General features: G+C 32.2%; 4 protein-coding genes across 9 annotated transcripts in view; all 4 read left to right on the plus strand.

Moving 5' to 3' along the window:
- Nucleotides 1-3,489: 3,489 nt before the first annotated feature.
- LOC148620255 (voltage-dependent calcium channel gamma-5 subunit-like) lies at nt 3,490-59,110 on the plus strand. Its single transcript, XM_088580993.1, has 4 exons — nt 3,490-4,182; nt 55,699-55,791; nt 56,493-56,633; nt 58,161-59,110. The coding sequence occupies exons 1-4, from the start codon at nt 3,984-3,986 to the stop codon at nt 58,715-58,717; spliced, it is 990 nt and encodes a 329-aa protein (XP_088437119.1). The 5' UTR covers nt 3,490-3,983; the 3' UTR covers nt 58,718-59,110.
- A 2,579-nt stretch (nt 59,111-61,689) lies between these two features.
- On the plus strand, nt 61,690-81,658 carry LOC148620256 (sodium-coupled monocarboxylate transporter 1-like). The gene is made up of 15 exons (XM_088580992.1): nt 61,690-62,168; nt 65,519-65,584; nt 65,840-65,891; nt 66,608-66,675; nt 67,212-67,366; nt 67,594-67,734; nt 69,989-70,118; nt 73,874-73,962; nt 74,290-74,402; nt 75,123-75,193; nt 76,091-76,177; nt 78,496-78,695; nt 79,123-79,217; nt 80,255-80,373; nt 81,285-81,658. The coding sequence occupies exons 1-15, from the start codon at nt 61,776-61,778 to the stop codon at nt 81,447-81,449; spliced, it is 1,944 nt and encodes a 647-aa protein (XP_088437118.1). The 5' UTR covers nt 61,690-61,775; the 3' UTR covers nt 81,450-81,658.
- A 16,679-nt stretch (nt 81,659-98,337) lies between these two features.
- Nucleotides 98,338-119,245, plus strand: LOC148620257 (sodium-coupled monocarboxylate transporter 1-like). 3 transcript variants are annotated; one of them, XM_088580994.1, is made up of 15 exons: nt 98,338-98,799; nt 101,776-101,841; nt 102,874-102,925; nt 104,458-104,525; nt 105,366-105,520; nt 105,890-106,030; nt 108,321-108,450; nt 109,736-109,824; nt 110,399-110,511; nt 110,909-110,979; nt 115,248-115,334; nt 116,174-116,367; nt 116,699-116,793; nt 117,465-117,583; nt 118,201-119,245. In XM_088580994.1, exons 1-15 carry the CDS (start codon nt 98,428-98,430, stop codon nt 118,363-118,365), a joined length of 1,917 nt encoding a protein of 638 aa, XP_088437120.1. In that variant the 5' UTR covers nt 98,338-98,427; the 3' UTR covers nt 118,366-119,245. The 3 variants fall into 3 exon arrangements, with proteins under 3 accessions (XP_088437120.1, XP_088437122.1, XP_088437123.1); XM_088580996.1 differs by lacking the exon at nt 101,776-101,841; XM_088580997.1 differs by lacking the exons at nt 101,776-101,841; nt 102,874-102,925; nt 104,458-104,525.
- Nucleotides 119,246-139,303: 20,058 nt separating this feature from the next.
- The window catches only part of LOC148620258 (galactoside alpha-(1,2)-fucosyltransferase 2-like), a 6,548-nt gene continuing 1,672 nt past the window's right edge, over nt 139,304-144,179 (plus strand). Inside the window, exons 1-3 of one of the 4 annotated variants that reach the window (XM_088580999.1) lie at nt 139,377-139,455; nt 140,198-140,267; nt 142,978-143,057. In XM_088580999.1, coding sequence (XP_088437125.1) covers nt 143,006-143,057 — 52 coding nt within the window. In that variant the 5' untranslated portion in view covers nt 139,377-139,455; nt 140,198-140,267; nt 142,978-143,005. Of the gene's footprint in view, nt 139,456-140,136; nt 140,159-140,197; nt 140,268-142,910; nt 143,058-144,179 lie in introns of those variants that run through there. The other 3 variants (XM_088580998.1, XM_088581000.1, XM_088581001.1) reach the window with 3 other exon arrangements.

Raw genomic sequence — 144,179 nt, forward strand, 5'->3', positions numbered from 1 at the left:
TTGGGTATAGTAAAAGGGGGACTGTTGGATGTAGTATAAGGGGACTGTTGGATATAGTAAGAAGGGACTGTTGGGTATAGTAAAAAGGAACTGTTGGATATAGTAAGAGGATAAATTCTTAATTTCCCCAACAACTCTTTTCAGTAAGCATTAATTTGATGGATATAGCACATTTGAAGCGAGAATTTCCATTTATACTCAGTTGATTGGCTTAATACAGTCTTGTTGATTTGATATCAGAGTATTGCTGCAAGGTATCAGTACATAAACAAGATACACCACGGTAATCCATCACCAATATTGCGGTTACTAAGTATCTATAGTATGGTCGTGTGGGTATGTGAAATGTGTACAAGAAATTAATATATTTTTATATTTGAATCTCTCCCTTCGAAACACCGGATAAATTTAGCTTTTATAACACTGTTTACTTTTCAAAGGGATTTTTTTTCTTTTTTGGTATGTATTTACTGGTTTTAGCATACCTTTCAAAATAGGCCAATTTAGACTTTCAAAGACAATTAGTTCTGTAAGGTGTTGTCGTGACTTCAATATAATTCAACTGTTTTCAGTACTTTTAGTGATGCAACAGGAAAGTCAGTTTTATTTTTATTTACTCTTATAATAAAATACGGAATAGTACCATTGGTGCCTCTCAGCTAAAGTTTATAGAACTTACTCTCATGGTCACATGTTGAAATGATTTTTACTTAACACCTTTGGTATCTTTGAACTTAAGTATATAGGGCTTTATATATAACGAGAATAAATATCATGTATATGTCAAATAGACAACAACTCCACCGGGATGAAAATGTCAGCCCAAGGCTACCCATTGGTTTTCAATGAACAAACGCTCATACCACAGGGCAGACTACAGCTAGCCCCAAAACATCATTATACACAGGTACTGCGAAAGAGTTACCCCTATATATTCAAGTAAGATAAAAAATAATTTAAAGATAGAAAACTGTCATACAGAGACCAAAAATTCCTGAATTGGGACAGGCGCAAAAATGGCGTGATCACAACCCTCCCCCTTTAAAATCGGGCCACTGTGAAAAACATTACACAATTGAACACATATAAAAAATCGTTTAAAAAGGTTTGAGTCCTTTGTTACAACGGAAATAGGGAAAATGAATATAAATTACACAAATGTACAAACTAAGGACTACTAGCAGTTAACTGACATGCCAGCTCCAGACCAGTTTAAACCTACAAAATGTTATGTCCTAATCTATCAATCCAAATTATTCCCTGCAGGATTAAAAATCACGGTTTATCATACATTGTAAGTCACACAATAAGGACACATTATTAATATTTAATTTATTAAAAATCCTTCTTAAAAACTGCTTTTAAAAATAATGTTTTTCTATTTGAAGGCCATATAAGCGAATAAAATACAAAAAAATGCTATCTTTAATGATTTGACAACTATATCTCTTACGAATGAACCTATTCAACAGTTTAATTAACTTATTGGGTGATTATCGAGCTTTCCGTGCTTTGTGTAGAATATTACCGTAAAGATAGAGTGAGAGATACCCGCACGTATTAATCCTTTCCAAGGACATCTGTATTTGAGAGTGAGTTCCTTGTATCGGTTGAAAAAAATGTGAATGTTTTTACGAGCTTGTGATATCGAAAACCTTGATGTAGTAATTCTTCGTTTGTATAAAGGTTCCTTTTGTTAAAATCTGAGACATTGTTACAAATACAAGCAAATCGAACCAATTGTGATATGTAAACACCATATGACCAAGGGGACGTCACCATCTTAAAACGGACAGTTCACAGTGGTGAAATGAAAAATCATCTCTTTTATCGTAAAATTCAGCATTTACCGTTATCGATATCAATATTAAAATCAAGAAACGGACATTCTTTATTATCAATATTTGCTTTATTAAAATATTAGTATAAATATTGATGTCATCGTTGTTCAGAGCCAAAATTACTGTATACAGATTTTTATTAAAAAATCCTTCTCAAAATGAATAAATGCTGTTAATGATTACTTACAAGTGAAATAATTCTAATGATCCAGAAACAGTATTTAATGGACGAGATAACAACATATTCTGAAAAGTGGAAGAAACTATGTGTTTTTCAACAATGTTTTAGAGGTAAAATCACTACGTTGAGTTGAAAACAAAATTATCATAATCGATTTGGATATGATTTAAAACTAATTCAATAAGAATTTAAAGGAATCGAAATGTAAATGTAAAGAATTTTCGCAGTTTGAAAGACTATGAAAGAATTTTGAAAAATATTCTTTCCTAAGAAAAGGTTAAAACAGCAGGTATTATGGAAGCATAAGAATGTATTTTGGGAGTACCAAGATCGTAAGGTTCACACATAGCGCTTTCTGGATACCAACAGCCATAAGTCGGTAGTAATTTTAAAGTAGCAGTCTTTCTAAAAATCAGACAGAAGGTGATTCATGCAAGTCAAAACCCCACTGAATTTAGTTTTATTTCTTGTTCAGAAACAGTTACTGATCACATAACCAATCTTTGTTTTTTATTTGGGTGTTGCGCTTTTGAAATAAAAAATTATATAGATTGTACATGAAATTTGCACTTGACAAGAGTTATCGTTCTTGATTTTGGCTTCATTTGGTTGATTTTAGTGGGAGATGAATGTATGATTTTCTAAAAAGTGCAGTTCTGAATGCAGAAAAAATTATCGTTATGTGAAAGTATAGCATAAGTAGACTTAAAAAAGTATCGTTTCTTTGGTGGGTTTTTCTTAACCATGAATCACTTTACCATTGGCAGTGTCTGAATCTTATATGGACTGGAACTTAATAAGAGGAGTGTATACATGCATCTTATAATACAATTTATTATCTTATCAACGAGTGTAATTTTTCTTCAGAGATGCCATTGTGCAAATCATTTCTTTGCATCAAAAACTTGACATGCGTAGAAAACGTTGATAGATTTAATTAAATAGGCGCAAATCTAATATCAAAATAGACACTTTTTAAAATTCAACGTTCTTTCGGTTTAATTAAAGTTAATCTCTGTCAATCCGTCAGAGATTCTGCAGAAAATGCAGAGAAACGTAAGAAAATGTTAATATAATACTTTTACAGCTGACATCGCTTCAGCTTATTTAATTGTATTTTTTTGGATATCTTTCAAAATCCATATCAAGTTTCTTTTTTATCACCTTTTTTGGAAACTCACAAATTAGACTAATTATGCATAGATTTTATCAGTGTTTAGGAGCAAAATCCTTTTATTTCATTTCCTATAAATCTGTTCCATTTATTATGCATGAATTGGCAAAATGTCTCAGAAATCACAATTTGATTAAGCAATTACTGCGAGTTGAACAGAATATATGATAGATCTTTAAAGGGTAAATAGCACAAATACTCTTGTTCTCCATTGACATTTATTTTACAATATGTTTCATTTCACGTTGTAAGTTGGAACAATTCTGAGAGCATACGCATAGAGAAATAATCCATCACTACGATCTTATCGATTTTATGTTTCCAAGATGGACACGCTAAGAAAATTACTCGCGTGGCTCCATTTTCTCCTTGATTCACAGTAAGGAGAATGGAAGAACATTGAAACAATATTGCTGGTTTCTTCAATATACGTCTGCAGCATTGACTACGCTGTACCCGGATATTTGCCATTTATTAGTAAATACTTAATATCGGATATTTGAATTTCAATATTCCAAAACATGTCTGGATAATTGTGTGTTGGAAATGTAAGGATCAAGAGAAAACTGCCATGGATTATAAAATAACTGAGATATTGTTTTAACAATCCCTTTATTATCATTCCTCGGATCTGTCGAATGGAAGGAAGCGTGTTGTTGTGTCGTCTGCTCTGCTTTCAATCTGAAATCTCGCTCATGCTGAATAAAAAATTCATGAATGATTTTGAAGGGGTTTTCGAAAGGTGCTATAAAATTCCACGTGCCAATTGTTCAAGTGTGGATTTAACATGGATTGTTGTACAAAAAAGCGCCTTTTTATGATCATGACCAGTGCATGCGCTTGTGCGGCATTTGGATTATTAGCCATTTCTGTTGCGACGGATTATTGGCTTTATACCAGTGATTTGCAGCTAAATAAAAATAACGGCACCAAGGGAGTATACGAAAATCACTGGTCGGGCTTGTGGAGGAAATGTACCGTCAAAGGTTTGTAACAGATGCAATGTTTTTTTTTCTGTATATGGTTTCGTAATGTAATTAATCAAATAACTTAAGCAGTATTCGATTGTTATAATGTTACAAAACAGGCCTGGATCATTTTCATTACGTTCTAAATTCGTTTAATCGATATGATGCATTTTCATACTTGTGTATGTTTTTTCATAGAATACTTCAAGTGTTCAACATCAGTAAAGGGTATTCAAGTTTTAGGAACTCACTTTGCAAGGATTTCAGAATATTTTATAAATGAAACAAAAAGGCTACAAGTTATTTTAGTTTTTGCAGTAATTATGATATATTAGTTAAAACTATATTGCCCGTTACTTGGGTGTCCAAACTGACAAGAGGACACGATAAACATCGAATATTTATTTAATATTAAGGATAATATTAATATCCTTATTTATCTAAGGAAATCGTTCCAAAATGAAAACAAATGTTTAGAGTATTGGGTTACAAGGAATAAATACAACTAGGAGAAATGCCATATCATGCTTTTTTTTATTTTTCTGACCAAAAATTGTACACAGTTTTTAATCTTATTGAATCGTTCAATTCATACACAGAGTGAATTTTCGGTTATAATGTAAGTAACAATCATTTTTTCATGTACTTTCTCCAGCGAAAATGTCTGAAATGTAGCATAGAAATGAAGACTTAACAATGCGAACAGAAAGCCTCTTGTAATTCTGATAAATTTCTTTATTAGTGGATCCAGAATGAATTACTAAAACAGTCAATCAGCTATTTGCCTTCAATCCAGTTGGAAACACGTTCTGAATATGACGAACATTGTTAAAATTATTATTGAATTATGATATTGTATTGGTGTCATCTAAATCGGGACAGTGGCACTGAGTGTACTGCATCTAAATCAATATCTACACGTTGGCAATCCATTGATTTAGATTTTTTCTTTAAACAGCTTCAGTCTTTTGAAGTCGATTACATTTTCTGTGACACAAATGATCTAAGAGGATGTGCATGGTAGAAACAGGCAGTGTATGGCACATGACAACTTTTTTTTTAAAACAATATCATCCATATGGGATCACAAACCTGTGTTTAAAAAAAATGAATGTTGGTTTTTTAATTAAAAGAAAGGGAAATAACTCTTTGATTTGTGAATAATTTACTTTATATAGTAAGGAATTTGAAAATATATTCTGAGACATCTTCTTTTGATACAGAAAAATCCTTGTTATTTGGGACATCGTAATGAGCAAAACAATTCGATGAAACAAACTGATATCATAGGATCTACCTAGTTTCTACATGAACAGCATCTTTAAAAGCATAGGGATGTGTATTCAGATTAATCATTGTTTATATGTAATTTTGAAGTAATTTAAAGTACTATATAGGGTCACACATTTAACATTATTTAAGCATTATTACATGCCTGCCTAATGATCTCATTTGTAGAATACTTTTATTGCATAAAATATGTTAAACTTCTAAATGCTTAATGCAAATATGTCATTTAAACATCAGAGATTCGATTTCAGAAACGGTTAATACATAGTCCTGATAGTTGGAAAACTTTTATCTTTCTTAAATCACAAATGAAAAGCTAGAGAAGCAAGATCCTTTGAAGTGATTTGTCTATTTCTGCAAAGTATGGAAGAAGTTGGTATTCCGTTGCTCCATATCCACTTTCGAATCCCGTCTTGCGAACAGCAAGTTCCAACTAATTTAAGGCGGAAGAATTATACTTAAAACCTATATGTACTGTTTAAAACACACTACGTAGTTCCATGAGAAGGTAATCATGTATACGCTCTACGAGAAAATCCTTATTTTTGTAAAAGCAGTTTAAATAAAGAGTTAAAGCATTTTGAAATCGTACATCCGATTGAACTATTTTCAAATCGCACATCCGATTGAACTATTTTCAAATCGCATGTCCGATTAAACTATTGCACATTTGAAGACACCAAACGAAACTTTTTAAAAATAAACCAAGGAAATTATATCACCATTAAGTTTTCTTTCTTCATTTTTCATTCCACGAAATAAGAAAACTAATCCAAACAGGGCTGCCAGTCATTTTAAAACTGCCCCCAATTAAAATGTATTCTTAGGATTTAACATAAGTATTTTATGATATATCTCGCTTTACTCCCGTTAGGTTAAACTTCCTGTATGTAAATAAAAGACATAGAATAATTCACAACAGAAAGTTTGCGACAACTTCAAATTCAAACAAGTCAGACGACAGAGATCAAGCAGGGGCGGATTCAGGTGGGGACGTGGCGGGCGTGCGCCCCCACTACAATTTGCAAAGCATGGGTTGTCAGGGGTAGATTTAGGGGGTTTTAGGTTGAATTTTTAATTTCTGGCTAATTTAACCACAAAAGATATATACATTGCATCCACTCTAAAAGAACATTTCAAAACTTTAACCTCAAAAATGTTTTCGCCCCGCTCCGCTCGCCGAAATTTGAACTGTGCCCCTAATCTTAAATCCTGGATCCGCCCTTGTCAGGAGTGGCACAATGTCAGAAAAATGCTTTCATAATTCAATAAAACTATGACACGTTGCACAAACCGGCTCTCATTGTGAAGATGGATACACCATAACGATCCACCGGTGTATATAATAACAATCAAAATGCTCTCAAGAACACTATTAATTAACTTTCCAACCTTGTTATCCGAAACATTACGATCAGAGCAATAATCAACTTCAAAGATTTTTTCGTAAGCCCTCGCTATGCCCTTTTGAGGTGATACAATTTTTACCAAAATGTTTATCTTGAAACTTCTGTATTGTAAGTACATGACTTGTATTCAATAATAAAACCAGATTAGCACCCAAAATATTTGAAGACAAATTTCTGACGACCGTCGGTATCTAAACAGAATTTAGTGTAGTCAAAAGGTATCCAATTTAAATATCTTCATAATCTTCAAATATTTTACGAGAATTTATTCTGATTTTCCCTGCAAAAAGCTGGTATTCAATCTAATTAACCGTTAGTAATCTCACGATCTACCTCAAAACGTTAGAGTGTTTTATTCCTTGCAAACAGTTGACCACCAATGAAAAATGTATCCCTTAAAGCTGCATTAGCTGTCATTTTTTTTAAATTTTTGTTTCTGTTGAAATATGCCTTAACTTAATTTTTACCACTAAATTGTACTTTTCTTGTACAATTTCATTTGATATCCACAAATAAAATGCATTAAATACATGAAATAGGTGTCTATATATTTATTGTCTTGCAAGACAAAAAAATCGACCTAGATAAGTTCGCATGCATGTGACTTCTGGCGACCTTAATACGCGCATGTGCTATAAGGGTCGCTTCTTTAATAACAAATTTGATTGCAAAGCGAAAGTGGTTATTCAACGACAAGGAAGACCGACGGACTCAAGCCGTAAAAGAAAAAAAGTTCGAATATAACGCAAGAATCCTTTTGAAATTTAGGTATTGTGATATAATGCGGCTGAAATATGATCATAATTTATTTGAAAACTAATCAAAAAATAGATGAAATGAAAACAAGACACATGCTTACCTGTGTACCCGTTATTGTTATTTTGTAACAAAGTTTAAGGTATTTTTAACCCTGATGAATGTCCTGTCGGTAATCTCCGGAAGTAATGGCGAAAAATAATTAGCTCAGACATGTCGATCTTCTCTGATTAAGAAAACGTTATTTTCACAATATTCTGAAGGTATTAATTGCTTCAATTACATTACTACAAACTTATTTCATTGAATCAGCAAAATTCAGTAGAGTCAAATGTGAACAAATTTGGCAGCTAATGCTGTTTTAAAAAAACTAGACCATTGTATCACCCTACCATTAAAACAAATATAAGCAATAGTAAAGTGCATACCCCATGCAAGTAAATGGTTACCAATCTAAAGATCTTGATAGTCTGAGGTGATACTTCTTTGGTACCATTGGAATCCCAATGAAAAATCTTTACATGCAGTATTCCCTAAAGAAAGAAATCTGATTATATTTTGCAGACAGACATTTTGCTGTCAATTGAAAAATCTTCAGAAACTCCCCAGAACTGAAGTATAACATTCTTTGTAGATTGTTAGTTTCTTTAGCAAAGGTATGAAATTTTTTTCCCCAAAAAAAACAATTTAAAAAGAGAAAATAAAAAAAAACAATTCCCATCAAAATGTCTGAGGAATCATCTCCGAAACCGATTCATATAAAAATATAATTTTGATTTTAAAAAGTTTACATACAGAAATTAATTCATATAAAACTTTCTACAAGCTATTGCAAATGATAAACAACCTTAGAATGGTTGTGTGATTCTCTCTGTAAATACATGGTTTCAAATCGATATCTTAAATGTTACTCGATACTGATTTAGTGTAATATTTCATAAAAAAAGATCTTAAGAATATTTTTTTAGACTGCTTAGTTTCCCCTATGACTTCTCTGTAGACCATTATTATACAATCTAACAATATTTTGAAAATTAGTCTTTCACCGAAACGAATTCGACGTGAAACTCTCCACAGACCGATGTATATCCAATTTAAAGATATTTATAATTTTGTCCAAAAACAACTTTACTGTGTAGACCATTGCAATCTTTTTGAAGGGCTTTAGAAAGTTCCCCAGAGGTGACTCCGCAGATATTTGCATTTCCCGACTACCCAACGGATCTTTAGGCTATAATTACATGTGGGGTGACCTCTAGATCAAATCATATTTACTCATGTCTCCTTTCGAAGAAAATGGAAACGTACTTAAGAGAAACGTTTACTTATTTCAAGGGGGAAAACAATGTATATCCAACAGTATATTGTTATGATTAGTATTTAATTCATAAGCGGTATTCCAATGGGACCAACCTATGGTCCACGTCTTTTTTATTTATATTCTGTTTAAATAATAACAAATGCCAAAAAAAAAAATTGTCGACAAAATTAAGAAAAAAGGTGTCTTAGGATCAGTAAAGTTTGGATTTCTCTTATTCCCACTCATCATTTACCACAGAATGACCAGCAAACTTGAGACATGTCTGAGATAGCTTCGAGACTCAACCTAACATTGTCATGAGATGATCCTAACTCCATCCTAAATTTGGTGTTAGGACGTGACTTAGGACATATCTTACTAATAGGATAGCTTCGAGAACCCCACCTCTGGTTTCATCATCCTTCTATCATTACTTCCTGTATTTATAATGTAAGGTCAACCTTTTGCAAAAGAACTACTTAAAGAAAATTACCGTTTTTAACCAAACACACCTCACGTGTTGACGTAAGTAAATCGAGTGAATTATTATGTCATAAAACATCGGTTAATTACCTCTTTAGATATACATGAAATGTCTTCGTACCACTAGATGGACTTTAATTACATGACAGCGTTAAGTATCAGACTTTATAAAAAGCAGACAGAAGGCGATTCACGCATGTCAAAAACCCACCGAATTCAGTTTTATTTCTTGTTCAGAAACAGTTACAATGTACTTGTCACATAACAGGTCTTTGTTTTTCATTTGCATGTTGCGCTTTTGAGATAAAAAATTATATAGATTGCACATGAAAATGGCACTCTTGCACGACTTAATTTGCAAGATTTGGTTTCATTTGGTTGATTTTAGTGGAAGATGCATATAATCCCAAATTTGCAGATCTGAAAGCTGAAATGTGAAAGTACAACATATATAGATTGAAAAAGCATCGTTTGTTTGGTGGGTTTTTCTACACCATGAATCACATTACCATTGGCGGTGTCTGAATTTTATATGGGCTGGTACTTGAATGGTACGTATTGTATCATCTTACCTTTTTACCGGTAATACTTATGCAATACGTCAAGCATTTGTAAGATATTCCGTTAAATACTTAATTGTAAAGTGCATAGGCAAAATAGAGAATTTTATTTGAAGTACGTTTTTATAGCTGTTTTATGGATAACAGAATAGCCAGTCGTTGTCTTTAAAGTATACATCCCATAATTGTCTGTCAATATTGTACTAGATCATGAAAATTTAAGTCTATTAATCAACAATTTAGACACATTTAGCGGCTAGAAGCAAAACTTGAACAGCACATTAACTATAGTTTATGTCAAAAAAATATATTGGAAGATATTGAGTATGGTAAATAAGTCTTTTGAAATGTATAAATGCTTAATGTATAGTAATAGCGGTTCAATAGTCAAGCAACGGATCGTAATGATTGGTTACGAGAGCCCTGGGTATTGGAGAGATAATAAACGCATAATTCTATTTGTAAAATCATTAACTACTTCGGTAAAAAGCAAATGCAGTGAGTCATTCACGAGAGGCTCCATAGTCATGGATAAAAATTGACAGTGTATTTACACTGCTAATCGAATACATTTTAAAACTATCCAAACTCATGCGCAGCTCGCGTAATAACAAAGAAAGATTGTCCAGTCCATTAGTGGAATATTGGCAGTGCGTTTATATTGCTAATCAAATATATGTAAAATACTGTCCTGTCTCGTGTATTGATTATTAATTGTTAGTGTAGATAAAACTTCCAATAATGAAGATCCAAGCAATAAGGAATAATTGTTTATAGCATATAATCCCTACTGCATGGTGAAATGTCAATTTACACGAGAAGCTTTTCATAGGAAAAGTAACTGGGGAAATTTCTGTATCCTGAAAATTTCTTACAAAATACAAACGAAGAGGCCTGTAATGTGCGCATTTTTGACAGCTTTTTTATTGTCTGATTTTCCTTGTATGTTATAAAGATTGAGAAAAGAACACTAACTTCATACAAGGGCTTCGTATGAAGTAACGTTTTGTATTAAAAGAATCCATGTGTACAATGCTTTTGTAATGGTTATGCTGTTTAAAAAATAAACCAATATATTACAGACTTGAATGACCAAACTTGTCCTTAAATAGCACGTAAAACACAGTGTTTACGGTGTTGTATCATGCGGAACCAATACACTGATAATCTAGGAAACACGAGCCGATCCTCATTATTTTCCGGAAGCAGTAATTGTATTACAATTTAAACAGACTAATTATATTGTCCATGCAATGTTATAGGTCTTTTCCATTAACTTCTACGTAAATTGTTTTTGTCAGACGATTCCATTTCTTTATGTTTTGCTCCGATGGTTATCCAATATTCGCCATATTGGCTTACAAGGTCAATGATATGTTTTGTAAAACAATAGATGTATTGGATATGACGGCAACAAATTCATTAGATTAATCTCTGCTTTACCATTGTAAATTAAGTGAATACTTCTACTTGTGGTGCATAAGAACTATAAATTGTATAAATGCTTGCAAGTCTTAAGAGAAAACGACTGCAAGTGGAATTAGTATTTTATATACTAATCGACGTAGCACTTTCTTAATATTTTTTTGTGTTATTTCGACTGTTTTTTGTCATCAGCGCAATTGAAGATAAACAGATTTTGCAGTATATGAATTTACTGACGTTAGATCATATTGCTACAATTGCATCAAAACGAATATAAGAAGCCAACCATCAAAATGTCTGTTGTCCTCTCGCGACCGGACTCTCTCTCTCATCATTAATGACAAACAGCGATTTTTCCATCGGTTCAGAACAAACTCTTGAATATGTCTCAGACAATATTAATTATTCTCCTCACAGCAATGTTAAAATCACGATATTAAACCAAATAGAAAGATCTCATTCTGTTTTCCTTCCTGCTTTTAAATTCTTGTTCTAGAATTGATTGGAAGAGCTACTGCAATTGTCATTTGTAATAGACATGCATTGTTCTTGATCTCTAATGGAAGTAGATAAACAATACCGAAAGAACATGGTAGTGTTTTTTTGTGGTCAGACTTAAAATGAATATTGATCCACAATGTTGTAATCGCTGTTGCTTACGTATAGAATAGAGTGCTTGATTGAAGAAATTATTTTTACCATATACTGCATGCAATTTTAACATGCAGCTAGATATCTATACAATTTGCTGTAGACGAATGTGGTTGTTGTGTACAATGTTCCATTTGCTTTGAGGCAAATTGAGGATTTCATGTTTTACAAATACTAAATTATGCCATGCAAATTTTTCTTGTCTTAACAGTCTTTCAAGCTTATAAGGTTCCATAACCTAACATTTGTCTAAGTAAGTGCAGGCAGATACAACTATGAGCTGAACATTAGATTGAGTTTGGAACTGACATCTAAGAAACAAAAAACACCCTATGGTAGATCTTTATCTATAGTAGTTTAAACAGAAGGTAGATATACAAGATTGTTTTAGTAGCAAATGGTGTTTGAGAACTACATGGAAAGTCAATATTATACCAATTTATCCTTTTGAATGCAGACAAAGTCGTAATCGTTTTTGACTGTAAATAATGTATTAAGAAGTAAATTAGCGTTGATTAAACTCTTACGACCCTCTTGCATTTTCTTCAGTAAAATTGGGTCGATAAACTAATTTGTAGCCTCCGATTAGAGGCTAACGCAGTACACAAGTCTATTAAATCATTAAAGCCTGATAAAAGAATGTAATCTTTTCGAGTTTTAATATTAGTGAGATTGATGAAAAATCGTAACATCCTCTTTTGGTTAATTGAATTATCTGTGCAGTCGACAGAATCATTTTGTTCCTTGTAGAAATTTTACTTCATGAATTCTTTTTTTTTCTCAGTTTTACAGAGCTGAAACATTTAATGCTTTTATACCTTTCCTCCATTGTTGAATAGATTTTTGCGATGTATGCGCTTGTCTGATCAGCAATAAACGATATTCTTACTTTTACCTGCACTTTCTACAATCTCGATTATGTTTCCATAAACGCTTTTAGTACTTTATCCTATTTCAGTGTCATCAACATCCTTCTACTTCAACCATTTGTGCTTTTTTCTATCTCAGTTTTCCCTGTTTTTATGTCTTGGTTTTCTCTTCAATTTTGGTCTGTACGTTCCGTTATCTCTATTCAGTTTTTGAAACAATGCATGTACTTTCGCCCATTTCAATGCTTATCCATTCTTTTTCCTTGGTCCTCTTTGAAATTCTCTGAATATTTTTTCTTTAAAAGCACAGTGTACTTTTCAATCACTGAATTAAATCCTTTTGTCAAATTCTTACATTGTGTTTCGTTAACAATACATTTTATTTAATTAAAAACACTTTGATTTTTTCTCTTTCAATGTTCCTCAGTTCTCAGTTCGAACCTCAGTTTGTCATTTTTGTTACTTCAGTGTTCTCTCAAAACACTGCTTACTTTTCTCTTATCTCAGTTATTTTGTGAATTGACATCTATTCCAACTATTTCTTTTAATCCGTTAACGTTGTTCATACTTTCTGAATTTTAAACCCTCTTTACAAACCTAAGTCTTCATATTCTTCTATCTTGATGTTCTTTCCAATCTCATGTCTGTACTTTACTTTAAGTCGGGTTTCAAAGATTCTGTCTGTACTTTCTATCTTATGTTTCTAAGATTCTGTCTGTACTTTCTATCTTTGATTTCAAAGATTCTGTCTGTATGTTCTATCTTTGGTTTCTAAGATTCTGTTTGTATTTTCTATCTTTGTTTTCCCTTATCTAAGTTGTCTTTCTTTACATTCGACTGTACTTTCTTTTATTTCTTTTTGATACATACTAGCAATAATAACACCTATAACACTATCTCACTCTTTTAAGAAGAGATAATAGTAATGGAAAACCATTTGTTCGTTATATCTTCTCGCGGTCTTCTGACAAAAGAAGATGATTGTGATCTTCTGTCTATATATTGGATTCGAAAACTCCAAACAACACTTCATAGCTTGATATACGAATGTTCTACCCAGCTTCTTTCGAAGCTGTTAATTCCTTATTTACAGCTGTCAAAGAGGGTCTACAGTCTTACCACGACATTTGTTACTCCCGGTATCAATTCAATGTGGATCTTGAAACATTCGAAAGTTCTATTGAGAACCTCAATTATCGGAGTATAATTGCATTTTGAAAATTCCCGAAAAAGATGAAATATTTAGATACAAATACATATTTAAGTACTTAGTAGAGATCCTCCACACTATGTAAAAAACTATCCCAAATTGATTTCTTTGGATTTTCTACTCGACTACACGTCACTCCAGTGTGGTGGATTTGGTTTTCAACGAACAGTCGGCAGTCCAATAGGAACAAATTGTGTTTGGTTACTCGCTGACCTATTCATTCACCCTTATGAAGCTGACTTTATAGCTGATCTTATGCAAAATAAAACATCGTTTGGCTAGATCTTTTGAACTAAGCCTTTGCTATATGACGTTTTGTTTTTAAACAATCCTAGATTCGGGGATTTTATACGTTGAATCTATTACCGAAAACTTGAAGGAATTTTTTCATATCCCATTAGTTTTTTCTCCAAATCTCCATCAATGATTTTTTTTTGTTTTCTTTTCACGTCTTTATTTGTAATTTCTTCGATATCAATCCTTATAATCCCACAGTGCTACCCCCTAAATTCTATCTAAGTCCTTTCACAGTCCTCTATCTAGATCTCCGTAAGTATATCCCCATATCTGTCTCCGACTTCTTGTTCTTTTAATGGGATCAACATTTTTTCTAATCTTTTGTCTCTGTCTTTCTTATCTCAGTCTTCTAATTCAGTACTCTTTCAAAACCACTATATGGACATTCTTGCCTTTCGATTATCGTTAGAGACGTCTATTTTTCTCTTTCTCAGTTTTCTTTCCAAATTTCTTTCTGTACAGTGAGCTTTCTTAGTCAATTGTGATGCTAAAATTCCATACACAAGCTTCAAATTTCTGTTTGTTCTATCTTCTAACTAATCTCACCTTTAAACACTTAAACACATGTCTGTACTAGAAGTACACAAAAATGACAAATTAATAAGACCTGATGAATGTTGCTGAATCGTCGTTGGAATGAATTGAAATAAAAAAGCAAGCAAATTTTCCTGACATGTGATAAAATTATATTATTCATTATTCGCTAAAACAATATAGTGATTTCTATATAAATAAAAATGTATATGACTAATAAAAATATTAAAGTACATCGTAATCTAGAAATACTGATATACGATAACTTTTACATGTACATGCTGCACTTAAAATTATCATTATCTTCCTTTAAAGCATTTAAATCGTTTTTGAATGCCTGGATTATCACGAAGATAAACCATGAACTTATGAAATTGGAATAAAAAAAACCCAGAACGATATCGAATGGCTTAATCGTGACAAGCCTGAACTTCAAGGAAAACCGATATCTGGTTTCTGAAGCAAACTTGTAATTTGTTTTTATTAAGTAAGCTTACTCAGTGTTTTATATCAAACTTCACGATGCATGTCTATGTACATATCATAAGTCTGTTTTAACCACACTGCACCTATATTATGATATGTGGTCAAAACATATATTTTTATTACTCGTGTTTCCAAACTGAAAGGTAGTGTGGCTTTTGCAGACAAGTTAATTGTCACGTAACCTGTGTGTGGATTGGGTCGAACACCCGGGATTTCCTGAATACAATTTAAAGTACCAAACTTATATATATAACCTTTGATTTCTCGAACACTCAAACTGACTATTTGGTCGTCCGGTAATGAATCTTTGAGAATAATCCTCACTAACACGTCAGCTATTTTGTCAGCTTGGATCATAAAAGGTGTGAAAAACTGAAACCCTATCATTAATTAAATGTCACTTTACATTACAGGTAATATTTAAGTCATCACTAATTAGACAGTTTTAATCTAGTATATATTGTAATGAATGAAATTCGAGAATATTCCGAAGTCGGCATACTGAAACATCAAAGAAAATTAGATGAAAACAAATTATTGTCCAAGAAACTGCACTCTGAAAGGTTTTTTTTAAAGCAAACACAGCATTTGTAATGGTCACAAATCAACACGACTTTCCGGAAGCGAATGAACAATATCCAAGAACTAACAAAACTTCATAGGGAGAAAGCAATTTCTATTCATAAAGTCGAAGTCGGACCGGCACCGAAAAAAATCCGGAAATATATTAACTTTAATTTCTCGAACTTCCGATAACTCGAACACATTTTAATGGTCCCTTGGTGTACGATATACCGAATTTGATTGTATTTTTTATAGATATCAAATACCAAGGTGATACGAAATTAGATTGGAAGGTTTATACTGTAGTAGTTTTTGGAGAGTCACCCAGGTTTCTCTTCATACTTCATTCGTGTTTGTCTGAGTGAACTTGTATGCGATATGAACAATTTACACATGCATTGAAGTTTATTCATTATATTCATATTATTCTATGGGTGGTATGAATGAACTCTTTGTAGAACAGAGTTCGTTCTCGTTGTAGTCCACACTTTTTTCAACTATTTCTGCGTTTCTTATCATTCAATATTATTCATACCTTATGCTAAGCGATATGTTTATTAATTGCTTAGTATATCAAACATACAAGTTATCTTCGGTCTTTTTTCTTTCTTTACCGCCAGATATCATATTTTCTCAAGGTTTACAATTGACAGACCAGACTGGTTAAGATAATTGTTTATGGTAGCACTTGCATCTATTGACAGCTCCACTGAGCACAAGTTCTTGTATAGAAATACCTGGAAGAGTAATCAAGAGAACAAAGATTCTGGCGGAAATCAAAAGATTATAATACAGTGACAAAGACCAGTCATGGAAAATAGACAAACACAACAAAGAACATAAAATAACCAAAATAATACATACAAAGTAACAAAAGAAAATGAACTCGTTCTCCACTAAAAATTTAGAGCATGGACCAGGTGTACCGTTAGGGTAAGCGTCCTCTGCCTTTCGGGAAACAACCGCTGAATTGCTCATAAGCTCGTCAGACAAGACAATGATAATCCCACCAGAAAAATCAGATGATCGGGCATACCATTTATACTTCACTTGCTTCATTGGCTAATTTTCCAAAGAAGTACAAAGCGGAAGGAATCAGTATATTTATTCTCAAGAATAAATGTTTGTTTCTTCACGAAAACGTTAACATGAAATTGAAAAAAAAACCCTTTAACAATTCTGCTGTCCAACAAAATAAGCCCAACATCTTAAAGATAAACGCCACTCATGGTCGACAAAACTAAGGTAAATCTGATCCAATTCTAAATTTTTTATTGAAAAAAAACCAAAAAAAAACTGGTAAAACTGTATTCCTTTGTTTTTTTCTCAAATCCTACATTCACTTCAAATGTTTGAAGAAGTTACTACGTCAAGTGATCTACTTTGACATTGGAAGTCCATTTTGTATTTTATTTGTAAAAGGTAGCAAGCGGGGTATAGAAGGTATGTCTGGCCTTGTAATTTTACTATTGGTATTACCATTTTATCATTGCCTGACGATGCTTTAAACGTTTTCCTACACAAACGCCTGAGCACTGACCACTAGGGCTACCAACTGGCTGAAACAAGACATAAAACGCGTGGTAATTCACTATAAATTAGGTAGTACTTGTATTTACTACTATATCAAATGAATTAATTTTACTCGCGATTATCCCGTTACAATATTGTTGGAAGACCTCGTTATTTACCTTGCGCTCAGTGATAGGATTATTCTTTGTTGTATTTGATACAAAATGTATTAAGTACGTTCACATAAAATTCAGACACTGCCAGTGGTAAAGTGATTTTCATAGTAGAGAAAAACCAACCGAACAAGCGACGCTTTTTCAGTCCACATATATTTTACTTTCAAATAAGAATCTTTTTCCATTCAGATCTGCACTTTTTAAAAAAAAAATCATATTTTCATATCCCACTAAAATCAACCAAATGAAGCCAAACCAAGAACGATAACTCTTCCGAAGTGAAAATGTCATGTACAATTTATATATTTTATTTCAAAAGCGCAACAATTAAATTAAACACTAAGACTGATTATGTGATCAGTAACTGTTTCTGAACAAGAAATCAAACTGAACTCGGTGGGTTTTTCACATGTATGAATCACCTTCTGTTTAATTTGTTTAGAAAGACTGCTACTTAATGAGATGTTTGATGAAAGCGTGAAGTGATACTAGTAGTTTTAAATCAAGATACCTTTTACACTTATTATAAGCAGATCCCCAGTGCATAATAGTATATGTCATTTTTTGTTGCTTCTTGTCAATTTGTTCACATAAACTTTCATCCCATATTTTCAACTTTCAATATTCACTCTCGCTTAATTGTTCTGATTGAAACTGATTGTTTCCTTACTTTATTTTTAGTTTATTTTTTTAAATTTTTTTATGCGACATGTGTGGTTTGGTCATACTGTTTTATGACCCGCTTGCTCAAGACATACTATAATGTTACATATATGGTCAGGACATATGAGTTATGTGACTTGTGTGATTTGGATATATTTGTTTTGAACCATGTGTTACCCGGTATCAGGAAATGTAATGGTATAATGTGTGTTGTCCAGACTCATACTGGTCATCAGACTTATTGATATGCTACATATGTGGTCAGGACGTAAAATCATGTGATATATATGATGAGGAGAAATTGTTCATTGTGTGGCCAGATTGTATTGAAACGCGATATGTGTCAACAAGGCTTATCATTATTTAAGGTGAAGTCAATAATAATAATTATGTATCGTGTGTGTTCAAAAGTAATTGTTTTGTAACATGTCAGAGTCTTGTCTGATGGTAAGAGTAGTCAAATGTTTAAATTACGTTAGATGTGTAATCATGTGTTATAGTTGTAGATCATTATGAAAAGTTACAATATATAGTTCATTTGGATTGTGGACTGGTAGTAACATAACCAGCATGGCCAAGACAAAATTTTAAATGACGTGTGCTGGCAAGATGATTTCGTCACGATATGTTGTCAAGATTTTTTATACAAAGTTTAAGCATATTATGTAACATAAACGTCCAGCGAAAAATCACTTATAAAAACTGACGAATTACTTGTTTGATACAATTGACATTCTTATGTTAGATAATACAACAGAGTACAAGTGTCTTCGATTCTAGTCAAGTTTGAAATGATGGCATTTATAAGAGTTAACATTGCAAAACGTTGCTTAAATCGCTGTAATAATTGTTATACTTCCTTTACACCGACCTTTTGTAGGCGGATCAATACACAAGATCATCATAAACCAAACTATCTTCTTCGAAACCTTCTCCACAAATCTCGCGTTAACACGATAAAGAATCAAGTATTCCCGTTTCTCCAACAATCGGAAAAAGGTGTCCAATCTTCGTGAAATCAAATTTAACTCTTTGATGGTCCATTGCGTTACTCTCATTCATCATGAAAACGATAGTGAATTTTCATTTAAAGAATCTGTGCAGATTTCCCAAGGGAGATAATACTGAAACAATATAATGCGTTTTTAATCTAGTTTAGTGAACTCTTTCCGTAATTTTTCTTCATAGCTTGCAGCTAACATTCATCGTTTGGTATTTATCGGTTTTATCGATTATACATAAACCTACTGTTTCACTGCCTACACCAGAATGTATTTTTTAATCACAAGATCATTAGTTGTATTTTTTTAAGAGGAACACTCAGCCAAAAGGATAATACTTTTGATTATGACATTATCATTCAAGAACAAAGACGATTTAAAGATATGACAATCAATTAAGCAATGATTATAACTAACTAAATTTCAAATTCTTTGTATTTAAAGAATTGAAAAATAATCTAAAATTATTCCCATTTGATGACACAACATGAATTTCCGACAGCGACGTTCATCGAAGTCGACGTTATAGTCATACCATGAATTTAGATTAGACACATATACCATGAATCCCATGGAAAGGGAATGTTGAGTGGAATCTAACAAGATAGACACACTTTAAAAAAACCGAAAACTGCAAACAAAATCGGAAGTCTTACACGTTAATATTTACACCATGAAACACTGTAACAGTTCTGTAGTAATGACCACATTCTTGTAGCAACATAACCCTGTTCAGGAAGGTTTTTTGTAAGAGGTTTAGCATGGTACAAAATGTCCGCGTAGTTACGGCCAAATCTGGCATAACGTATGCGTCATATGAAAATTCCATACGTAGGCACTGAGAGGATGTTGCAACATATGACAGGAAAGTTGACAATACGGAATGAGAAAACATCGCGTTTGTCGTGTAATATTGCCTTTTCCTTTTCCGTCGATATACAAATGTAGGTTAAGATATGATACTGCCTTCATAGTGTCGGTAGTGTCCTAACTTGTCCTAAATTATTAACATCATACAATTTATTCTCGTTCTATTTGGTTAACGACACCAGTGTGGATTAGCACAGTGTACAGTTCACGATTTTTAAAGTTATGTTCTTTACTTAGAAAAATATCATCTTGAATTTATACAATGTTTGCAATCAAGATCAAGGTACATAAAAGTTGTAATTGTGACAATCCGATAGTTTGGGTGTTTTCCTTTGAAAAAGTTAGACGAAAATGAGCTACATTATATCAAGATCTATATTTTCATTTTAATCATGTCTTTTAATGCACCTGGTGTTACTAGGAGATGTTTTCCACGACAATCGCCAAAATAATCGTCATATATTGTATTGGTGGGTGAAATGTGCTTCCGTGGAAATTCACGACCAAATGCTTTTTTTCTTAAATTTGCTGTTTTCCCCTATCTTTTGGATATATCATCAAATTCATTGTTTTTAACACTAAAGAATTTGCCTTCAAATGTCAATGCAGATATTTGAACAATTTTGAAACTGACACTTCTTGTGGTCAGAAACTTTGAAGAGGTGGCCTTGGTCTTTATACTTCATCTTTTGATTCAGGGATGAAAGTTGGCCTTAATTCCTGATAATAAGATAGCAATAAATTCTATGTAATAGTTAGAAGAGGAAATTTGAACTTTTTGTCTTAATCAGAGACGTAATTTGACCGAACACTCATGTTCAGAAGAACTTTGATCCAATCCTCTGATTCTGATATCATATATGACTTTCTCTTTAAATGTGTAATTTGTCTCGGCCTCCGATTTTGAATTTGAATTTAAATCAATCACACATAATTAAAATATCTTCAGACCGGTGCAATTCATTAAAAGTTATCCCCATCTAGTTGCAATAGATAGACAAAGGACAAAACACATGGCAAACATAGACATTTTCAGTTTTACTCGTGAGCTTGTTGTTTGTTAAAATGATTCCCTTTCTAATTTTACTCATGAAAGATTATCGTTTTTGAATTAATATTTATTTGCAATAACTTACAAATGTTATATAAAAAACTTGAACATTGCATTTAGTGTCCCTAAACAGATCTGTCTTATGTCTTATAACGTGTCATGTGTACTGATCTGTCTTTTTCGGTGTTTTTTTTTTTAAATCTGTGATGTCTGATGAACTGACCTTGAATCTCTAATTTTCTGTGTACAGTGCTGTTTTCATCTGTATTTAAGAGTAATGAAGGGAACCAAAATTCTAGTGGAAATCAAAAGAATGTAAAGCAGGGACAAACACCAGACATGAAAAACAGACACACACAACAAAGAACTTAAAATAACCGAAATAACAAAAGTAAATGAGCAACTCGGACTCAACTAATAACTGGGAGCATGAAGCAGGTGCACCGGTAGGGTAAGCGTCCTGTGCCTACCTATAAACACCCGCCGAGTTGCTCATAAAAAGTCAAGTCTAGGGTAAACAAAAGAGAGAAGGAAAATTATTCAATTATTGACTGTCTTTTCTACAAAACATACATTTCATTAAAATCGAAAATGAAGATATGTGTCGATAGCCCATCAGTTCACTTTTAATATAAAAAAAAATCAGTGTGAACTTAAAACATGTCACACAAATGCAAATGCTCAAATGTTTAACCGTAATGGCAAATTCATGTTAAATCTTCGTAAGTGGCATGTTTTCGACTTTTAACTGAATTTATTGCTACATTGCTTTCACCGAAGCAACATACACGGCAATTTTAGTATGATGAAAAAGGCTTTGGTTGTTTTCATGTCAATGCCATTAAACTAAAAACATCTAAACGGTCTATTGATTCTTAAATTTTATGTTTCATGAAACTGAGTTTGAAAGGATCTATTTATCATAAACAAGTGCTCTGTTTTATGGAATATTTATTTTAGCATTCCCGTTACCGAACTTCTTGCATGGTTAGAAAAGATTACGATAGCACGTTTACACATAATTAACTAGTATCATTCTAATTTGTTTCTGTTAACTGAAAGAAGCAGACGATGACCAGGGAACGATATGATTTCACAAATGTCTGATAAACCTAACTTAATTGCTTCCGTGTAAAGGTAGGGTTTCTGGATATTCAGATTGTATTCATTGTTTAAATGCTAAATTAGTTGTATCCATTGTAGTACTCAAGTACTGACAAAAGTAATAGAACCACTATTAAAAACCAGAAAGAAAAAAGTTAGATTCAACAAATGACGATAAAAATATCAACTTTGTTGTAATAACATAAAAGTTGTTAACAACATAGCAAAATATATAAATATAAGGAAAAATAATACTTTGTGGCATCAGTTCATTGTAATATCGTCATAATGGTTCCACTATTATACGTCAATTAGCAAAAACTGCCAAAAATTGTATATTGTGTTGTTTTTCCGGACATATTTACGTCCACACCCAAGAAACAACTATACATTTTTACATATGACACAATTTGTAATAATGAAACTCAGTTTCATGAAACATAAATATGAAGATGTTTGTTGGACGTGGACACCATTTTCTTAAAAAACATTATACATCGTTGTTTTTTTTTCCAAAAAAAGATGGTACATCTAGATACAAATATATTATTCTTGGTAGAGATTCATCATACTTTGTAAAAAATAATTCCAAACTTTTTCCAAATATACAGAAGATGATGTTTACAAAATGCTGGAATTTTTAATCGACAACATATTTGTTCAGTGTGGTGGACGCATTTTTCAACAAACGGTCGGCATTCCAATGGGAACACATTGTGCTCTTCTACTTGCTGACCTATTCCTTCACTCTTATGAGGCTGACTTTATAGCTGATCTGATCCGAAAGAATATCGTTTAGCTAGATCCTTTAATCTCAGTTTCCGCTATGTAGATGACATATTATCTTTAAACAATCCTAATTTCGACGATTTGATACATCGCATCTACCCCAAAGAACTTGAGATAAAGGATACTACAGACACTGTGAAGTCAGCCTCATATCTTGACCCACAATATACTAGAAATCGATAGTAAAGAAAAACTTTTCACCAAACTTCACGACAAACGTGATGACTTGTATTCAAAATTGTCAACTTACTTTTCATCGGTGGCAACATCCATTCAGCACCTGCGTATGGAGTGTTCATATCATAGCTCATACGTTATTCCAGAGGTTGCCGAAACTACACAGACTTTTTGTATCGCGCTAGTATTCTAACAAATAGGCCTCTGGAACAATTTTTTATGTGGCTACAAGATTGAAGTCATCACTACAGAAGTTTTATGGTCGTCATCATGAACTCGTGAATCGCTACGATGTATCCATCTGTACAATGAAAACTGATTTGTTCAACTTGTCATAGTTTTCCTTTCCTCTTTTGTCTACCCGGAGATGACTTTTTATGAGGAACTCGGCGGGTGTTTCCAGAAAAGCAGGACGATTCCCCTACCTGTGCACCTGGTCCATGATCCCAGTTTTTAGTGGAGTCCGAGCTGCTCATTTGCTTTTGTTATTTTGTATGTATGATTTTAGTTACTTTATGTTCGTTGTTGTGTATGTCTGTTTTCCATGTCTGGCCTTTGTCCCTGAATTGCGTTCTTTTGATATCCACTATAATCTTGGTTCCCTTGATTACTCTTGCCAAATATATGACCAGAAAGTGGCCAAAAAGAAACCAAATTTGACAGAATATCCGAACATTGGTTAACTTCAAGCAGTTTGATGTCTTTTCAATGCAAGAAATATTAGAAGTCTTTGTGTTTTCTTATTCGTGTATGATTCAAGTCTCCTAATTCACGATTAAATCATTCAACATTTTATGATTAATTTTCAGCTGAATTTTTAGCCAATAAAACCCCTTATACCTCTTCTTCTTTATTTCTATTGGTTTTATAAACATATGCTTTTTTGTTGCATCTGGTCAATTCATTAAATACAGCCTAACATGATTGATATATAAAAGTGATAGATCGAAACTTTTTTTCCAAATTTCCTGGCAACCTTTACTCTTTCATGAAGTAATGAAAACAAATTAGATGTACTGAAAATTTTCGGAAAAAATGTACGGATCATTTTCCGCAACAAATTCACTACAGATAATTCTAAAACCAGTAAATTTATTTTTCCACTTCCTTATCTTCTCATGTTGGTTCTAGATACATTAATACTTGAAGCCATATCTATGTAAGGAAATTTCGGACAAAGTCTTTCAAAATACTTAAACATAACAATATAGGCACGCATACCCATTTTACATCTATCTGCGCATATAATTTTATCTAAAAAAAAGTTCAGATTTTTTTCTAGGCAACCTTATTTCCCAATTCAAAGTACAATTAAGGGACGGAGCGGCGTACTTATATTCAATGGGTCTTAATACCCGGAAATTTGTTCTATCGGAAATCATGTACGAATTTCGGGAACGGGATCTTGCATTTCTCTAATTTTGCTTCAATTTTCATACCGCTTGAGCGGTGTGGAAAAAAATGTTCTTATCATTAGTGGCTTTTTTCTCAGAGTTCGATTGGCTTAGAAATTGATTGTCTTGGACGCCATCGTTAATCGCCTCGATTGCCATTGTGTTTTCTTACCTTAAATAAGAATTTATGAAGGGACTAGGGAAGATTTGAAGTGAAAAAAAAAACCTTTGAAATTGTCTGGTTACATTTGTTTGGAATGTTTGCGTTTTTGTGACGTCAACGTGTTTCCTACGAATCGGAATCATGACGTTACGCGCGCTTTTCATTTTTTCATTATTTACTTTTTTATGGCATTAGAGAAAGATAATCTACACTCAAAGCTTGTTGATTATGAATTTCTAACATTTCGTGAAATAATTTTATAGTTTGAATAGCTCGCCAAGCCTCGCGATCAAAACTGTAAAAGTTATTTCACTCGTTGTGAGAAATTCCATAATCAACTCGTTATTGTTGTAGATTCTATATATTCCTTTTGAGACTATTTATCAACAGGGTGGTGCATCATCATCTAAGTCGTAGTTTGATTAGAAATTGATCCGTCCCTCAAAAGCAAAACCTTTTATCAAATTATGTATGCTTTTGTTCGAAAAGCAGCTCTTCTGTAATTTATAGCCAGGTTTATATTGTGTTCTAAGATCCTGGTGACAAAACAGAAGATTTATTATTTTTAGTTGAACGATTATAAAAAAATTCTAGGTAACGAGAAACATTAAATGTTACATGTATCTATCCGGACAGGGAACTTTTACAAAACGTAGCAATCAATGAACAGGTAAGTGTCATAATAAAAATCAGACATGGATGATTCACACATGTACAAAAAAAAAAAAACAAACAAAAAAGCAAAAACAAAAAAAAAAAAAAAAAAAAAAAAAACAAAAAAAAAACAAAAAAAAAAAAAACAGCAAATTCAATTTTATTTCTAATTAAGAAACATCTTAAAACAAGTTTAAAGTTGCATTTTTAGATTTATATATTTGTTAGTTATTGTGTATAAAATCGGCACTTTGCACGAATTATTGTTCTTGGCTGAATGTAGGGATACGAATGTATTGTTTCTCAAAACTACTGATTAGAATACAGAAAAAACTATCATTACTTAACATATAGAATAATTAGAGCGATAAAACCCGTTTATTTAGTGGTATTGTTCTGCACCTTAACGAAGGTCTACTATGAGGATTCTTAATGTTATATGGATTGGTACTTAGAAACATTTTAGCTTGACCTGCTTGCAAAATTTTACTAAATGGATCCACACAATCTCAAAAATGATTTGCTTAATAATGATAAAACAAGACTAACTCACAATTTGTTCTCATCTAAATTTGATAGTCAAATCTGACATCTTTAACTAGCTAACAAAAAAGCGAGTACTCTTTCGAGCTAGATACAGCTTGTTGCCTTTTGTCCTGTTTGTTGAGGGGTTTGTATTCTGTGTCCATCTCAAGAGTTTAAACCGAATTCAATAGATTTTATAGATGTAATAGTTCGTTTTATTGTATATTCTCACCACTAACGCAGGGTAGGGGACATTTGGGTGCACACAAACATGTTTAATCTGTCACATACTTAAGAAACCTGTCCTAAGCCATGAACATGTAGTGCAGTGTTTGTCGTTTCTTTTCTTGTTCATTGTCATTCGTTTTACCTTTATTCTATTGATTGGGTACATTTCGGCCTTTTTTAATCTTTCACTTCATTTGTTTTTTAGCTTTTCACAGCTTGCTTTATGGTTTGGGTTTTGCCCATCATTGAAGACCGTGTTGTGACCTGTAGAAGTTTAATTGTTCGTTGCTTGGCTTTTGGTGGATGATTGTCTCATAGGCAATCATCCCCAAATATTTCCTATTTTAATCAGATCTTTTCATTCACAGCTAACTATATACTTTTTTGTCATCTAATAATTGTGTTTATAGTCCTCGGGATATTTTTTCTTTTCAATGATTGATAGTTTTTTTTATCAATTTGGCAAGTACAAAATGGTTAAGCATTGATTGTTTTCTCCTTTTCAATTACAATTCTCAGAATTCTTTGTTTTGTTTTGGCCGATCTTTGACATAGAATGATAATATACGTATGATTTATTTCTGAGTAAGCATGTGTTAATTGTGTCTGGTATGGTTCACTGGGTGATAGTTTCTGATGTTATTACCGAATAAGAGACTAATAAGAATGGGCTTGACAAATCAAGTTCATATTTCTTTGCTATAATTGGAAATTTTGATTTATACATGATTTGACTATTGGTTTGATATGATATGTTAGCAAGAGTTAAGCCCACACAACAACCGCATATATATTGAGATTTCAGGGGGGGGGAATATTGTGATAACGAAAATACTTCACAATGTACTCAAAAATAAATGCAAACATGTGTGTAAACCTTACTTTTTAATATCACAATATACGTATCATCATTTCATCAGTTAGATCGTATTACCACGGTTATAGCCATATCAATGCAAGCTACAAAACTAATTGTCAGGTATGAAGTTTTCAACTTGGTATTAAGCATTACATTAATTTCACCCCATGGGATGATAAGTGAAGACACAATTTTTCTCGTATCGTCTTTACCTTACATGACCACGTGTTTAGGCAATGATAATCAGCTTTATTTCGTATGTTTCAACACATAAACATTTGAACATTTGATTAAAACCACTACTCTATTAAACACTTACACTCAGTTATCAGGCATATATCATATATCAGATTAATTGTATAATCATTATGAAAAAATGGAACTTTTAGAACTTTCATTTTTAACAAAATGCCTAAAACACAATAATTCATTCAGAAAAATCGATGGAATAATGGTGGCTTTGATGTAACACAGAAGATATAAAATTAAGTTTAAACAAAAGGAGTATTCGTTTTTACTATAAATATTTCCTTTTAATTCATTTAATTTTATTCTAATTAAGTAAGGAATGGTCTGAATGTATTAATTCAAGTTTTGTTCAGTTCTATGACACGCTAACTGAACATGATCGATCTCATCAGCAGGATATAAGTTTTAAACGTTCATCAAGAATGAAAAGGTCAACTACATCACGTATATCGATATATATATATATATATATATATATATATACATCTTATTTACGTTTTAATGTGTTAAAGAAATAAAAGTGTGTAATTTTCTGCAAAACCTGCTAAAATTTTAAATTAATTTCATGTTACCAACTCATCATTTACGATTGAAGTATACCTAATTTGAAGTAAAATAAAAGAAGTCATGAATGGATTCAGTTTTAAACAAACATGACAGGAGTTTGGATTTCCAATAAAATTTTTTTTAAATTTTCAAAATTTAAAAGATGCTAAATCCTTTACATAATGAATTATTGATGATGTATTGTCCATCAACAACCCTTCTTTTGGGAAATGGTTACCGTCGACCTAAATCATCTCGAATTTGATAAGAGTGGTCATCTCAACACTAAAATTTATGATGAAAGAGACGACTTTGAGTTTAATATGATAAATTTACCTTACACTTGCATCAATATCCCTTCATTGCCTGCACATGGTGTAAATATTTCACAATTTATTCGCTACGCTGGAGCAAGTCTTTTGTTGAAAAAAAAAACTCAGATTGATCTAAAATAATAAGAAGTGATTGTTTTCCTTGTAAATTGTTCTTTGTGCTAATGTGACCGCTGATTTACCTATTATGACAATAGCATGCAAATGATTTTTAATCATTACTAGTGTATTCACGCCACAATGGAAGAGGAAGGAGTTAGCGTGCTGTAAAACCTAGATTTAACCCATCATTTCGTTTGGCATGCCTGTACCAAGTCAGGACCATAGCGGTACCAATTTCTGCGGGGCTGTATTATCTATTTGGCCAGATTTATGTTGGACTTGACTTGATTATTAATCGGATTAGTATTCGGTTATTTTGTTTTTACCCTTATCTTTTATGCTAGCAATCAACTTTTTATGACATCTATGCAAATTAATTGCATTAATATTTGTACAAACCATGTCACTATAGTACTCTACTTAGCAAAAAGTGCCTTTTACACTGTTAGCTATAAATTATACGTAACTGTCAATCTTATTTATGAGATACGAGTATCGTCTCACCACAAATCCAGTTTATTGTGTTGTGTTATGCGGATTTGTCTCGAATTGAATTCAAACTAATGGAGAAGGTCACATCTGCAATAATATAAAGACCGTAATGGAACGTTGTGTAAGCAAGATGACAATGATGTTCTTATAAAGTAACGAGCACATTTAATGGTTTAGTAAAAAAATGCGATAGATAGATATTGGTAAAACCAAAATCTGATTAGGTTGAAGTGAAGTGGTAAGTAATGAATGTGATAGTGCCAAACATGTTTGTTTCGCTTCGCTTCTTCACAAATGCATTTTGTTATCATTATATATTCCAATCGTTCGTTCGTTGATACTACATATTTTTGTGTTGATAAAGTTTTGAATAAACACACATTTTAGCAAAAATGAGGTTTTTTACACTCAAAGTGTAGCATTAGGAATGCTTTCAACTTCTATTTTTACTAACTCGTATCCTAACTTACGATATTAACTCTACAAGCTCTTTTATATTAACTTCACATGTAGAGTTCCACTCACAAATAGCGTTTGACAGATCTCAGGAGTAATTCAGTTAATTAATCTTCGAGTTCACCTTATATGGTGTTTTTTTTTTATAATCAATAAATATGTTTGTGAAGAAATCTTTGTGCATGCCTTTATCTAATTAAGCTCTTTCATATCTATTTTTTTATTAAGTTTTGTCACATTTTATTTCATTAAAAAAATACTTCATATATTTAGAGATTCATTTCAATACTGTACAAATTGAAATAATGTTTTGGCAATATTTTGTACATGTTATAACACGAACAAGCAAAATTTGTACATGTTGTAATTTTCTTTGGGTCATAACATGTTATGTCATGTACAAAATTACACAACATATATAAATTGATATATTTATACACGTCTCAAAATGGGATGACTCGCTACACTGCATCGTCTGATACAGGGAAGGTAACACAAGCATGAAAGCATCTAAAACATTCCAAACGAAGTAAGAATTGTCAAATGTATGCAATTTTTTCAGTCGTTTCTTCGCGGGACTAGAACGTGTACCCCAGTGACACCAATGGCAACATGGTTTGCACTAAGTCAAGCGCCCTAGATCACTCAGGCAGCAAGGCTATATAAAAATATAGCTTTCGCTGCAGGGCATTTCTCTTCTTTAAATCAAGGGCTGTAACTTATAACACGACAGCTCATCTAGATGTTGTTATATATGAGAGAGATTCTAATTAACGATACATGTCTCCTTATATTAATGTTATTAAGTTTATTATAATAACAGTTCTATTGCATGGCTGTAGCCAGAGGGGGTGCCATGGGTGCAAGTGCTTCCTCTTTCTAGAGAAAAATAAGCTTAAATCGGATGCACACCATTTTGAAAGATGAAACTATATACAAACACACCCCCTTTCCAAATTTCCGGCTACGGCACTGTATTGCTTAGGGTTCATTCATTGCAAAGGAATAGATATATTTTTCTTTTATTTTCTATTAAGCATAAAACGTAGAAGCTATCAAATATCTATTCAATGTACCCTTTAAGGTTATAGTATCTCTTCCTTTTCAACACCAATATAAGGTCAGCAATTTAAAAGAAAAAAAAAGATTGATGTGTGTATCCTCATCTCTGAATGTTCGAAGTGTGCAGCCTTCCAGTTTGTTAAATATATAAAATCACAATCTAAATGTTTAATAGTGACACTACGTGATCATAATGAAAAGGCCATATTAATTTAACACCTGACACAGAAATTACTCTGATATGAGCTTATAATGGCTGTTGATGTCGTCTCATTTTCAACCACTCAAATGTATGCATTATAATACTTTGCCAGCTTTATAGACACAAACAAGCACATTTGTCTCTACCTATAATCAATAATTTCAAGGTCAAATAGGAAACCTTTTCTATATAAGCATTGCCGACTGAATAATGAACATAATTTCATGGTTTAATTATTAATTCGACTCCTTCTTTTAAAAAAGTCAGTGTAAGGTATTCATCAATTTTTTTGTGATTATATTATGTATTTAAAATAATGAAGTAAATTCATAATAACGGGGAAAAAAGATTATCTTCTATATCTAAGGACAAAATGTGTACTTCAGGTAGATCATACTCAATAACTTTTGTATACAGATTTTCTTAGTTTACTTCTCATAGATGACATTGAATAAATACACTTCAAAATTTAAAATAAAAAGCAAAGTTCACCACACTTGATTTTTTGTGGTATTATAGCTTTAATGTATACCATTGTTCATTAAAGTTTATATTGATTATGTAGGGAATTTTCCCTACTGTGCAAACTATTCAAACTATATTTTGTAGAAATTTGTATAAAGTACATTTATCTTAAACTCTTTTTATATTTTCTGAAGGAAAATGGATGGTCACTGAACTAATGTTCCTGTAGTATTAAAACTGTAATTCTGTTTACTCTTCTAGAATATTTTTCTTCCCGTAGAAAGAGGATTTTCTTTGTAAAAATGCATGTTTGGAAATTACCCAGACATACAGTTATGTAAGTCATTCAATTTAGATAATGTAAGGTTCAACATTATCTTCCGGCATTTATATCCCCTATTTCTCACCTAATATCTCTCTGACTACAGACCAACCTGTGTATTTAGAGACATAGCATCGCTTAGATATGAAAAAAAGTTTATGTTAAAAGTATATAAAAAAAACTTACCTGACTTTTGCAGGGTTAGTCTTTTTCAATTCTGCAGAGCGTGCAAAAATAAACACCTGATGCTACCAGTTTTTAGTGGAGTCCAAGTTTATATATCAAGATTCTAGGGACGAAGACCAGAAATGGAGAACATACAAACACAACAAATAACATAAAGTAACTAAAATAATACATACCAATTAACAAAAGTAAAATACAAACCTCTGTATAATTTGGAAGATAACAGAAAAGCATGCATCGTGAAATAGGTATGATCTGCCTTAACATACGTTTTGATGTGTGGTAACAAAAATACCCCAATATCATTCGTCAAGTCTAGCTGCTCTTATTCACATGTAATAATTTCCATTTATTTGACAAAACTCCAAGACGAGAAAGGAGTCATGGCCATCGCCACTATACGTCACCTAAGTTACATGATGTCTCAATAGATGGTCTCATTCCTTTCATACAAAAACCTCTTGGACTTCATCATTTTAGAAGCAAACTCTATTCTATAACTCTCTTTCTACTACCCCCTTTACAAAACAAGTCTTGAAACTCCTGTTTCTGACCCTACCTCATCATTATACAGACTTGTTGCCATCATTGGTTTCCACAGACTCTTTAAACCAGTTTGTGTGAAAAGTCAAGATGAAGAAAAACGATCAATTCTTCCACTACCGTTTTCCATAATGGTATAGATACAGTTAATTTGGCTTACATCCCCCATTACACACACACACAAAAATAAAACGTTACCAACAAAATTCCCATATTTCATAGACAAATTCATACCAATTATTTCATATTCCTATACTTCACACATTGCATCCAAAATTTTCAATTATAAAAGGCTTATTGCAGAACTTCGATTTGAGGACTTCAAGGCTAAACCACCTGACTGTTCTTGCAAAAACTCTCCATTCAAATATGGTCCTTCCGGTCACGTCGTTACGGGAGATTTGTCCATAATCGAAAACGAATCTCTGCGTAATATCCTTTCTAAAGGTCCCAAGTGAACCACGCTCCATCAATTGGAATTATAACTTTAGAGTTCTTAGGGATGCCATGGAGGACTACACAAGAAAATGGATAAAACGAAAACAAGAAGACATCGATTCTCTGTCAGAGTTGTTAAAGGCCATGAGGTCTTTAATTTTGAAACGAATGAAAGTTTTAAGTAAGTCAAAACTTCATCAGTTTTCAAAGACCCCGGTGTAGCAAAAACATTGTCTGATGTACATGACATATATGTTGTCGTACCAGCAGACAAAGCCCAAAACAACATTGTTTTTGTCTGCAAAACGTTTTACATGCAGTGTTTATAATCAGAGGTAGACGTAAAAATAATAGCAGTGATAAGACCTATACTGCCATCACATTCTCCAAAGAAGAGATTGTGGAAAACCATAAATCTGTGTTATCCTCTTTTGGTCTCTACCAAGGACGATGACTGTGATTTACCGTCTATGTACCGGATTCCTAAACTCCACAAGAATCCATACAAAGTTACATGGCTGGATCTTAAAAATGTACCTCTTTCAAAACTTTTAACTTCTATACTCACAGCTGTCAAAGAGGGTTTACAGTCCTACCACTACACTTGTTAGTTACTCCCCTAATAGTATTATGTTCAATGTGGATCCAGAAAAATTCGAAAGATCTTTTAGAGACAATCAATTCAAGACTATTATCAGAATAAAATAGCATTAAAACATATGATTTTTCAACACTGTATACTTCTATTCCCCATACTCAGTTAAAATCTCGACTTAAAAACTTTATACATCGTTGTTTTTTCCAAAGAAGATGGTAAACCTAGATACAGATATATAGTACTTGATAAAAATTCCTCATACTTTGTAAAAAATAATTCCAAGTCATCTTCCAAATATACAGAAGATGTTTACAAAATACTGGATTTTTTAATCGACAACATATTTGTCCAGTGTGGTGGACGCGTTTTTCAGCAAACGGTCGGCATTCCAATGGGAACAAATTAACGGGAGTAACAAGTGTTGTGGTAGGACTGCAGACCCTCTTTGACAGTTGTGAGTATAGAAGTTAAAAGTTTTGAAAGAGGTTTGGTGGTACATTTTGCAGATCAAGCTATGAAATGTTGTTTGTATGGATTCTTGTAAAGTTTAGGAATCCAGTACATAAACGGTAAATCACAATCATTGTCCTTGGTAGAGAGACCAAAAGAGGATAGCACAGATTTATGGTTTTCCACAATCTCTTCTTTGGAGAGAGTGGTAGCAGTAGGTCTTATCACTGCTATTATTTTCTACGTCTACCTCTGATAATAAACATTGGATATAAAACGTTTTGCAGACAAAAACAATGTTGTTTTGGGCTTTTTCTGCTGGTACGACAACATATTTGTCATGTATAGTAGACAATGTTTTTGCTACATCTTTGAAAACTGATGTAGCCTTGGCACTCATTGACCTACTTAAAACTTTCGTTCGTTTCAAAATTAAAGACCTCACGGCCTTTAACCACTCTAACAGAGAATCAATGTCTTCTTGTTCTCGTTTTATCCATTTTCTTGCATAGTCCTCGACGGCATCCATAAGAACTTTGAAGTTAAAATTCCAATTTATGGAGCATGGTTCACGGTACTTGGGACCTTTAGAAAGGACCTTTAAATGATAGAACAAACCGATTATTTACAGTTACAATTGGATCTCCTGTATATAAGAAAATTAGAAGCTGCGCAAAATGCAGCTTGATACGGCATATAGGCCTAACCCTGTAAATGACAAAGCTTTTTGTCCTTTATTCCTACAAGGTATGGACTTTTACCCTTTCGTCATTCAAAATGTTGCTTTTATTGGAGTAGAATCTTACAGTGAAAGTCCATAGATATATAAACACACATGATTATCCTAAAACCAGAAAACGGATCAATATGTGTAGCCCTTTAAGCCCCTCATTCCAAAACTGTTTTGACAATGTTGGAAAGTTCCCACCCACTTAAATGCATATAAAATAATTGAAGTTAATTTAATTTGCAAATAAGCACATGCCTAAGCATGATGCCTTTTACAATTTTTTTCAAAAGACTTGTAACCTAAAATCCAGGTAGATACCTGCCGATTTTTATTTCTCCGTTCTAACACTGAATTAAATAATTGTGATTTGGTTACGACAAAAATGGTACCGTTAAATATTTTGTACCAATCTTACTTCTGCTTAAACCTTTATAGTGGTCTTTCCATCTAACATGATTTATTGCCTAGTCCTTACATTTTTAATATAAAATTCCATTTGATCATATAAGTATCCTATAAAATAAAAATGCTTTGGGGATTTCATATTCCTTAGGGAATGGGAAGATCTCTATGAGCAATGGAGGACAAAGTGGAATGTGGAAGATGTGGTATATAATGTTAATATCAAGTTTACAATATTCAACAGCTGTAATAACAATAAGATACATTCCTGTCTATAACATTTTATTGTTTTTCTAACAAGTTGTCAGTTTTATAAGACATGTAACTCTAATTGCCTTGAATGAAACAATAAAACTGAAAGAAAATAATGCAAAAACCATATGACAGACAATAAAGGAGCAAAAAAAGCGATTTGAATATCAACTTTATGCCTTTTTAGATCTGACCATTATCTTTTTTAAATACTTATTTCTTTGAGTTTTGAACCCATGGATACTGATAAGCCACCCAAGAAGCCATATTATCAAAATAATAATAATAATAATAATAATAATAATAATAATAAAATAAAAAAATGATTAAAAAATCATAAAGGCATCAGATAGGAACTTAAGTTTAACGATATTAAATGTTCTAAATACATAACATATCTTAAGTTGTTTTGTCGTTGTATATCGTTCGTTATAGGGATGAAGCGTCAGCGAGGTCCTATATATTCTCTAAAACATGAATGACTCAACATTATTCTATCGGAAGTGACGTTTTTTTTTGTTGGAAATGACGAATGCAGTTTGGATGTGATTGTTTAAACTTTTAACGCAGGCACACAACATGGTTATAGAAAGTCTTACATATTCCAGTTGGTGGATACATCAGGAACATAACATCATAGCAGTGCATTATCATCAAAGTAAAACGTTCGCTCTGTTCCTCATAGGCATAGCCTACAATTATATTATATGCTGAGAAAGTATTTTATTTTGATTTAAAATAAAAAGAAATTGTTTCTTTTTTGCCGGTGTTATAACGGCAAGACTGTCGTCCTGATTTAGGATTGTAATGTACGTCGAAGTATACGATAAGTGATATAATCTAGGATGGAAAGTATTGTCGCCATATCTTTTACTCCTTAATAATTCCTATTCACTCTAGTTTGAATTACGAAAGCTCTAGAGTATTACTTACTAAGTTTTATAATCTCCAACAAACTACATGTTAACAAGAGGAGGTATATAAATCGATAAATGCTCATCATTTTCAGAGAGATGAGCGTTGGAATTATCGTCACCTCGTGCTTTGACACCTTGTCAACAACTGATGACATTGCAATTGATCGGATGTGAATTGCCAATTTTATCACTAGAACGAGACAATTACAAATCAGCGAGGGCGTATAATATAAAAGGTGATAAAGACGATTGAAAATAATAGGGAATATGATTGAAAAAGACAACAAAGTCTCCCTCAATCCAAGAAATAAAATGTGAACTTAATTTTGCATTGAACAAGATGTGGATGGCGTGTAAATGGATTGATACTATATCCTAAACGATATAGTTAACACTTTATAGATGTTTTGTATCAAATCATAATCTGAATGTGGATTCAAAAATAGTTATTCAAAATTTCTCATTGAAGCAACTATGTCTCTCTAGCTAAACTAACACTCCCCTTTAAAATGATTGTATTAATTGGTATTCTGTCGCGGATGTCATTTGAAACTACTTATTTTCAATCTGGATTTCATATAAAACTTTTTTCTGTCGGGATATAATCTACAACTTTTTGGAACTGGAACGGGATATCTATAAACTGTTTTCTATTCGGATATAGAACTATTTGCTTTTGGTATGTCTATAGTACAATAATTTATCATAATTGTTTGAAAGTATTTCTATCGAGATATTTAAAATAAAAAAGAAGTTTTAAAGGGAAGAAATTTAAAATCCTATCGCTATTGAAAAAAAGCAAAATGCGAATGCATGAAATCAACAATACACGACTCAATCGATAAAGAAATGAATAACTGAATAAATGGTTTTATTATTTTAGTTGCAGCTTAAAAAATATCGCTTACCTCTTACGGTGCTTCGGTGCTGTAATGCAAATGTAGTATTATCATCACAAACAGCACGCTATTTTTCAGACATAATACGCTTAGTATAAAAGTGAAATACATAGTATAAAAGATAATAGATGAAATTCACTTTTGTACAATTGTAATTCTAGGCCATTTTGTATAATTGCGACTCTAGGACAAGATAAATAAACATTTTTCATAGTATACTAAATGGACGGTTCAATTCCAACCACTTTTTTTAAATAGCCCAAAGCTATTGTTTGAAGCAAAACTGTTGTTTGAAGTTCCTATATCTAATGGTGTATATAGCGAAAATATCAGAAAAAGACATCATCCTTGTTCGAAGCCTAAAACGTTTATGTAAAATTCAGAAAGTGAATAAAAGAACGAAAATATTTCGGAATTGGCAATATGTTAATGGACCCTTTTCTGGTAAGTTGATGAACATTGCTCAATATACACTTCCGCTAGGTAGGGTTGTGTAAAACAAAAGAATTTCTCTCGTGGAAGTATATGTTAAGCATGCTATACGCACGCTCATCGACTATCCCACATATAGTACAAAAGGGTTTATTACAAATCTAAGTAAACAAAACAAACGGAATGACAATGACAACCTTGATTCGACCTATTAGGATAAATAACATTTAGATGGCAGAAGCGTTACGTATTTAAAACTATGTTAGTCTCTTGGATTTAAAAAAAAAGTAAATACAGGGGATATGTTAGTATAATTTTTGATAATGTGTCCGTCAATTACACCCGAAATTGATGTTGCAGTGTAAATTTATTGTTAACGTTAAAATTGGAGAATGTAATGAAGGATATTAGTCTTAGGAAAAGATGTATCTAAGTGTTTATAATGTGTAATCCATGATAGATTTAAATTTGTGTTATCTATTGATTAAATGTAAAGAAGGGAGAATTGTTATAATATGTTTAATTCCCATTATCCTTGTTTATGATCTATTCTATAAAAGTTTAATTTGAAAATGATTTATAAACAAATCGATGATAATAAGATCTGTATTTTCATTAATTTATTTTATGTGAAGCAGTTGTTTTTTTCAACGAAACTGGAATGCATTTTACTATAGCGGTTTTTAAATTGTCAATGTACTGAGTGTAATGATTTAACTCTTCCAATAAAATTATTACTAGGATTTACAGACAAAGCAGTATCTCATATATACGTAACTACACGACTCAAAGGACGTTACAAATTTGATACGAACTTTTACGAATAACACATTCATATACCTCATATAAAAAAGTACACTTTGAATATTGTAGGAATAAAATTTTCAAAATATATATCAAACGTTTTGTTTCCTATCTGAAATTAGGATACCATAACTACCAGTAGTCGGATTTTGTATGTAAGTACAAGTTTTTTTGTACAAAATCAGGCAAAAAAGCATAAGTCAGAAACATGCATTTCAAAACCCGTTCTCAGAATATTATTCACTCGAGGTTGCCTATATCTATATTTGAAAAGACTATCATTTGATCGCTGTAACACTCGATTTTCAGTAGAATGTTAGAAAAATGTGAATGATTGTTTGCCCTTGAAATGTGTATTTGAAGTGCATTTAATGGAATTGTAACTCAGTCTGCCAAACAGATATTGAAAATCTTGTTTTTTTTCTTGATTCTGATGGTGTAAGAGTAATCAAGGGAACAAAGGTTATAGGGTAATCAAAAGAATGTAATCCAGGGACAAAGACCAGACATGGAAAACAGACATACACAACAAAGAACATAAAGTAACTAAAATCATACATACAAAGTAACAAAAGCAAATTAGCAACTCGAACTCCATTAAAAACTGGGAGCATGGACCAGGTGCACCGGTAGGGTAAGCGCCTCTGCTTTTCTAGAAACACCCGCCGAGTTGCTCATAAAAAGTCAAGTCCGGGGTAGACAAACGAGGAAAGGAAAACTGTGACCCGTTGAATAAATCAGTTTTCATGGTGCAAATTAATGCATCATAACGATCCACGAGTTCATGATGACGACCATAAAACTTCTGTAGTAATGCCTTCAATCTTGCAGCAGCATAAACCTGTTCCAGAAGATTATTTGTTAGAGTTCTAGCGCGATACAAAAAGTCTGCGTAGTTTCAGCAAGCTCTGGCATAACGTATGAGTTGTGATATGAACACTCCATACGCAGGTGCCAAAGGGATGTTGCCACAGATGAAAGGAAAGTTGACAATTCTGAATGAAAAGTCATCACGTTTGACGTAAAGTTTGGTCAATATTTTTCCTTTACAAATCGATTTCTAAGTGTAGGTCAAGATATGAGGCTGACTTCAAAGTGTCTGTAGTATCCTTTATCTCAAGGTCTTTTGGGGAGATGCGATGTATCAAATCCCCGAAAGTAGGATTGTTTAAGGATAACACGTCATCTATATAGCGGAAACTGAGATTGAAGGATCTAGCCAAACGATACAATCAAATAAAACTTCTAAAATGGTGGTTTTCTTTTCATACCATGATTAATACGCTGCATGATTCTTACAGAGACTAACACTTACAAGCTAAAAGACATCTTGAAATACTTGAATACTCATACTTGCTCTTGTCTAATAAAAAAGGAATTTTTAAAATGATTTTGCCTTTATATGTGAGTCACTTCAAGTATATTTGATACATTTGATAATGTGGTAAATGAGAAAACTACGTAACGGCGACATAAGCCAAGCAAAGGAAGGTTAATGGTACATGAAAAATAGCACATGAAAAATGAATCACATCAATATACCTGAAGCATTTATCTGTCAATACATTTTCGTTAAAGTTCATTCTTTTTCCAGCGTACGTAAGCTTGTAAACAATTGGTATAAGCACATAAGAAGCTTCCAATGACAAGTCATTTCTCCTATGTAAGTAGCATTGGAAACGTACAATGTTACTTTGGGAGAGTGAAAAAAATATAAGCCGTCTGTTAAGCCGAAAGAGTCATCAAGAACAACTAATCGTGAAAAAATTGACATGTGAAAATTAGCAAGTCGACAGGTATGCAATGAGCCCTACACGATATTTTCCTCACATTGCTTAACATATAAACATTGAAAATACACCCACATGTGATAAGACTTTATAAGTTCTCGTTCGTCTATAAAAAACAGAAGTTATAGTTTCAAAAATACAACAGAAAATGACTTAGATACTGTGCTGAAAATGTATTGATCGCATCTCATTTGGTTATAAATTGTTGTTTCTAAGTGGTATTTTTTTTAAATTATGAAGTCAAATGAAAAGTAAACGAGATGTTTATGTTACATCTTTAAAAATGTAGGGAAGAAGACATCATAAATATTGTATAACTGGAATTTTTATGCGGAAACCTATTATTACTAATATATTTTTAATGTTTCATGGATGTCTTAAACTTGTAAGTACTCTTTTTTTTTTGGCAAACCGAGAACAGTTTTATGGGGTATAAGGGGAAGCGTCTCGTGCGAGTAGCATATATCTCTTTTATCTTTTAATTCATATATCTCTTTTATCTTGTAATAATTAAAGAAGTATTACTACTGTAGTTCTACTGTACCAGGGTAGTCTTCTGCTAGGGCTTTCAAAACATTTAGAGTTAATTTGCAATGACGCCATTTTCTTTTATTTCGTGTTGCTGAGCATTCAGTGGTTTCGAAACCTTATGCTCACTCGTGTCAATTTATTAACTTTGTTGTTCCTTACTATCTTTTTGCACGCCTTCGATTGATATTGAATTTTTCAGTGTTTAATCATTATTGGTGAAATGCACAATAAGTGAATTTATCATGTCTTGTTAATATTGTACTGCATCTACCACTTTCATCTAAAGTATCGAAGATTCGGAGTCATATGATTTTGTTTGGTAACTTTAAAGAGATCATGTATATAAAATAATAAAATATATTTATATTGAGTTCAAATTGGCAAAGGGTGCGCCACCCTAAATGTATTTGATCACATACCTATCAGATGGATTACAATTACTTAACGTATCTCGACAAATAATTTTTAACGTGGATCCCTACGATGTTTCCATCTGCACCATGAAAACTGATTTGTTTAACATCTCACAGTTTGTTTTCCTTTTCTCTTTCGTCTACCCCAGATTTCACTTTTCATGCACAACTCGGCGGGTGTTTCTAGAAAAGCAGATTGGAGTCCCAGTCGCATATTTACTTTTGTCACTTTGTATGTATTATTTACGTTACTATATGTTTATTCGTGTTTGTCTGTTTTCTCTGGATTACAAGTTTTGATTTCTTATCCAACAAACGCAAATTAGAACATTGGTCAATTTCAAATTGTTGTTTTGCTTAAATATGTTGTAGGCACTGGGCACTGGTACGGTAACTACGGTTAGAGACCGGGTTTAGTTATTTTAGGAAATTGCAACTATGATTCGATAAGTAAGAATTATGCTTTCGTCACACATATTCATAGTAAGATTCATAAGTCCAATAAAAGTAAAACATATTCGGAATTCGATAATTGGAAATTATGTTTAACAGATTTTGTTCTGAATGACCACGTTTAGAGGTAATGTTAAATCTTTATTGCAAATAAATCCGAAGAATGCGTGAAACGAAATGGTCATCATTGAAGTTTGAATGTACAAAGTAAGTACTGGTACAGTGAAACATTATGTTAATGTTAAGAGCTCTATGATCAGATACAAAGCACACCAAATTGACTACACTAAGTTACAAGTTTAGTAAAAAAAAAATGGACAATTAAATGAATAAGGCATGACGAAGGAAAAAAAGTTAGAATTTAATATTGCAATTGAGCGAATGAGAATTGAAAAAAATAACTCCTCGAAAGTCTCATCCAGTTTTGATGAAATCGAATCGCAACGAATTAACATAAAATTCTATAGGATAAAGATTTTTTTATCATGGCGATACATTCAAAATATAATGTGTGCAATCACACCAACCGGGGATATGAATTCGAAATCCAATGGAAAAGAAAATCTTTTTTATATTTTTTTAATATTGAGTTACACAGACAGCATAAGTGTAACATGAAAAGAAAAAGAACAATATAGCGATTGATTTGATCAATCTGACAGTGAACTGCAGCAATGCAGTCAACTAGAAAGTAAAACAAATATTTAAGTCTGTCAGCCATATATAAACTAGAGTCCTGCATTCTTGTTTGCTATCGATTTATAAAAATACATTATAAAATTGTCCGTTTTCATCACAAATCATCGATTCACTTTATTGATCTGTTTTAAGTTTGAAGAATGGAGTTTTACATAATTTTACACGGAAGTTTCATTACATTAGTTTTAGCAGTTAAATTGTTTATTTGTTTATAGTTCATACTTATTACAAGATGAGTTGTCTTTGCCCGAACTAAAACTCTTCGTACATTCGATGTACATAAGAGATACATTGTAATATTTAAACAGTTTCTATTTCACAAATATTAATCACTGAGAGCTGAAAATTGCGGTTGTGTTATTTTTTTTATATTAATTTAACACATTATTACATTGTGATCAAAGATTCTGAGTAAAGAGGTGGGTTGTGCAATAAATGCAAGTAAACTACATGTTCCTATTTTCATTCTAAATTAGGATGTATTTTATCTCTGCTATTTTTCCATTTAGAACCTATTCAAAGCGCAGCACCTTGCAGTTTAAGAGTGAGATTTATAAAACACATACACTTCTTGTTATTTATTAATTTGAGTTTAAGTTACCTAAATAAACAAAGTTAGCAAAATAAGGTATTTTACAGCTTTGTTTTAAATATTTGAAACTATTTGTGTATCCATTGTGTGTTAACCATTTTCTATTAGACTATATCTCAGTCTGCTTTCCTCAGTTAAACGACGTGATAGATAATCTGGTCTTTATGTTGACATACCCATATATCAAAATCATAGGAACGAAAGAGACATAATGATTATATCTACTCTTTGAATAAACAGACTTCAAATTACCATTAACCCGAAATTATATCCATAGGAAACGATTGTGTAGAGTAAATCGGATAAGTGATAATATGTGTTGGATGAAACACAACAAAATTCGGGTTAATCAATAGATGCCCTAAACTGAATGGCTTTAGAATTGTTAATGGATTTTGACTAAAGTACAAATCATTAGATGTATATTTTTCAAGCGTTTATGAATATTTTATTTAGATGAATTATTTTTAAATAATAAACTAATTTTATTATATGGAAGAAAATATTCTAGGTACATTTAATGAAAATGCTCATTTAAATTGTTCTTGAAATATTACTCTTTCTCCAAATTGATGTCTTAGTCAAATCAAAGTATAGAAAATGTCATGTATTCAATTTTCAATCATATCATTTCACAACTTCAAAGTATATTCAAAACTAAATTAAATGAATTTTCTTTATTTGATTTTTTTACATTTAATTTTTTTATTTTAAAATTAATCTTCAAGTTTAGATTTAATGAAAAATTTTGAGTGGGATAAAATTGCTTCTATATTAATATGTATCGCATAATTCAAATGAAGGTCAGACGTTTTAAACTAATGTAGACATTTTTATCAAATATCATAAGAATCGTGAAGTCTTTAAGTTGTTTGGGTACAATTTGTTACAAAATTGCTTATAATACTACACATAAAACCACACACAATGTGACCCCCTCCCTCATTGCGACAAGTGATACACCACATAAAGCATGAATCATCCTATCACCTCTCTCAATGCAGCACAAAGAAATAGTTATTATTCATGCAAAATAAATGCCTGCAAATATGCAAAAGCATATATCAACTTTCAACTTAACCTAAATACCAAAACAATCAAAGAACGTACAATTACAGTATATTACATAAATGTATTATTATTTACAAATATAAAAGAATTACTATAAATTAAACAGAGTGCCAGTTCCTAATGGAGAAACATGGTTATAATACACCAAAAAAAAACTATAACGGTATTCATTCATTTTAGTGCCGTAAGATAGATCGAATGCATCCCCGATTCGATAACTATTGTTTTGGTCATGTAATTTGGGTGATTATTACTAGTATTTGAACTACAAATTCACATTTCATGTAATGATAATATTATTAATCAATTGATTTATATTGATATTTTTAATTATGTTTTTGTAAACTGCAATTAATTATGAAAAGGTTGGTTCATCATTCACACTAGTACCAAAAGGCAATCGAATCTTTTACTGGAAGTAATCACAGACCTATTAAAACGTGTTCAGTTGCTTAAATCTCTGGTTTTCGTAACATCGTGTGATATGTTGAATGTGTTGTATAGTCTTATCATGATTATATCGTCATGACTTACTGCTATGCTTCAGTTAATGCCATTTTATGTAACATGATATTTTAAAACATCTCTATAGAGTATATTGTAAAGATGCATAAAGTAACATATTCACCAATCCGTTGGTTTTGTCTTGAACGTCTGAACAGGGAATTTGTTTATAGTTAAGACCAGCAAGCAAAATGCTAAGAAGGATGATAAATCAACAAGGCTTTACTTACAATTAACCATCGTATTATTTTACTTCATTTCAACTTACTTAAACTTTAGTTTGATCATTTGAATAAGTATAAACAGAAGATTTAGCCAGCAACTAATCGACCGTCTATATTCCCTCAACGAAATCATTATTCTTCTCTGCAATACATAAACATGTAATTTTTACTAAAATTACATCCAAAAGACTTCCATTATCTCATTTCAGTAGTATTTTAATGTTGCTTAGCAACGCTTGTCGTTGATTCTATTCAGATTTATGGGTGGTATTTGGACATTTATTATAGCGATCCTTGACAAGCTACGTAACTAGAATAGAGCTGTACTTGTAAAACTAGGTTTAAAATAGCCACTTACGATGCTGTTAATTGATATTTCCTAAAATATATTCGTCTAGAGTTAACTGGGATGATATAGATACATTACGCAAAGCTTAGCCGGGAAGGCACCGATTTACGTAAATAACACTGTAAATTAATCAATAAGGAGAAAACACAGCTATACTCTGATTTACAATATCGCGAGCTTTTAATGAACTATGCAGGACAGAGACTCAATAAGGTTATTCAGGAATGATAAGGTTATCGCTTGAATTTTTTTCTTTAAGAGACAGCAGTCGTTCATGGACATTTGATTGTTAAATGTTACTTCAGAGGCAAATTCACACACAAATTTCGATTGGTACGACGGGAGTTATGAACACATATGTTTGAGCTTTTTTTTAGTTACCGAGTAAAATATACTGTTTTGTTATTTTTGGCAAGATGTTTGGGACGAGCTGAACATGTCGTACCGGCTGCAACGCCCCTGAATTTTAAGGGTCTTCATTTTTCATTTTTTAGCTAATAACCCATCCTATGTTACGATATTTCGAATAAAATAGCTGTCTCTTCTGATAACCTTTTGCCGATATACGTAGGATTAAAATTACCTTCTTCAGTCATATGTAGAATTCAGATTACCTTCTTCAGTTATACATTGAGTTCAGATAACTCTCTTCATTTATACGCAAGATTCAGATTGCCTTCTCCGGGTATACGTATGATTCAGATTACCTTCTTCAGTTATACGAAGGTTTCAGGTTACCATCTTCTGTTGTACGTAGGATTCAGGTTATATTTCAGATTATGACAACCTCCTTCGGCTTTAGTTATCCGTCAGAATTACATCACTCAGTTGTCCGTAGGATTCAAATTATCTCCTTCAATTATATATACATGGGTTAGTTGCATGTCATATTTTGGTTTTTTCCTTCAGTAATTAAAGTATGAACGTATACAGTTGAGCATGGGATTCTTACAACCTTTTAAGTTATAATTTGAATTTAAATTACCTCTTTCAGTAACACATAGAATTCTTATTTATCAGCTTCTAGTTCCGGTTAACTCCTTTAGTGTGATTTGCGTATCTGTCTGTCGGATGAGTTGTTTTGTAATCTTTTTTGCAACACATATCTCCTCATAAGGTTAATGAACTGTTCGCTACATTTATCATTGGCATATTGTACAATTATAACTTACATGTTAATCTGAATGCAATTCAACCGTAATTATGTTTATGAAAGTAGGTATGGTATTTTATTAAACTGAATAAGATTATTCATGCAAAAACGAAAATTTTTTTTCTATTTGGATCATCAGGTCTTCTATTTTGCAAATGAAGAACAGATGACCCACCAAACACAAACAAATAAAACGTCAAATATTCAAGTAGCATTGTACATATGAGAGCAATTAAAAAAAAACATTACCCAGCACACGCAACTGTTGCATATATGTATATTTGATTGAACCATGAGCGTTAGTATATAACAGTTTCACTTCAATTTTCTACTGTGTCATGATAGTAAAACATATATTCCCTTGACAGATACTTTATGCATTTCAAGGCAACAACATTTTGAGCAATTTAAAGAGGGCCGCAATGGCAGCCATTTACCGAACTTTCAACATTCTGCTACCTTGACATGCCTATACTAATTGAATAAAAAAAAGATGTATAAATTGACGAACACGTAATAGTGCAGTATCGTGATTATCAATGTACTTATCGTGTCTAATTAATCCGAATCCGATACGATCAATAATAAATTCATTTAAAAACTGTCAGCTTTCTTTCGAATGGTGTTTTAAGCCCTACAAAATCTGCAAAGTGTGAAATTCATGTTTCCCGTGAGGATAAATGTCTTCGTATGTAACATAAATTCTGCCAACTGAAGAAAAAATCTAATCTGTTTATGTGCAAAATCTAATTACGATATTCTTCAAAGAAAACAAAAAAGAGGAAGCAGATTTACAGATTAGATAAAGCGCTTCTGCTAAGACAGATGCACGCATCATTCAAATGATATAAGAGTAGTCTTACTAAGCTTGTTGAAGTAATAATTATAACACAAACCTAGTAATAAGATCTAAAAAATGCGGATATTGAAATAAACCTTATATGTGTCCTCGTGAATGATATATGATGCGCCAATCTATAGGTTCCATAATTACTAATCCGATAATTGTTTACAATCTCATTTCATTATTTTTATTAAAATGATTTGTCTGCTATTCGTTAGTTGTTTGTTTTGATTGTTGTTTATGAATTGTAATTCCTCTTGATTTGAAACATATAAGCACAGTACGTATTTATGTTTTCATGTTTTCATAAATCTGACGTATAAATTAATAGATGCCATAATGGAGGACATATATTTATTAGATGGGTTTTTATTTTTATTTCACCGTCACATGTTTTGTCCTTTGAAATGATAAGACTTTTTGTGTATATATTTAGTTCATTGATCAGAGGTACAAAATAATAGATAAGTTGTTACAATACAAAGACACATCTGCTCCTTCATTATAATTAAAATGTATTAAGATTTAATAAAATCAAACTACTTTACGACTTGGCATATTTATGGTTTGACTGTTGCATTCTGTTAATGTAATGCGCAATATAGGATGCGTAAACTCAATTACAACAAATGATAGTCGTTTCAAAGTAATTTGGCTCATTTCTCGTTGAGAATATTCGACCATAAACACTTTTGAATGTGTTTTTATATTTCACTCGTCTGCTTTGCTTCATAGTCAAGTAATAAATATTTATTTGAGTATAAATTTGCCAACCAATTCTGACATTCATCTTTTTGTTGGATATAATGGAAGTCCTATGACCAAAATGCATATCTATTTATGATTGCTTCTTTTTATTAACAAAATATAATGAAAATGGATATGACGAATATGTCAAAGAGATACCGGGAGGACAATGATCAGCCCAAGGTCACCCATTGTTCTTTAATGAACGACGAGGAAGCCCTCACACCATAGGGCAGGCTACATCTGGCCTAAAAATAAGATTATACACAGATACAGCGATATAGTTGCCCTTATAGAATACCGCACCATAACGATAACTAAGTGTTAAAAAATACAAGATATACAGAGGCCCAAAATTCCTGGCTTGGGACAGGCGCAAAAAATGCGGCAGGATTAAAGTACGTTGGCTTGATTACAACGCTCCGCTAAAAGTAGTTCCAAAACTAAAAAAACGGATTATAAGGTACACAAATGCACAAAAATGTATGTTTATATCACTGTCATAGCAGTGTTTGCTTTTGAGTGTTGATATGCTCTTTCATATACATCGACACAAGTTGCTAGATAGTACCCGAATTCAAACCCTTTCAACTGAGGTTCTTATACGCAAATCGGACAAGTATATAAGTATGCAATGAGTAATGTTTTATGAAATGTAAATGCTAGACAAGAAAATGAAAATTGTAATTGATTTTGAAAAAAAAGCATATCACACTGATTCTATCAAGCTTGAATGAATTGCATGTTTAATCATCGCATTCATCTATAGATATTGCAATGGAACATGATAAACCAACATATTTAATAAAATAGTAATATTACGCCATCGATCGAAAATACAAAAAAAATGTTATTACAGTAGCTATTCACAATAATTTATTTAAAAACAAATTTTGCTCTTGGTCATTTTGCAGAGTTATGCGTTTCATTCAAGATCCCAAATTGCATACTTATGTTGATGTATTTTGTTCATGCTAGACTAATAATGTAAATTAATGACTTATTTGACCGCTTGTAACATTACATGTAAGTATAATCGTGGAACATTATAGCCCTTTGTGCAGGCACTGTAGTACAACAGTGTTTTTTTTGGATAATCGATTTTTGTATATAAGTATTCCTTTATGTTAGGCTAACAATGTTTTTGTCGGTGTTTCCGTAGTTCAGACAAAACGTTTGACTATAGTACAGTATTGTTCCTACATTTTAGACATCTGTATTTGTTATACCCACATTTAAGCAAACAATTTGATTGTGATATATGAGTGTTTTATAATGTTTGGCAAACAATTTGACTGTGATATATTGATATTCCTTAATTTTATGCAAACAGGGTGATTTAAGTTCATTGGTGTTTCCTAATATTAGTCAAACAGTGTGATTGTATAACATTTTTGTGCCCTACTTTTAAATAATCAGTCTGTTTGTGATACATTGGTATTTACTTCTTTGAAATAATAAATATGATGCATTGATACTCCCATGTATGTCAGACAAGCATTATAATATTTACACAGTGCAACTCCCTTTATTCAGACAAACAGAATACTTGTTTTTAAACTGTAGACATAGATAGAGTATCATCATGGTACATTGATCTTTGTTTGTAGTTGTTGTACTCTGTGACATAGTCAGAAATATAAATTTCGTGGCGCTGAGTTTTTCTTGGTAATTTGTTGCTTTAAGTCATATATGTAGCACAGCCAAATGTGTTACACATGAGAATCATATTGCAACCTTTGATTACCTTATGAATCGAGCATATGATATTCATATGTGTCATTTCATTATTGCATGCTTTTCATATGTAAATCACATGTTACCAAGAGAAAGAGTAATCAAGGGAACCAAGGAACGTGGCATCTTTCCCAACACCGTGCACCGTTATGGTTTGCGAGAGAGTAATCAAGGGAACCAAGGTTATACAGGTAATCAAAAGAATGTAATCCAGGGACAAAGATCAGACATGGAAAACAGACATACACAACAAAGAACATAAAGTAACTAAAATCATACATACAAAGTAACAAAAGCAGATGAGCAACTCGGACTCCACTAAAAAAATATAAAAAATTAACCTATGATTATCATATGACTACCATATGAATCGAGCACCATGTGGTCTTCAAATATGCCGCATTTGCCTGTGTAAAATGGTATCATATATCATTTTAATGTTTGAATACCTATAAGAATCAAAGTAGTTTGAAATGTTGAATAAATATGTAATTAGATGCAATAAACTATAATTATATTGTAAGCGTGATTTGTCTTACAATGGTAACGATTCAATTGGTTTCAAAGACCTCAAACAAAACAACATTTCATTGCGTGAAATTGGGAATTTTGTACATCTGATACATTTACTCAAGGTTCCAATAATAATCTTGCATCTGCTGAAGTGTAGGACGAAAATGACTTTTAAATTGTAGCTGGTCCATAGTTTAAACTTTAAGAACATCATATTTTATGGTTATCTAAAATAAACAAGGAAAATAAAAGTTATAATTGAAGCATTTAAATTTCTAAAACAAAGTACAGAAATGTTATTGCAATTGATGAAATGTTATAAAATGTCTCTTACTACGTATGGTATACTGGGATTTGTACGCCAGACTAAATGATATTTGTATCATGTCGGAAACATTTATACCAGTTTAGATATACACATAACTGCAATTTTAGGCGAAATACAATTATCATTTTGGATAAAACTTGTCATTAAAACATATCTGTTGGGGCTACACGTCTGTCAGAATTGTTGTATTATTTATAATTCGATTTAGCAAACCGCAAATTATTTCTGTATCTTATTGACTTTTCGACAGTGGTCGTGTCGTTTTTAATTACTATTTATATCAGTTGGTGATATGGGGATATTCAGTAAAATTAGTTTTTTCTTACCTAAAAATATGAGGTATAGGTACATCAAAATGCTATCAATTTATCTCGTTCTTCGTAAATGAATATTGTGTGTTCAAAAACGTTACACACATATTAGTTTTTCTTTCCTAAATATTGTATTGTGTGTTGGACATCCATCAAATTTGGGCATATCTGAAGCTTCGGTCATCAGCCGCTTCTGCAAATACAAAATCTGGTGTAAATAAGTCGAATCAATAATTTTTGCTAGACGGGGGTGCTTAGGCAATTCCTATATGTTATGAAGTATAGTTCATTTTAGTGGACATCCAAAAGTGAGCACAATATTAAGTCCATTTTTTGCTATATATCTTTTGTGTATTGTGATAATTGGTACACCTATTATTCAAATTTATTTTATAAACTTGCCCGGACACTACGAAATAAAGCCAGCGGTCGGAAGCTCTGTCCATTGACCTGTTTAGATGTGTACCCAGGTAGCCCTTGCTTCGGGGTTGTGAAGCCATTTGAAGAAAATCAAACAGCGGACAATGTTGGTCATGGCAAAATTTGCCGCCCCTGCCATTTCTCCAATTTTCCAGTGACAGTAAACATTTTGCGTTTTCTTGTTTACCAAAACCTTCCTCTTTCAAATGTATTCTTAACTGATTCCTTTTCAATTTTTGTCCTGATTATGCATTAAACATTTGCGACTGGATTTCAATTAAATAATCTTTTGCTCCTTAACGACCTTTTCACGTTTACAATACACCTGAAATGTAGCTCACATGGTTTTGCAAGTTCTGTCCGTAAAGGTGGATTATCATATATATACGCATTTAAATTAAATAAAATAAAATTAATTAAATCTTAATTTGGTTTTAGTTCAGTTCCATACAGTTTTCGCAGAACTATTTTTACTTTGGATTAACAATTGTTTAGACTCATAGTTTACTATCAAGCTGTATGTTGATTTGTTAACTATTTGAAAAAAACTTTTATTGAAAAAAAACGGCTAAAGTGTAAGGCAACAAATAGATCAGCGTATAATTTTATACCTTTACATGTCACAATAAGCTCCTTAACAAATATAAACACACATTTAAGCAGGCTCTACAAAAAGCCTCGATATCAGAATAATAATTCCACGGGAACTGAACGATGACGCTTCCTTATGATCAAACTCAAAATTAATATTATATCACAAAGACACTTTAAGGAATTATATTGGTTGAATGTGTCCCTTTAATGTCAGGTACAAAACAAACTGAATCAACAAAAACACATATTTAAGAAAGAGTAATTAAGGGAAACAAGGTTATAGCGGTAATCAAAAGAATTAAATCCATGGACAAAGACCAGACATGGAAAACAAACAAACACAACAAAGAACATTAAGTAACTAAAATCATACATACAAAGTAACAAAAGCAAATTAGCAACTCGGACTCCACTAAAACTGGGAGCATGGACCAGGTGCACCGGTAGGGTAAGCGTCCTCTGGTTTTCTAGAAACACCCCCCGAATTGCTCATAAAAAGTCAAGTCCGGGGTAGACAAAAGAGGAAAGGAAAACTGTGACCCGTTGAATAAATCAGTTTTCATGGTGCAAATTAATACATCATAACGATGCACGAGTTCATGATGACGACCATAAAACTTATGTATTGATGACTTCAATCTTGTAGTAACATAACCCTGTTCCAGAAACCTACTTGTTAGAGTTCTAGCGCGATACATTAAGTCTAAAAAATCACTCAATAATACATTCCATTCACCCATTGGAATATTTTAACATAGCATATGGACAGGAAGAGATATACATGTAATAGATGCTTGCATTTACTGAAAACTAGCTCAGAACATTTTTAAGAGTGACAAAGTCGTCGAAATTTTGTCCATTAGAAATGATCGGTCGGTTCAATTTTAGCGGCCCGGTTTTCAGATTGTAGTGTAAAACTACCGCACCCCCACTTCCAATGACTTAGTTTTAAGAAGGGATGTATTCAGGAATAGGGATAGAGTAACTCTAATAGCGAAAAAAATGGTGCGAAATGATTTCTTTACGAATATTTATATATTAAAGGCATCTGTACAATATAGTGTTCTACAAGGACTATATTGCCATAAAATCCGGTTGAGCAAATATCATTTTCAATTAAGAACCTGCAAGTGCTATTATATTTTAGAAACAAAATTTTGTATCGACGAAAAAGTTGAAAGTTCATGATTCCGATAAACCAGAGGTTGAAGATTTTGGTCCGTTCAAGGTAATCAACATAAAACAAATTAATTTCTGTCTAGTTTTTAAATTTAACCTTGACTTTCCAGGCAATCTGATTTTGACATGAATCATGTTTGTCTTATATGAAATGAAAACAAATTATGTATTATCATGTCAATGACAGCCCTCTTTTACACCTTTTCTGAAAAGAATGCTTAAGAAAATTGATTGAAAAGTTTAATCTCCAGGGTCTTTGTATTTTTCCCGAATTAGGTGTCAACATTTGGTCGTTAATTTAGACGTTAGAGTCGAAATCCATTTCAGACTTGGTCTCCAGGGGTTGAGGTGGGAAGACTGCGGTACGATGTTATCAATGTCATTTACAAACATGAATAGTTTAGTAGAAAAAAAATCACAGTACATTGATTATTTGGAATCGTTCCTGGTTCTAACGTGGAGACGTTTGTTTTACATTATATTTTCTTCCTGCCTGTTTTAAAGTGCAATAGTCTTTCAATTTTAAACAATACTGATAGATATTTTGCAGTGAAAAAGAACTTGCGTAATTCATATTCAAAGTTATTTCAAAGGTAAAGTTTAAGACTCAACTATATCAGAAAAAAGGAAATTTCGGCATGATGTGACTTCGTATTTGCCTGTTTTTTTTTTAGATCAGACAAGATGTTTTAATTAATATTGTTTTTAGATGTCAGCCATATACTCAACGAGTACCATATGAAAAGCAAACCATTTAGCATTAGACATTTGTGATAGGCTTTTGGATTTTTTTATCATTTCACAATGTAACAATCATTTTTGTAAGTTCTATTTTAAGCACACATATAAAGATACTTTTGAACTGGAAACGGTCATAGAATACGACGCAAGGCAACGTTCGTATTCAACAAGTTGATGATAACATAATGTATATGGATATGTTTATAATTACTTGACTTTTATATCACGGAGTTTACTGCTTGTTCATTACTCGTTACTCAGATCTGAAAATTAATTTGGAATGGTTAGAAATCATTAGTCATTTTAGCTTTTCAAAATATGCTTCACTATGTGAAAAGAATTTTTTTCTTTCTAAAAATAGGTTCCGTATCTGGGATTCAGATATAATCTTATCGGGTATGTCTCGTGTCAACTTGCCATTGAGATCAGTCACAGTGCAAACATACGCCATTGCGTTTCTCGGTTAATAATGATCTCCCTTGAGGGACATCTTCAGATTTGGAAGTCCGTTAGCAGTACATTTCATAAGAATTATGGTGTAAATCACCTTTCTCAAGGGAACGGAAGATTATACAGATTAGCGTCAGCTTAACTAACAACTCCCTTATCATTTTGATGTAATCCATGTCATTTGCAGTATATTACATGGTGTCTCAGAAGTTTAGTCAATCCTTAGTGGGCGTCTAGACCTAGATGTAGATGGATTTTTAAAATTTCATGGAGGTCTTGAGCGTTTCTTTTTGTCTTGCTTGGTTTGTAGTGGTATCAGTTTGTAAAGAATTAAGTTATCATAAATTAAGCCGTAACTGCACAATATGTCAAATTTGTTGATAAGGAAAATAACATTACCTTAGAATAAACAGAGCCCGCCGTGAATTCTGACCCAATAAGGTGTTAAAATCAAATCATATACTTATCGGAGTATTTGCTGACAAACGATAAAACACTAACATCTCATCGAACAGCATCTTAATCAAAGTAAAAGTATGAAAAGGCGTACAAATACCTCATATCAGATGAAGGTCCAATTTATTTCAGGAAGTCGCATGAGTAGACCATTATATCAATTAATTGTGTAAAGGAATCGGTGAGTAAGCACGTAACGAATGATTGAGAAAATGTGTACAGGAAAAATAAAAGTTTATAGGATAGGCATCTAATATTAGTCTGTAAAGAGTATTGAACTTGCTCCAGTCACAACTTTTAACTTCTAGAAACATTTGTTCAACATAAATCACTGTTAACTATCTTTATTAAGCCATTAACATATCCTCATTTTTTCTTATTTCATCTCCTTATATCATTATGTTACGTTTATTGTTCCATTTCCTTTTTTAAAGTATAAGTTCGTTATTATAGTAAAACAGAATCATATGCCGATTTTGCTATAAGATGCTGCACAATCAAAGGAAAACAAACACAGAATAATTGGAATACTTTTTGACATTGATTGGTCTCGAAAAAGTGTAATTAAAAGTAATGATATCGTAAATGACGGCCTGCCTTCCTAGGTTAACGGTATTGATTACAAAGAATGTACGTTAATGCACAACATCGGTTGGCGGCCATATTAACTTGATAGATGATAAATCGAACAGACCGCTTCGGTATAACCCTATCAAATTAATGATCTTCTTCTTAATAAAAAGCCAAATAAGTATCGTTAATAGACCATGCAAGAAACAAATTACAGGAAAATTTCGCAAGAAAAATGAAATTATCGTAGTTAAAATATGTGTACACAAACAAAGAGAAAAATGGAGTTATCGTGCTTGACTTGGTTTGTCTTTTCCTGTGAGGTTTCTAGATTGTAGGAAATATATCAGAAAGATCAAACGGGCATCGTTACAAAAGTTATAAAATATACCGGTATTCATAATATCAAAGATGTTCACGCATTTGCCTTTAAGTTTTTAACATAGTTTTAAATGTAGTAAACGTAATATTTAGAATCCTTCCATGCACATGAATGACTTGGTCAATTTAAACTAAATTTTTTTTTATTTTGCGGATTTCGAGAGTAATTGCATGTCATTTGAGTTCATATGTACCTACTTGTTTGAATATAAATACTTGTGTTTTATATTTGTAAAACATGGCACAAAATAAGAACTTTTATATTTCACTCAAAAACAGACAAAGTTTAAAATAAAACCGTTTTGATTATTAAATTTCATCCTTACCTTTTGACAAATATGTGCTGTCTTGAGCTATGTGTCTATGTGCTGATAACCTGAGCTCTGGAGAATAATTTAAAGCTTGGCTTGACATAGAGAATTTGACTTGGTTGCCTGTGTATTTTTTTTTTATCAAATCTTCAGATAGTGCCAAAATAAACTAAGTTGATGTATCGTTTTGATTGAAATGTTATATATATGAAAATATATTTTGATAAAAAAAATCAACTGTAACAAATACCTTTAACTTGATTTGATGTAGTTTTCCTTCTTTATTTTATCTAGGCAAAGGTCCAAATCATTTACATTGTGAATATATCAGATATTTTACTGTTGACGACGAACGGGAAGGCCTTGCCCCAACAGAGGCTATTTTATGTAAGTTGAAATACATTTTGATAGGAAGAAACTTTAGAGTTGCTTAGGCATGATTATTAAGTCTACTGTGGTATTCTTAATATCGTATAAAATATTTGTGTATTTTTGATAGGTGGCATAACAACAAACTATTCATATGTTCTGTGAAGTGAATTATTTCAAAATTCGGAATATTGATGCTATTTAACTCATTTTTAACTGTTATAAAAATACTGGTAAGTTTCCTTAAGATTTCGAAAATATTATAGAGTATCGAGCACAATTAATACAGAAACCATTATCAACATAACATCAGGAAAGTAAAAAAAAAAAATAGTTGAACCTTAGTTAGGTAAGTTTGGTCATACACACTAAAATGATTTATTTATAGTGCTTTGAGCTAAATGATGGACATATCAATGTGTTCAAGGATATTATAAGTCACTTTTGCATAATAAACTGAGATTCGTTTTGAAAACCATGCACCTCAAATCGTTAATATTTCGTTGAATGTCTGCTAGCAAACATTTTATTTCCTAAGGAAATGGGTATAGATTGCCATTTGAAGGAAATGTCCCTTTCTATGTTTATAAAGTCTAGATTTACGAAAATTCGCTAATATACAGTTCATATTTATTTAACAATAAAAGGGCATATTTATTTGCATTGTTGTATAGTATAGGATTGCATTGTCTTTCGTGTAAATGTGTTATACTTTTCAGTAACTATGCGGCGATCTACATGGTTTCCGTTAGCTAGCTTGCTGATATTGACAATCGGTATCATCATCTGTTTTGTTGGACAGTGCAATACTAGGAGAAAACATCTGACTTTTGTGTGTGGGATTTTGTTTGTTTTAGCAGGTGAGAAATGTAATGTCTTTACAAAAATGAATACAACCATTGGCGTAATTTTTATATGAAAGCCAGTGAAATAATATACGTTACCATATTTATCAATTCATAATGTTCAATGTCAACAATGGCCTCTTATTCTCTTAGTTATTTCATTGTTTAAGATATGGTCAGAAGTATACATAAGAAGCGTCATTTATAGTTTTTCTATCAACTATTATAAACGAAATCAGTCTTTGAATTTAAAACTATCGTTATCGCAACAGTAAATTAGAACGTAGATCAGTATCTACTGTAAGTGATCTGTGTTACAATAAAGGTAGAAAAAATCATCAAACACTAATCCGGTTAGTAACCAAGTCAAGTCTAAAAGAAATCTGGCAAAATACAAATTACCCCACCGGAGCAGCTGGTATCACAATGTTCCTGACTTAGTCCAGGCACTTCAGACGGAATGATGGGTTAAATTTAGGTTTTACAGCGCGCCAAACCTCCCTCTTCCATTGCGGCATGACAATACCAGTGATGATTAAAATTCATTTGCATGATCTTGTCATAACTGGTAAATCAGTGGTCACATCAGCAGAAAGAACATTTTACAAAAACAATCATTACTCATTGTTATTTTTTAAATAAAACTAAGTGTTTTTCAACTAAGGACTGATATCTAAAAAAAATTCTGTAAGAGACCTTTGAAGAAGCATTTCCTCAAACCCCTGATTCAGGAGTCTGTTACGCAGATATTCATGGCGTTCAAGGAAATCATAGTAGTTAGTTCTTGTTCTAGCGTCTCTTTTATAAATCTTAGTACTGAGATGACCACCGTTGTCAAATTTGAGATGTAGGTCTAAATAAGATGCAGAATATGCTGTTTCTCTAGTCTCCTTTCTCTCGAGCTCTGGTGGATATATTGACGGTAACAATTTACCAAACAAGGGTTGTTGATGACCAAAACATCATCAATATATCTGTATGTAAAGTTAAATGATTTAGCATCTTTATAATTTTTATTCTTTACGAGGTTCTGAAGAAATGCACTCTCGTATGAATATAAAGACAAATCGGCCAGTTAGTGCTCATTGGAATTGCAACCTATTGAAAAATAGCTCCTCCATATGTGACTAAGATATTATCAATGAGGAAATCAAGCATATCCCAAATCTGCTTTTCTGAGTAGAACACTTTGCCCTTCTGTGATGTTCTAGAAAAATATGTGGATTTGTAACCAAGAACAACATAATTTTTTGAAACAGCAAAACGATTCATGAATAAGTCCTTTCAAACGAAATATCAATTTATCATGTGGAAACGTAATGTAAAGAGTTGAGACGTCAAACGTTTGGAGAGAACTAATTTCCGAAAAACTGCGGGATTTTAGGACTTGTAGTAAATCTTTAGAATTTTTAGGTATCCACATATGATTAATGCCACTGCGAAAGTATTTGGTATTGCAATTAGTTTGTTTTTGATGCGTAACTCGTATTATAAAAATGCTATGTTAGAGATATATGTTTTTTTAAGCTTTACTCTTTGTAGGTCTGTGCACGTTAGTAGGAATTATTCTCTACATAGGCAGTATTACAGAAGAAGTTGGGAATAAGGGTCCACAAAATCCAATGGAAGACCCAAAGTTTAAGTATGAATATGGATCGTCGTTTATGATGGCGGTCTGTTCATTTGGTTTAACCGAACTTGCTGGTGTTTTTTCAGTATATCTGTATATCACTAGGTACAAACACTCACAACGAAAGAAAATGCAACAAATGTTGAAAGTAGAATGCAATGATAAAGGAAATAGATGGCGCCATAGGCGTCCACCTAATCAAAATCGGGACCGATCACATTCACGAGAACGTTCTAGAGATGCATCCATGAGTAGATCCGAAAGTTATTACACATATACTCCTATATCAGATTCAACATCGCATGAGCTATCTAATTATACATTTCCAAGGGAAACATCTAGGAACACTATATCAACAACTGTTGACACACATTTACCACGTGATCACACCGACCATATGACACGTGACCATTTACCTATGCCTCCTCCGCCACCGGAACAAATTTTAAGAAGAACAACGCCAGTGTAATACTCTAGGTTTTAGATTACACGAATTTTGAAAAGATTTTAGTTAGGTTACGATAGTATGAGATAGGATCTGTCACTATGACGATTGTACCCTCCGAGGTAGCTACTAGTGTTGGAGGTTTGGATTCCGAATTTTATGCAAATTTGTAAAGAGTAGGAACCACGTGTGAGGAAAGGAAAATAAATGGGTGTTTAAAATCATATCAAAATATACAATGATGTAAAAAGGATTTTATATGTCAAATTTTATCATTTTCTTTATTTTGATGTAATCATGTCAAGCTTTTGTTTTCGTTTTGTAACTTTTCCATTTACACATTCCCGTTTTTATACGTTGTAGCCCAGTGATAAATATATTTCAAATAGATAATATTTTGCATCTTTTTAATGAAAGTAAGAGAGAATTGTTGGTAAATATGATAGACGATGTTTTCTGTTTAAATACATACTTGTGTTGTGCTATATTGACACATTTTCGCTGACTCCATAAACATATAACGTTCTGTTGTCGACTGATAAATACTTAGAAGCTTCATATACAAAATCTCCATAATGAAACTATCAATTAATGCAAGTACTTAGAAAAAAGGAATTAATCAGTAATGAATATCTAATTTAAAAGATACCATATATCTTTAAACATATAACAACTTAATATTTAAACACGATGTGTTTGTTTACAAAGAAGAACAACTCAACTTTAAATATATTATAGTGAAGATCTTTAAGTTAAAATAAAAAAAAACAACAACAAACCTTGAAAACTAGTAAAAACCCTTAATGTTTTGCTTTGTAGAAAATGTGATATAATCATTTATTTCATTACTCCCAAAATTATGTTCGATAGTTATATTTAGCTTGAAATATTAATGGTTAAATTATGGTGTGCGTCATTTGACAAATAAATATCTTATTACATACTGTAACAACTAAAACATACAGATGCATTTTATGACTTTCTGGGAAAACGGTCAAACCTACAAACAAAGAAATAGAAGTTGTGAATATTTTTGAATTAAGTGCAAATATGAATAATAAATAAGTTAGCAATAGCCGAATTTTAACGAAAAAGGAGAACTTACACATCTAATTGATATATTTTGGCCAAACATGGTCCTCCTTGAGTACAGCAATATATGCTTATAAACGTTCGATTTTTATCTGTTTATTTCCTTTTGTCTTCCTGGTCATTTGTGAAAATACAATTAAGATAGACCAACAGGTGAACTGCGCATAATTACTTTTGACTTCAACAGGGGTCGAACTGTTTTAATTAAATATTGATTTATAAAGAGACTCATGTTGATGCACCTATAGTGAATTTATCATGCAACTTGACTTTTTGGTTAATAATACGATTTTTCTTCCAACATAATAAATATACAATAAACATATAATATTTTAAATATTCCTGTTTGTGTGAGACGTGTCCGTAATAACAGTACTATTACCAACAACACTCTAAATAATATATATCCAAAGTTTTTTGCAATTTCTTTTTCGAACTTGTCAATTTTTGAAAGACACTCATTTGCATTATAATAGCATCATTGCTGAACTTCTAGTTTTTTTTCAAGATATAAATCCAATAGTTTGTATGATATATTCATTTGTATCCTAACCTAAAATAACTGTAAAAACAGTTTTATGTATTGCCTTTATTAATGGCTACGAGCATATCTGTACGCTAACCTAAAATAACTGTAAAACAGTTTTGCGTTTTGCTATTATTTATGGCCACGAGCATATCTGTATTAAATGCATAGTTTGTTATATAAATACAAACACGGGCGAATGATGCGATCAAGTGTAATCTTCCACATTTATCAGTAATTGGAATTTAATTTTGCACTCATTCAAAAAATTCACATTATATTAAAAGTCTCGCCAGTGTGTACTCTTATAAGGAATGACATGAAATGTCGCTTATTTCAACATTTAAAATTTCCATTTTAAGTTTTACCACTGTGAAATTTAACGATTTGATTGAATCGGCATTAACTGTTTAAATTAACAGTATCAAGAAAATAAAGGTGAAAATATGCAGATTCTATGGAACTATTTTATGGTAAATAATAAAACATTTTGGTAAAATATAATAAAAGAACAACCTAGGTGAACACTATTTTTGTTTCAATGACTTTGTGGAATCTAGATAAGAAAAAAAAACACAAAAAAATAAAAAAATAAAACGAAAGTGCGACGGAAATAGTAAGTGAGCATAACGTGTAACACTGTTTTTCCTCTTGTTATCATGAGTTCTCTAGAACCAACACCTCCAAAGCATTTTGAACTTACTTAGAACATTCTGAGTTTTCATGACTATCTGAACAAAGAGATGTGCAAGGTAATCGGTAAATCAATTTAGTCTGCAAGGACTGGAAATCTCACGTTTTGTGATCTTTTACTAAAGAGATTTCCACTTACTTTTCGAGCGAATGGATCGGATTGTTTGTTTAATGAGGAGGTATAACTTCTGCAATAACAGAACTAATGTTAAGATTCTGTTTTATCACATGCCGATATATATATATATATAAACAAAAACACTAGTTTCGGGTAATAATTTCATGTGTTTCTTATGTTTGGTGACGTTTCTTGATAATTAATTATAGCGAAGGTAAATCTATGAGTAATATTTTGGTTTTCTTATTCTATCTTGGATTGAAAAATAGATTTTAACAATCGTTTTCGCAATTTCCGTCAGGTTAGCGGAAATTATTCCTAACTGAACTTTATTCATACCATATTGTATGTTTATTATGTTGGATTAGCGACTTTGAAAACAATAAACATGTCCTCATTTAACGGCAAAATATTTATCCTCGGTCCGTGAAAATAGTGAACTAGTGCATTTATTTTAATGTGTCGTACGATCGTATGATGCATTCACCTGAAATGTAAATTACTCATCTTAAAAACGAATAATATCAAGCTTCGTTTATTTAAAAAAAATATATCTTCCGAGGTTGTGTAGGATTTGAATACTTTATAAACGCTGTCATGATAAAAATTATATCAGTGTTATTGCATTTACACTGATATAATTCTTATGGTTCATGTTTGTTTTTTTTTACATTATGTGGAACAGGACTTATTTTTACAATTTTGAGATTGGTGCTTCGCAATACTTTCACACTTATGACTATGCTGTATTTGGTATTATCTTGGGATTATCGGCAGCAATCGGACTTTTTTATGCCATAAAGGATCGATACAAAAATGAAGATGAGTATTTACTGGGTGGGCGAAATTTGTCAGTGTTTCCAGTAGCACTATCTCTAATGGCGAGCTTTATTTCTGCTGTTACTCTTCTAGGAACACCAGCTGAGATATACATATATAATTCAATGTATTGGCTGATTGTGTTTGGATTTTTTATCGCCATAATGCTGTCTAACCTAATTTTCATCCCAGTGTTTTACAACCTTGGGGTAACTAGCGTGTATGAGGTAAAGTTTTGTTTCTAATAATTATGTCAGTTTTTGGTGCTTAACCTAATCACCTTTCCTTCGGTCAAAGGTTTAATAACATTCTTAGTTCATAAACGATATCGTTGTTTTCCATCTATTTTATAATATATGTAAAGGTTATGATGAATATGTCACAACCATTGTCTCCTATACAATCTCTGAAATTTATGTTCTATCAAAGTTTTAAAAAAATGTCATGCAAACCTTTCCTTTGGAAAAATAATAAGCACATGTGTTGTGTTTAATTACATTTTGACAGAATTATATTTTATTGAGTTATATATTGACTTATACCAGAAATACACAGATGACTTTTACTTAAACTATTACTTAAAAACATTTTCCCAATAACCAATATATTACTTCTACTAGCAACAGTTAAGTCGTTCGACCTACTGATAAAAATTTGGTCAATGATTAGACATAATGCGCCTTGATTGTCCATAATAATCAGGATTTTTGCAATATATTCGCTAGATAGGTAAATCATTGGTAGATGAGATAACTCAAAAGCCCTTAGTGTGTCAGCAACCCGTATATTCCTAGTGATATAGATGAATATGCTGAAGGTTTTTGTGAAATACGCAAATAAAAAAAAATCATCAAACTAAGCATCCATGATAATACTACCAACGAAGGAACGAATAGAAAGAGGTGGGAGACTGTCAATTAAAATAACAATAATGATATCATCAAACAAGCAAGAACCTTGATTTAAATATCGTCAAGGACAACTACAGGAGTATAAAATCGATTTGTTTTTAGTTCGAAAAATGATAAAATTTATTGAATTTTTCAATAAGAAATTATTCCGTCTCAATTTCTTGACATGCTTTTCTAAATTTGGTTGTTAAATTTTGTCAAATATTTTATAGCATTTCATTCACGGTAATAAAATGTATTACACTAAGATCATTTTCTCAAACGTGCACATGAATAAATTTACCTTAAATTTGCATACCTTCGTAAAAGTAAATTTGCAAGCATGCATATATCCTTTTCAAATATACATTAAACCTTAATGAAATCTTAAGTATTTTGGGTTGTTATGGCATATTTAATTGGATTGGATCCCCAGTTATGTTCTATAAGTATAATATAATTATTTTATAAGATAGCTACTTAAATATTGGTAACTGTCATAACATCCATAACCGCAAAGTGATTGTATCCCCGAATATGTTTTATATGACAATGAACTGGACTAAACATACCTCCTCCCGCAAAAAGATAAAAAAGGCATATTAATTTTACTGCAGTCAAAAACGTTTACAAATGCGTCAAATGTGGACATATTTTGTTGTCCAGACATTGTTGTGCGGATCTAGGGCATTAGGTTGTTGAACCTGCTATGTTATATTAAATAATAGTAAATTGGTTTTTTTTTGCAGAAATGAGCAACTGAGCCTGGAACTTCCCTCCATTTACAAAATTCCTTGATTCACTCCTCAGTCTTAAAAATTGAAATTAAAATTTTCCTATTTATTTACTGTTTTAAAGTGATAACAGCGTTTTCCTTTACATGTAATAATTGCAACATATATGTATCCTTATTCTGCATGAAGGAACTTGCCATATTTATAAAAAAAAAAATAACATAAATGTGCAATTTGGTTTATCATGGTCTTATATGTTTCTAATTAAGCAGACTTAGCATGAACAAAACAAAAACAGCAATTTACTATACTTCATGCATACATAAATGACATTATTGATGTTTCAGTAATTTTCTGTTTAAGAATCAGGTAAAATGTGTATAAGGTGCACATGAAGAAAAAGACGTAGAGATTTTTTGCATTATTCTAGTATTTTTACCTCATTGTCTTCTTTTGCTCAGACTGGTATTTAGTTAATTTGCATAAACAGACATAAGCTTGGTATCTGTAAAATACCGAACATAAAATTGTATTGAAAAATGTACTTCTCAAATAAATATCCACACCCTCCAAAATTTCTCATCCAAATTGATATCGTGGCTCCAACTCCATTTCACCATACTTGAAAGAATATCTGTTACCGTGAATTTTATTACTTTGAAATCTTACTTTAATATATATTTACACTTGTTAAATAACATTCGTTGATCTGTGAACGTATTTAAGTCTTTTGATTTAAATTATACATAGTGAGTTTGTTGTGTCCCACCATATTTGTTTCTTTTTCGTTTATTTGTCGAAAAATGTGGACACCACCAAACTTACATTCGCACCAATATAGTGATAAAGTGTACCCTCCATTCTTTCCTAATAAATATGTCATCTCCATCTGTATATACTGATGATATCGTCAACGACTGATTATACCTATGCGTCAGAAGATTGTTGACAAATCACTCGACATTTTTCTCCAAAACTACGGAACTTGTATATTTTCCACTACAAACGGGGAAGTTTACAATTGAAAGTCAAAATGATATCACAGTTGTCATGTCGTGTTGATTTCAAGAAGTTTTCTTCCTCATCTATGGTATGAAGCAGAAAAAGGTATATCAGTCGCACTTTACTTTTAATTTAATCTGTGTAGATTAAATGCACAGAACCTTTAAAAAAGAATACCAAAGGAAGCAGAATTCGAACGGTTATCAAAAGAATTTAACCCAAGGACAAAAGAGGGAACATAAAAACAACAAAGAACAAACATTAACCAAAATAACAAAGAAACCAGAGTATTCAGTGATACAAGAAATACACATGAAATTAAAGGACTTGGCAAGTGGCTCCTCTTTTTTATTTAGTAGTAACCTTCTAAAAAGATACGTTTAATCATTGGTTCTCACAATAAAACATTTCCCTTACCTAACACTAGACAATCATATCTTCTACTTCCTTGGTTTGTAAAGAAATATTGGTGAATAAAATTATACTAATCTGATTTTAGCTTGTCCTGTATGTAGTAATATGGTTTAAAGTACAATAAAAGAAATGAATGCTATATAAATGTTAAGCTTCCATTAGAAAGAAACTCTTGTAGGCCTTTTTGTCTTGTGGCAATCAAAATTTGTTGACCCTATCATCCTTGTGTCCCATCCCATTTTTTTTTCATGTTCATTTTATCGTCCATTTCATGTTCATCGTCTGAATATAGCTGAAATATTGCTGCTCGGACGTTAAACTCCAACAATCAATCAATCAATTGTTTCTCTTTGACATATTCATTAAGAACGTACGATGTGCATATTGGTTGGTTATTTATTTGTCTATTGACCACAAAAACTAGTACATGTTCACAAATATTAACAAAGTGTATATTAAAGGAATCATCCAAGCATTTTATGTCAGTTTAAATAAATGTTGTTTAAGTTTGTTTTTATTTTATTGTTGCTGCTGCAGTACATTAGCATGAGATTTGGGAGGATAGTCCGGCTTCTTACATGTATCATGCATTTAGTAGGGACAGTAAGTCTACCTTTTATTCATTTATACATATCTATCAAGTGCCAAATTTGAAAGTCGTTTTCCGAATTTTTTTTCAATTTGATTCACTAAATTGGTGGAGATTGCCATTAAGGTTGATAAAATAAACGTAAAATAACAATAGCCTGCTTAACCTGCTCAAACAGTTTATTACGTATGTGGTAAAATTGAATGACACCTCTCAATTCTAAAAATTACCTCATTAAACATATAACATATTTTTTAATTTATCCATAGATGATCTATATGGCGTTTGTTATATACGGACCGTCACTTGCTTTGAATGCTGGTATGTATCATGGTTGACATAAATGTAATATAATGATAATAAGTATAATGTCAAATCTATCGATATACCATTTGCAAAAGTTCTTCATGGCAAATACAAAAAACAGGATACGTTTCCTTAAAAATTGAATTCAGCTATGGTAGTAGCAATTAATATTTTTCCATGTATAGTATGTCATCTTTAAACAAAACCTTATTTTCAAGGCCATGTATCCTCTAGTGTTTGTCACATTGATATGGGTACAGAATTGACGTAAAGGATCGGAGTTATTTTTCTCAAATAAAAACATACCGGACAACCTGTAACAAACGCTGCAGATGTAAGTTGTTCAACATATCATAGTTTTCCTTTCCTCTTTCGTCTACCCCGGAATTGACATTTATGAGCAACTCGGCGGGTGTTTTTGGAAAAGCGAAGGACACTTACCCTACCGATGCACCTGGTCCATACTTCTACTTTTTAAAGGACTTGCTCATTTCATTTTGCTGCTTTGTATGTATTATTTTGGTAATTTTAAGTTCTTTGTTCTGTGTGTCTGGTCTTTTCCTTGGACTACTCCTTTTGATTTCCGCTAGAATCTCGGTTCCCTTGATTACTCTTTAGACTGGTATGATTTGAAGGAATCTGAGTCAACAAAAAATATAACAAACTCATGAAATTTTGACAAAGAAATTAATTACTGACAAAACAAAACTTCTGACAATGAATATTTTTAGTTGCAGGAATAAATATATGGGTTTCCATAGTTTCAGTCACATTGGTTTGTACCTTGTATACAACACTGGTGAGTTATCTTCCTTGAAAAGATAACTGTATAAAAATTAGGGCAAATACACACAACACACAATGATTATCTATGTTACACTTAATGTTAACATCGTTGCTCATTTGTTGGGTTTGATTTTATTTCCTTCTTTACAAAATTCAATTTCATATGTTTAAACTGAGCTGTTATTTTATTCCAGTTAAACAATGTTGAATAGAGGATAAACAGATGTATCTAACATCGAAATAAAGAAAATATCTTAACTTTGGGAAATAATTTTAAAATACCAGAAATACCATTAACAATCCAAATGATTCAATATTTTGAATAATATTCAGATCATTGTAGAAAACATATATCTTCAATAGTTTATTACATTAAGTTGGTAGTTTAAGCATTTCTTTCAAGCAGATAAAGCTTTGTTTTTCTATTATGTAAATTTTCCTAGCGGAAGTATTTGATTGCACTGTCCTTTGTTGTATAAACAACGTAGTCATAGCTGAAATAAAGCTACCAATTTCTTTCTATTTGGTTATATATATATTTTTTTAAAGGGTGGCATGAAAGCAGTCGTATGGACAGACACACTACAAGTCTTGATTATGTTTACTGGAATTAGTGTACTATTGGTTTCATGTTGCTTAAAAATCGGGGGTTTAGGGGAGGCCTGGAGGATTGCAGAGCAGTATGATCGAATCAAATTTTTCATGTAGGTCATCTTTAACTACTTTAATTTCGTTTCGTAAATAATACAGTTTCATTCCACTAATCGCGTTTCCTTAGCAAGACAGTAGAAAGTAATCGATACTCTTTCCATTTTTTTTATTCTATTAATTCTTTGAATTTTAACATTTAATGCGTTTCTTTATTTCACAATAACTGCGCAAAAAAAATTCTGTCGATAAATGAATTATGAATATCAATTATAAATTGTAGAATGGACCCGAATCCAACAGTCCGTCATTCGTTTTGGAATGTTATCATTGGAGGTGGGTTAATGTGGACCGGAGTGTATGGCATCAATCAAGCACAAGTTCAAAGAGCTGTTTGTTTTCCGTCATTGGCTAAAGCTAAATTGTATGTGTTTTGTTTGCAATTCAGTGAAAGTTTTTATACTTATCTTTATGTTGAGGACGACTGAGATTTAAGGAAAAATTATTGTTAATATTTCAAAAGTTTTTTTTTTTATCTCAATCAATATTTTAAGAGGGCTTTTGAGAATAAGAAATTCTATTGGATAATCAAATCATCGTTGCTTTTCTATCCAGATATGGACGGACACAACAGATCTTTCATAAAATTTTAGCAAAGTTCTATCATATGCTGAAGTTGAAATTTTACCCCATGCCCTTTAAAAATCGACTAATCGACACCAAACATTTTTTGGCTAATATACGCTAAAAGTTAACAAAAAATGAATGATTATGATACATTTAGTTCTAATAAAAAGTTTTAAAGGGCAGAAAATTCCTAAGCTAAAAAAAAGGCAATTTTCAGATTTTATAAAGTTTGCAGTGAAATGTTTTTTTTTTCTCTGTTTTGCCACCAAATGTTCTTTTTTTCTACAATGATAAAAATCCACTAAATGCACCACAAGCATTTTTATTCTGAAATAACATTATATATTTAATCTCATTTATGATAAATATTTGATGATTACTTTATGTTTTCGACACAACATGATTGATTCTCAAACATATACACACTAACTAATGTTACCCATTTTTTTTTATTTTAAAAAAGGCATTTCGTATATGTCTTTGCAGCCATCATCTTGAATCTTTAGAATTTACCATAAGGAACTTGATTTTGTTTTTGAAGGAATGACTCATCAAATGAGCAATTTTAGGTTCTTTAATGTGAAAAATTAAAAACAAAATCATATCCATGAAATGAGTTTGTCTCTTTCTACTGAATTCACGTGAGTTATTATTTAAATGATCAAAATTAAAAAGAAATGATATTCAAAAACAGAGCAGACTCATGTATAAAATATCTAATGTACTGACTAGTCATCATCATCATCATCATTTACCCTCTTTATTAGGTTCCCATTTCAAATGAAATATCAGCTTTAGCTCACTTTAATATTGTAATTTCATAACAAGTTTCATCCTTATAATATTTTTTTTCGATTACAGCATATTAATGGAAATTTGTAACGTCTTGACTGTTATTTAGTGGAAAATGGAGGGACTCAGGTCTTCAATTATATTGATTTTTAGCATAACATTTCATAAAAAAAAACACTATCCAAAGAGGCCAATATTTATAACTCATACGTGGTGAAATGAGTTTTATAGTCTTATTTGTAATGATAAGCATAACAAATTAATGGACTACGTACATATACGATCACTAAAATTACCTGAGATGGGGGTGGGGGTATTCATGCAACCTCCATCTGAAGTTCAACGCTGCAGTCATATTTAAACAAACATGAAAATTTATTTGAATGAAACAACGCGTCAAAACTATGCCAGCTTGCAAAAAACTTTCTATTAAGGGGTGTCGGTGTACACCGTCTCAAGATAATCACCAAGTTTGATGAATTCTCAATCTAAAATTCTAGGGCAGGGTTTACTTGTTCACTTTTTGACTATAATTTTGTAAATAAAATCAATGAACTGTTCAAAAACTTTTAAATGGTGTCTAACAATTTGTTGTATATGTAGTTTTTGCCATTTTTGTTATTTTCAAGTCACAGCCATTGCTTTTTCCTTAATACTGAGCTAGGGCTGCATTTACATTTTGGAAAAATACACAGAAATGTGTTTCAAATACATCAATAATGAACGCCACACACGTCCACAAAAATTCCCTCTAAGGGGGTTATGCTGACCCATGGTCTACGTGTGTATACCTTTAACATATGATTTGAAGAAGTCCTACCAGTTTAGTTGAGTAAAGAAATTAAACTATCTAGATTCCGATACAATCGTCATCATACCATGAATAATTGCATTCTGCTTGAAATTGAAAATAGTTTTATTAAAAAATTAATTTGTGACCATGAACCATGACCATTAAAATGACAATGGATTCAGAACATACAATAGGATAAGTTGCTTTAAGAAAAAAACATCTTCACGAGCCAGAATTGATATTAATAATATAATTGCTTTTTTGTAATACTTAGGTGTATTTTCCAAATATTTATTACAACTAATAAAAAAAGGTTTCTGCGGTAATGTAACCACATTTTACATTATTGAAACAATTACTCTTTGCTTGGAATGATATGCATGTTTAATACAATTGTTATAAACCAGTAGAAGCTTTGAAAAGCACTTTTGTATAAAATAAAACATGTTGTTTTATATTTATCCAGATCCCTGTGGATAAGTTTAATATGTATAAGTTCAATCGTAACATTGGTTTGTCTGGTTGGTGTAGTTATGTTCGCCTACTACAGCACGTGCGATCCTGTAACTGCAGGTATTGTTCGCAGTCCTGATCAAGTAAGTATTAGTCAATCATCGGAATACACAAAATTAAAATAATGTCTCCGAGTTGTCACAAATATTATTACAACATATAACAGAACTATCTCAGGCCTGCTCTTAAAATTGCAGAAGGAATGATTGCTTTGGCTGACAAAATAAAGTTTTTAAAGTGGAATCAGGACATTGGTAATACAACAATGTTTTAGTTTTTTTAAACTTAAAATTATCGTTTATGTCAAACACTAAGTGCAATTCCTCCACTTTTGGCACAAAAATAGTGCAGCATAACTCCCGAATATTATGTTTATCATACGGATTTTATGCTATGATTTTCCTGATGATATTTGGCAGTAAATTTAGATTTAGTCCGGGTTGCTCATTTGCTTTTGTTACTTTGTATGTATGATTTTAGTTACTTTATGTTCTTTGTTGTGTATGATTATTTTCCATTTCTGGTCTTTGTCCCTGGATGACATTATTTTGATTACCGCTATAACCTTGGTTCCCTTGATTACTCTTTCTATCTCTGTTTCTAAGAAAATCTTTTTGCTACAGTCTATTTTACAATTGCGAACATTTCTTTCGTATTTTATACCTCTTATAACATAAAAAAAAAATAATTTAAAAAACGAACACGTAATTTATCTGAACTGTTACCCGAATTTCTTAGTCGCACAAAAAATGAGGAACGTATATATAAAATAAAAGTAAATACTTACTTCATTTGTTTAAACCTCTTTTGTTTGTTAGCACATTTTATGCCTTTGAAATATTGTTTTGAAGTGCTATCCGGGTTATTCAAAAATGTACTGTTGTTGAAATACCCAGTTTTTAACAACAATATATTAGTTTGTCGTCGAATTTTATTGCTCATCGATCTAGTGAAAATATTTACTCGAATCTTCTGTTACGAAGTGTTTGCGTATGTCAGTTTAGTTAAATGTGTCCTGTGTGACTAAATGATTGGTTCCTTAGCTTAGTTATGATGTATTGCGCTTTGCAATATGTAAGAAAACAACTCCTGGAAAGTACATTCCGTCTCTTGATCAACCCAGGCGCGTCCCCCGGTGGTTGATAGAGGTCTCCTTGCGACGATAATGTCGCATGGGTTATTGGGTACCAGGTTATTATAGCAAAGTCTTGCCGCGAACTATTTGAAGTACATGTGTTGTGGTTAGAATATACACGTGACATGTCAGTAAAAGAAAGTGGATTTATAATGGTTATGCCATCCTATTAAGCATTTGAGGATACCATTTGTGTCCAGCTTTTAGTTTGCGATTATAAGACTAATAGTCTGTGTGTTTTGATGGAAAAAAACATTCTATTCAGCATTTAAGAGGCCCTCCGCCTGCCTTCAGAAATGAAGAAAATTGAATTTGTGTGTCGCATTACCTGCTTTCACGTGAAATAGAAAGCCAGTTTCTAAAGAACTTCTACATCAAATATGTGAGTTATGAACCAGAGAAAAGAGAATAACGTTCGACATGATATCGTAATATGACTTGGTTTGAGTAAGATGAGAAAAACGTCTGCCAGTCTTGTCAAAGATTTGTAAATGAAAGATTATGTACCAAATAAATGTCAACCTTGTCAAAGTAGTCATAGTGACGGTATTATGATGGTATATAGATCTTGTAATTATGATAAATGGGTCAGATTGAAGGCATTGGTCAATATGAATAATATATCATTATTATTATTGTTATTATTATTATTATTATTACTATTTCGATAATAAACGTTCCCTTTTGTCTATTGACGGTTTGTATAAAATCTTGATCGTGGAAACGTATTCCAGTCACCTAGCAAGATAATTTATAAATAGAAATACTGTAGGCGAGTTGTGGTTCTTGTGATACTGGTATACATGCCGTGTGTATAATTACGTATTGTCACATAACATAGCATATCAGCAATAAATCATAACATTCTATTGATTAGCTGATATGTGGAAATCAAAAGTACTGAAAGCAACCGAACCGATTATCTGGTATTGACGATCAATAACAAAAAATGGGACCGCTTCATTATACCCTTATAAAAGATACAATGATGACATTGACATCGTTGTCATTAGCGGACGATAGAAATATGTTAAACAAACAGGAGAAATTCGAATTCCTTTCAGATCAGAATAAACCAAACTTTCTTCCAGGCATATAAATGAAAAAAAAATGTTACAATCCATTAAACAGTTAGACTGCAGTCATGATAACATAACAGGCAATCAAAATGATCAGAAGCAAGCAAACAGTTTTAGTGTATGGTTTTTTAAAGCAATAATAGAATAGTAAATGATGGTGATTGAAATGTCACAAAATGTGGATTAATTGCCCGTTTTCTTGGTCCATATCACTACTAACGGGTATGCCAGACGAAGAGTGTTAAACAATAACAAAGATATAACTGTTTTAACTTTATTCAATGATACTGGAGCATTGCTCACAAAAGTTTTTGTTTCATTAATTTGTCGTAACCATAAATAGACTTTACAGTTTGATTCATTAAAAATGAATATTGGAACTGATGATAAAGGAGATAATTTTATTTCTACTAGGTGCTAAAGAGTATTCAAGGGAACCAAGATTATAGCGGAAATCAAAAGAATGTAATCCAGGAACAGAGACCAGCCATGGAAACAGACACACACAACAAATAACCTACGATAACCAAAATACTACATACAAAATAACAAAAGTAATTCAGCAACTCGGACTCCACTAAAATTTGGGAACTACAGAGCCTTATGTACACTCATCCTTTCAAAATCCTTAGAAATCTGAGGCTTCATTTCTTTGGATCTCTTATTGCACATGGTAGAATATCTTGTTGATGGCTACCTTTTCCGAAAATTTTGAATTTATGTAGTTCTTGTATGCAGTTATTTTAAGATTTAGACCTTCCTATGTTTTTGTTCAAATGCTGCTGATGAGAGGTTACTCCTTGGAACACAATATAACGAAATTTGCAATACCATACTAGAAAACCTGGTCCATGCTCCCAGTTTTTAGTGGAGTCTAAGTTACTCATTAACTTTTGTTACTTTGTATGTATAATTTTAGTTACTTTGTGTTCTTTGTTGTGTGTCTGTTTTCCATATCTGGTCTTTGCACCCTGGATTACATTCTTTTTTTATTACCGCTACAACCTTGGTTCCCTTGATTACTCTTTCACATACTTAGTACGTTTTGTGTGCGGCATAAACTCATCGTGCTGACTGCACTACAACCTATCAAGTTTAATACTAATGTAAGTTGTAAAACTTACAGTAATCAGACATGCACTACTACAAATATTTCACCAAAATAACTCGAGTCACCGGTGCGTTGCTAATGTGAAACTGCAAAATGCAATGGTGAAAACAAACTCAAATATCAATTTATTATAAAACAATAATAACAAAACATTTGATATTCCATAATCAATAACGTTAAGATATGAAACAATATTGCAAAAATAAAAAATAGGTAACCCGAAGGTCCAAGAAAATATCACAAAACAGTTCCATAAGTCTGTATTTTTCACTGATCCATGTCAAAGTTTAATACACACCTTTACGCTTTGTGTCGATCTGGGAAATTTGTAATTTTACCATAGAATAAGTGTTTATCATAACCTTTTATTCCATGGCTTGCCTTGCAATTTTGTGTTCTGCATTACCTAGGTGCTTTTCAATGTGACGTTGAAGCAGTTAGATTTGATAGAATGTCCTTCGCATTCCTGATATTATCTAAATTACTTATTTTTATATAATATATAATTTTCAGTTGTTACCGTTAATGACAATGGATTTGGTTGGACACTTACCCGGTCTTCCAGGATTGGTTATATCATGTATATTTAGTGGTAGTTTAAGGTAAAACTGTCTTAAGTTATCAATAAATAAATAAAACAAAATTAAATTTTAGGACATTAACTTTCCTACTTTGAATATATATATATATATATATATATATATATATATATATATATATATATATATATATATATATATATATATATAATATTCACCTACGTGTAGCAATTCACTATCTATAATAATTCTAGTGATCAGGTCATACATTCTCTATAAACCCCTTTTGATGGGTTCTAGTTCTGTTAAATGAATATCGCCTCGTAATATGGTACTATTCTATGGAAAATTGACAAAAGGTTTTCTTATTTGTTTAATTTATGTTCCTAGCACTGTGTCATCATGTCTAAATGGCCTGTCTGCTGTAATTCTAAAAGATTTGATATTACAATGTGCACCAAATATGCCATCAACGACCAGAACTGTCATCTCTAAGATAATAGGTTTGGATTGTATACTGTAAACGTATTAATTTTCGCTTTTGCTAATTTTCGCGGATTTGTCAAATGAGCATATTAGCACGTATCAATTTTCTCGGTTTCAAAAAATGATTAGTATTACATTGTGTTTAAAAAACATTTTCATGAGGAGTATTTTTCGTGCTTTTCAGTCCACTGCAAAAATAGCGAAAATTCATACGTTTACAGTAGTAATCTTTATCTGCATGTCAATAAATGTTTTTCTAAACTGTATTTTTATCAAAAACAAAGATCGATAGATAATATGTGTATGGGTGTTCATGTTTTACAGTTTTGTATTACTGTTAATATGCACTCATTTGTTCCATATTGAAATACAAAGAATTCTGTCTAAACCGACCCCCTTTTAGATATATCGAAAAATACGGAAGCGTCAGACGTGGAGTGTAGAATTGATATATTTTTTTTGGGGTGTGTGTGTTCAGGAAGGTGTTCGGTACGGACTGTTTATATATACATATATTTAAAAATTGAAATTTTAAACTTTATGATTTAGACAGGCTTACAGTTTATTCAATATTCGGTAAGGACAGGTTTTACTGTATTACAGGACCAGTGCACACAGCACACAATGTTATTTGTCAACGTCTATTACTGCAGATGGATTATTTAATTCGCATATGCACAATTCAATTGTTAGCTAAGGTGCAATTCAATGATTAAGACCTAATTATTTTATTGTAGTTCTTATAGGTGGGGGTATTAGTCTAGCAGCAGCTTACTTATTGTCAAAACTTGATGCTTCAATTTTAACAGTAGGTAGAGTTATGTTAGTTTTATTGATTTTATTGATCATTCGGCCCTTACCTGTGTTGTGCTTACATGTATTATCATATTTAGCAGTCCAAGGGATTGCAAAAGTCTTCGGATCAGAATAAAACTTACAAAAACCAACAACTGATACTTACGTGTTATGTTCGTATTTTCATTAATTCGAATTCTATATAACTTTTATTTTGTTATATGATTCGAAAATTTTGGTAAATACATAGAAATGAGGTGTGAATACTGGACCATTTATGTGCCATGGGGTATCTAGAGACTGTTTTACTGTTATTTTATTTGTTTGACTTAGGTGTCATAAAAATCTCAAATTGAGGATTTCCTCAAATATTTCCTAAACTGATATTTCGACCAATCAGATTGCTTGAAAAATGATATTTAAGGAAAAAATTCAAGGATTTGAGGCAAATCTCAACTTAATATTTTAATATAAAATCGGGCCCTTACCTGTTTGAACTTTGAGTTTTTGGTAGCGAACTGTTTAGTTTGCCCAACGTACAGATAAGGGCACTCAGTTTCTTTCCGGGGAACATTTTATTTATTCTGTGTATAATATGACAAATGTTCTTACACCATAGTACGAGTTAGGTAAATATTCTGGTTATGCTAGCTGAACCAAGAATATATCTGTGGATGAAAATGCGGCATGAAGTACTCCTTATAACTATCATATGACCTTGACCATGTTAAAATATATAAAACTGAAGTCATTTATTATCGTGGCAAAAGTATTATTTTTTTTCATTTCTGTCTTGTTTGTAATATAGGAAAAGATGATTGTTAGGATACTTGAGGTCACGTCCTTTTTTTAATTTCAATTGTCATCTTAATGCATATTGATAGATAACAAACCGTTAATTAATTTTTAGGCATGCTTAACCGTTACTGGAGCACTCGGAGGACCTGTACTTGGACTCTTTACACTGGGAATGCTGTTCCCATGGGCTAATAAGTGGGTTAGTTACAGTTACGTTAACATTGATAAGTACGATATAACACTGGTACACATGGAATTAAGTCAAGACATTACAGTCAGTTCTAACTTTTTAATGCACATCAACTGATTTTATTAAGTAACCATACCTGACCTTCGACGGAGAGGTTTGCTTTTAATTTAACTTTTTTGTCTTGTTTGTTTTCGTTTATTTGTGTTATAATACGCTTTCGCGCATGTTCAATCGATGTACTGTACGGATCATGTTTACATGAATATTGTACGTTCATTATTTTGCTTAATTAAACGACATCTGCCATTTTTCTGAGGTGCAAAACTTCCAGACATGGAAAGGCGTAGAACGTGTCGAAATATACATTCCCCCCTTCTATGTGTAAACATCTGCTCCCAAAGTCCGGACCCCTCCCCCTTTTTATGTGCAAACTGGCATGACTGGTAAACCCCCTACCCAATGTTTTGGGTAAAATATTGAATTATTTAAAATTTAAGAATTTATTATGACCTTTCAACTTGGTGAAGCAGAACTTTCAGAATTTTTAAAGGATATTCAACCCAGCTCCCCTTCCCTCCTACTCCACAACCCCTACCCCAATAAAAAACAAAACAAGCGACTGGAACATCAGTCACAAAAAAAAACAAAAAAAAACAAAACAGGAAATGACACTTTCACACATTTATATGTAGTACCAAGTCTGAAAAGCTTACAGTGTACATGTAGTTGTCGTTCTCTTATTACATTGTACATTGTATGATAAAAAGTTATGTTCGACTAAAATACACAGTTCGGATTAAGTGTGAATGAAGGCTAATCTTTATTATGCATAAAAAAATCAGTTGAGTGTCCGTCTGTTAGTGTCCGGGCATTGATAACCTACTTGAAAGCATTATTGGGCGCAACATTTCTCAGAATAAGAGGAAAACATTGTAGAAAGTCCCCTTTCGACTGTTCTTGCCATTTCAACAATTAAAACAATACGAGCTAATAAGTCCACATATGGCCAATTGGTATTGATCACATATTTGTATATATGTATAAAAGGGTGGTAACGGAGTGAATGTGCGTCTGCAAATAACTCACACGATACATTGAAAATAACCGATATCAAGGAACAGGGCTTTAATGCCTCTTCTGCGTCTTGATGTTGTATGAGGGTTTTCAACAATAAATAAAACGGTAACAACTTCAAACTACACCAACAAGGACCCCTGTAACGTGCACATAAGCAGAATTCTATAAATTAGAAATCAAGGTTACTCCCCTACTGCCCACTGGCCATGAAGTGAAAACTTGGGCGAAGCCTCATAATAACCAACTAATTCCACTAGGCTTATAGGTAGAGACTGCTTATCTTGAATTAATCGATCGCTGCAAAAACACGTCATTGATGCAACGCATGTCTGGAGCAGTCAGATTGTTTATTGCAAGTGTATTGTGATGGAGTTTGTTTTTCCCTCAACGGGCTATATCAACTTTTAAAGTCTTCTCTTCACGTTTATCGGTGTCGTCATCGTCCTCCTAAACCATCAGCTCCTCCCCTTGGTCAAATTGAATCTGGGACCAGTAAAACAGCTTCTTAATCGCAGATTGAACCAATTTGTTCAGGAAAGTGCATTGGCATGAGGATATGAAACTTTGCTTAGGGACGCACCATTCAACTTCCGGGTGGCATTGTTTTTTTTTCTTTGGTTGTTAAAACTATTACGATCCCGACTTTGAAAAGGTTATTTCGTACACCATTGATGTATATTAGATGATCGATCGTACATCCTTTACAGCGATTATTCATTTTGTTTGACTTTCTCAAATTAGTACCGTGTTCACACTTTGCTCAATCGGCCGCGATTTCGCGGGCATCGCCTAGTTTTATTAATTTGATCAACAGTAGATTTCATACTCTTGACCAAATACACTCTACTAACAAAAAGCTCATGATTAAATTGTATGACTGACTTTACTTGTTTGCGGTGGGCACATTTATTTAATTTAATTGATTTTCTTACACTTGTTTCATCACATTAACGAATTGACAATATGGCAATCATTTTTTAAGTAGCATCTTGGCTTTAAGCCGCATTTGAAAGAGTACTTTGCTTTATTGAAAAGGATATTTCAATTTCTAAATTAAATGTAATAGAAATTGCAACTGCAAACTTTCTGTATTTTACAAAACGTCTTGATCCGTTATAGTGAGAGGAGAAACCACTCTTCCAAGAAGACCACAGACTTCTGCCATCATTTATAATAAAGTAGATAAGGAAAATTAGTTAGAAACATTTATCAACAAAAACTAAAAAAAGCATTATATCTTATACAAACAGGGTGGATTGTTTGGTCTTCTGATAGCAACTGGGTTCAACTGTTGGCTTGGGTTAGGTTCATTGATCAACAAAGTTGTCGTGACGTTACCATCATCCCTGACAATAGAAGGTTGCCGTTTGAACTCTTCTATCACTATGGCAACAACCACAGTCGCAACTGTTTTGACAACAGAACCTAAACAAATTTCGGAAACAACTGAGTAAGTCGATAAAGATATGTTTAAAAGTAGTCCCATAAGAACTAAATTAGTTCCCAACATATTAATACAAACACAAACAAATGTAGTTGTTTATACTGATTATTGATTATAATACATCTTACAGAACGAAAACTACATCGGAACCACAAAACAACAGATAAACCTACATGTTTAGCGTTCCAAAAATCCTATTACCTCTTAAGAACTAGAACCACATCATATGAAGATTCATAAATGAAATAAAATGTATAAAGCTTAAAGCCAACCCTAGAAAAATTTTAATATATTTGAACTTCAATTATGTACTCGGTTATTTTCTTAAATGCTTTACAAAGAATTATTCGATCGATAAATTTAATGAGGAATGTGTCTAAAAACAAATATCTGTCAAGTTAGTGTATGTGTCACCATTGTATTGTGTTTTCAGACCATTTGTTTTGTACAAAATGTCGTACATATGGTACACTGGATTAGGTACATTAGTGTGTGTTGTAGTTGGATTAATAGTCAGTTTTATCACAGGTATGGAGTCACTTAAACGGTATAGTTATATCATAGGCACTTCAAACTTTTTTTACAATTGCATTCGATTTTAAAAATTAAACATTTAGGTCTTCAAATGACCAAGTGATGCACATCTTATGTATGTTAAAGTTACAAGTTTAAACAGACTTTCGTTCTTGCACTTATTATACAAGTTTCTAGGTTGGAAATTCAGATGAGTATGAGAAACTAGAGAGTGTAGAGAGTCAAATTTGCTTAACCTGATAAATGTAGTCTTTAAAGGACAATGAGTCTAATGCGAATTCGTCATAAAGCTTAAACTCTTGCTCTTGACTGCTGATTTACCGATTGTGACAATAGCACGCAAATGCTTTTTGATCACCACTGTAAAACCTAGATTTAACGTACCATGTCGTTTGAAGTGCGCCTGTACCAAGTCAGGACCATTGCGGGCCAGCTGCTCCAGTGCTGTAATATCTATTTTGTCAGATTTTGGATTTGACTTAATTATGAATCGGATTAGGGTTCGGTAATTTTGTTGTTAACCTGACAGGGTTAAAGTAGTATTTCATATAGTGTTTGAAATAAATGAAGACATAGGTGAATAGACTTCTGTGGTCAAAATAGCAACGGCTAATCGACACAATTCTTTAAAGTTTATGCTCAATGATACTAATGCTAAAATTTGGTGATAATCTACTGAGTGGTTTCATTGAATGAAATAATTTGTCATGTTGCGAAGTGTAAATTAAATAATTAAGACACTTGTAATCAATAAAATGACGTCATGATTATTTTCGAAAACCAAACCCGACTCTACATAGAGACGAATAATGTGCTAAACGTCTGCATGGACAGATTAAATAGAACAATATTGTTTATGTATTTGTCCATTCGAGTACATTTAATATTTAAATAGACAAAATATTTAAATTGACAAAAATGAAAATAAGATCAATGCAAAGAGTATAAACAAAACAAATATAACCCTCTAGTAGAAGAAACGTTTTGAAAATAGTCAACAGTTCTGTTTAAAAAACGGCTTATATTTGTAGGTTCAACTAAACCTGAAACAATACACCCTGGACTTATATGTCCAATATTTGATCAAATTTTTCCATTCCTACCTGACAAAATTAGGAAACGACTACACTTCGGAGTTCGTCATCATGATGTAAGTGCAATGCTGTTTTGTAAACATACTCGTAGTATTTTAATGTTAAATTTAACACGCTTTTTGATTGGATACAAAAAATTGTCCATTACCTCATAGACCAAATTGTGTTAGGTGACTGTGACGTCATCAACCTTTTTTGATGATTTACTCGTTAACTTTTGATACTAAAATTAAATTACATGGAATGACTGTTATTTTTTTCGGTCTTTTTGAAATAATCTCAATGCTCGTGGTGCACACTTTTAGAATGATCTCCTACCTTGGTGATTTAGTATTCACCGTGTGATTGAGGTAATTGCTTCATATACCAAAGAAAAAAAAACAAAACAAAACCACACACATATATAAAAGTCATTCCTTTATTGTTTTTCATAATTGAATGCAAATACTATCAAATGAAAATATCGGCTAGGTTGACTATCCCTATAAATAGCAAAGAAAGAGAGTTATCTTCTCTTATGAAAAATGAAACAAATGAACATCAACCTCCAAAGGAAAAAAATATTTTGTTACGTCAAAACCTTGTAGAACTCTACTTATAACTTGAGATAATTAACAAGGATTTACAGAAGCAAACAGAAAGAAAAATAGAACAAAACAGCAAGATTTTATCTAGTCAACGATTTTCATGATACATGTAATATTTAAAAAAAATTTCATGTACATTTCAAAAGAACTGGCTATCAACTGGATAATAGGGTATAAAATGTTTTTATATTTCACATAAAATGCAAATTTATATCAAAATACACAATACCAAAATCTGTTATTTATTACTGTTAAGTATGTTAGTGATGACCTTAAATGCATAACATGAGTAGCAGCATAAACTTTTTTTTTCAAAAGTTTTTTTTCTTTGCCAATTTTAACAATTTGTTTAATGTTTATCGTATTTTTTTAACTTTAAGTTTGTCAAGTTTTCGGTCAAAAATCCTATGACAATGAAAAGAGGAGGTTATGACAGAACTCTTTATATAAAAGAGGACGACTCGGAGAGGAAAGAAAAGACTATAGACAATGATAATGTTTTTCCAAGAGACTTAGAAAAATCGGACGCTAATACAAAGTTATAGGGGTGGTCACTATTACAGCTTTAATTGTATCTTTTATGTATAATTGCTGTTTGAAAAATAGAAAATAAAGACTTACCCAAACATACAACACACTTACTTTCAAACTCAAATTAAAAAAAAAACATGCTTTATTATTTTTGAATTTCATTCAATATATCCAATGTACTATTTTGAACTTTATAGCAAAGATAAAAGATGGTGAAGACAAATTTAATTATTTTAGGTGTTTCAAACTGCATACGATTCCTGGAGTATTTAGGTTCGATACCCGCCGTCGAAAACACATGTCTTTCCCAATATATTTAGTGCTGTAGTTCAATCTAAAGTTTTTAGGTATGCTAAATCAGTTGTTTTGCCAATAACATATTCAAGGCGTTACATCATTTATCATATTCTAATATAGTCACACACGTTTAGTATACAATGTACTTATTCAAGACGATAAAGTTTTGGTGGTGCCACAACAAAGGGTCCAAATAAAAGATTCACCTTTTTTGGTTTTTGTATTGTCAGTAATGAATAAATCAGAAATAGCGGAATTCAAGGTTTCGAACTTTAATGAATATATTTTAAAATACGACTTTCAACGGTGCAAAGGTTACTCAGTGATGGGTTAGAATTTTTTTCTGCGAACAGTCATTCTCAATGATTCTTAATTATGACATTAACTTTGAATGCATGCTGATTGTAATGAGAGAAAGTGTAGTAATGAATAACTTTCTTTTTGAAAAAAAAACCAACTTAATATTTTAGTGGGATATTTCTGTTAACAAAGGAGGATAACTCAATTTTAAAAGCTATATTATTAATTTTTCCAAGATAATGTATGATATAACTTGCTAGGACAAGCCGTTGTAGTATACATGTAGGAGAACAGACCAATGTCAAACCATAAACACGAATTTAATCGTAAAAGTTTATCAATTAAAACAAATGAGATGATTACGTACAATGTTTTTGATAAGAACTTAAAAGTACAATCAAGTCTTAAACAATTTAAATAACCTATGATGTAAAAAATTATATGATCTAAGATTCCATGAAAATCCTAAAATTCTGATTGATTTGATGGTTCACTGCAACAAGAGAACAATTTAAACGTGCAACAACATGCATCTTCGAAAGAAAAAGGGTTTTATGATCTACTCATTCTGGGACTTGGACCGATTTGCAAAAAACACAAATGATATTTGTGAATTTTTTTCTAAGAATTTCAAGTAAAAATTTTTGAGGAGAAAATAATATAAAACCTGAAGAAATATTCAACAAAAGACATATCGTATATACATGTATTGTGCTATAAAAAGAACAATATCAACATAATACAAACATGAAAACTGAGCAATTTCCTAAAACAAAGGTTGGCCTAATAAGGGGTCAACAGTCCCAACAGGGGAGAACACTAGTCTTTTCTGCCCAATAAAAAAGGCAAAGAAAAGGAATAAAAACAATAAGTCTGATATTACTAATCAGCAAACTTATCTATATATATATATATATATATATATATATATATATATATAGATATAAACAAACAAACAAAAATAAACAGAGACATATTTAAAGACTAACTAACCACTAACCAGTTCTGTTTTTAGGAATTTCATGAAATTTTACTGAAATATTCCCAAGTATAAAGGCATTGAAAAAAGCTTCTAAAATATTGGTCAGCTTGCCTTAAATGAAGATATAGCAGTTCAAAAATTCGTACAATCGGGAGTTTTTGTCATGTTCCGAACAGGCGCGTAGCTGAGGCCAAATTGAAGTGTAGGCAAAATTACGGCAGGGGTCTGGGGCCGCTTAAGGCCCCCAGCAGGTCCAGAGGGCGAAGCCCCCCCCCCCAAGCTCCGCGGAGATAGCGTTTTAGAGCATCATTTATGCCTCTCCTGGTTGTATTTAAAAAAATGGCAAAATTAAGTGCAGGCGTCTGTGATCTGGTCAATATTTTTACGAATGATATACGTCATACACTAATAGATCGAAAATTTTCTCTTCTTTATTCGTAAAACATTAAAAACAAAAAACAATGAGTTTTATCCGCCTAAAAAGAATCTTTTATTGATTCTCGCCAAAAGAAAAACTAACTTCTGAACCACAATCATAGAAATCTGAAATACTCACTTTCAAGATGTTTTTGCACTAAGAAAAGATATCCATAAGCTGATGGTATAAACGGTTTAAAATGAGGGGGTCACCGACCAAATAATAAAGTTAATCATATATGTGGAAAATTTTCTGCAGAATTGTGTTTGGTTATTGGACGTTTCATAATCCAAATATAACTATATGACGTTATTATAGGATTAAACAGATATTTTCGGTCGTTCATTCATGTATGAACGGATCACAGAGCTCCCAAACTCAATGAACGGCCAACGGGCGTTCGTGTAATGTTTGAGAGTGGAGAGATCCGTTCATACATGCATGAACGACAGAAAATAGCTGTTTAATCCATATAATTCTATCGCCTGAATATAGCTGAAATATTGCTGCTCGGGCGTTAAACCCCAACATACAAATAAAACTTCTTTTAAATGTGGTGAACCGGTAAATGTATTTATAGATTAATCTCGTCCTGGGTCAATTTAATTTTGGGCGAATTTACTTGTAGTTAGATTTTAAACATTTATAAGTTTCTTTCCCCGAGCTAAGAATTTCTCTCTGCAAGCAAACTGTGCCGATAAAATCAATGTGGACATAATAAACTATTCTTACGGCTATATTATGCCTGTTTAGGTCGTTATCACATTCTTTCGAACTACACGGCCGCCATATTAGTTTCAAGTTGACTGGAGTTCATGCATGTATAAACGATCTGGCGATCGAAGTTCATGCAAGCATGAACTCTCTGGTAAAGATGTTCTCGACAAATCAAAAACGGCTATAAGCATGAAGAATTATGAGTAGAATTCTGTTATAATATCCTCCACAAGTCAGCAACGAGACGTTTTTACAAGTTTCGAGAAATAGAATATTAAAACGAAAGACAAAAGAATTACGGCTGGATTGGAATTGAAATGTGAATAAATCTTATATAGAAAGAGTAATAAAGGGAACCAAGGTTCTAGTGGTAATCAAAAGAATGTTACCCAGGGACAAAGACCAAACATGGAAAACAGACATACACAACAAAGAATATTAAGTAATAAAATGAAAATAAATACAAAGTAACAAAAACAAATGAGCAACCCGGACTCCACTAAAGCTGGGAGCATGGACCAGGTGCACCGGTAGGGTACCGCCAAGTTACTCATAAAAAGTCAAGTCCGGGGTAGACGAAAGAGGAAAGGAAAACCATGACCCGTTGAACAAATCAGTTTTCATGGCTTAGATGGATACAGGGTAACGATCCATGAGTTCATAATGACGACCATAAAACTGTAGTGATGACTTCAATCTTGTAGCAACATGACCCTGTACAAAGAAGCCTACTTGTCAGACGTTCAGCGCGATACAAAAAGTCTGCGTAGTTTCAGCAAGCTTTGGCGTAAGAAAGGTGTTAATTACATAAATAAAACTCTTCTGGTTGCATGATCGTGTCCCTTAGCGTAAACATGTTTTAATTCGTATTCATATTTTAAATCAATGCTATGTTTATGCTTCAATAACGAAAGAATTATTGGAATTTTTACGTGACGACCGCTGAATAGTAAAATAAAGTCGACGTGGAGCATTTCAACAGTTAGAAGTAGTATTTTTACTGAAAAAAAAGAAAGGCAATATCGTGCGACAGCCGCTGGGGAAGTCTGAAATTTTGCATGTAAGAGAGTATTTACCGTTTGTACTTGTACAATTTTTTAATCACTTTAGTCCCGGAGAATAAATACAAATATGATAAGTGATACGATAGGAGCACTGCCTTATATATTTTCTGCTTGTGGTACATTGTGAAAATAAATAAATTACATAGAAAGCATTGAAATTCGTTGCAGAAAGGGAGATAACTCTTTATTAGTAGCAAAATTCGGTTGCTTTGTTGAGGAACTTTAATATAATTTTCTGAGCCATACATTGCAAATACCGTTACATTCGAACAAAAATTGTGTTATAAAATTTACCCTATGCCACCAATATCATGCCATATTTTTTACATGTACAGTCTCTTTAACGCACAAATACATTTATAAACACAATTTAAGACCAACAATAAGGTTTTTTTATACAACCATGTTCAATTTTATCATTAAAACAACGAAGGATCGTTCGTATGATGTTGTACTTTGTCAGACATTGATACCAAGGAAGCAGGGAAATTAACCAATTAATCAATACAGCAATAAGAATTTATCAATTGCATTTCCTTATCCCAGCATAAGAATCCAAGGCCGTAGACAGTGGCGTGCGATGGCACCCACTCTTAAAAAAAAACTTTGATTTACATCTTAGCCTGTAATTAAAGAGAAATCACACCAGATAACTAAGAAAAATTGCTTATCAGGGATTAGTTCGTACCCCCACCCACATTCAGAAAACCTGGCTACGTCCCTGCTTAATTCCTCAGCTATTTATCAAATATTTGATTAGCTATTTTTAATATTTATTATTTATGTAGATCTGCTGTTGTGCTATACTGAAAACCTGTGTACTGCTAGTTGTATAAAGTTCCTCTGCAGAGTCTATAAATACGCAGTCTTTTCACTAAAAAAAAGATTCACGACAGCCCCTAAACTTCAAATAGCTCGTGCACCTTATATGTGTTAAGATAAGTTACCTTTGAAAGTGTTGTTTTATACAATATATTGGAATCATATATTCATCAAATGCATTTTAAACGACCCCGCCCTTGAATAAAATAATGGATCAAAATTCGTACATACAACTATGTAGGAAGAGACGAGTATACTTATCTGTTTTACCGCAGCATGAAGTTCAATAAACGACACTATCAGTGTTTATCTCATTTTTAAGCAAACGTAAATCAGTTTATCTCCTATATTGATTAAGTCTCGAGGTTTATATTTAAATTTGATTTTCCCTCTGTAACATTTAATATAAATACAGCGTTCAAAAAAACGCAATAACCTTAACACCAAGAAATCTCAGCATCATGTATGACAAAACAGGATTAGGAACTTTATTATAATGAATTTATGGCCATTAAAAGTGAAACCTTTAAATATTCAGTTGACATCATTTTGTCATGGAACAGACGTTCTCAACATAAATTGCAAAAGAACAAATATTACAGAATACGGAATATACCTTACCTAATATGATAACAAATATTCTTAAATTTTCAATATGAAATTTTCCACTGGTACTTTTGTTACACACCTTTACAACTTAAGTTATTTACCTGAATTCATAGCAAACAGAAAAAGAACAGAGAATTCCATTATACCGAATGCGACTTTTGTTTCTATTGATATATTTCTTTAAATATTTGCCATATTGTATATGTATTATAGAAAGAGCCTACAGCAGAAAATTCAAATTATTTTGAAAAATATTTTTTTCTAAGATTTTTCCGGAAATCAATAGAATCCCTATATAGAATTTAGCCTTGTTATAAGTTATTGAATATATTCTAAATAGCAAAACTATACAGGAACTATGAAATTATGATTTCATTAAAATGTAAAAAAAATTATCCTGTGATAAATAAATTACTAGGCATGGCAATTAGATACGACCACATATATTTAGGCAAAATCAATACATGCAAGATCGCTTTACACAACATGTTAATCCATGAGATCAAAATCAAACCCTCAAATTTCTACCTTTCTTATTGAATTTTAAGCAGATCTATACACTAGCATTTCTGTTATTTTTCAGTCTTCAGATGCTATATTTTTAGTTAACATTAATCTTTCCTGTATTTCGATCTGCCCTTTTGAGAATATCATACATTCATCTCACATTAAAATCAATTAAATCAAAGCAAATCAAGTATAACTCTTGACAGTATTAACTTCGTGTACACTCTATACAGATTTATCTCAAAGGTGCAAAACATTAAAGAAAAACCATGACTGTTTTAAGTGGTTTGTAACTGATTCTGAACAGGAAATAAAAATAAAGTTTTAAAGGGTTTTTGACATGCATGAATCACCTCCTGTCAGATTTTTATAAAGACTGCTACTTCAACTGCAGTAGTCCTGAGCTTGGCTTCACTTCCTGCTTCTCTCCATAGAAACCTTATAGGCAACTCAAAAATTTGCTGTGATCGAAAAACCAAATAGAGCTGTTAATATGTGAAGAATTTTTATATTTCACATCAATTCCATTCAGGCATTAGGGAGTATTTAATTAGAACTTGGGACATACAAACAACATCCCCACTATATACCTCCTGCCTTCTATAATGTTATATTTATCTGCTAACCCAATAACATGACCTAAATATCATTCCGACATTAGTATTTTTGGGGTTTTCCCAACCCTAACCCCTAACTGTAATGATTAAGGATCAATGCACCTGTTTAAAGTTTCTTTAATTAAAAGTGTTAATCTCACTAGTGTAAATTACATAAATGTAAGGCACTGTTCTTTATACTTTTTATTGAATAATTATTATCTACCTAGTACATCTAAAGTAAATTTGTCAAATTGCAAGGATCCCAAACTATAAAAAAGGAGCTTATCCCCCCCCACCAAAAAAAAAAAAAACACTGGGTCATCAATTACAAACAACAGGAAATGACATTTTCACACATTTAGATGTAGTACAGAGTGTACCAAGTCTGAAAAGTTTATAGTGTACATGAAGTTGTCTTTTATTACATTGTATGATATAAAGTTATGTTCGAGAGCAAAATGCACAGTTCGGAAGTGTGAATTCAGCCTGAAATTTTAATTATACATAAAAATTCATTTGAGTGTCCGTCTGTCTGTCCGTTCGTCTCCCGGCGTTTTCCATTTGATAAACAAAACTTTGTACAGTTTTAAGCACAAAAATGCATGCAAGTTCTATTTTGAGCTAGATAAAAAATATATTTCGAGTTTGCAAGGGTCCACTTTGATAACCTACTTGAAAGCATTATTGGGCGTAATTTTTTTGAAAACTAACAGAAAATTTCGCAGAATAATAGGACAAAATGCCCCCTTTCGACTTTTCTCGCCAATTCAACCACAAAAAAAGTACGAACGAACAAGTTCAAGTTAGGAGATTGATCTAATATTTGTATATACATATAAATTGGTGGTTACGGAGTGAATGTGCGTCTGAAATAAGCTCACAGGATACATATTGAAAATAACTGATGTTAAGGAACAGGGATTTAATGTCTAATGTCTCTTCTGTGTCTTGATGTTGTATGAGGATCTTCAACAATAAAAAAAAACGTTAACACCCTCAAACCAGACCAAGAAGGCTCCCTAAAACGTCCATTTAAGCAGAATTCTTGATAAAATAAAAATCAAGGTTAATTTATACTCTCTTGCTGCCCACTGGCCATGAAGTGAAAAGTTTGGCGAAGCCTCAGGATAACCAGCTAACAGCACCAGAGTTACAGGTAGAGACTGCTTATCTTGAATTAATGAATCGCTGCGAAAATAAACCCCATTGACGCAACACATGTCTGGAGCAGTTAGAATTGCACGTGTATTTTAATGGAGTTAGTTTTTTTCCTCAACAGAACATATCAACTTTTAAAGTCTTCTCTTTGCGTTTTTCTATTTCGTACAACATCAGCTCATCACATACCTCTTGGTCAAATTAATCCTGGAACCAATAAAACAGCTTCTTGGTCCCGGATTAAAGTAATTTTTCCATGAAAGTGCATTGGCATGAGGATATGAAACTTTGCTTACAGAAGCACCATTTAACTTACGAGAGGGGCTTGGTTTTTTTGTTGTTTTGTTGTTGAAAATATTTCGATCCTGACTTTGGAGAATAGATAATTTGGTAAGGAATAGTTAAAAAATAAGTTATATGAATAAAAAAAATAATTCGATTACATAGTTAGAAAAGTACATATTTTTGCGGGCAAAAAAAAAAAAAAATAAAAAAAAAAAAATTCTGAGTCAAAAGAAAACCAAGTGCCCCTGAAAGGTTAATGGTCAGCTCCTCTTCAACCACTTTGAACAAAACTGTATACCATTGATGTATGGTAGGTTATCGTAGATCCTTTACAACGATCACTCGTTTTGTTTGGATTCGTCATATTAGTAATGTGTCCACACTTTGCTCAATCGACCACGATTTCGTGGGCATCCTCTAGTAGCCATATATATATATATTCGAACAAAACCTCAATAATTATGTAATTTATATTTTATTTTTTCTCAATTGTATGCATTAAGTTTTTAATTTAAAAAGTAAATATTGAGAAACGAAGGCACCAAAACCCTCTGGAATACCATTCGGGAAAGATTATAGCATTTTTTTTCACTTTTTTGCAACTAATTTCCTAGTGAGATCCAGAGTTCACCAAAAAACATTGAAACTGAAAGTGTATATATATATATATTCATCAATTGTACAGGAAAAGGGATTTTTTGGTTAATGCTGGATCTCTATGTCTATTTCGTAAAAAAAAATTTCAAAACTCACATTTAAAATCGCGTCAAAACTTCCAACTTTACCTGTACATGTATCATATGACCTAACTGCTTATCACATAATTAAACACCTGGCCATCCGTCTAATTAAAACGTATAGTAGGCACGAAACCACCATTAATTTTCCCACTGTCCTCTTTATAGCCTTTCTGTAATTAAAAACAATTCCACCGGCGCAATTCAATTCAGATTTTCAGGGATGTTAGTTTGAACCTTCCAACAGCTTATATGAAAACTATAAAAAAAAAATTACCATTATTTTTTCAAATTTTATGCATAAACACAGAGATACCCTAAAAATGACCCAAAATGGCTTCCGGATGTCACAAACTTGACCTTTTTTGACCTCACCAAATCACAACCTAAATGTCAAATTTCGCATTTCAACACATCTACTAAAATAATTTCATTATTCCTCTTCCATTTGAGCACCAAAAAAAATATGAGAAATTCTGAAAGAAAGTGTTTCTAAAATTTTTTTGAAGAATCCCCTATTATTATAGGAACTATATTCGTTACAACGAAAAGCTAAGGGCAGATAATTGTGGTCTCGTACCAGTACTAGTAGCAAGTAATTAAAGAGTTGTAATGCCGAAGAATGGTAATTTTGTTATAAAGTCTGAAATAATCTATTCTTCTATCAGATGTCGATCTTGATTAATATATAGTCACTGCTGTGAACTAGCATGCATGTACATTGTTCGTGAATGACTTGACTTTGGACCGCGTCACTGTCTCATCACTTGAATCCATTGTTGGTTTTAGTATCAGTAGAAATATCCTTAGTTTTCTACTTAGTGATTTATTTTTGCGTTGACTGTAGTAGAAAAATGAGAGGCTTTAAATAAGCTCGTATAAGCATTAGGGATCTTCCATTTGATTTTGTAAGGGGGGTGGCTATGATTATGTTGAAAATAAACGGAGAGATTTTATTGTCCTAATATTTGTAGTACTGTAATTTTTTTTCTATATTAAATAATAAAATTGCAAAAAATAAATAAATAAATAAAAAGCATGATAGAAATTTTATCCTGACCTCTCCATAAAAATATAACGACTGCTCCCTAAGTGTATAGAAACAAGTAACCCCCTGTGTAAAGATAACGTAATCTTCCAACCATTTCTAGATTCAAAAAAGCAAACTGATTTGAAATACATGTACATAATAAAGCTCCTTCTTATTATTCACAGGTTATATATTATATAATATTCTATACACGAAACTTTGACATTGTGTGGTGCCCTGAATGCAGATCTATTCCGTGTTAATTTTGTGAATGATCCAGGTTGTGTCTGCGGCTGTGTGGTTGAAGATGTCATACATTACCTTTTGGAATGCCCATTATATTTAGAGACACGAGAAAAATTGAAGAATAATACTGCCTTTATACCAGAACTAACAATCGAAACTTAGGCTTAAGCTTTTTGGAAAAGACACATTATCTGATGATCTGATCCGAAAGAAAGAATATCGTTTGGCTTGATCCTTTAATCTCAGTTTCCGCTATATAGATGATGTGTTATCTTTAAACAATCCTAATTTAGGGGATTTGATACATTGCATCTACCCCAATGAACTTGAGATAAAGGATACTACAGACACTGAAGTCAGCCTCATATCTTGACCTTCACTTAGAAATCGATGGTAAAGGAAAACTATTGACCAAACTTTACGACAAACGTGATGACTTTTCATTCAAAATTGTCAACTTTCCTTTCATCTGTGGCAACATCCCTTCGGCACCTGCGTATGAAGTGTTCATATCACAACTCATACGTTTTGCCAGAGCTTGCCGAAACTACACAGACTTTGTATCGCACTAGAACTCTAACAAATAGGCTTCTGGAACAGGGTTATGTTGCTACAAGATTGAAGTCATCACTACAGAAGTTTTATGGTCGTCATCATGAACTCGTGGATCGTTATGGTGTATCCATCTGCACCATGAAAACTGATTTAATCAACGGGTCATAGTTTTCCTTTCCTCGTTTGTCTACCCCGGACTTGACTTTTTATGAGCAACTCGGCGGGTTTTCCTAGAAAAACAGAGGACGCTTACACTACCGGTGCACCTGGTCCATGCTCCTAGTTTTTAGTGGAATCCTAGTGGCTCATTTGCTTTTGTTACTTTGTGTGTATGATTTTAGTTGCGTTATGTTCTTTGATGTGTATGTCTGTTTTCCATGTCAGGTCTTTGTCTCTGGATTGCATTCTTTTTATTACCGCTGTAACCTTGGTCCCTTGATTACTCTTTTTTAAACAAAGATATATTTAATCAGTTCAATTATTCATCAAACAATCAAAGCGTTTTGACATAGAATGATCACAGCAAGCAATTTTAATTTCGTCCTATTAATATTTCCCATATTTTCTCTCTTTTATACTCTTTTTTAGTGTTCAGATAACTATTGCCACAGACATTGAAATGACAAGTTCATCACATGTGATAACATATATACTGTTCTTGATTCAATTTTGTCAAAATTAGTTGTTTACATTGTATATTATATTTTATTGCTGACGCATGTTCACAAAACATGTGTAATTAATTATATGGAAAGGACCTTTGTAAGTTGGTATAGCTTATGTCCAGTCCAGTTGTTTGTAAATTTCAACAATAAATATGTTTAAACAAACAATAATTTTGCTTGTAATAATTGTTACATCGCGTTTTATTCCATAATGCGATCCAACAATATTAAGCACAAATAAAGCTTGTAAATTCTGTAACTCTCTACTGAACCTTGTTTTGAATGTCGGAAAAACTTGTCGAACCCCCTCCAAATCCACAACCCGGGACGCACCTGACTATGTTTATAAGATTAATAGAAATTTGGAAAGACATGAAATGAATATAAACGTAAAACAGGATGCAGATGACTGAACTAAAATAAAGCCAACTTCATACAACACAAAACACAAAAAAAATATAGGCTCAAACTTGCATGAAAATATTCGAAAAGACGACAAAAGCTGTTGACAACAATTATAAGTTTATCAACAATGATTTGTAAATGTAAGTGCTTATTATGTTTTACCTATTGTACCCACAAAACATTAAACACAGCAGGATCTCTCTGTATGACTGTCTGTCTGAAGTTAAAAACAAGAAAATCAGTAATCTTTAAGATATAGTAGTGCAGTACTAACATTTAGTTGAGGAGGCAACGGTAAAATATGATTATAATTGTCTCATATCTGTGCATTCCGTTTTCAGCAGAACATACTCTTCAATATAAGTGCGTTTTTAATTTTGTCGATACTTGTTGAAAAACACATTTTTTTCGGGACGGGAGACCAAAATGATTTGTTGCTCATTGCTTTTTCAGACGTAGAAGTAAAGGTACAAAGCAAACATACTTTACAGGAATAAGTACGTGACTTTACCGTTGCGTGAGTACGTAACAATTTTTTCTCACATTTACGTCAGGTTGTTAATAGTAAACTGTATATCGTAATTCCTCCTCAATTTGAAGCTTTAATGCTTAATTAGTGTGTATACAAACTTTGTACACAAATTAATTTAATGATTCCGATCTTCCAATGTATTTTATTTTAATTTTGCCCATGAGACGCCCGAAGTTTTTTTTATTATAACGAGAACAGACACGGTGAATACGTTAAAGAGACAACAAACCAATTGGGACGAAAACGCCAAAGATTAGGTGCAAAGAAATAGTGCAGGTCGTGACGTGAAAACGACGAACTTTGGTAAAAGCTAAGTTTTCCAACAAAGAAAAAACAGAGACTTAAAATATTTGATACCATTAAAAAGCTCAGTTTTAAGATTTTGAATAAGTGATTTTTTAAATAATTGAATACAAAATATAGCCAAAAAGTTAAAAAAAAATAATCTCCTCCCCTAATATTTTCCATTGAAAATTCTTCCAATCCAGATCACAAAAAGGCAGTGTAGACCGACAATCCATTAAAGGTAATTTTGTAGACAGGATAATTTAAAATCCTACTTGTTTGCAGAAATATAACAGCCGTATTGAACTTCTAATATAGATTATATGAATGACCCTCCCCAAGTTCAGGCATTGTAAATGTATCGCATATATTTTGTTTAGAGCATAACAGATAGCATAACCAAAGTCAATCAGAAAGTCAATCATTTATTGTAACGAAATCCATGGTTCATGGTCATATCACAGTTGCATGGTACATGCATGACGAAAAGATGTTACGTAAACATGATTGTAGATAATGTGAATACATGCGGTAAAAAGCTATAAAAAAAACAAACAAACGGGGAAAATGAACTAATTGAAAAAAAAGTAAACAAATTCTACAAAAGACATAGCAAAATGTCACTGAAAAACCACAATGAACTTAGCCATAAAATTAACAAATGAATTTTCAAAGATGAGAAAGATGAATAGTACTCTCCAAAAAGTATCAAAATGAAGTGTAAAAGGAAAAGTAAAACTTCAACAGTTATCTGAAAAAAGTATCTCAAGTCACAAAAATATTCACTTTCCCACAAAAATAAATTATATCTCACTTAAATATAATCATAATAACAAAAAAATAGTGAGGTGAAAATCGATAACACAGTAAACAGGAAACCGATATAATACGAAAGTGGAAGTGGTTATGAAAGAGTACTCCCTATGTCAAAAATTAGAACATACCTAAAAATACACAATGCTGGATATAGCTATTAAAATACCATGGTATAACATCAATAACAAAAGGTCAAAATGAGAATGAAATTATTAATCAATACTAGAGAAAAAAGAGTAGTATACATATGACAAAAATGCAAGGAAATTATAACATATAACAATGTATAATGTTCATAAATATTATGGAATTATGAACATCACAGTATTATGAAAGTTATTGACCATTATTTTTATATTTATCATGAACTCATTTCAGAGGTGCGTTTAAATCATAAATGTTCAATGAGTACCGACGAAAACGAGACTAGTTAAATTCTGCATGTGGACGTAATTTTATGGTTAAAATTTTATGATAAAATGGCAGATGAAATGTTTTATCATAATATATGTATATATGTTTGTAATGCATTTGGTGCTTTATGATCATTGTTAGGAAAAATGAACACATTTGGCAGCATAACAAAGAAACTGGAAACTAAACCGTTTTATTGCAAAATTTAAAAAAAATGAAAAGTTGCAATATTTCAGGTTTTTGTGGTCGAAAATAGTTTTTAACGCAAATAAGGCATTTTCTGCATTTCAAACATTATTTGACAGACCTTAAATGGTTCATAATCTTTCATTTTTGTTCAAATTTAGCATATATTAGCCATAAAACTATTTGGTCCTTTCCGGACGATTTTATGGGGGACGGGTACGGATTAAACTTAAAATAATAATCCTTTGTATTGACGTAGCGTACGGTGTTGGCGTCATATTTGGTAACGTCTTTTTGTATTGCGACGTACATCGTTCTATAATTGTAACGTGTAAAAAGTGTGCTTATTTTTTTTTAATATAAAATAACACACACGACATGTTTTATTACTTAATTATCTGATTTGATATTATTTTTTCGTACGTTTTGGCCAATTGAAATGATCAAATTACATCTTGATATGGTAAATGATTTAAAGGAAATTTTATCCTATGAGAAAAATGTTAGGAACTATGGAAGAGTACTCATGGGAACCAAGGTTATAGCGGTATTCAAAAGAATGTAATCCAGAGACAAAGACCAGACATGGAAAACAGACATACACAACAAAGAACATCAAGTAACTAAAATCATACATACAAAGTAACAAAAGTAAATAAGCAACTCGGACTCCACTAAAAAACTGGGAGCATGGACCAGGTGGACCGGTAGGGTAAGCGTCCTCTGCTTTTCTAGAAACACCCGCCGAGTTGCTCATAAAAAGTCAAGCCCGGCGTAGACAAACGAGGAAAGGAAAAATATATTTCGTGATGCGCTGAAAAAAGCAAAACACCCTCACTAAATTAAACAGAAAGCCAACAAACCTACAAGCAAAATAGTCAGTAACCCCCCCCCCACCCCGAAAGCAAATTATGGAAGCGTATTAAGTGAATTTATTTCTTTCCTATTTGGTTTTATATCTCTAATGTACATGTACATAAAACATTGCTAAACATTTTGAGAAAACAAAACCTTGGCAAAGCTCCTCTTTGAGAAAATTTAGATCTAAATCTCCCGTTTTAATTACAAGATGAAAAAACTTGTGGTCGTATAATGTTATGGCGCAGTCGTCGTACCCTTGCCGCTTTAGAAAAAGGGGCCAAAAAGGGTAAAAATACGTGTTTTATTAAAACGTAGATTGTTTTTTTTTTCAAAACAAATGTAAACAAATGTATAGCAGATTTTGTGTTTTTTGGACCGTTTTAAAATTATTGGGGGTCAAAGTTGGGCAACATTTTCATATTTCTTTTTCCTATTTTCTTCTCAACATTTCTTTCAATATTTTATCAGATTCGCTAAAATCGTTTTTTAATTTAATCCATTACATCCACGGCCGTATTAATTCAATCTAGCCTCGTAACTTTTCAATACTTTTTATTGTTATCAAAATTGACGTTATAAGAGTTTTTACGTCGCAAAACAGAACATTACTTTGGACACGTCAAAAATGCGCTTTGTGCCATTTTTGTTAGACACGGTTTTACATTATATATATAACCCATTTCTTAAGCCAAAGAAAAAAATGAAATGATAAAACCATAGAGGAGGATGAATACATTTTTAAGTATATGAAGAAATCGACTCAACACCATTTGCTTTTTTTTGAACAATTCGTTTGAATTTCGCATGGTGTACACGTAAATAAATAAAATACACAAATTTTAGATGTTGTGACATTTTGATTAGACACAGACAAAATGCTGCGCTAAGATACATGTTCAACCAAGTACCATTATTTTTAGAATATACTATCTACAGCATGTGACATAATTGAAATACGGACAAAAAGGCTTTTAACAAAATGACTGATTGAAAATTTTACATATATTTTCATTGTGGTTATGTAATAAATTGTCAATATAGTTAATATAAGTCCCGATTAAAAAAAACTGTTCGCATAACTAAGAAAAAATGTCTAGCATTTTGTCTTCAAATCGATTTCTTTCCATTTTCCACATCAAAAGGGAGATATTTGTGATACTGTAATACACTTTGATCTTATCATTACGTCATGAAAAATATGACATCGTCTGCAGCACAAACTGATCTTCCCAAAAAAAGTTTTATCAAAATACGCCAAGAAACTACTTCGATATATTGGTGAAATGGGAAGCAAGCAATTCTTAATGTTACCCGTCCACATATGAAAATGGACGTTCTTGTGATCGAATAGTGCTTTCCTTCTGCATCTTTCAAAGATTAATGATTATAATCCTAAAACAACAATCATTTTCAAACATTTTAATATCTATATAGCCTTTAATAACTCCACATTCTTATAGCAATATTTAAGTTTTCGTAACCAGCCCCGATTCAGTCGAATGTGACACCAACAACGTACGCAACGTCATTAAAGTGAAATAACTGGCATTTATATTGGAAGACAATATCATCAGTGTATAAAATGCTTTATCCTTGAAAAAAGATATGAGGAAAAAACATCAATTCCTGCCCTGACAAAAAGATACAACATATACTTCAATTTTCTAGCTAGTGATGACCTGTGTTATGATCACTTGTCAGTCCAGGAGAAATGATGAAGCATATACCTCTATTATGGTGTAATTTTATTATTTGTTATTCAATTGTTTTGTCATGCTTTTTTAATGATATTTTCATTACTTTCATTCTTATAAATATACATCGTTAATTCTATGGCGTGTTGCGTTTACATTTTAAATGTTGATCTAATGTACATTCAAGCGTTCTTCTGTACAGATTCCTCCTGTTTTTGGCATAGTTTTAGAAATCAAAGTGTAGTTTTATCAAATATTGGTTTTCGTGCTGAAATATTTTACATAAACATATTCACTCTTAGATACGTTACTAATAGATTAAAAATGTATTTTTGCGTATAATATGTACTTTCTTTACTAACAAAATGTAATAAAGGATACAAATATCATGAATCAAATACTTTTATTGTAGGAAAAACATCTGAATATTAAAACTGCGGTTTGTCAATTTATCTTAGTCTATCAAAAATGACGTACAGTACATTTAACAAATAATACCCACTTAAAAACCAAGTATTTGCTCGGGTAATTCACGACAGCAACAATTTTGACTGAAGATTAAAACCACATTATATAAAAGTATTAGCATTTATAAAGTTTCGTTGCACTATCCGAAGCAAAGAGACTTTTAATTTATTATAACTTATTTTCATGTATTTTCCTACATGGTGATATCAAATTTCACGCTTCAATCAGTCTGAAATATAAATAACCAGTTCAAGGCTGAAATGAAGTGTTTTCGTATATAACGCTTTCAACATTCAAATCAAGCAGTGTTAGTGTTTATTTGATCCCGTTATTAAACATAATGTGGAACAGGACCTACTATTATAATTTTGAGATTGGTGTTTCTCAATTCTTTCAAACTTATGACTATGTTGTGTTCGGCATTAGTTTAGGATTATCCGCAGCAATTGGATTGTTTTATGCCATAAAGGATCGAAATAAAAGCGAGGATGAATTTTTATTGGCTGGTCGAAATTTGTCCGTGTTCCCAGTGGCACTTTCTCTAATGGCGAGTTTTATTTCTGCTATTACTCTACTAGGAACACCAGCAGAGATATACAGATATAATACAATGTACTGGCTAATTGTTTTTGGGTTTGTGATCGCTATAGTTCTATCGAATCTCATATTTATACCAGTATTTTACAACCTAGGAATAACTAGCGTATTTGAGGTAAGGGTATGATTGGCCTTGCACTTATGTTTTTGTTACACATAAACACACTTACCTGTTATTCAGTATTTCCAAAATACATACAACATTTCAAGTTTTTTTCTTACTCTTCTATAAATGTAAAACGTCTTAAATGATAATAACGATAATTTCATGCATAAGGTAAAACAAGAGAAACAACACACTGTGAAAGTACTATTATTCGTGGGGTACAAATTTGTGTAAAAATATTAAGTTAAAGTTACTTAGATTCTTACGCGTGATTTATGTTTAATGGATTGCATAGTAGTCAAACTTGTCTGACCAGGAATTACACCAGATTGTATTTATCATATTGATCAAGAGTTGCAATATATCAAATTTCAAAATACCTGAATCATTAAGGTTTTATTCCTTGTATTGCACATGATAGAACCTCTCACTTTAGGATTTGGCTTTCTACTTCGACATTTTTTTTAAATACTTCTTGTTTTCAATTATATTTTGGATTGGGAACTTTCTATATAATTAATTATGATGCTGCTGATGAGAAGTCATTGTTTGAAACAAATGTACAGCATATCGAAATTTGCTATATTATGATTGGTATTTTTGTATTTACACATACGTACCAATTATTGGTAAGGGTAATGCCCCTAAACCCAGGTCTACCTCCATAAATGAGATATAATATATTTTTGTACTACTAAACATTGTTTTAACTTCAATATACATTAGTCAATGTAAACCCTAAAAGTAATTTACAGATTTGCCATTAACAATATTAGTTATTACAATGTACTTTGAGTGTTGTTTTCGTAACGATCACAATTTTCATAGTTATCTGGCATTTGTTACTATGTCAATGGTTCTTGAAGGATACGAAATCGAGTTTTATTCTATCAGTTGTTGTGGTTAAATCCCAGCCTTGACCTTGTCACCTTTCTTTTGACCAAAGGCAAAATAACAGCATTAGATTCATCAACGATTTTGACAACGATGTCACTCTTCAATCTATACTATTATAACATTGTAATTGGTGACTGAAGGGAAGAGTATCTCGTGTATAGTCCTACTATCATTATCTGGCATAAAATCAGTGAAAGCATTATGTCCACTTTCGAATCCATCAAATGTCTAAATAATTGTGTAACCGAAATATACTTATATAAATCGTCGGTTGTAAGGAGGTTTGCTGGTGGCTTTCCGAACCCGGTATTTGAGCAACGTGCGTCATAAAATTAAGTATCAGTCTTTGTAAAAATCAAACAAGATATGATTCATGCATGTCAAAAACCCACTGAATTCAGTTTTATTTCTTCTCCAGAAACCATTATAGAAAACAAAACCAGTCTTAGTTTTTCATTTAGGGATTGCGCTTTTGAGATAAAATTTATATAGATTGTACATGAAATTAGCACTTTACAGAAGGAATCGTTCTTGGCTTCGTTTGATTTGGTTGGTTTTAGTGGGAGGTTAAAGTGTAGTTTTCCCAAAAGTGCAGATCTAAATACAGAAAGGACTGTTGTCGCAAATAGAAATAGTATATGTAGACAAAAAAAAGCATCGCCTGATCCATGGTTTGTTTACACCATGAATCACCTTATCATTAGCAGTGTCTGAATTTTATATGTACTGGTACTTAAATATTTTGTCAAAGGTCGTCTCCTTTTAATAGCCTTTAATTGAAATTTTCAAGTTGTCAAGCCATGTTTACAAAACCTCCTCGAGAGAAAAAATGTAATGAAATCAAATGTTGCTCAAAAATTGCGAACTAGACATAAAGCGCTCAGGTCACAATGTTAAAATTTAGTGTAGATGAACTGCAAAGATGGTGTTGTTTACAAAGTATGCAATTATCTTACAAAATAACATGCAATTTCCATATTGATCTCAGTAAGTTGATGGTCAAGGCTGAAATTGCCCCTTTTGGGTAAATTAAACAATATGAGCATTCGTGTCATCTTGAACAAAAAGCGAAAACATTTTTTATACTATCGAAAGCCCTGATCTTATGAATAAATAGCATGTTTTTGGATCGGTCGGCAAAACATATTCATTTTAGCTGGAAAGATATGTGAAAAGGATTTTCAGTAGGAGGCTTGAAGAGTTATAACAAGTCATCTAAAACTAAATGACGAAAATACGGTTGAAGCGGTTCTACCTTTCCTTTTTCGTCTAACCTGGAACAGCTCGGCGTTTATTTTTAGAAAAGTAGAGGATGCTTACCCTAAGGGTGCACCTGGTCCATGCTCCCAGATTTTAGTGGAGTCCGAGTTGCTCATTTACATTTGTTATTATGTATGTACTACTTTATGTTCTTTGTTGTGTTTGTTTGTGTTCCATGTCTGGTCTTTGACCCTGGATTACATTCTTTTAATTTCTGCTCGAACTTTGGTTCCCTTGATTACTCTTTTAAAAATATATTTTGTTTTATATCATTCTCTATCGATTCCATGTACACGTAAGAATAATATGAAATTTGATCTTAAAGTAAAGCCTTTGCTTCCAAGTTATACCTGATTCAGCATTGTCTATGTAAGCATAACCCTATTCATCCAATATTCTTTGTCCGACAGAAAACAGTGATGGAAATTGAGATAAAGAGATCAGTTGGAAATGAACATTAAAAGTTAACATGCAGAAATGACGTACTCGGGTATCTAATTCCGGGTCATCACTTACACGTGTATAGGTATGCAGTGTCCTTGTGCAGTAGAAGTCTCTACCTGTTTGAACATCATTATCGGTTTGATTAAACATTGTCGGCATTTCAAACAATTAAATACGAAGCAAATTAAAAGGTACTTGTTGTTTGGATATTTTTTTCTATCACTCTCGACCATGAATACATGTTCCGAAGATAAACAAAAGAAGCCATTTAGAATTTTTTTCATAATTAAATATTGTATTCGTTACAAGCATCTTGTAAACGCCAATGATTTACATTTTGATAGTTATTATGAGCATCACTAAACAAACATTTTTGTGTTGCAGTATGTCGATATGAGATTTGGAAGGATAGTACAATTTATTGCTTGTATCATTTATTTACTTATGACGGTAGGTTGTAATTTATCTTTTGAATTTTTACGCATTGAAAAAGTAAAACAAATTAAAAGGGTACAAACCTATTGCGGCAATTGGTTTAACTGTGTTTTGATATAAAACAAAACTCGAAATAAAAACATTTACATTACACAATGACTGACTTTCATCATACTGAAAAAGACAACTGTATTTCAATAGCAAAATTCAATATCGCATTCTTGAGATTCGATGCAACTGATTCGGACAAAGGAAGTCGCAATTTCGACTGAAATGCCAAACCCGGATTTTTTATTAAGTACATTAATTACTAGAGTTAAAGTACTATTTCAGGGTAATCAAGCCATACGAATTAACCAAACAACACAATGTTATTTCAAATGAAAAATAAAAATGAAATTTTAAACGAAAAAGTATAACACAAGAAATTTACTCTTTTATAATGATCCACTAATAGTACACGATTTATAAATTAATGTTTAAGTTGCATTATGTGATATCAGTCAGAAACCTGTGATTAATTTACTGTTTAAACTGGTAGATATTTTTATGTTCTTATTGAAAAACACATAACAAAATAATGCGTTATGGACAATTTCAGACTATTCAACCTCCGACAGGCAAATATTCGGCTGTTCAATAGTTTAACAATATTAAGTTCTTGTTTAAGTGAAATATAAAATTTGAATACAAAGATATCAGATTTCTAATATTACACAAGTGGACATAATTAAAAGCATTTCATCAGAATACTTGACAGAGTGTTCACTAAATCACAATAAACCATGATTATACTGAAAACGACAATCTTAAATATAAAATGTAAATTAAATGTGAAAAAAAGAGAAGACTAAACAAAACAAAACAACAGACAAACAACAAAAAACAAAAAACAAAAACAAAACGTGATGTTGGGACATTAAAAGTTGAAAGGTAACACTATTAAGCAGCATCAACTAGCTATATATGTACTGGCGTTTATAAAAGGTGCGAGCAGTTACGAAAACCATTTCATTTAGATTCATGTAATAATTGTTTTATTTGTAGATGATCTATATGGCCTTAGTTTTGTATGGACCTTCCCTGGCCTTAAATGCCGGTATGGAGGACATGATAGTTATATAATAAATGATCATTTTACTGTAATAGCTGTTGAAAGACAGCTCTTTATGCACAAAAATAATATTCAGGACACGTCGGCTTTAGAGTATGAAGCAGCAGCAATCAAACCTTTAACATAGTATGTAATAAATAGGACTTTTTTGAAGGACCAATGATTTAGAATGTCTTGAATTAATACATTGTTAGAATATGATTTAATGTATTTTAATTAAAATTTAAATAATCTAAACATATTTGTTAAAAGTTGATTAAATTTAACATTAAAACTTAATATTAAACTCCATCGTATGAAAGTTTGAATGGTTTAAGGAAACCCCCCTGAAAGTCAATATATACAGCAAAACGGTTGAACAAATTAGTATTTTTTTAGCGGCAGACTAGTCAATATCTATTATAGTCGGCGTCACATAAATAACATACTGTTAAAATTTGAATAAAAATATTTTCTACGACTTTATTGACACCTACCGTCGTTTAAAGTGTCTTAAATGACTTGCTCATTCGTTTAGCCAAACGGCTTCTCCCTAAACATTGAATCGTTAAATTCCGGTCAGATTTTAATTCTAGGTGGCAATATTTACATTGTAAAAAGTCGGCCATGTTTACATTAATCGGGTTGCTAGGAGATGTTGTTTACGTTTAAATGGTTTGTCCAAAAACCGAAGAACCCAGAATGCACTTCGGCGTTATTTCGGATATCTCGGATTTATTTTACGCGAACAACGTACAATACCGAGAAGTTGATCAAGCAGACGATTGTCACCGGAGTTCGACGGGAACTTACGCAATTCGTTTGTAAACAAATCGTCCCGTAAAAACCAACATGGCGGATATTAGTATGGGATTTTCCCGTAAGGATTTGTTACGCATGATTTAAGCTAATAAGCGACTTGTTTTTGAGAAGCTGTTTGGCTAAACGAATGAGCAAGTCATTTAAGACAATTTAAACGACGGTTGGTGTCAATAAATTCGTAGGAAATATTTTTATTCAAATTTTAACAGTATGTTATTTATGTGACGCCGAGTATAGTATTTAAATCGAGACGTGTATATATCAGAAAAAAATATGTTATCTGGTAACTTGGTCTGTGTATAGCTTATTCGATTTCAATTAAGAGTATATAAGCAAAGGACACTGCCGCACCCGATTAGTTGCCCTACAAAATAGGAAAGCTTAAAAAAGTTATATAAACAAATCACATGAATTAGTTTCTTTGCTTAATTAGGAGTCAATTATACAACTAAAAATTTGTCTGCTTTTTTCTTATTTGTTTGTTGGTTTTTTTTTTTTTTTTTTTTTTGGTTTTTTTTTTTTGTTTTTGTTAATTGTCTGATGCTTATCTTTGCTTTCCGTAGCTCAATGGCAATCTGTGTTTCCCTTGTTTGCTCTTTACAGGCGTATTGTTTTAATAACAAAAATGAAGTTATTTAATGATATCTAACCGTTCAGAACATGATTAACGTCTGACTAACATTATCTTTTTAAAGCCGTTTGACGTATTGTTTCAGTAACAGGAATTGATCTATGGGGCTCCCTGGTTGCTGTCACTTTGGTTTGTACCTTGTATACAACACTGGTAAGTTCATTGTCTTGAACGATAAAAGTACAGGGAACACAATTGTAGCGCACCGATGCAAAGTACACTTGTTCGATATTATTTCTATTGCTCAATGGCTCATTTTTTTACATTGTCCCTCTTTTCTTGTTTTTTTTTAAGTATATCAATATTATAAATTTTAGGAGGTGCATCAATATAGTATTAATGAATTGCCTGAATGGAAACAAAATTTATAGAAAACATTTTTTACCAGTATCCGGTATTATGATTTCTTATCGTTGTTTTCTGGTATATATATAGAGAGAGAGCATAAGGAGGGAGGTCGCCATCTTAGATCTGCCGGACACACCCAGGAGGATCTCCACAACATTGTTGTTATGAACATAGAACATAATAAAAACTGGTCAAAATGTAAAAGAGTATCTCGGGAAAGCTTTTGGATGAAGAAATTACACACAACTTCTCCAGATGGAATAAACGAGAAAAAATAATTCATTTTTAGGTCTTGGTCTAAGGCTAGTACAGCACTACATGATATACATCAATACGCCGTACTACTATATTTTGACTTTTTAATTGTTTTCCACAGTTAATTTTTACTTTTAATTTTGATAGAAGATCCCCATTGTTATTTTCATTCAGGCTCCTTACCATTTGCTTATGTGTGCCTTTGATAAAGGTACAATCACCCACAGCGTACGTTATTCAACTTCTGAATCTGTTTTGATCTTGAACTTTGTGAGTTTAATGCTCATAAAGTTTTATGCTGAAGAAGGATATCAGTTATCCGAAATATTCAATGTAAATTTTACCATCTTCTGGTGATGTTAAACATATTTAGACGTTTATATTTTTAAGGGTGGAATGAAAGCAGTTGTATGGACAGACACACTACAAGTCTTGATTATGTTTACTGGAATGATTGTACTATTGGTTTCCTGCTGCTTAAAAATCGGGGGTTTTGCGGAGGCCTGGAGGATTGCAGAGCAGAATGATCGAATCAAATTTTTTATGTATGTTAAAGAGAAAAGAAATAAAGTGTTTGTTCTATTTACAGCATTTATCTTGTATCAATTTCTTTCTTAACTGTATTTAGCACAATTTCAAAATTAATAATAATATCCTCTTTTTTAATAAAGAGTAATCAAGGGAACCAAGATTCTAGCGGAAAGAATGTACGTAATCCAGGGACAAAGACCAGACATGGAAAACAGACACACACAGCAAAGAACATAAATAATCAAAATAATGCATACAAAGTAACAAAAGTAAACTATTTAAATTTCAAAAAAGTAATTATATTTACTTAATATTCCTTCCCTTTTTTAACAATGTCTTTAAATATCTTTTTATAAGTTTGACAATTAATGTTTGTTTTGTAGTATGGACCCGGATCCATCAGTTCGTCATTCATTTTGGAATGTTATCATTGGAGGTGGGTTTGTATGGACTGGTGTATACGGTGTCAATCAAGCGCAAGTTCAAAGAGCTGTTTGTTTTTCGTCTTTAGCTAAAGCTAAATTGTGAGTATTTTGGGTGCATCTTTAAAATAAAGAGTGACATGCCAATGTGCATCCCTAGACAGAATTTTTTCAATAAGTATGTTCATTGCATTATCTTAGGACGGAAAGGCATACCAGGGACAAATATTATACTTCAATACATGCATTTATTTTCTATTGTAAATTATGTGTAACATTTTAGCTTGTAACTACTCAAGCCCTTGATTATTCTGTTTACTCGGTCAATAGTTTTTACTATTGACAGGGGAAACAGTGTCGTAATAATATTTTGCGAGTTCTTCCCTCCAGTTCTCATTAGCTAGTCAAGGTTCAGATGATTTTGGTGTTTATCCTTTAACAACGTTAAGATCCGATACAGCATGATCAGATTAGAGTCGCGCATATTGGCATATTGCTCATGTATGATGGAGACGTTATTTTGGTTCAGCATTGGTCAACTGCTTATTCGAGAAATAATAAATTTATCATCATGCATTTTTATCAAATGTCTCATATATCCATTCTTTAAAAAACATTACAAAAATCATTTAGGGTTTCAAATAGGATAAGGGTGTCAAGCTAAAACGAATTTTGAAGATAAATTAAATTAAAGGACTTATTCAGTTCGGAAAAGTCATATGTGTTTTAGATGATTCCTGTACTACCTTCATATAATTTGTGGCGTCATCTGAGAACAGTGTTTCCTTTTATGAATTAATGTGTGACAATTAGCAAATTAGTTGGAAAACATATTAGCCCTTGAAATACGGCAAAATGTATATTTAACCTGACAAGATTTTAAAGTATTAAACACTGTCTCAGTTAGATGTTATTTTCATACCGCCACTTTAGTACAACTAATCTACCATTTTTCGTTTTAAAACTTTCTTCCTTCGGTTGAGAACTGTTTTAAAAATGACACATATTTAATATTTGTCCTCCACTTTGTAGCTTTACTTCTTTCTAAGTGGTCTTTTAAATTGAGACCGAATATTGAAATCCTGACGAATATTTATTCTACACTTTAGTTTGCTGCCAAATGAATCGATAGCTTCAGATCAAATAGTTATTTACCATCACATTGCTCTCTTGATAGCCCGTTAAAATTCATTTGAGTATTAGATAGACTTCATATTTTTTCTGAACTCGTAGGATTCGATTGATTGTTATGACTGAAATACCCTATATACAACGCTGCCACATACACTTGTTAAAGACAAGTTGTCATATTTAATTAAATGGTTCTTTGATAAATCTGGCTCTCAACCCATTTTTTTTAATGTCTACCATTTATTTATCAGAAAGTTCAGAAGGGATCAATACATTTATTGAACATTATAAGATATGATCAAATATTTGATTTTTTTATTGACAATATATATGTTTGATTTGTTAATGATCTATGCAGACAGGTCGTTGGCATTACTTGTGCTCCTCTCACAGCCTATCTATTGTTATAATAATAATAGAGTAATGTTACAAATCACTCTTTAAAGATCCTTTAAAAAATTAGAATACGGTCTATTTTTTTAAACCTTTTTTTCATAAATAGAGATTTTTCACCCCTAATGGCATCCCTACGTCAATGAAAATTATCGTTTAGTATTGCACTGCATCAAATTTTACCTATGTAGTACAGTTCACTGGGATTGTAGAGACGGATCTTTTTTAATACTTGTTTTGATGGTAATTTTTTTAATATGTTCTGATCAAGCTTCCTGCAACTGCATTGTTCCTTAAATGAATATGTGATATTATCTATATGGTGTATGTTGAGGTATTATTCCATTGAGAGAATAGGATGAGGAGTTGATTGTTTTGTTGTTTGTTTGTTTGTTGTTTTAGTATATTTTTAACCTTACATTAGATATGGTCTAATAAGTCTATTTTAACTCCACTTGTCAACAGTATGGAGATGTTAGTCATTAATTTGTTATTTGTGTTGCTATATTGCTTTTTAATTTGATTCTAAAGAATTGTCATCGTTCTGTTACCGTGAATAGTTTATTTTTGTTGTCTTTACTTGAAGGTGCATTACTCTTGTTGAAGACCTTTTGGTAATCTCTGAAAGTATTTGATATGTTGGATTTAGGCTATGCACTGTGCATTTGTTGTGTTTCGCCATATCGATTCTGTTTTCTACCCTAAAAATTAAATAGTTCCAGAGTATAGATATAGGAATACTGTACTTAGAGTCAATTTAAGGAACAATAAAATTATTGAAACACAGTAGCAGCATTAAAAAAATATTATACTACAACAAACGGTAGTTTTTTTGAACAAAATTAAACATGTTTTGATATTTATTCAGGTCTCTGTGGATAAGTTTAATATGCATTAGTTCAATCTTGACACTGGTTTGTCTGGTTGGCATAGTTATGTTCGCCTACTACAGCACATGTGATCCGGTATCTGCAGGTATTATTAGCAGCTCAGATCAAGTAAGTGTCTATCAATCTGAACAATTAAAAGTTTTTCCGAGTTAAACAAAATCATTGATGTAATATTAAACTTGCTTATCTCGGAAACTGCAATTACCCTATAGGAATTTTTATGTGTACAAAATACAAACTTTTTAACTGTAGTAGAAACAATGCTTTCCATGTTGTAATTAAGATGTTGATTCACGGTTCTGTAACTAAATGTACACCAACTTAAAAACATTATATAAGTTATAGCCCATACTGCGAAAGATTGTAGTAAAGCTTCATAGTCGTTGTTTTTATTTATTTATTTATTTATTTATTGTTGTTGTTCATTTTATACCCGTTTTTAACCATTAAAAGTTTATTGAGTGCATTTTTTCAAATTATGACATAGACCTATAACAGGTTTAACAAGACCAAGTACTAAGTAGCAATCTGTGTAAGAATCATGCAAATTCTGCACTATACAATACTCCTTAAAAAGGCTACGATTTTTTTAAAAGTTGCTTTATGGGTCTATATGCTGAAATGTATAGTTATGTTGTGTCTGTACTGAGAGGATACTTCACGTCGAAAATCCAAAATTTTAAATTGTATTTTAGTGTCATTTACAGTTTTACCTCCTTTAAATTTGATTGATTGATTTTTTTGTTGGGGTTTAACGCCCGAGGAGCAATATTTCAGCTATATTCAGGTGATGAACATGAAAGTGGTGATAAAATGAACATGACATGGTGATGATGAAATGAAAAATGGATGGGACACAAAGAAAATAGGGTCGACCAATTTTGATTTCCACAAGATAAGAGGGAGGGATGGGTAGGGTCGGGCAATTTAGTCTCCTTTGGCAAAGCGCAAAGGTTCCTACTCCTATCGATACCACAGCAGGGTTCTTTAACGTGCGAGGAACGTGACATCTTTCCCAACGCGGTGCACCACTATGGCTTGCGGTCAGGTTTTCCGTATTATAGCCTGACAACCCCAGCATGTAACACGCCAGGGATACCCCATTCCACCGCCTGGGGCACACATCCCAGTTGCTCTGTGAGCAGAGCGCCTAGACCCGGCAAGGTTTCTGAGCACTATTTAGTCGCGTTTTACGACAACCTAAGCGCTGCTGCAGGTCTATTCTTTTGACACCCGGACTTTAAATTTGAATATTAAAGCATTGCATTTAATTTATATATCTTAAGACCAAGTCTTTTTTTTTCATTTATTGTATAAAAGCATAAGAGTGATTTGTTGGATGTGTTAAAAATTCCTTAACTTTTTTCGTTTTCTTACGCATGTGATTCTATAGTTGATACCGTTAATGACAATGGATTTGGTTGGACATTTACCCGGTCTTCCAGGATTGGTTATATCGTGTGTATTTAGTGGCAGTCTCAGGTAAAATACAGATAGGTTATCATTGGAAATTTGCACACGGTTTTTCAAGCAATTTTAATATTGCTAATTACAAACAAACTAAACAGACGACGACGAAGTATACAAAAAATTAGACAGAACTATTAAAAGTATCTGTTTCTTATACAGATTGGACTTAACAATGAAACAACGTTCTTATAGATTTAAAACAAATATAATCGTATGAATGCAGTAGCTAACATTTGAAAATATATAACAATGATATCGAAACATCAAAATATCTACTCTTTGTTCTGTACTAATTTAATTCATGTATTTAAACGATATTAATTTCCGTATCTTCACCAAAGGTAGAAATAAATATCCGGCATTATAATTGAAAGGACTACTAACTGTCGTTATTTTTATGAAACAGAAAAACGCATTTATTTGACCATTTAGTCTGTAGGAACTTATTGTGATCAGATTATGTATTTTGTAATCCCAATTTAATATTTTTTATGATGCTTATACTAAAATAAATATCGCAGTATTGTAAGTTTCTATTTTTACATTGCCAATACGTATTGTTATTTCTTTTATTTTATCTTGCTAGCACCGTGTCTTCATGTCTAAATGGCCTGTCTGCTATAGTTCTAAAAGACTTTATCCTTACCTGTGCACCAAATATGCCATCAACGACCAAAACTATCATCTCTAAGATAATAGGTTTGTTTACTAATATATTACATACACGATTTCAGGAATACCCTAACTGTTTAACGACTATAGATATCCACAGTAAATATTTTTTATTTGTATAGATCAATTTGTATTTTGTAAGACTTTGTTATCAAATATCATCCAATATATTTATTTCCATTGCTGTTTGTGATTTTCCTTTCACGAAAAAGCAACAACACAGCTGATAACATACTAACATTCATTAAAAAATACAGAAACCATTTTATGAATTAATATATCTTTAACAATGGTTATATGATATGTACGGAGGTGGAAGACACTTTTTTTTAAGTCCACACTCTCAATATGTTTTCTTATGTACAATTTGCTGATAATTACAACTGACATTTGATCAATGAAGTATTTTTTTATTTAATTGTAGTCCTTTTAAGTGGTGGTATTTGTTTGGCAGCAGCTTATGTATTATCAAAGGTTACTTCTTCAATTTTAACAGTAGGTAGTCTTTTATTGTTGAATTAATTTCGACGTATGAGTTAGACGAGTTGTAATAGCTCGCAAAATAAGATACATTTCAAAACAAAATATTTATTTGTACCAAACCAAAAATTACATACAATCAGAATCCTAAAATAATTGCGTCGACAACATTGGAAATTAATTTGTACGAGTAAATTGTGATGCATATTATAGTGGTAAGAGTTGAATCATTTGAATCATTTTCCACAACATGACTGAACTTGTCATTTAATTCACTAGGTCACCTTAGTTGTTCTGATTATCATGATTAATCAGTATTTTGTGGCATTTCCCTTTGATCTAAAATGATCGGTAATACTTGTCACAGCATACTGGCCCTAATACAAAAAACAAACGGGTCAGTTTAGTACCAGGCATGTTCAAAAATGCGGAGTAATCCGCTCTTCAAAACAACCATTGGAAATTCGATATGGCACATTGATGTTGAATTACTATAGCGATCTGTAACATAACACTATTGAATCAATCCGACAAATTGGGCTCTTTAAATATTCTTTTTTTTTTAAAGGTAACAATTATGTATTTAAAAAAAAGAAAAAAGAAAATGAAATGTTACCTATCAATTGCAGATTAGGGAATTGTTTTAGTACGAGTTTCTCGCGGGAGATACCTCGTGATAAAGTCAGTATCGAAAACCAATTGTCTAATATTCTATTTATCGGTATGAACATGAACTGCCTACTGTGAAAAGGTACAAAATACTGTCGACGTTAAACGAAGTCATCCGCTGTCAATGACCACGTTACACTTTACGGTTTCAGACGTTTTCCAGGGCCTTTTCGATGTTACGCGTACACAATGTGACGCAAAAATGGTGTACATATTGAACAATCATGTTGTCTAAATTGTTATTATATTAATAGACAATTCATGCAATTAGTTTCTTTGTTTTTACGTGTACATGTTTTACTTTCACATGGAGGGGACAGATCGCAACAAGGAGATAGCTAATCAATTAAACAGTTTGTTATTGACTTGATCATAAATAGAATTAATGTTCGGTAGTTTTGTTGCTACCCTTATTCATTTAAGCTCTACCTTAAGTCCAGAAATACAAGTTACATTTTAAAGACGCGAAAACGAGGCTGAAAATAAATGTATTCCAGATTTGTTTCCTTTCAATATGTAAAATGAATTTGCATTATTGCGTTTTGTGATATATATTTATCATTTGTTTTTGTTTTTAAAAACCAATAAATGTGTAGCGATTTAGAATGTAGCCACGTTAACGGTTAACTTTCCAAATACGTCAGAAAACTATGACAACAAAGAAAAAGATTCATAATGTGTCTTTTAAAAAAATACAACTTAGATTCCAGAAAGGTCGTAAGTGTGAAATTGATAGCTATTTATGACGTCACAATTCTATTTTGGGTTGTGACGTCATTATTTATCATCAACTTCACACTTACGACTTTTTGTGAAATTGACGTCAAATTGGCTGGTTAATAGTTCAATACCGCAATGAATTTTTATGAATTCCTTGCATTGCATATGGTAGAACCTCTCGGCGATGGATTTGGCTTCCTCTTTCGATAAATTTGCTTATAGATACTTCTTGTATACAAATAATATTTTGATTATGATCTTTCTACATATTTGATTTTAATGCTGCTGATGATAGGTTACTCCTTGAAACACGTGTACAGCATATCGAAATTTACAATATATAAAAGTGGTATTTTTTGTATTTATAAAAGTTGTACATTACCTTCTTTATGTACAATACGTCAGATCGTAATTATGTAATATTATCGTTAATTTCCACATGCAATGAACTTGTATAATCATCTTCGATCCTCAGAAAACAATCTTTTTTGGTAAACCACTGGTTTTGGGGTAATGTTGTATATCTCATTATCATGAAAATATTGTCTCAACATGACAGGCCCTGTCAAAATTAGAAATTATCTCATCAGTGTGGACATGACATGAAACTCAACTGCAAAACCCACAAGACTACAGTTTAGTACCTTTGTTTGGGCCGTTATTTCACGTATTTTAGGACTGAATCATTTAATCACTCAACCTTATTCTGTTCCGTTAACGTTCAATACCCTGGGCCATACTTTTCACGTGCTAGCTCACATAACAACAGTTTACAAACACGCATGTGATCCTTCTAGAACAGTTTTTTTTACTCTTGTTCAATCCTTCATGTATCATTTGAATACTTTCGGTTTGGAGAAAAAAAACATGCTTCCTGTTCACAATTATACATGTAATATGTTTTCTTTTTATTGATATATACTAATCAATGATTCAGAATGTCAATGATAGACTTTGTCAAAATTCTTTATTGATCAGTTGCAATTATTATAGCTGATTTGATCCGAAAGAAAGAATATCGTTTGGCTAGACCCTTTCATCTCAGTTTCCGCTATATAGATGACGTATTATCTTTAAACGAACCTAATTTCGGGGATTTGATACATCGCATTTACCCAAAAGAACTTGAGATAAAGGATACTACAGATAGCAATGTCAGGTCAGCCTCATATCTTGACCTACACTTAGAAATCGATGGTAAAGGAAAACTATTGACCACACTTTACTTTTTATTCAGAATTGTCTACTTTCCTTTCATTTGTGGCAACACTCTTCAGCACCTGCGTTTGAAGTGTCCATATCACAACTCATACAATATGCCAGAGCTTGCCGTAACTACGCAGACTTTTCGTATCGCGCTAGAACTCTAACAGATAGCCTTCTGGAACAAGGTTATGTTGCTACAAGATCGAAGTCATCACTACAGACGTTTCATGGTCGTCATCATGAACTCGTGGATCGTTCTGGTGTATACATCTGCACCATGAAAACTGATTTATTCAACGGGTCATAGTTTTCCTTTCCTCGTTTGTCTACCCCGGACTTGACTCGGCGGGTGTGTCTAGAAAAGCAGAGGACGCTTACCCTACCGGTGCACCTGGTCCATACTCCCAGTTTTTAGTGGAGTTCGAGTTGTGCATTTGTTTTTGTTACTTTGTATGTATGATTTTAGTTACTTTGTTGTGTATGTCTGTTTTCCATGTTTTTCCATGTCTGGTCTTTTTCCGTGGATTGCATTCTTTTGATTACCCCTATAAACCTGGTTCACTTGATTACTATTTGAGCAGATTTGAATGAAGTATGGGTATAAGCCTGCAGTGACAGATATAAGTTTGCAAACGCTAGACGTGTGATATTTTCTCAACTTAGTTATTAGTTCTGTCATTAGAAAAGGCGTGACATGCATCATTGATTTGATCCTCAATCCTACATAATAACACCTAGATGAACTGTCCCATACTACCATACATCGTGTACTAAGTTACAGCCCTAGATTAATCCTACGAGGAGGAATGACCCGGCCAGCGAAAGCTATATTTTTATATAGCCTAGCTGGCCGAGTGGTCAAGGGCGCTGGACTTTGTGCAGGCGGTGTTGCCATAGATGTCACAACGGTACGAGTTCGAGAGGAACGAGCAAACATTTGCATCGCTAATTTGATAGTTCTAACATCGTTGGGAATTTTTCAGACCTTTATATATATATATATATATATATATATGCCCATGCATAGTCTCAAAAAATCACATTGTGTAATTTTGTACTCTAGAATCCCACATTTTTCCGTCCTTTTTGGTGCTTGGTTATTGACTCTTGTTTAAATTAAATGAAGTTATTTAAATACTTCCGATTGAAATTCGTTTTTTTCGACCGTCTCCTGTTTATTGTGTAATCAAAAGAAGAAATAGACCTATTTTTATACTTTAGTTCATTGTTCTCGATACGGCTATTAATTGTGTAATTTGTGTGATATTCTTTCTGTAAAACTTTCTGTAAAACCTGTAGACTTCTTCATACGAGGATATCCCTGATATTTCTGATACAGCATGTAAATACATCAAAGTAAGGACCGCACAGACCAGATTTCATCGATTCTCACTTACTATGTTATGACGTTTTACGAAACACTCAGGATGATACAGATTTTAATGCATCATCGGAAATCAAGACGTGCTTCCGTTGACTACTGCGTCATCACGAGTAGGAAAACAAAATGTGTGGTGGTACCTTTTTACACGAGATGGATCATTTATACCCCTGAGCATATTTACACCTTAAAATAAATCCAACACAAAAGCAATACATTTTAACTGCTAGTTTTTTGTCTAAAATTAAGAATGTCAAGTATTTTTTACTATTTTAAAATGCAAAAATTTTCATATGTTTATTTGTAGGCATGTATAACGCTGTATGGCTTACTTGGAGGACCAATACTAGGACTTTTTACATTGGGAATGCTGTTTCCTTGGGCTAATAAATGGGTTCGTGATAGACAGCAATATGACAGATAAATAAATCAATTTAAAAGAGAAATAAAGATAAAATTATGAACATTAATTCTAAAATACAATACCTTTCGATATTTTTTGGTAATGTGTTTTCGAGCCATAAACTTTTGGATAATAATGAACAGTACAATAACTTAAGAATTCGCGGCAGGAAATGTGTAGAAGAAAATTATCGCCAGTTAAACATACACCTTATTAGATTGACTTGTTGAAAATATCTTCGTCAGAAACAATAAAGAGGACACGATTTCAATAATAAAAATAAAACAAAAGTTTTTTTTCTGGATAAAGTTTATATCAAGTTTAGAAATTTAACATTTACTTGAGGCTATTTTCAAAGGACGACTAAGTTTCCCTTAGCATCTATTGTTTTGCCTTCCATTTTTAATTTGAATAAAATGTAAATGACAACATGCAAAACAAATCTTTCGAAGGAAAATATTGTAATTTCAAATTATCGAACTGATAAAGATCAATAGTTTTTTTTCCTTAAAAATGTCTACTTTTTGAAGTGATATATAAAATATACACCTTTTTTAAAAACAACAGTGCAGTGAGAGCAATAATATTTCATTAACCAAAAAGAATAGTGATAGGTATCCTGTAAAACTGCAGATGAGCAGTTTTACATGTGTACTTTTAATCGTAGATGAATTTGAAATCGCAGGTAAAAAATTATGATAAAAGAAACGACTTTTTCATAATAGGAGTACTGAACTATTCCGTCATTAAAAATCAATAAGGATCAAATCATTAAATTAAAATTGTCTACATAATACTCAAAATATGTATTTGTTTAATCATATACACAGGGTGGGTTGCTTGGTCTTCTGACATCGGTTGGATTTAACTGTTGGCTTGGTTTAGGTTCAATGATCAACAAAATTGTGGTGACATCACCATCAGCATTGACGACAGAAAGTTGTCATTTAAACTCTTCTATGACAACAACCACAGTCGCAGCTTTTATGACGACAGAGGCTCAACAAATTGCGGAAACATCTGAGTAAGTTGGAAGAAATAAAAAGTATGCGCTATTGGAAGATTTGGGTTCCTGCCTTACCATTACTTAAACGCTGCTGTTTTATGATATATGTTAATTGTCAAATTTCTTACAAGACAAACACTATATCTTAAAAATGCATAATTACTCTAAAGCTTTGTATAACTTGAATCTCAGTGAAGTACAGATATTAACCAAAAGTGTTCATGGAGTCCCATTGCTACCGACACCTAAGACAGTTTGAAAATTAGTAAGATGAATTCAACGAGGAATTGGTTTTAACAATAATTAAACAAGTTTGTTGTTTGTTTCATCAATTGTATTATGTTTTCAGACCATTTGTTTTGTACAAAATGTCGTACATATGGTACACTGGATTAGGTACATTAGTGTGTGTTGTAGTTGGATTAATAGTCAGTTTTGTCACAGGTATAGTATCAGTAAGACCGTACATTTAACTAATAGTTTTCTGAAAAAAAAATCATCATTGCAAAATGACGGCTGAAGCTTGCAAAGTGAGTAGATCGTCTTTATTTTACGTGTTCACGTTTCAAAACTGTCCTCGGACTTTTATGTATTTAAATTGTTATTCTTATTCGATGATTCGCTATTTTTTTTTTAAATTATTATTATATTTTTTTTTTGAAAAACAATCATTTGTTTTTCAATATAAAAATTAAAACCCTATGTTATCCATATTCAGTTTACATTTATTAGCCACAATTTATCCATGAATTTATGATCATACCAATTGTATGTAGGTTTAAAGTTCTAAAGAGTATATATGAGAAAAAAGGCAGGACTTTCAGAGCCTTAGGTTACTTATAGGTTAGCTAAACGTATGTAAACGATAAGATAATGAACAGACAATCTAATCCGTCCGACCATAATCAGAGGCACAAATCAAAGAATAAAATAAAGTTCGTGTAGTTCTCTTATTCAATTACTGCAAACGATATTACACATATACATAGAAGAAAAAATAAGATAGAATCAATTGTAAGAAAAAAGGGGAAACTATTAAGAAGACGTCCCACCTATAGAACACATTTTGCTAACATGTTTAACAATCCTGTTTCACAAATGAATGATAATTATAGGGGCTACCAAACCTGATACGATACACCCGGGACTTATTTGTCCAATCTTTGATGAACTTTTTCCATGTTTACCTGAGGAAACAAGGAAGCGACTTCATTTCGGAGTTCGTCATCATGATGTAAGTGCGACGAACTTTTTAAAACATACGAATATCGTTTTCGTAATGTAGAGCAATTATCAATACGACGATACGAGAGACTATTCTTATAATTATAACAGAGGAAGAGAATTTGTTTAAATCACATTGAACCAAATGACCACCAACTTCGACTCCAAAAGAAACAATGAAAAAAAAAACAAATCCAATCATGATTTCGTTTGGGATAGAAAAAGCTTTAAATAAGCAAACACACGAAGTTGAAAACGGAACTCAACATGAAGGCGTTCGTTTGATTTTAAAAGGTTGTAAATTATACATGTATTACAATTCATTTAAACAAACTGACCATGAACTCGGTTCACGTTTTCTTTTCATTTCACACGGATTTCATTTAAAATTTGAAAGGCAGTGTCCAAAAGATCACTCGAATGTTTAGCGGTAGTTAAGTAGGACACAATGGAAAATAGTACGGCAGTCTTCTACCCAGAGAAATATTTAAATTACACATTAGCCTACTATATTTGTGTTGAAATTTGAACTAACTATTCCAATTAGTTATGAACTTCATTAGCTTTTATTCTTGTGTGCAGAATAGTATTGAAATATCGTTTCTTGTGATTTTTTTTATTTTCAAGTTTGTTAAATTCTCCGTCAAAGACCCAAATACTGCAAAAAGAGGTGGATATGACAGAACTATTTTTATAACAGATGACGATTTGGAGAAGAAAGTAAAGGCAAAAGACAATGATCTCGTTATTTCAAGACATTTCGAAAAGTCAGACAGTAATACAAAACTATAGACCCCGCTTGATTTTGATTGGGATACGTTACTTCATTAATACTTTCCGTCGTTTCAAAGCTAATTAATTTACATAATGATAGGTTTCGATACTTAACCTTCTATTAAACCTGTGAGGTGTTATTTTCCCTACTGGTTCATCTTTTTTTTTAATTTCTGTTTCTTTTCAAGCAACTATGAGGAGCTTCAAAATTTAAGATACACAGGTGCTTATTCAAAGTGAGTTCCCTATCGCGAAGCGATGATGGAAAATAGTACAATCTGGGTATATCCGTCATATTTATGTTGTAGTCAAATACCTTGTCTGATTTTACATTTGTTTTTATCTAAATTGAAAAGATTTTATTTTGTTTTGATATCCCCCAGTTTAGTTTCGACAAATATACTTTAATGCATGGTCAATAGTTTCCACAATTATTTAATTGAAACCAAAACAAATTACACCGGTAAAATAAGAAAGTCATGCTTGTCTTTATACAATGAAAAAAGTATAAAAAAATCATTTATATTGTCCTAATTTTACGTAAAAACCTTATTATCCTGAACGGTTTTACAGTAAGTAACTCACAAGTTTGACAATGACAAACTTGATATAGATTGCAAAACACTTCAACAGAATTTTCACCTCAACGGGACAAAGTTTACCATCATATCATGGAATCATTGAACAAGTTGATAACGATACCGGTGAGATGTGTAGCGCCACAATGGTGTTGGTTAGGGAGCAAATGAGATGTATTTAGGGCTATCACATTTTCACCATATTAATATTTCGTTTACCCTTTATGTATTAGAAAATTAGAGTATATCACATTTTAGTTAGTAATGGAAATGTGTGTTGTGTTTATACTTTCATTTACATAAACATACAAGCATTGAGATATTGTGTTTTACTTGTGTTATTTTTCTATCAATAAAAGTGGAAAAAGTTGCTCAAAATCTCTTCGATAATTCCACTTAGTTAAGAACATATCACGAAAATTACAATAGGCAAAGATACAAATTTACCATGTTTTGTTACGGATTTCTTTCGTTTAAAATTTGTAACTTCGTTAAACTAGCTCACTGTGTTTGACAGATTAGTAGTCAAAGTATCAACTGGCTTTGATATGTAGTCACACATACAAATGTAATGGACATGTATTGGACCAACGAACATGGAACGCAAAAATGGACACAATAATCGCCATGCCCGTCCTATTTTCAATGCATCCCTTATAATTAAAAGAAATCATTATTTAAAAAAAATCCATTTAATCAAACTGCACTGTACAAACTTAAAAAGAGAAAACAGAGCTGTCGTCAATGTATCCATTGATTTCGTGTTCATTAATAAAAACAATAAGAACAAGTAAATGCTCTCGTCAGTTTTCTTACCTTTTGTTAAAACCAGTAATCACAGAAGTATTATTGTGTTCTCTCAAAAGCATCTTATTCTAACCATTATCATCGCACTTAGTCCATGCTTGTCAAATAACTTGTAGTTTTCTATTTGATGTTTTTTCTAATACTATGTTGATTTACTGAACATCGATTATGATCTAGCCTATACATTCTAGTTTCAATCTCCTTTTTGCAACTTTTTTATTACATAAAAGCAAGATTAGTGCAATAAACATAAATATGTTGAGAATTGTATACCGACTGTTTGAAAACAAAAGCTTATTTATGGGATAGTATAACGTGGAATAAGGCACAAAGTTATGGATAACAAATGCTTTTGAAAATGATTTTTAGAAATCCAGTGGAATTTTGGCTTATTTGTTTACTTTAAAAGTCGCGAAGTTTCTACTTAGAGACAGTCCGCGTAAGAATCTAACTGCAGATGATTTATCCCAAATTTCAAATGAAAGAAATTTTAGCGCTAAAATCAACTTATTTTTGATGATTTTAAAGGATTTTTCTTTCATTGACCTTTTCTTGTCAATGAAAATGAGTTTCTTAGCAACAGTTATTTTACTGTTTGCAATACTACCAAAGGTTTGTTTTTCCTTCAATATTTGCAAAATAACAAACTAAATGTAATCTTTACTTTACTTAAGTATATGCAATATGGTGTCTAAATTTTAAGATCTGGTAAAAATTTTAGCTAAATGTTTGACTCGAAACATTGGTTGCTATGGAAAAATGTTCTTAGCAACAGAAATATGAAGAAAAAGATATATATACACAGTAATGGACATTGTATGTTTGACTAGCCTAATAACTATATTTTAACAAATAAAAAAATGAAGAAATACACATAGGTTAACATTCCTAAAAAAAGATATGTCAATTTTCTTGAATTATTGAAAATCATGATGTTTTGAGAAAGACTTTCATAACATTGTAAATGTTTCCACTTGAATAAAAAGGCTCTAAATTAAATAATAAGATAAATAAATTATTTACTCCGTTGTGAGAATTTCTAATAAAAAAAATAAGAAAGACATATTAATCGCAAAAGGTAAGACATAGAATTTCGTATGGTTAACATTTTTTTCATTAATTCAACCATTAATGATTTTAGACCATGCATTGAGGAATTTATTTTAAGTTTCTTTAGCCTCCTTTTAGATTTGTTACATAAGCAATCTATACATGTGCCCCCGCAGTCACGGTACAATGACTTTTTTGTTTATATTGGAAAAGTTTCGTGTGTCAATTTCATATAAATGATCAAAACAAGATATGCTTATCCAGTAATGGTTTGTATGCAGCTGTGTTGGCATCAATCCAGAATTTTTTTGCGTATTCCATTGCGGTTGCAAGCTCTGCAATGGATCTGTATACTGAGTCTATGAAACGTTTGTCTTTGTAGAAATTGTCTCCGTTATACATGTAATTGTTCCTAGAGAAAATGATTTAAAATCAAATGTAGTTAGGGTCTATATCATGCACTGGCAATACTTTTTTTAATTTTCTGGTTAAACCTTGAAGACATATTACCCTGTCAACTTAAACAAACACCAGATATATATTAATATCATGTTTTATGACAATAAAATTACTGAAGTACTGAGTCAATGAAGCCTTCATAGTTTGCTCTGTTTCTTACTGCCCAATCACATTTTTAATCATAAAAAAGGATTGTAATATTTTAAACTTGGGAAAGTAGTATTTTTACCATTCTTTCTCATTTTTTTTCAATGACCGTTTATTAGCTGAGTAGCCATGGCTTCTTGAGTTGATTTGACGATACACATTTAAAAATATATATGTTAATTCACTTTTCCATGCTTGTTTATATCACTTCACAGCATAGCTTTCGCTTTTACTTATCATAGAATTGAAGCAAATATTTATATAGCTCCAAGTTCTCCCTTAGTCATACATGGACAAACACTCTAGTTAAACCAATGTTGAATCCTGTGTTCCTGTGTCAAAGGATATAAATTTGCCGTTTTTGCTGTCTCAATTACTTTCAAAATGAATTATGACCATACAATCACACCAAAGCATCAATAGAGTAGCCCAAGGTTCTTTCACCTCTACTAACAGTCACAAAATGGAGCAGTCCTGAGAGACGCAAAAAGAGTATTCAAGACTGTGATAGAAACAATCTGTATTTTCATGTCATTCACAAAACTTGTATCTTTCAGTACTTATGGACCCCATTTATTTGTTTAATGGTTAAATCAGATAACTAGCAAGTCCCATCCCTATTAAATGCAATGCTGTCAAAATATTCTAAATATGTAGAAACTGAATCTTTCGGTAAATAACATTTTTACTATCTATTCTAAACTTAGACAAAAACAAGTACGTTACAGTTTTCAACATGTGTTGTCAATTGTAGATATGTGTATATGTATTAAGATGACAAACAATGAAATGAATACATCAACAGAAACTGGGTTTTTGTACTGTTTACAAGTCTTATCTTTCAAAAAAAGACATCTAACGCAGTAAAATTTGTTCTTTTTACTTTTTTTTCTACATTTCATTCAATAAATGACTGCGTCGGAAAAAGAATACATGTTACAAGTATTTGTTGGTACATACAATTTACGTATAGCATGCAATACCTATACTTTCGCTGTTGTTGCATACTTATAAACTGATTCAAGAAGTTCAAACCTTCTAAAGTTTGTAACATTAATATAATCATACATTACACAGCAAAAAAGGGTAAATGATCATGACTATGAGCTCACGATAGATTCATACCTATTTATCATAAACTAACAGAGTACTAAGAACATTTTACAAATATTGTACATCAATGATAAAAAAAAGTTTAACAGGATTAATACAGAAGATTTGACGGGATGCTCGTCTGTTGAGATGCATGCGAGGTGACGCGAAAGTATATTGCTGTACCCTCTTTCCGATGTATACCTAGTTCCGATGTATTATTCATATCCCTTTTTGTACGGAACTGATTGCAGGTGCTTGGATCAGAGGTCAGAGGTTGTCGACACTGAACCCGGCCTGTTTCATGAAAACAACAACAAAGGCCAGATTGCCGGTATTCTAGGTAATTTTCAAACTTTTAAGCTCAGCATAGAATATTTCCAACTATTCTAAAACCTCTGTATTCCATGTAGAAAATACGCATGAAACCAATCAATCGGTTTTGATTTATCGTCTGCCATTTGAAAAACTTCCCAAACAACAATCATGTGACCAAAATACATTACGTGTCCAACGAATTAACTATGGAAAGCCAGATTAACAAAAAAAAAATGAACATTTTCTGAGGATCTGACAAATTAAAATCTCAAACACATTTGCCATCATCTTAAAAAAACAATCTGCGTAGAACAATTCGATGGAAATTAATAGTTATGCAGTATTTAACACTAGAAAATTTTCACAATAAACAATTATTTAAGCTGATTTGGGATATTTTTATTTAATGAAATATAAAAAAAATGAAGAAAAAACAGTATCACCCTGATGCTTAGAAATCTGCCTTCAATGCAGTACAGAGTGGATATTTTTATTTGTTTTACCGTTCTTTTTTTGTTTTTTTTGTTTTTTTGTTTTTGTTTTTGTTTTTGTTTTTTGTTTTTTGCTGCTGTTGAATTTATTAAAGTTTATCAAATGTATAAATGATTTAATTTTCTAAGTTAGAATTGATTCAAATGAAAAATAAGTTAAATTGAAATATTTAGAAAAAATATTTAAATATTTATCAATTAAAAATAGCAAGTTTCAATAATCTAATGATTAAGATCACGTAGTATATCAATTTTAAGTAATCTAAAATATTCTAAATGATTTTAATTCTTAATCAATTTCAATCAAATGATTAGTGAAACCAGTCATGGCGGGAGCACGTACTTTTCAACTGGCCCTATTTATTTTATGGTTTTCAACTTTTATCATCAAAAGAACGAGAAATTACAATGAACGAGAGACCTTTGAGCAATACGAGAACAGAAACACGACAGTTTTTTTCCTCACGAACCTTCTTAACAACTTCAAATAAGGAAGTTTTATTCAGACTTTTAAACCGGAAGTCATCTTTTACAATTTGTAAACAAAAATCAGTTGGAAATTATCATGATGTCCACTTTAGAACTTTTTATCTTTTACAACTACTGATCCTGGGCCCATAAAATACCCATGCCTCTTCTGTTCCAAAGCTGTGAGAGCAAATCACAAAGGGCTACTGTGCGATTTTTGTGACGTCTTGGTTTATTTAAAATGCACATAATTATCACTTGAGCGATACAATGAACTAGACGGAACATCTGAACCATATTTTTGTGAGACCTGTGACAATCGCCTCCCAAAATTTAGTAACTCGTTTTTCTCTTCTGGCCAAACACCGCCCCTGTCAAATGACTTGGCAAATGTGAGTACCAACAGCATAAACTCACTCAACATAACCATCAGACGTAGATACATCAGATGCAAGATCTTTCGATATATCAGATGAAGACCCTGACTCATTTGATACCAGCACACATGGGGACATTTTCCAAGAGCTGTCCGATATGAGGAAAAAAACACCCAAAGCAATTTCTATGTGCATACTTTAACATCAATAGCCTTATAAATAAAAATTGATAATTCTTTTGTAGACTGTCAGTTCAAAGTAGACGACTACACCTTGTGGAGAGCTGACCGAAATGCCAATGGTGGAGGAGTGGCTGTGTATCTTAGATCAGACATAGCTGGTGACAGAAAGAAACACCTTGAATTTGAACAAATAAAGTCAATAGGTATAGAACTTATTTTTAACAACAGAAAATGGTATATTAGTGGTGTATATAAGCCACAGTCAATGAGTGATAGTGTTTTCTCCAATGACTTTAGAAAATACTTGCATAAAATTACTTGTAACTATGATAATTTCATGATCAAAGGAGATTTGAACTGCGATATTCTAAACATAGAAAAGAGTTCACCACTGAAAGACCTATGTGATATTTTTGATCTTACAAACCATATTAAAGAACCTACATGTTTTTGTATATTTTGGATATTGGTTTCCACAGACTCTTTAAACCAGTTTGTGTGAAAAGTCAAGATGAAGACAAACGATCATTTTTTCCACTACCGTTTGTCAACAAAGGTGTAGATGCAATTAATTTGCCTAACATCCTTCATCACAAAAACGTTACCAACAAAATTCCCCAAATATTTCAAAGACAAATCCATACCGATTATTTCATATTCCTATACTTCATCCTTTGCATCCAAAATTTTCAATTATAAAAGGCTATTGCAGAACCTCGAGATTGATGACTTCAAGGCTAAACCACCTGACTGTTCTTGCAAAATCTTTCCATTCAAATATGGTCCTTCTGGTCACGTCGTTATGGAAGATTTAACCATTATCGAAAACGAATCTCTGCGTAATATCCTTTCTAAAGGTCCAAAGTACCGTGAACCACGCTCCATAAATTGGAATTATAACTTTGAAATTCTTATGGATGCCATCGAGTACTATGCAAGAAAATGGATAAAACGAGAACAAGAATACATTGATTCTCTGTCAGAGTAGTTAAAGGCCGTGAGGTCTTTAATTTTGAAACGAATGAAAGTTTTAAGTCGGTCAATGAGTGCCAAGGCTACATCAATTTTCAAAAACCCCGATGTAGCAAAAACATTGTCTACTATACATGACAAATATGTTGTCGTACCAGCAGACAAAGCCCAAAACAACATTGTTTTTGTCTGCAAAACGTTCTACATCCAATGTGTATTATCAGAGGTAGAAAATAATAGCAGTGATAAGACATATACTGCTACCACTCTCTCCAAAGAAGAGATTGTGGAAAACCATAAATCTGTGCTATCCTCTTTTGGTCTCTTTACCAAGGACGATGATTGTGATTTACCGTCTATGTACTGGATTCCTAAACTCCACAAGAGTTCATACAAACAACGTTTCATAGCTGGATCTGCAAAATGTACCACCAAACCTCTGTCAAAACTTTTAACTTCTATACTCACAACTGCCAAAGAGGGTCTGCAGTCTTACCACAACACTTGTTATTCCCGTAGTGGCATTAATTCAATGTTGATCCTGAAAAATTCGAAAGATCTTTTGGAGACAATCAGTTCAAGACTATTATCTGAATATAATAGCATTAAAACCTATGATTTATCAACACTGTATACTTCTATTCCCCATACTTAGTTAAAATCCCGCCTTAAAAACATTATACATCGTTGTTTTTCCAAAAAAAGATGGTACATCTAGATACAAATATATAGTTTTTGGTAGAGGTTCCTCATACTTTGTAAGAAATAATTCCAAATCATTTTCCAAATATACAGAGGAAGATGTTTACAAAATGCTGGAAATTTTAATCGACAACATATTTGTCCAGTGTGGTGGACGTGTTTTTCATCAAACGGTCGGCATTCCAATGGGAACAAATTGTGCTCCTTTACTGGCTGACCTATTCCTTCACTCTTGTGAGGCTAACTTTATAGCTAATCTGATCAAAAAGAAAGAATATCGTTTGTCTAGATCCTTCAATCTCAGTTTCCGCTATATAGATGACGTATTATCTTTAAACAATCCTAATTTCAGGGATTCGATACATCGCATCTACCCAAAAGAACTTAAGATAAAGGATACTACAGACACTGTGAAGTCAGCCTCATATCTTGACCTACACTTAGAAATCGATTGTAAAGGAAAACAATTGACCAAACTTTACGACAAACGTGATGACTTTTCATTCAGAATTGTCAACTTTCCTTTCATCTGTGGCAACATCCCTTCGGCACCTGCGTATGGAGTGTTCATATCACAATTCATACATTATGCCAGAGCTTGCCGAAACTACACATACTTTTTGAATCGCGCTAGAACTCTAACAAATAGGCTTCTGGAACAGGGTTATGTTGCTACAAGATAAAAATCAGTACTACAGACGTTTTATGGCCGTCATCATGAACTCGTGGATCGTTATGGTGTATCCATCTGCACCATGAAAACTGATTTATTCAAGGGGTCATAGTTTTCCTTTTCCCGTTTGTCTACCCCGGAGTTGACTTTTTATGAGCAATTCGGCGAGTGTTTCTAGAAAATCTTACCCTACCGGTGCACCTGGTCCATGCTCCCAGTTTTTATTGGAGTCCGAGTTGCTCATTTGCTTTTGTTACTTTGTATGTATGATTTTAGATACTTTATGTTCTTTGTTGTGTATGTCTGTTTTCCATGTCTGGTCTTTGTCCCTAGATTACATTCTTTTGATTACCGCTATAACCTTGGTTCCCTTGATTACTCTTTGTAAAGGGGCAACCCCAAGTTTGGTAGATGTAATTCTTACAAATTTAAAACTTTAAATTTACAAACTTAAAAATTGTAGTAATACATGTAATGTTGGAACAGGCATTAGTGATGTCCACTATCTAATTGCCTTTCAATTCAAAGTGGAAATTCCACCTAAACTGAAAACTAGTAAATTTTATAGAAGTTTCAAAACTTTTGATAGTGAGCATTTTTTAAGAGACCTAGAGCAGTCAGATGTAGACAATCTAGACTTTACAAATGTAAATGATGCATATGAGGTTTTTAATATCAATTTCATGGATGTATATAACAAGCATGTACCATTGAAAAGGAGAAATATTGTAAGAGCACCAGCTCCTTTAGTGAACCGCAAATTGCAGCAAGCCGTATTTAAGAAAAGAATGCTTCATAATGTATTTAAAAGCAAAAGAGACTCTAAGTCGTGGGGAAATTATAGAGTACAAAGAAATTTGGTAAATAAGATCAAGCGTGAATCTGTGAAAAAGTATTTTATAGAACGATGTGTAGGTGGTCCCAAAAGCAAAGTATTTGGCCCACCATAAAACCTTTTTGACTAACAAAGGTAGCCATTTCGAATCGAATATTGTAATTAGAGAAAATGATCAACTGTTAACAAATCAGAAAGATATTAGCTGTGTATTTAATGATTTTTTTATAAATGTAGCAAAAGACATAGGAAATGGTACAATTCGAATAGATAACAACCACCCCAGCATTATTAAAATAGATAACAACCACTCAAGCATTACTAAAATAGATAACAACCACCCCAGCATTACTAAAATAGATAACAACCACCCCGGCATTACTAAAATAGAAAACAACCACCCCAGCATTACTAAAATAGATAACAACCACCCCAGCATTACTAAAAAAGATAACAACCACCCCAGCATTACTAAAATAGATAACAACCACCCCGGCATTACTAAAATAGATACAACCACTTCAGCATTACTAAAATAGATAACAACCACCCCAACATGACTAAAATAGAAAAAAAACACCCCAGCATTACTAAAATAGATAACAATCACCCCAGCATTACTAAAATAGAAAAGAACCACCCCAGCATTACTAAAATAGATAACAACCACCCCAGCATTACTAAAATAGATAACAACTACCCAGTATTACTTAAATAAATAACAACCACCCCGGCATTACTAAAATAGATAACAACCAGCCCGGCATTACTAAAATAGATAACAACCTGCCCAGCAGTACTAAAATAGATAACAACCACCCCAGCATTACTAAAAAAGATAACAACCACCTCGGCATTACTAAAATAGATAACAACCACCCCGGCATTACTAAAATAGATACAACCACCCCGGCATTACTAAAATAGATACAACCACCCCGGCATTACTAAAATAGATAGCAACCACCCCGGCATTACTAAAATAGATAACAACCACCCCAGCATTACTAAAATAACTAACAACCACCCCGGCATTACTAAAATAGATAACAATCACCCCAGCATTACTAAAATAGATAACAACTACCCCGGCATTACTAAAATAGATAACAACCACCCCAGCATTACTAAAATAGATACAACCACCCCAGCATTACTAAAATAGATAACAACCACCCCGGCATTGCTAAAATAGATAACAACCACCCCGGCATTACTTAAATAGATAACAACCTGCCCAGCATTACTAAAATAGATAAAAACCACCCCAGCATTACCAAAATAGATAAAAACCACCCCAGCATTACCAAAATAGATAACAATCACCCCAGCATTTTTAAAATCAAAGAAAATGAACTACACTTCAAACCTATCACAGAAGCTTTCACACAAAAACAGTTTAACAAAATAAATGTAAAAAAGGCTACTGGTTTTCATGAAATCTCACCTAAAACTCTGAAAATAGCTGCACCAAAATTATTGAAGACTGGCGTACATCTTTAGATAAAAATAAGTTCACTACTGCTATACTGATGGATCTGTCAAAAGCGTTTGATTGTTTACGACATTTGATTTTAAATTTAATTATAATAGCCATATCTCTATTATATGTAAAAAGGCATCACAACAATTAAATGTATTAAAAAGAATTGGAAATCATCTAAGTAAATTTGGTAAACTTACAATATATTATTCTTTTATACTGGCAAATGTTGTCCATTAGTATGGTATTTTTGTGATGAAAGCTGTACAAAAAAGTTAGAAAAGATTCAAGAAAGGGCTTTACGCTTTACTTATAATGATGATAAAAGTACATATGAAGAGTTGTTTATAAAGTCTAAGATGCCATCATTAAGAGTTATATAATGTATATAAAATAATAAACAAACTTACTCCTGTACACTTACATGACATAATAACTGTTAAAGAAAGTTCTTACTCTTTTAGGAATACAAACTTGGTGAACATACCAAGAGTAAACACAACCAGGTATGGCCTGCACTCTGTCAGCTATGGGGCAGCTAAACTGTGGAACCAACTTCCAAATGAATTAATAGGGACATGGGCCTTGATCAATTTAAAATTTTGATACATAAGTGGGAGGGGAAGGGATGTTCTTGTTCCTTTTGCCAATAGTTTGGCTTACCCAACTGACAGATGCAACATCATCTCCTTAAAATCTTTCAATTTATTATTTTAATCTTGCTGGCATGATAATTTTAATGCTTTTAGTTGCTAGTAAAATCTGCTTTTAATTTTAGTCTGCATTGCTTTTATTATAGTGCTTTTTATGTGCTTGATTACTTGCATGTTATTTATAATTTGTATGTCATGTTGATTTCTGTTACTATGTATGTCTTGTATTTATTTATGTCGATTGTAAAAGCTCTAAAGAGCTTATGTTTATTGTTTGATATATATCGACTTTACATAAAGTTTACTTGACTTGACTTGACTTGATTATTTGAATAGGAATTGAAATAATTTCCATTAAAATGAATTGTTTAAATTCTCACATTTAAATATTTCTCTTTAAATAGACTAAAAATAGATTCTATGAAGATATTATTGTCCAGTACTTTTTTTTCCCAATAAATCTAATACTAGCATATTTCTACTTATTTAGTGGAAATGTATTGTATCCCGTATGGCTCCCCATACTTGTTTAATCCCAGAACCGGAAATGCACGGATTTGGGGTACGACAACAATAATGGCGGATGATTGACATTTGACTTTCAGTCACTGGTGTATTAATAGAATAAAGACATGCACATAACATAATTTACAGAAATGGAAAGTAGAATTTCCGAATTTTACTTTTATAAATAATATTAGTGTCGTCTGGTCAAATCGGTAACTCGATCGGAAGCATATTATTTTGACCAACGGTTTGGGGGTACTCCAGTATACCGTACTAACAGGTTGACTGGCAGAAAAAAAAGGAATCATTTTCCCTTCAATATTAAAATATATAAAACTTTGTCTCTCAAATACTATTTTCAGCTATTTTAAGTCTACATCTAACAAATTGCCAAGCAAATTAAAGAATATATTTAGATTATTCATGATGCTCAACTGGAGAAATCCAAGATGACGGGATGACGCGAGGGTACTAGCGGGGGATACAGATACAGAAACAAATATCCATTCTTTCCCTCAAGATAACCAGAACTTGTTCGCAAATAGAATATGTGATTAAATAGTAATCAAAGGAACCAAGGTTAAAGCGGTAATCAAAAGAAATGAAATCCAGGGACAAAGACCAGACATGGAAAACAGACATACACAACAAAGAACATAAAGTAACTAAAATCATACATACAAAGTAACAGAAGCAAATGAGCAACTCGGGCTCTGGGAGCATGAACCAGGTGCACCGGTAGGGTAAGCGTCCTCTGTTTTTCCTAGAAACACCCACCGAGTTGCTCATAAAAAGTGAAGCCCGGGGTAGACAAACGAGGAAAGGAAACTATGACCCGTTGAATAAATCAGTTTTCATGGTGCAGATGGATACACCATAACGATTCACGAGTTCATGATGACGGCCATAAAACTTTTGTAGTGATGACTTCAATCTTGTAGCAACATAACCCTGTTCCAGATGTCTATTTGTTAGAGTTCTTATACGATACAAAAAGTCGCGTAGTCTGAAAGAATTGTGTTTACATTTGGGAGTGCTTTCGTGCAGTAACCCACCTTATTTAATCAAACTATTTCCCTTTGGCGTCTCCTTTAGCTTCAGAAACTCCTAAGGTCACGTGAGATATTAATATGCATGAGATGGCCGGTGACTGTAACAATTTTTCATCACGTGATCAACAGTCCGAAGAAACAAGTCATTGAATAGTACGTAAATATTACACTGATTCCTATAAATAAAATGGAAGATGTGAAATTTCCCTTGCATGCTGTTTGATTAACTATAAATTTCATGGTTATTTTGACTCCTGTCCATTTCACGTTTAACTCTTTTCTATTCACAATGGTATTGATCGCGGATGCACGTGAGTGCCACCGGAAATTATGATATTTAGCAAGATTTTCATGTGATGCCTAGGTCAATTTCAGCCACTGTCATGACTTTATTGACAAAACAGTTTAGAAACAATAAAACAAAAAAATGTTTCCTTTTATTCATGTTTTAGATAAGTGATAAACAATTTGAAAGGGTTTTGACATTTTATTTTTAACTGGTATGCAGAAAGAGTGGATAAAATAAACTTTATGTGCCTGTTGACAACTCATCTTCTAACGATTGGCAACAAACAATATTTCCAAAAATATGTGTGTACCTGGCATGTCTAATTTCAAAGAAAATATATACTTGATCGTATAGCATATGTTTTGTTTGGTTTTGTTTTTTATTTTGTAATTTAATTATTTTGTAATTACTAATTACAAAATACGTTAAAGTAATTACAAAAAAAAACTAAATTACTAATTACAAAAGACGTAAATTACAAAAGGATCCTTGCGCTATTTCCGAACTCCTTTTTTATGGCTTGTGTTCGTCGGTCTTCCTTGTCGTTGATTAACCACTTTCGCTTTGCAATCTGATTTTTTTTTGTAAAGAATAGACCCTAACAGCACAAGCGCGAATTGAGGTCACCATAAGTCACATGCATACAAATTTATCTTGCTAAACAATAAATGTATCGACACCTATTTCATGTACGTAATGCATTTTATTTGTGGATATCAAATGAAATTATACAGGACAAGTACAGTTAGTAGAAATAATTCAAAGTAAAGGCATATTTCAACGGAAACAAACATTTACGAAAATGACAGCTAATGCAGCTTTAAAGACAACCACATAATATATTGCAGCAAAACTTTGCAGAATGTTTTCTTTTCTTATCAGGCTTCAGTCATTGAAATGTTACCAATTTCCCTTGTATGTGATAAATCACTAATGCACAATGCACTGCATGAGTTTAAGGCGGACATCGACTTGACTTTTTTTTTCTTTTTCTGACATGAAATATAGCTATCCATTTTTGCTATAAATCAAAATCATCTTTAAGGATTTGCAGAATAAATCAGAATGGCAAAAAGAATTCTTATAAAGAAAACAGGGAAAATTAGTACTTTTTGTACGTGCACATATTTTCTTACTCTACCGGTGCACCTAGTCCATGCTCCTAGTTTTTAGTGGAGTCCGAGTTGCTCATTGACTTTTGTTGCTTTGTATGTACTGTGGTTTGCTTTATATTGTGGGTATCAATTTTCGTGGTTCGAGGAAAACATTTCGTGGAATTCTTAAATTCGTGGTTCATGGGTTCTCAAAGTAAAAGAAACGTGACGGAAAATCCGATAATTTCCTCTATTACATACTTTGTATTAAATACTTCGTATGTATTCTAGTATATAGTTTCCCGTTGGTGATGGTTCGTAATTGACATTGTTTTGTCATACATTTGTATTTCCAAAGACATAAAATGTAATTACATACATCAAATAAATGTTTTTAACGTGCACACGTCCTAGATCATAGAAGACACTAGTAATGAAGCCAATCAAACAAATCATAAATTACTGATTTTTTTATTGAGTAATTTCCAAACCAAATCAAATGACAATAGAAGAAGGGACCGACAAATTTACGCTAATTGGTGCTCATACTCATACTCAAGCTAAAATCCAACCTTCATGCATATTTTCTTGAATAAGAAGAAAAAAAAACCATATTTTTTAAACTCATGTCATACGTTATGTAAGAGTTACCTTGATTACGCCAACTTTGCACCAAGTTTTACTTCTTACAATTAGGTTTCTGGAACACGGTTATGTTGCTACAAGAATAAAGGCAACATCATATTCTATACTTAACCCATTGCATCCAAAATTTCTAATTATAAAAGGCTATTGCAGAACCTCGAGATTGAGGACTTCAAGGCTAAACCACCTGACTGCAAAATTCTCCATTCAAATATGGTCCTTCTGGTCACGTCGTTACGGGAGATTTAACCATTATCGAAAACGAATCTCTGCGTAATATCCTTTCTAAAGGTCCCAAGTGCCATGAACCACGCTCCATAAATTGGAATTATAACTTAAAAGTTCTTATGGATGCCGCCGAGCACTATGCAAGAAAATGGATAAAACGAGAACAAGAATACATTGATTCTCTGTCAGAGTAGTTAAAGGCCGTGAGGTCTTTAATTTTGAAACGAATTAAAGTTTTAAGTAGGTCAATGAGTGCCAAGGCCATATCAGTTTTCAAAAACTCCGATGTAGCAAAAACATTGTCTACTACACATGACAAATATGTTGTCGTACCAGCAGACAAAGCCCAAAACAACATTGTTTTTGTCTGCAAAACGTTTTACATCCAATGATTGTTATCAGAGGTAGACCTAGAAACTAATAGCAGTGATAAGACATATACTTCTACCGCACTCTCCAAAGAGGAAATTGTGGAAAACCATAAATCTGTGCTATCCTCTTTTGGTCTCTCTACCAAGGACAATGGTTGTGATTTACAGTTTATGTACTGGATTCCTTGGTAGAGATTACTCATACTTTGTAAGAAATAATTCCAAATCATCTTTCAAATATACAGAAGATGTTTACAAAATGCTGGAATTTGGTGTGTTGGACAAACAGTCGGCATTCCAATGGGAACAAATTGTGCTCCTTTACTTGCTTACCTATTCCTTCACTCTTATGAGGCTGACTTTATAGCTGATCTGATCCAGAAGAAAGAATATCGTTTAGCTAGATCCTTTAATCTCAGTTTCCGCTATAAAGATGACGTATAATCTGTAAACAATCCTAATTTTTTGGGGATTTAATACATCGCATATACCCTAAAGATTTTAAATAAAGGATACTACAGACACTGTGAGAGTCAGCCTCATATCTTGATCTACACTTAAAAATCGAAGATAAAGGAAAACTATTGACCAAACTTTACGACAAAGGTGATAAATGTTGATTCAGAATTTTCAACTTTCTTTCATCTGTGGCAACATCCCTTCAGCACCTACGTATGGAGTGTTCATATCACAAATTATACATTATGCCAGAGCTTGCCGAAACTACGCAGACTTTTTGTATCGGGCTAGAATTCTAACAAAAAGGCTTCTAGAACAGAGTTATGTTGCTACAAGATTGAAGTCATTACCACACAAGTTTTATGGTCGTCATCATGAACTCGTGGAGCGTTACGGTGTATCCATCTGCACTTTAAAAACTGATTTGTTCAACGTGTCATATTTTTCCGTTCCTCTTTCGACTACCCCGGACTTGATTTTTTTATGAGCAACTCGAAGGGTGTTTGTAGAAAAGCAGAGGACGCTTATCCTACCGGTGCATGCTTCCAGTTTTTAGTGGAGTTCGAGTTGCTCATTTGTTTTTGTTACTTTTTATGTATGATTTTAGTTACTTTAAGTTCTTTGTTGTGTATGTCTGTTTTCCATGCCTAGTTTTTGTCCCTGAATTAAATTCTTTTGATAACAGCTAGAACCTTGGTTCCCTTGATTACTCTTTTGAAGCATAGGAATTGAAAAATTCTGGCAAATAAATCAATTTTCCTGAAAAATATAGAAGAAATATGTCTTAAGCTCTAATGAGTGATTGTTCTGTGTATGAGAAATTTGACTCGTTGGCCCATATATCTACTATTTAACATACCGACAGGCAATCCGTGTGCTATGAACACATTTTCTATTTTATTCATATGTACACGACGACGACTGCAATCTAATATTTAAATTGCTGAATCAATGGCTCTTTTATATATATGAATTTCATCAACCCTGTCTGCGAAGTTTAAAATTACTTGTATATTACAGGTACTATTTAAGTTTCCATTGGCGGTCTTGTGAATTAAAATGGCGGATCTGGTACTGTTATTAATGATAAATACAATAGATATACTGTGGAATCAGCGTAAAAATTACTTCATAAAGATACTATATTCGACGTCAGTTCAAGTCAATCTTCGATTTAATAATACTTTTCTTCAGTCGTTCTTTTATTGAGGCCGAGTTGTCTTTCTTTTTATTTGTAATGCGTTTCTCAGTATATAAAAAAACAAAGTTCAGTACTACATGTGTAACGATTGACTTGCACAATGAAACAAAAATTTGTTAATTCCTTACGAGAAATTCAATCGCAATTCCGCTTTTTTTTTCATAGTTTACAAAATACTTTTAATTGTTTTTTTTTTTTTTTTTATGTTGACATAAATGTCATCTCTCGCACGAATTTCAAAATGAACAATTATTTTGTATGAACGATAACATTCAGAAGGATTTTTGACACAAAATAAGTGGGTATTTTTTTTCAAATGTTTTTGTCAAAATACCGAAAAGCGTTTTGGTAACAAAATCTCAGCAGATTAAACAATATAAACATTGTGATCTGGATTTAAAATGTCATTGCATTCCAACAATTTACATTTTATCTAGAAACCGTTTTGTGATATGAATGAGCAAAACCTGTTTTTAACACATTGTAAATACTGGTAGGTGTCAATAAAACTCGACATTTTTTTTATTTCAAATTTGAACGATATGTTATGTATGTGACGCTGAGTATAGTCCCTGGTAGGGTATCTATACGTTATACAATCTACAATGTTAGTTAAAAAATATTAATAAAATTAAAGAATATTTCCCCAACTGTACACCAGGTCCATCCATCTTCTCACTTTTGAGGTAGACATGTTCTGTATTTGGTTTCATAGAAATGTATTCCAAAAGTTTGTTTTATTAATGATATTAATGAAAAATCCTGGGTTGAAAAATATTCAGTTTCTTCTAAAACAATGAGTAATGATTATGACATTATAGAACACAAATGCTGTCTAATCCCACCCGGTTATTTAAGTCGCAATGGAAGAGGAGGTTTGACTTTGTGACGCCTGTACTTAACCTATTTTATTTTAAATGCCTGTATCAAGTCAGGACAATTGCAGTACCAGCTACTCCGGTGATGTAATATCTATTTTGTCAGATTTATTTTGGACTCAACTTGATTATGGATAGGATTAGCGTTCAGTAATTTTGTTTGTAACCTGATTTCCAAAAAAAACAAATTATAATTAAAGTGATATCGAATCTAAGGAATGAAACTACCATTCATGCCATTAAATGCGAAACAATACACATTAAATTTCAAGATAAACTCAAACTCTACTAAAAACCAACGCTTCACTCAGTTCACAAATTACAGAAAAATAATCTATTTAAAAAAAGAACTATCAATACATATTCCCATGCATACATCTTATCATCAAAATAATATCATACATACTGTGCAACCAGTTAAAAAAATTTTTTGATCATATTTATTAGTTGCCTGGGATATTAAATAAATGCTTTATTAGCACTGTGCAATTTGAGGTTACGTTTAGGTATTTTCTGTGTTAAACATTCTTATGCTATACAATACATTTGTTTTTTTTGTTTTTGTTTTTTTGTTTTTTTTTTTTGTTCTTTTTATTTTGACACACTTTCATTCCACAGGTGCAATGAAGATAAGAGAATTGCATTCAGGGGTGATTTGTCCTATTTCGATATACTTTTTATGAGCAAAAAGGCTGGAATTAGGAATCCGTCATTTAAGCACTTATTTTAGGCATTTTTTATAAAATAGTAGCCCCTTTCTCCTCTGATAAAATTGAATGCCTTTACAAATGTTGCTTTTATGTTAATTTCATACAAAACACCCAAAAAGATCAATTGATGTTCTTATAAAGCAACGGTTTAGTATTATATAAACATAAGTTAATTTAATGCATAATAATTATTTCAAAAATTGTATCAGGAAAACATTGGAGCCGAGGATTTGTCTCTCATTTAGTAAATTGCTGTATAACAAATGAACAACCCGGAAACTAATAAAAACTGGAAGCATGGACCAGGTGCACCGATGGTGTAAGCGTCCTCTGCTTTTCTATCGAAACACCCGCCAAGCAGTTCATTAAATGTCACACCCGTGTTCGAAAAGAGGACAGGAAAGCTACGACGCAGTGAACAAATCGGTTATCATGGTACAGATAGCTACACAATAACGATCCACGAGTTCATGATGACGGCCATAAAACCTGTAGTGACAATTTGAATCTTATAGCCACATAACCCTGTTCTAGAAGACTGGTTGTAGGACATCTAGCACGTTTCAAAAAGACTGTGTTGTTTCTGTTATCCACTGGATAGTATGACAAAAAGCTTATTTTCAGCTTTTTAAGTTGTTCGTTTTTGGATTGGATTTTATTTTTCAAATTGTTAATTGTAAAAATCATATTTCATTACTGTAGCAAATGTAGAAAATTCAACATGTCAATGAATATTGATGATGATAGTGTATAGTTATGAATCGGTAACAGCAGTTGCCTGAACAACAGAAAAACCTATACGTGTACGTTCCTTGGCAAATAATCATCAAATCAAAACGATTTAATGGTATCTTTGTCATTTAATAGTATGAACTGAATTTTGCAATACGTTTACCGTCAATGATCCTAAAGCAATGAAAATACGTAGTTATGACAAAATTCTCTACATCAAAGACGATTCACAAATGGATCAAGTGGCACATTGCATGATTATTTTAATCATTCATTTTGAACAGTCAGTAAATGATACGCCATAATGATAACTCCATTTCAATGAAAATAAAGTTCATCTCCTAAAATATCATTATATTTCAGTTTGCCGAAGTACACCCTCAATTAATTTGTTTTAAAATTAATCATGCAAAGAAATGATTCCTTCTTTTTTCGATATGTCTGCGAATGTACAGCAGTAATCAAGGGAATCAAGGTTCTAGTGGTAATCAAAAGAATGTAATCCAGGGACAAAAAACAGACATGGAAAACAGACATACAAAACAAAGAACACAAAGTAACTAATATCATACATACAAAGTAACAAAAGCAAATGAGCAACCAACTTGGACCAGGTCCACCGTTAGGGTAAGCGTACACCCACCGAGTTATAAAAAGTAGTCCGGGGTAGACAAATGAGAAAATGTAAACTATGACCCGTTGAATAAATCAGTTTTAACCAAGTATTATTTGTTCTTTTGAAGAAAACGTCAAAACAGCCCGGTAATCACTGATGGTTTACTCTGTACAAAAGGCATCCATGACATACCTGTAGTTTTACGAATACGTTCATTTATGAATTTACGTTTAGTGTATTACTATACCAAGGTCAAAACCTTGATTTTTTTAAAGGAATAAGATACTACTCGATAAATCATTTATTACATATCACTTAAACCTGTATACATCTACAAACGCTCTACAACAATTTGTTCATATGATACGGTAAAAATAACCGAGAACATGGAAACCAGAAATGAAACAAAGAGAAACAGTGAGAAAATTGGTCCAAGGCAACATATTGGCCTTCTATGAACTGTAGGTTAAAAAAAAGACACGTACAGAGCCTGTAATCGACTTGAGCATTAAATGATAAATATTCTGGTTCAGGGATTGTACATAACATTACACTCTTAACATATAAAAAAATCAAAATCACACAAGTTGATCGAAGCGTCGGGGGTTTTACTTTTGGGACAGGCGCAGAGGATGCTCCTGATTGAACAGATTTAATAGGTCCTAAAACTTCCAATTTCTTGAAAATACACTATCACAAAAGAGGTATGAGTTTAATATTGAAATTTAGAACCATAGCAAACCAAGCATAAAACCAAACAATAATAGCAGTACGAGACTAATTGAGGTAAAGTATGTTTCCATCTTATTATTGACAATCAATGAAGTTTTTGATGAGCCAAAAACATTTTATAATACAAACAGTTATACTTTGAAGTCAATTTTTGGGATTATTTGATTTTGTCATCTGCGGTTTGAAATATTATATTGTCAAGATCAATTGTTCATTAATCAATTCTGTTCATGGAAGAAGAATAACATGTAAACATTCATAACACTTATGTCATGTTTTACATAGGCTATAGGATTGTACTGCACAGGTAGGTTGTGAATATCTTTCTTAACGCCTTGTTCTTCGTATTTGTCTTAAACCACTATACCTCTTTTGATTAATTAATTTGATTTTTTTTTAATGGCAAACAATTTGAACACCATAAAAAAACAAAACAAAAACAATATGGTACGAACAATGCAATGAGGGAAATCGGTTGAAAACGATACGATTATTAAGTACAACGAAGCTCTCTTCATTTACATCTTCATAGATATATATTGTGGATAGCTTCAAAGTAGTCCTTTGACTACTCTAACAATCAGATATACTTTCAATATCATCCAGGTGAGTCTTTTATTTCTCGATGTCAGTTATTTAATCCAAGACGGTAGCATTTCTATATTATTTCTATTTCAAAACCCATGGCTGGTCATTGTTACTTCAATTAACAGTCCTGTCATCCTCGGTCGTGGTAAATGCCATTCTTAGGTCACAATTTTCCGTGATACTTTCCTGTGAAACTTTTCCGTATTTGAAGTGACCACCAAGTTTCGGTGCTAAATTTGAAATAATGACATCCTTCTTTGTCTAGAGAGACAGTCTTAGCAAAGTGTTTACTCCTTTGTCGTCAAATACAAATTCATTTGCTTCCCATTACTTCTAAAAATGAGATGTCTGGGAGCGCACCTTGTTTCAAGTTCTTTAAAGAGTGTTACGAGACCACTTCCAGCCAGCAACAAAGGTACTAGGTATTTAAACGCTCACGTTGATATGTCATTTTACTTTAGAAACCGATGAAGTTTCCATGCCATCCAACGTTTTCAAATTCAAAGATTGTTTCACCTGTCCATTGAACAGGTAATAGATAATAAGATTTTTAAATGATTCCCGGTAAATTTCATAAAATTGTAATAAATGTCAGTGTTTTATTATATATTTTTATCCGTTTTTAACGTGAATTATATTTTGTACCTAATATCACTGATACTTTACCCACATTGTCGACAGTTTTACAAGATATCGCTTCTTATAGCTTTCAAGGCCTCAGCGAGATGCTTTTCTACTTCTAATTCGGAATATCCCCATTGTTCTGAAGCTGTTTAAAGTTACCCAGAATACGTTTAAGGTCATATTCATTGTTTGTATTTCAGAAGTTACGAATCAATTCACCTTTGATGAACCCTGATAATACGTTTATTTTTTGGCTTCTTTCTTGTTCTTGTTTTGTTTGTTTGTTTGTTTTCTCTTTTTTTGCAATAGTGACCACTGCGTTGTAGATATATCAACGAGTTTGTTGGCTTGAAACGAGTTTTCATATCTAATATGCCACTTCAAAAAATCTGTGTCTTTTGTAAACATGGACATTTTAGAAGTAGCAACCTAGGAGACCTTTCATCGATAAAACATCTTAACCTACTCCTTTGAATATGTGTTCAATATACAATTAATTGCCTACACACTAAATTAGTATCGGGTCTATTCTAACTAAAAGGATACGTGGAAGATTGGTGACATTTTATTCATTAGGCCACAGTGTTCAGAAAATAAAATTATTTATTCTTCTGGTAACATGTCAACGTCAAAAATAGCGACAGTTCCTAGAAAACGGATCATTGGTTTTCTAGAAACTGGCCTCCCTTTTTACAGTTACAGCTCAATTGCGTAACTGCTGTGTTTGAGTTTATACTAAAACGACAGTATAAAAGCAACAGAAACAATAAGAAACAACAGAAAAAAAGAACAATTGGAGTCAGCTCAAAACGAAAATATTAGCTGGCAATACTCTGACTATCTCACTATGGAGTCCGGCTTTTTAATGGTATATTCCTTCCTGCACATTTTTATATGATGCATAACCTTCTGATAAATGTTTTTAAGTTCAGGTGAATTTACACCTACGATATTTTAACATGTCACACCCTTCAATAGCTTTATCTCCATTTAGATTGATCCATCAATTAATGTAGCTTTGTCCACATATGATGCCTTACTTTCTATGAAATCCTTCGCGAGAAATGTGGGCAGACGACAGAGTATTTTTATGATCTTTGTTTGAGGGGGTATAAAACACACAGAACACTAAAATAAAATGAAAAACGTGGAATCCTCCTGCTTTAATAATTTCATTGCATTAGAAAGGCAATTTTGCGTGCTTAATATATAATATATATATTACTCATAAATATCGAGAATTTTAAAATTTTGCGCAGGTGTTTCAAGGTTTTAACTTTCACAGGAGCATTTGAAGCAAGTGTACGGAGAGATCTAAGTCCAAAAAATGTACATCATAACCCAAAAATCAAAATATCAAAATGGAATAAAAAGCATAACAACTGTTTCATTTGCATAAATATTTTAGTAAATATAACAGCAAGGAGTAATCAAGGGAACCAAGGTCATAGCGGTAATCAAACGAATGTAATCCAGGGACAAAGATCAGACATGGAAAACTCGGACTCCACTTAAAACATGAGCATGGACCAGGTGCACCGTTAGGGTGAGCGTCCTCGGCTTTTCTAGAAACACTCGCCGAGTTGCTCAAAAAAGTCAAGTCCGGGGTAAACAAACGAGGAAAGGAAAACTATGACGCATTGAATAATTCAGTTTTAACCAAGTATACTTATTTGTTCTTTTGAAGAAAACGTCAGAACAGCCCGTCATCACTGATGGTTTACTCTTTACAAAAATCACCCATGACATACCAGTAGTTTTACGAATATGTTCATTTATGGATTTACATTTAGTATATTACTATACTATGGTCAAAACCTTGTTTTTTTTAAAGGAATAAGATAATACCCGATAAATCCTTTACTACATATCACTTAAACAACAAACACGTTTCTGGTAACCTGTATACTGTTACAAACGTTCTACTAAGTCCGGGGTAGAAAACCATGAATATTATTCTTACATATGAACATTAAATGTGCAACCATTTATTTATTTATAACAGATAATTTCCTTTGTAAATGCTATTTGAGATTTGACATATAATTCAAGAATATCTTACAGATTTCCATTTTTAAAATATAAGTTTACCTGGATATCGTTCACACATTGATAAATAACATTGTATTATGCTTCGACGTTCTTATCCATTTAACTTGCTTAAAACTTTGTTTGAACCGGTCATATCAGTATCCCATGCATCTACTGTTTTGTGGAACTTCAAAACCGACGATCGAGTTTCTTCTACAACAACCTCTAAAAAAGAGAACATTTTTTGTTGTTGGGGATATATTCAGAAAAGATTATGGTAACAAACCTTACCGTTGTATCTAATCTCATTAACTTCTCTTAAATGTTTCATTATTTAATCTTTCTAGGTTTAGCTAATCATTTATGATATGCATTATATTCAATTTGCAACGCGTTTTATTTCTATTCGAAATATGTTACATAATTGAAGGATTTATATACAAATGCGAGATCAGTTGTGATTGGTATGTATAAAACCTGCATGCATGTTTCTTAATGTCATGTTTATTCAATTTACAGTAAAGTTTCGCATCAGATCTCATTTGGGAACAAAGAGTATTTCAGTTTTAATTTCATTCTTTAATAGGATTTAAAAAGGAACAGAATGATTTAAAATGGAAATATGGAAATCCAGTTACATGAATTTCAATATGGATCCTCGAAAGTGTAAGATTTCTATTATTTCATTTCCATACAATGCCATGTACCTGTTACAGTCCCTGAACCGATCCGAGCAACACTTTGACGGATCCATTACCGATGATTGAATGTTCGCTGACAGATTGAAAATCGAACGATCTGGTCAAGGTTTTGTTATGTAAAATGACGGATGATCGTTTCATGTAAACGGAACGAATAAAAAATAGTTAATTTTATCATGATCTTAAAATAATGAAACAACCATTTGTATCTCATTAAAAATAGTAAATTTTATAGACAAACGAATTACTATATGTCTGATTTTATGTAATTTAATCAATGGATGTAAAAATGGAAAACCAAAGCAAACCTATCTTTATAAAATATAAACCGATCATTAGCCACGAGAAAGAAAACGAAAACGATTACCAGTTTAACGGATCGGTTTTGACGGATCGATGACTTATTTGAAACTGATTGTTGATCGTTGAACAATCACAATTATAGTTACATGGATTGGATTTAGGCACTGTAGCTTAAACAGTGTCTACTATACATGACATGTATGCTGATGTATCAGCTGATAAAGCCAAGATGTATTATATCCACTGTTCGTTATTTTCCTTTTACATCCCTTTAGCACCTTAGTAAGACGTTTTCAAATCACAATTCTAACGTTTATACCAAAGCTTGCCGAAACTATGCACCATAAGAAACGATATGTTTAACATGTATTAGTTTGTTTCTCTATTTCATCAAGACGCTGTATGTTTGTAGAAAAGCAAAGAACACTTACCTTACCAATGCACTTTTTCTATTTCCCCTTTTTAAGTGGTGTCTGGGTTGCTTATTTACTATTAATTCTTATAGAAAAAGCAGAATACAGGAAATAGGAAGTGTATTTGCGTTTGCTATTTTTACGTGATTTTTTTTTCAAAATCTAGTTTATAAAGTTTCATTTTAAATATTTGCATTACAATGTTTTGAATGTTTTCAAATATTTATACATATGTAATCAAACACGATACTGTACATCTCGTTTATAATAAACCGTGGCCACATGGATGAGAAAATTCGAGTTGCCATATATAACGTTTCAAGAAATATGAAGACAAGATACCGTTCAATGCATGCTTTTAGATTTTAGAC

Source organism: Perna viridis, chromosome 4, assembly GCF_037379345.1.
Source record: "Perna viridis isolate PV_CMFRI_1.1 ecotype Kerala chromosome 4, ASM3737934v1, whole genome shotgun sequence".
NCBI lineage: Eukaryota > Metazoa > Mollusca > Bivalvia > Mytilida > Mytilidae > Perna > Perna viridis.

Excerpts from the sequence above, each read along its gene's own strand:
- LOC148620255 (XM_088580993.1), top strand. The coding sequence starts at position 3,984 with ATGGATTGTTGTACAAAAAAGCGCCTTTTTATGATCATGACCAGTGCA. Across the intron at positions 55,792-56,492 it reads CCCAACAGAGGCTATTTTAT|TAACTATGCGGCGATCTACA; the intron begins GTAAGTTGAAAT and ends TATACTTTTCAG. Across the intron at positions 56,634-58,160 it reads GATTTTGTTTGTTTTAGCAG|GTCTGTGCACGTTAGTAGGA; the intron begins GTGAGAAATGTA and ends TACTCTTTGTAG.
- LOC148620256 (XM_088580992.1), top strand. The coding sequence starts at position 61,776 with ATGTTTGTTTTTTTTTACATTATGTGGAACAGGACTTATTTTTACAAT. Across the intron at positions 65,585-65,839 it reads TCATGCATTTAGTAGGGACA|ATGATCTATATGGCGTTTGT; the intron begins GTAAGTCTACCT and ends ATTTATCCATAG. Across the intron at positions 67,367-67,593 it reads GATCGAATCAAATTTTTCAT|AATGGACCCGAATCCAACAG; the intron begins GTAGGTCATCTT and ends TATAAATTGTAG.
- LOC148620257 (XM_088580994.1), top strand. The coding sequence starts at position 98,428 with ATGTGGAACAGGACCTACTATTATAATTTTGAGATTGGTGTTTCTCAA. Across the intron at positions 109,825-110,398 it reads GTATTTAGTGGCAGTCTCAG|CACCGTGTCTTCATGTCTAA; the intron begins GTAAAATACAGA and ends TTATCTTGCTAG. Across the intron at positions 116,794-117,464 it reads AATAGTCAGTTTTGTCACAG|GGGCTACCAAACCTGATACG; the intron begins GTATAGTATCAG and ends TGATAATTATAG.